This window comes from Phytophthora cinnamomi (genome assembly GCF_018691715.1).
Source record: "Phytophthora cinnamomi strain GKB4 chromosome Unknown Contig37, whole genome shotgun sequence".
In the NCBI taxonomy this organism is placed as follows: domain Eukaryota; phylum Oomycota; class Peronosporomycetes; order Peronosporales; family Peronosporaceae; genus Phytophthora; species Phytophthora cinnamomi.
Window position 1 is genome coordinate 927233 of NW_027150970.1, and position 143186 is coordinate 1070418.

General features: G+C 54.0%; 9 protein-coding genes across 9 annotated transcripts; 6 read left to right on the top strand and 3 right to left on the bottom strand.

Moving 5' to 3' along the window:
• Positions 1-429: 429 nt before the first annotated feature.
• IUM83_11902 (importin-like protein) lies at positions 430-12967 on the top strand (the record flags this gene model as incomplete). The annotated part of the gene is made up of 6 exons (XM_067936494.1): positions 430-716; positions 6600-6645; positions 6709-6870; positions 12309-12455; positions 12552-12850; positions 12916-12967. 6 exons carry the CDS (start codon positions 430-432, stop codon positions 12965-12967), a joined length of 993 nt encoding a protein of 330 aa, XP_067792254.1.
• Positions 12968-25924: 12957 nt separating this feature from the next.
• On the top strand, positions 25925-26224 carry IUM83_11903 (necrosis inducing-like protein NPP1 type; the record flags this gene model as incomplete). The annotated part of the gene is made up of 1 exon (XM_067936495.1): positions 25925-26224. The coding sequence occupies one exon, from the start codon at positions 25925-25927 to the stop codon at positions 26222-26224; it is 300 nt and encodes a 99-aa protein (XP_067792253.1).
• A 7285-nt stretch (positions 26225-33509) lies between these two features.
• IUM83_11904 (uncharacterized protein) lies at positions 33510-34016 on the top strand (the record flags this gene model as incomplete). The annotated part of the gene is made up of 1 exon (XM_067936496.1): positions 33510-34016. One exon carries the CDS (start codon positions 33510-33512, stop codon positions 34014-34016), a length of 507 nt encoding a protein of 168 aa, XP_067792256.1.
• Positions 34017-48470: 14454 nt separating this feature from the next.
• IUM83_11905 (uncharacterized protein) lies at positions 48471-59178 on the top strand (the record flags this gene model as incomplete). Its single annotated transcript, XM_067936497.1, has 2 exons — positions 48471-48584; positions 58696-59178. The coding sequence occupies 2 exons, from the start codon at positions 48471-48473 to the stop codon at positions 59176-59178; spliced, it is 597 nt and encodes a 198-aa protein (XP_067792255.1).
• Positions 59179-59489: 311 nt separating this feature from the next.
• IUM83_11906 (uncharacterized protein) lies at positions 59490-61794 on the top strand (the record flags this gene model as incomplete). The annotated part of the gene is made up of 2 exons (XM_067936498.1): positions 59490-60166; positions 61455-61794. 2 exons carry the CDS (start codon positions 59490-59492, stop codon positions 61792-61794), a joined length of 1017 nt encoding a protein of 338 aa, XP_067792258.1.
• Positions 61795-107865: 46071 nt separating this feature from the next.
• IUM83_11907 (uncharacterized protein) lies at positions 107866-116609 on the bottom strand (the record flags this gene model as incomplete). Its single annotated transcript, XM_067936499.1, has 3 exons — positions 107866-108087; positions 108146-108228; positions 116432-116609. 3 exons carry the CDS (start codon positions 116607-116609, stop codon positions 107866-107868), a joined length of 483 nt encoding a protein of 160 aa, XP_067792257.1.
• A 578-nt stretch (positions 116610-117187) lies between these two features.
• Positions 117188-120687, bottom strand: IUM83_11908 (uncharacterized protein; the record flags this gene model as incomplete). The annotated part of the gene is made up of 2 exons (XM_067936500.1): positions 117188-117928; positions 120622-120687. The coding sequence occupies 2 exons, from the start codon at positions 120685-120687 to the stop codon at positions 117188-117190; spliced, it is 807 nt and encodes a 268-aa protein (XP_067792250.1).
• On the top strand, positions 117246-133768 carry IUM83_11909 (glyceraldehyde-3-phosphate dehydrogenase; the record flags this gene model as incomplete). The annotated part of the gene is made up of 3 exons (XM_067936501.1): positions 117246-117562; positions 132957-133541; positions 133762-133768. The coding sequence occupies 3 exons, from the start codon at positions 117246-117248 to the stop codon at positions 133766-133768; spliced, it is 909 nt and encodes a 302-aa protein (XP_067792249.1).
• A 6417-nt stretch (positions 133769-140185) lies between these two features.
• Positions 140186-140692, bottom strand: IUM83_11910 (uncharacterized protein; the record flags this gene model as incomplete). The annotated part of the gene is made up of 1 exon (XM_067936502.1): positions 140186-140692. One exon carries the CDS (start codon positions 140690-140692, stop codon positions 140186-140188), a length of 507 nt encoding a protein of 168 aa, XP_067792155.1.
• Positions 140693-143186: the final 2494 nt, after the last annotated feature.

Consider the following 143186-nt stretch of genomic DNA (forward strand, 5'->3'; position numbering starts at 1 on the left):
GCGCCAAGATCCTGGCAAGCGTCCGGCTCGTCGGTCTGCTCGACAGCTCCAAGAACTCCACCTCGATCCCGCAAGTCCTGATTGCAACATCACCTCATGTGACGCCTGGAGATTCGGTAGATAGCGAAACGAAGCCGATCATGATTCAAGTGCTGATTCGGCGCTGTCGAATGGAGCTACGAGTGACGGCGAGTCTGGTAAGGTGAACCTTATGCTGAATGATATGCAGTATATAATACTGCATATTAAACTGCATATTATACTGCATCGTAAACAGAATGTTAGACTGATCATTATTCTGAATACTTTGGATAGATCCGGGAGATGAAGACGTCGAAGTCAGCGCACTGGGCAACGAGCTGCTAGCAGACAACAATGATGATCTGAACACCGGTGGGAGACGGAGACAATGAACCGCAGTATGGCGCAATGGAGTTGCGCGACGAAGCTGAGAAGGACGATATCGAGACGGGTGAGCTCGACTCGGATGAAGACATGGAGCCCCAATGCGCTCCGGATGATGTCCCCGATGACCCGGAGGAGACCGAGCAGGAGATCACCGCCGAGGTTCTTTTCGCCGATAACTTTTTGAGTCAGTTTGGCGGCGAAGCCGAAGTTTTGGCGGGCAACCCCATGACCCAAGTACTGGGTGAAATGTCCGCAACAGGTTGGGATGACGTCGTTACTCCAGATACCGCTGAGTACCTCACGACTCCGTATGAGCCTGTGAATGACGCTGGGAGTTATACAGGCATTCGTCAAGGATATTCGGGTCCTACCGCGGACATTTTACGGCGGAGTGATTCGCCGCTCGCGCTATTCTTCTACTTCCTGCCTATGGTACTCTGACAGCATATCGCTGCCTGTTCAAACGAGTACCATCGTGAGATGTTGCCGCTGAGGGTGGAAGGAGCCTATCAACGCTACAAAACCAAGAGGCGCCGGAATCAGTAGCTGCCGCGAAAGACCAAGCGCGACATTCAGCATGAGATGGAGGGAATGAAGCCCATCCTGCCACACGAGTTGTGTCGGTGGGTTGGGGTGCTCGTGGCAAGGACCATTGCACCCAATCGAGAGAAGCTGTCAAACCACTGGAAAACTACAGACGACGAAGCTATCTCTCGTGGGTGCTTTGGTTCGGTCCTTGAAAGAGATCGATTCATGGAGATCTCGCGCAATCTCCATTTCAACTCAAACAGCGACCCCCGTGCCCAAAGCGACCGTGCCTGGAAGATCCGGAAACTTGTCGAAGTCCTGCAGCGGACTTTCGCCCGAGGGTATGTTGCGCCTTCGCGTCTGGCATTCGACGAGGCAGTGCTGCCGTCTCGCTCTTCGTTCAACAATATGCGTGTGTACATGAAATACAAGCCGCACAAGTGGGGCACCAAGCTCCTCATGCATTGCAGTGCTGTAACCGCGTACTGCATTCTGTACGTTTTTTTTGGAATTTAAAATTGGTTGTGCTGTATTATGCAGTTTACTGTTACTAAATCGGTTATGATTATGCTGTATATCGACAGTTTTGAAGTCTGTTGCGGGAAGAAGCAGCACGCCAGCGACGCTCACAAGGCGGACATGACGTCAGGGCCTGCAGCAGTGGTTCAACTTACTCGAGGTATTCGGTCCGGATGCTCGGAAGTAAGGGATGCGGCTGATCGTCATTGACCGGTTCTTCACGTCGGTCGCATTGGCAATTCAGCTGTTGCTGATGGTTTTTTTACTTTGTGGGCACGATCATGACGAACCGCCTGGGGTACCGCAAAGCTGTGATTGAGAGAAAAAAAACGCGCCCAAAGATATCGCCCGTGGCTCGTTCAAGAAGGCGAAATCCAAGCTTATGCCCAACATGACCGCGATTAGCTGGTGGGACTCGCGCCCGGTTCATTTTCTCTGCACGGAGGGGGGGGGGGGGACTGGGGCTTGATCGAGTTGGTCGCCAGGACGGAGTAGCCCAGGTGGAAGTGCCATGCCCCCGAGTCGTAAACGACAACCATGCGTTCATGGGGGGGAGGGGAGGGGGGGGGGGGCGTGGACGTTCATGACCAGCTGCGGCTCCAGCGGTACTCACTGCAACGGGCTCTATGGTTCAAAAAAATACTACAAGTCACTTGCGTTCGGATTGATCGACTTAGCAATCGTGAACAGCTACATCGTGTACAAGGCCTACTACCAGAACAAGCATCCCGCTACCTGAGCCACGTCAAATTTATGAAAAAGCTACACCTGCAGCTCTGCCGTGTGAGAGCGTCAGATATGTACGAGGGCAACGCCTTCGGGACGGTACAGCCAGCGTCCCCACCAGCGTATGAGCCTAATCAGGTCGGTGGCAATGAAGCCACCTCACACACAGCTCGCCAAGTCGACGAGTGGCGCAACGAGGGGTCGCAAGCCAAGAGGCGGCAGCGAATTTGCAAGGTATGCTCGGTGCTGCGCACGGGCAAGCAGCGAGCGTCGACTACTCTGGCGGAAGCTGCAGTGAGAAGGGTCCCGTATTCCTCTGTATGAGGGCGCGACGCCAAGTTCGCGGGGTTGCAATGACTTGTTGGGATGTGTGGCACAAGGAATGGATGCACGGGAAGCTGATTCCTGTGGGCAATGGCAATACAATCCGAATGCGCAAGGTTGCAGATGTACCAGGTACACCTTCGACACTCCCACGACACCCACGTCGAGCATACGATGTCGCACAACGCCGTAGGGAGTAAATCGCATATTATCCAGATGTTTAAGCTGCATAAATACAGGATAACTCTGATTGCGTGCGTACCGTTTTTCACGTAAGCACTCTCTTTACCACTGGTGCGCAGCTTCAATCGCCTGTCTTCTTGGACGCCCATCTAACCCTACATCAAGCTCAAGCAGACCGATTTTGACCTGCATCCTATGACTCCAGTTTATGAGCACTGTATCGCTGCTAGACGTGTACTCCAGCAGCTGTTGATGCTGGATGCTTACTTCATTAAACATTTGTATACAGCAAAAAACGTTCAGTGGCGTTTCTTTTGATCGCGTTACCAGCTATGGGTGACACCCCAATTCCGTATATGATATATGGGAAGTTTCATTTGTCAAATTTTAGAAAATGAGGACAAGGCGCAGTGCCGGTAAGCGCGGGTTCTGTTCCGCCACTGCCCTGTCCATTTCCTTGGTAAACCGTATTACGCAGCTTAGCTGTGTGAGATTGGCTAACAACATGCAGTATACGGCAGTTTTAGCACCGCTCTACACACTTTTGCAAATCTCAGCCTTTCGCTTTCGCTAACCCGATCCCTTTATATACAAACGTCAAGTCAAATTATGCTGCATATGCAGGTTAAACGTTTTTTTTTGCGGCCGGTCTGGAGGGGTTAAGGAGAACGCATGGTTTGACGAACGGGTAATGCACGAGTGGATAGATTTATCTTTTCGTCCTAATGTTACCGGTTATTCCGTTCTTTTGCTGGACACATTGAAGACGCACAAGATACAGAGCGTGCAGAAGGAGCTGGGCAATACCGGTACCACTGTTCACTACGTTCCGGCTTTGTGCACAGGAATCGCACAACTGTTGCACGCGGGAGTGATGGCGCCGCTTAAGAAGAAAATGAAGACGAATCTGATTGGTCCAATATAAGGGTAACCCTACCGGTTTTGACGCACCTAAGCGGAAAATAGTCTAGCAAAGATTGTCTTGGTCGTAACGAGTGACTGATAGTAGTATCAGAAGGACGAGACGTTGGGCTATCTATTTAAGCAAGCCTTTAGAGAATTTACGCAACATTCTGATGAGGGTTCTTTTCCAATGTGGGGTCACTTTTATGGCGTCACGAGGACCTACCTACGGATTATGGCGCACCAGATCATAATAAAACCAAGTGAAAACGAAATCAGACGCTTGTTACAGATTGGCAAAATATAAAATCGGTTCCAGCGACCACGGGAGACCCCCCCCCCCCCCAGCCTCAGCGGAAGAGACCCATCACAAATAATGGGATCTTGGCTTTCTGTCGCTGCCATGGGCGCTTCGAACGGATGCGTCACAGTGAAGTTATCGGCGACCGAAGAAGGTGCCTCTGCCATCTGACTCAAGTTGAAGTTGGGTTGCTGTTGACGATGGCTCGGAGATTTTCCGTTTGCTACCCTCTTTTTCTCTCGTACTCCTTCGATTTTTGACGCTTATTTTTCTCTCATTTCGGTCGCTTCTCGCGCTCGCGAAGTTTGTCCTCTTCTTGCTTTCGTTTCTTGGCATCCTTCTGGGCCTTCATCATCTCGCGCTCGACCTCATTCTTCTCCTCTTCAACTTCGCGAATTCGCTTCTTCACGAGTTTCTCGATCCTCTTCTCTACTTTCTCTCGCTGCTTCGTTTCTCTCCGCAGAGGGACCAGCCTCTTTTTTTCTGCCTTCTCCCGTCGCTGGTCTTCCAGTTCGTTTTCTTTGAGTCTGCGTGCTGCCAAACACTAGTCGTGTGTCAGTAGACGCTCGGGGATCAGATCAATGTGAAGGCGATGCTTCCTTGTTTTTGGAGGCGAAATAGTGTTGAGACATCGCTGCGTGATGCCGATAACTCGATACAAGTTCACATCAATCCCTTCTCTTTTCAAGTGGAGATGATTACGAAATTTTATGTCGTCAATGAGCAACGGGTCATTGGTCAACACAAAGGGAGTACCCGTAGATGTCGGAGTTGCATCCTTAAACAAAACTTAACTTTCTTGGAAAGTGCTTTCGACGGATCGACGGGCCACAACCCAGTGTTAAACCACGAGTTGTCTTTGAAATCGTCCTTCCACGCTCGTTTAATTGCTTCTCGTACGAATCCGGCGACCATTTGCTTCTGCACGCACGCTGCCCAAGTCGCTTCCGACCAGTCATGCATGATGTCTCTCCACTTAGATTTAAACGGTCGAAAGTATCCGGCATCGCGTGGTTGGAGAATGTGAGTGGGGTGGGGTGGCAACGACAAGATCTTGATTTGGTTCTCTTTGAATTTCCCCAGAACTTCCAGTGCGGTGTGCGCACTGTGATCGTTTAGAATCAGGAGAACAGGCCGAGCGGGGGATATGTTCTCGACAAAGCGGTCGATCCAATCCTTAAATACCTTCGTGTCGATGAAAGCATTATTCGTCGCAATCGCTCTGCTACCGCACGGGCCTTCCTTCACTAGATCTTCACGCAATCTTGCACCGCGATAGATGAAAAGTGGCGCCCTGCCGCACTGACTGTCATGAGGACCGAGACGTTCTCTCTGTTACGTCCTCGCTTCGTAGACAGATCCTTTGCACCCCGTGGCGGAAGTACGTCCTTGGGAGAACCACCTTGGGGATCAATTCCCGTTTCGTCTCAGTTGTAATTCCTGGTTGCTGGAAGTGGCTTCTCTTTGAGGAAGTGCATGGGCTCAGCGAAGAAACACTCAATCTCCATCTTGTCAAATGCATCGACTCTGGCTGCATCTAGAATATGAGCCTTCCGGACGCTTATCTTGTCCTTGTGGCGTTCAAGAAAGAGATTGATCCATTTATCCGAAGGCCCACCTTTGCGGATCTGGTGCTTGCGGCCGTCGCGACAAATGTCGAGTACCATGGACTTCAGACGCGGCCGAGTCGCCGGGAACCCCTTTGCATGTAGTGCGATTAACCCCAAGACGAGGCCTTTCTCTTCAGCCTCCTATAGCGCGCTATCAGGACCCGGCTTCGAACCAATGGGTTGGTCGTTCAGGTAACGACATGAGCTTGCGTCTGTGACGGCGAAAGTACGGCTGATTTCTTTGATTGACACCTTCCTCTAGTGGCTTTGACCCTTGTGATACGCCGCCACTGCTGCCCACATCCTCTCAGTAGTCCGCTTCGCCTCCTTCTCTTGAGCTCGCTTGTTCTGATATGAACCTGGAGAACGCATCGCGCGTGCGTTGCGGAATTGATGTCGTGTAGTGGGCCTGCTTTGGTTCACTACTACAGCTTACACGTGCGCCGCGTGTATGATGAAACGTTAGGTTTATTAATAATTTGAATTAATTATCCTGGTAGTGCAACGGGTACGTTGTATAGACAGCCCTAACATGATTAATTCAAATTTGTGGACCACAAAACCGGAACTAAGTACATGAATACAAATTTCAAGTGTAGAGGGGTGAGTGCTGCCGTGTCGTCAAAGCTTGCCAAGAGCGCGACTTGGGTAGTGATAGAATATCAAGCCAAGTTGACTAGTCTACATCTCTCAAGTACTTCTTAGCGACAACTCTTGATAGGATGTTGCTCAGAAATATATTGAGTGATGTGGGTTGAGCTTCTAGAAGTTTCTGGTTGACTCAGTCCACATCACTCAAGATACTTCGCGCCAACCAAAAATAAAAAAAATCACTGTAAAAAGAGTGAAAATAATCAGGACAGTCACTTCGCTTTCAGCAACGAAGAAAAACGAATTCATCACCAACCAGAGAGTTATTACCAAGCAATGACGCCGGCAACTCGATCAGCGACGCTGATGCCGCCGCGATTGACCGTCTCAGCTCGTCGATAGGCGGCAACGCCGTGCTGCCTGTTGTCATCCCGGTCATCAAGGGCATCCTGGGCGACGCTGACTGACGCTATTATCGCGCTGATCTGTACGCTACCTGTCTGCAGGGCGAAGGCGCCAAGTCGCGTCATGACGCCCGAGCTTGACAACATGGTGGGCGTCCTGAACGACCAGCATCCGTGCGTACAGTACGCTGCTCTGCAAAGCATGAGCTAGACCGCCGAGGACTTCGGCGACGACGAGAAGGGCAAGAACTTCCAGGCCGTGTCCTACGCCGTGGTCGTGCCAGCCCTCATGGCGCTAGTCCAGAACGAGCAGGGTGTGCTACGCATGTGCGCTATGACCACCAGTGTAGAGATCAATGTCTGCAACACGAACGTATGGAAGGCAAATTGCGTCGCCCTGTCACGAGCTCTGGTAGAAGACGACGTGGATGAGTCTACACTTGTGAGCTAGCTGGAAAAATGATGACTGATTGATGTTTAGAGTGGCTGCAAGCCTACAGCTGGAGCTACTATAAAATGTAGAGTAGTAAAAGTGAAAACCAACGCAGACCTGCGACCGAGCAGATCAGCGCCGAGGAAAGCTCCTAACCTCCGAGGCCGTAGCTCAGGAGTTGCGACGGCGTCTTGTCGATACACGGGATTGTGCCCGTGACACTTCCTCCTTCAGAAGCACCGTAGCTCGCGTCGGCGAAAATTTAACTACATAATGATGCGCTAATGCCAACACCTGGAGCAAGTTGCAAAGAGGTTCCCAGGATGGCTTGATCGACGAGTCCAGCCACTGAACCTTGAATTGCCGAACGCCATGGTGCGTTTGATGGCGCAGAATGTCTGCGACAAGATGTCCCTCAGACCCGTCCGCGACAAGATGTCCCTCAGACCCGTCCGCGACGAGAACAGGTTGGACGCGAGTCTCGCGGTGGGGATCGCGGTCACGTTGATATGGCCTTAGACAGGTGATATGGTAATCGGGGTGAAGTCGCAAAACCGGCGGTAGTTTTAGCGTATATGTGTCAGCCCCCCCCCCCCCCCGATACTAAGTATCCGATAGGGTCCATATAGCGCGCAGCTAGTTTTCGCTTGCCGTCCGTGCCCATAAAACTGACGTCGAGATTTCGCGATATCAAGTAGTACACTGTCACCAACCGCGAAGTTGGCGACTGGCCTATTACGGTCATAGGGGTCATGCTAGCTAAATTGTGCTGTCGCCATGACATCTTGGGCTTCAGCTAGAATTGCTTGTTTGTGTAGCACGAACGTGGATGGTCGGGTCGACTGAGACCCAGGAACAGAGCAATCCGCAACAGAGCGCGACTGGTACCCGAGGTCCGCCATAACAGGCGACATACCAATTGAAGAATGCACCCGTGCGTTGTAGGCGAATTCGGCGAGCGGGAGGAGCTGGTTGTCTTGGTGTGGATTTACGAAATGTCGTAAACACTCATTGACAAACTTGACCGTCACCTCAGATTGTACATTCGTTGAGGGCTTGAACGCAGTACTTAGGTGCAGACGAGTACCTTGGAGCTCCATGATGGAGCGCCACAGAGCTGCAGTAAATTTTGAGTCTCGATCGGAGACGATCGGAGACGATTGAGCGTGGTAGCCCATGCAAACGCTGGTAAAAAGAGCAAAATTACTGAGCAGTCGAGGGCGCCCTTGCGGTCGCATGCGCAGCTAGGAAATGCGCTCTCTTGGTCAGGCGACCAACAATAACGAGAGCCGCATCGTAGCCGTTAGTGGTGGTGGGAAGCGGTGTCAGGAAATACATGCTGATGTCCAGCCACCTACTTTCCGGAATTTGGGGGATGCGAGAGCCTCGCAGCTTTCCCACGCACAGCTTTGTTCCGCTGGCAAAGCTCGCACGATGAAACGTAATGGTCAACCGTAGTAGCCATCCGCTCCCAGTAGAATTTCTCAAGGACATGCAGCAAAGTCTTGGCTTGCCCTGGGTGGCCGCGAGTTGGGACGTCGTGTTTCTCAAAAATAACACTTTTGCGGAGGCCTGGAACGTCGGGAATGCACAGCCTTCGAGCTGACGTCGGCCTTAACTGGAAATATTGCAAACCGACGTCGAGGGTGAACCGCCGACAGCGGCGACTTGATGATGCATTATCGGCAAGAAGGTCGTGCATTACTGGGCCTGCCGCATCACCCCGGCAACATGCACGCTCAATATCCATGGCTTGTGCCGCCTGATGAAGCAGTATTTCATCGGCGTCTGGTGACCCCCTAGCTGCCATAGAGTTGACTAAAGGCGAGAGGTTAATAGCTCGAGCAGTTTCGTCGTTCCAGTCCGATCGTCTTGCGATCACGTCAGCGACGATATTCGTGTTGCCTGACACCCATTTGAAAAGCGGCTTAAATAAAGCAAGTCCGTGTAGCTAAGCGCTGGGAGCATGTTTGCTGCTGCAAGATGCTCTCGATCGTGTGATGATCCGTATTCAGGAAGAAGGATCAATCTAGCAGGTAAACCTTCCAGATCCGCATCGCATGCAACGCCGCCAACAATTCTTTCTCGCGCGTTGGGTAAACTAGCTTCGGCTTCGTCAGCTTGCGTCCGCCATAGGCGATGACCTGCTCGCTTCCGTTGTCGCCCAGTCGGAAGAGGTAGCCACCCATTGCAAAGTCTGATGCATCGACGTTAACGTGGAAGGGTTTTGAAAAGTCCGGATGTGCAAGGACGGGTGGTGAGGTCAGCTTGTCCTTGAGCGTCGAGAAGGCCTCAAGCTGCTTGGAGCTAAGTGTGATAGGGTCCTGAGGACGCTTGCTTCTGGTCAGTTCTGTTAATAGCGCCACTTGCTCAGCGAATCCATCACAAAATCGCATCACGTAGACACAGGTTCCGATGAACGCTTGCATGTCGCGCTTAGTTTTGGGCAGTGGCCAGTTGCGGATACGTTCGCACTTCTTAGGGTTCATTCGCACACCGTCTCGCCCAATGTGGTCGCTAAGGCAAGGGATCTCGGGCTGGCAAAATACGCATTTTTCAATCTTGATTAAGAGGTTCTCTTGTGCACATCGCTCCAATACTTTGTCGAGAGCTGCAAGATGTTCTTCAATCGACTTTGTTTCGGTGAACACAAACAGATCGTCAAAGTACGTTTGACAGAAACTGTTAAACTCCGAGAAAATGGCTTGTACTAGTCGGTTGAAGCACGATGGGCTTCTAGAGATACCCATCGGAGTGACGAGGTACTCGAACAGCCCCTCCGGTGTTGCGAAGGCCGTGTATGGGATGGGTTTTTCGTTTAGTTTCACTTGATAAAACCCCCAGAGGAGGTCCATTGCGGAACATATTTTCCCGCGGTCCATTGCGCGCTATATCGTCCTTGCGCGGGATCGGGTTCGCCGGAAATTTGATCTTCGAGTTGAGACCTCGGAAGTCGTGGACAATCCTCCACTCACCAGAACTTTTGCGCATGCAGAATGTGGGCGCACCGTAGGGTGATGATGATGATCTAATGATTCCTCCTTGTAGCATCTCGCGAACCCACGCTTGAATTGCCGCCTTCTGCTCCGGAGAGAGCGGGAATTGTTTTCGGTGAGCAGGTGTGGCATCTGCAACTTCGATGGTGGCGTCCATGCCTTCGTGTCAGGTAGGAGGAACGTTAAGCAGCGTGGAACAAAACACACGATCGCGGTACTTGCTGATGACAGGACAAGCGGGCGAGTTCTTCAGAGCACACCACGCGTCGTCAACGTTCGAACTCGCTGTCTCAGGCGCAATAAAAAGACAAAACTTGTTGTCCTTCTCACCTAGTAGCTTGGAAATATCACGACTCTGAATAATTCGAGTTCGGCCCTGCATACCATCGTGGCCGTGCTGAAGGTAAAATAGTAGGAGTGCAAGATCCTCGCTGACAGGAGAATGGTATCGAATTTGCGAGGAGTGCTGGCCAGCGATGCGACGAGCTTTCTGCCGCAGCGCGCATGGCTAAAATGGCGACGACTGCATCCCGTGGCTACTGTCCGGTGTTGACCTTGGTGTAATTACTCGCTTAGACCAGTGGATTAAGGGATTGACCTCGACCAACCAAGGCATACCCAGCAATACATCGGGAGATTCAGGCACCTTCAGGATGAACGCCGTGAAATTATAGCGCGAAAATCCTGGAAGCTGTATGGACAGCGTGCATGTGCGTCGGGAGACAAACGAGACGCGGCCTGCTCCCAGTTTTAACTTCAGGGGGTGGTTGTGCTCCTTGACGTCAAGGTTGGGTTTCTCTGCCAGCGCGGGTGTGATAGCGTTGAAGGATGCTCTGGAATCGATAAAAGCGGAGAGAATGGTGTCCTCACGGACACAGACTGTTCCAAGTAACCAGCATGAGATTTTTCTGACGACTCAGCACTGCCTCATCGGCGAAAGCGTGCTGAGTCGCAGAGGCTGGCTGCGGTGTTACCGTATAGTCTTCGGTCGTGCAGCCAAGATGCCTAGTTTTACGCGCCAGTGCCCTTCCTCGGGCACTCTGGCGATGTGTGGCCCTTGACGCCGCAAGTGAAGCACGTTACTTCGGAGTTCCTGCGATCGGACCCTGGCTCACTGGCGGTGTTGGTCGGGGTTGTGGGGACCCTCCTGCACTGGGGCCGCGTCCTTGCTGGTGGCGACCACCCTGGCGGCATATTGTATTGCCGCTTGGCAATACGGCCGAAGCGCGAGTGCGACTTGGCTTCTGGGCATCCTCGAACCGCTGCGCGTGCTCAATAGTGTATTGAAGGCTCGTCGGAATATTCTGGCAGATGTATGAGCTTGTGTCCGCCCGGATATTTTGTTGGTAAAACCAACGTTTGATCACGTCGGGAATCTCGACGGACGCTTGTGACGACAGGAGCATGAATTTCGACGTATACTCCTGCTGCGACCCCGTCACTTGCAGCTCATACATCTTCGTGAGCAGCTTGTATTCAAAATCACTGCGCTTGCTTCTGCTGATTGGCTCTCGACTGCTGCGCAAACATTTCGCTCGGAAAAGTGACCTGCTGGACCATCAACTCCTGCATTTGCCGCTTGTTGTTGAGAACCGTTTCCTGCATATTTTGCTGGCTCGCCAGCAAGGACTGCTGCTGCACCGACATCATCTGGAGCATCTGGGCCATCATCTGCTCCGTTGAGGGGATCGGAGGAACCGAGTTGAACGCCGGTGGGTTGGCCTGGGCTTGTTCCCCGGCAGGGACCAGTTCACACCTTGCTCCTTGGGTCGGCATGCTCTGCTCTTGGGAATCTTGCTCGACGACTGTTGCTGAGTAGTCGTCGTTTCGAGGTGACCGTCGGGGCCGCATGTTGGGAGACTGATCTTCAGGGTATCGAGCTGTCTTCTTGCCCATCGAGGCAGTTGAGCGTACTGATAGACGGTTTCTTCAGAGGTTTCACTCTAATTTCGAAATTGTCACGTGCTCTGGTACAAGACGACGTGGATGGGTCTACACTTGTGTGCTAGCTGGAAAAATGAAGACTGATTGATGTTTAGAGTGGCTGCAAGCCTACAGCTGGAGCTACTATAAAATGTAGAGTAGTAAAAGTGAAAACCAACGCAGACCTGCGACCGAGCAGATCAGCGCCGAGGAAAGCTCCTAACCTCCAAGGCCGTAGGCTCAGGAGTTGCGACGGCGTCTTGTCGATACACGGGATTGTGCCCATGACACGCCCTGAACAGTCAGACTCTGTCCGAGGCTCTCTTTAACGCATTGCGTGTCCGCACTAGACCCACGAGGATGCTATCACTGCTGTGGATAGTGTTGTGAAGGTGATCGGCGAGTCGCTGCACTTCTACGACGCTCGTCAAGGGGTTTCTGACCAACACCCACGATTAGGAGTACTCGCTGCTCGGTGTCAAGTCCGTGGAGTCGGTTGCCCTGGTCGGCCTGGCTGTTGGAAAAGAGCGCTTCGCGAACAACGCCAAGGAGATCGTGCAGGTCCTAGTGCGCGTGCAGTCCAGCGAAGAGCTGGAGGGTCACCAGGTGCAGTATCTGCGCAGTCGTGCGTGCGCATCGACAGCATCCTGAATGAGGACTTCGTGCCATATCTGCCCCATGCTATTTCGGCTGGTCATGCAGGCGCATATTCAGCTGAACATTCAGCGGTCCGATGTCGCCGACGACGATGTCGAGGAGGATGGCCAGATGGCGGATGGCAAGGACACAATGACACTCAGGATCCGTGATGTGGACAAGAAGCACCTGGAGATTAACACCAGCGCGCTCGTGGACAAGATCAGCGCGTACAACATGCTGTATCAGTCGGCCTTCGACCTCGAGGGTTGGTTCGACCCTACGAGGCTTGCGGGTGGCCAAGTAACGCGAGCTGTTCGTGAGTGCTGCTGGGTTGGTTTGTTTACGAGTGAGGAGGGATTGATGTGCGTCGGGCTCAAAACTTGAATAATTGACGTGCTAATGACGAATTATCTTTGTTGTTTCTTAGTGATCGATTATTTATATTTAGTGGTGAACCCGGTGTCTTTGGTTATTGCTAATAGGACACAATCGTTGGTGAATACAATCAAATCATTGGTGGCGGTATCTTTATCCTTTGTGGGCACACCCAGTTCTCGCATGGCACTACCAGCCCAATCCTCTAGTACTTGACTCCACAAGTATAATATACATCAAATAAAGACACCAAGTAGCTAGGTTAAGGTAAAATGAGAACTATATTGTTTGTAAATTGAACTTCCTCCTAAATCTGCTAAAAACTGTTTATCATCTATGAGAGGGGTTGGCAGCGGCTGGCTGTCAGAGCCCCGTCAATATGCACGCCTATAATTGGTAGAAAGATGCTGCTTTCTACCAATAGGATCTTTGGGTGGGTGTGGGCCTCTCATTGTGGTGGCCCACTTCAATGTATCCATTGGTATGATTGACACCAATGTGAGGAAGTATCTAAAACCTTTAACAGATAATTATCTGTTAAACCATAAGTGACAATTGTCACGCACAAGTGACTGTTGTCACTTGTGTGTGTGTAACCCCGTTACACCATCCCCCCGTCATTGCAACAGAGGGTAAACTCTCTGTTGCTGAGTACCATGCGCGGCAGCGCGAGGTGCACCGCTACCACGGGGACAGACAATGCGGTGTCTGTGTACGATTCTTCGATGTCGACCGCGTCAGTGCGTCGACACCTTCTAAACGAATTCGTGTTGGTTACCGTGATCGGGTAAGCAAGCGCCACAGCACTTCGAGTCCTTCCCGAAGCGAGGCAAGTATTAGCAACTCCACGCTGTTGCGGTGGAGGCTGGTGTCCGTGCGCCGTGCGCACTGTTCGTCCAGGTGGCGGTGCGTATTAGCAACCGCGACTTCAACAGGTATGTTATATGTATACCTGAAAGCTGCAGTGATCTCCGTGTTAATTATCTAGCACGCGAGCCGCCGGGCGTTGTAGATTACTACAGCGCTCCCACTACCTTCCTGCTGGTAGTGCGTGTTGGGCTTCGTATTCCTTCACCATGTCCGGAACGTCTTCCATCAGGACGTTCCGCGGTTCCCACGTGTCGTGTTGGGGAGGGAAGCCTCTCCAGCGAATGCGAAAACAATCCGGACCTCGGATTGTTTTCCTATGATCCACAATTCGCTGGACGATCCAGCGAATTTCTCCGCGTGCGTCTCGCAGCGGTGGCGGAGGTGGTGGAAACACGCCCCGATGGTCAACGCCGTGTTGACCTTCATCTCGTGTTGCTCCACGACCAAGTGACGGTCGTGGAGCACCTTCAGAGCGCGGCGGTTGCCGCTCTGTTCCTTCGTGTCCCGGCTGTGGCGGTCTCCCAGACCGCCTTGAATGTGCCGGTCGGGCAGTAGGCCCGACTGTATTAACTGCTCCAGCGCGACTACGCGCTGGAGAGGAGGGGTTCCCCTGCCGAGTCTGTCTCTTCGGGTCAGACGAGCCACTTGGCTCGTGCTGGAGGTATGGTTTTAACCGCCCGACATAAAATGTCGGGTGGAGCCGCATGCTAGACGGTATGTCTAGCGTGTATGCGTTACCGTGGCGTGTCATCACCGTGAATGGCCCGATGAAGCGCGGAGCAAGCTTACTTGCTCCGAAATCCGAAACGACATGTTTAGGCAGGTTTTGAGTACCAATGAATCCACGTTGAATTCATTTGTGTTGCCTCTGCCCACATTGTCTGCGTTCAGCTTCTGTTGGTCAACAGAAGCTGCTATTGCATCTTGGACAAACCGAATCACGGCTTGTCTTTTGGTGATGAAACTGATTGCATCCGAGCTGAAGTCATTCAGCTCGCTCTCCGCTAGAGGCCCGGCCTCTGCGTGGTTCTTTGCGGTGTCTGCGCCCTGCGCAGACCCGTGGTCGTCGGCCATGTTGTTGGGGGAGTCTGCGCCCTGCGCAGACTCATGTGGTTTGTCCATTGTTGCAGCTGACACTGTGCAAGTGTCAGCGGTTTTCTGCGGTTGCTGTATTGCAGTCGTTGGTTGATCCTCCCCCACTTAAAGTGGGAGCCATCACTCCGAGTAAACTCGGTAGACGGGGATGCCGCATGGCATTCACGTAGAACGGTGTATGCCCGGTCGAGGCATGCACTGAGTTGTTGATGGCAAACTATGCCATCGATAAGCACTCGCTCCAGTATTGGAACGAGTGAGCGTAGCTCTTCAACATATCGACGAGCACGCGATTCACGCGCTCGGTTTGACCGTCCGTCTGCGGATGATCCGCAGTCGACATTGAAAGTTGGCTCCCAAGAAGTGTAAACACTTCTTGCCACAGGTGCGCTGTGAAGCGCGGGTCTCTGTCCGACACGATGTCGGACGGCATGCCATGGTGTTTAAACACCATGTCGACGAACAGACGGGCCGTCTGCTTCGCGGTCACCTCTGCTGGCACCGCAGCAAGATGTACGATCTTGCTGAAGCGGTCTACGAAGACCACAACACCGGTGTTCCCTCCGCGGTCCGGGGGAAGACCAAAGATGAAGTCCAAAGACATGGACTTCCAACACTCCGACGGAGTCGGTAGTGATTGCAATGGAGCCTGCGCAAACGGCGCAGGCTTTACGCGTTGGTACACCTCGCAAGCACGGACGTACTTGCGCACCCACTTGTACTGGTGGTGCCAGTAAAAGTCACGACGTATGACTTCTCACGTCCGAGATGTCCCGCAGTCGGGGCATCATGATACTCGTACATGATCCTGAGTCGCAGGTCATGGTCATTCGGCACGACAACGCGATCCGCGTTGTCGTCGACTGCATTGTAAAGCAGTAGTCCGTCGTGCACACGAAAGCGGTGTGCACGCGCTCGAAGGTGCTTGGGCAGCTTCTGACGGGACATGTCAGAAGGCGCTGTGCCATAGGCCAGCAAGAGCTTCGCGTCCGCGTCGTGCGCGAACGCGGCCTTCACATCATCCAACAGAGATGATGTGGGTTTGCTCGATCGCATGCCGTCAATGGCATTGACGTCAGCAGCTTCTGCGTAGTCCGGCCGACGTGATAACGCGTCGGCCACTACATTCAATCTTCCGGGTTTGTATTCGACCCGGAAGTTATACTCCGCAAAGAATGAGAGCCATCTCGCCATTCTTTGTGATATGTGTTATGACTTCACTGCAGTGCGCAGTGATGCATGGTCGGTGTAGACCACAAACGGTCTACTCCCAAGCAAATACACTCGGAACTTTGCGAGTGCATACTTCATGGCAAGGAGTTCCTTGTCATGCACCGGATAGTTGCGCTCAGCTGGCTTCAGCTGACGCGATTGGTAGTAGACGACACGATCACGGCCCTCGTGATCGTGCTGCATCAACGCGCATCCGATTGCAAAGTCGGATGCGTCACATACGACGTGAAATGGACGATCTTGGTCGGCTACTGCCAAGATCGGTGCCTCAGTCAAGCCCCGCTTGACTGCATCGAATGCCTTTTGGCAATCGGTTGTCCAATTCCACACAGCTTCCTTCTTGAGAAGCTGTGACAGCGGGCGGATCTTGCCCGCATAGTCCTCCACGTACTTGCACAAGTACGTGGCCAAGCCAAGGAACTGCCTCAGTTCCTTGACACTTGAAGGCGTTGACCATTCATTTATCACTCTGACCTTTTCCGGGTCAAGGCGAACACCATTTTTCCCTACGAGACACCCGAGGACGGGTATCTCGCTCGCCCCGAAGATACACTTCTTCAGGTTCGCGTAGAGCTTATGCTTTCGCATAAGCTCAAGTAGCTACCGGAGATGCACCCTGTGCATCTCTACGTCGGTCTTCCCGTCCACAGCTCGGCTGTGGATGAATACATCATCGAAGTAGCTCGGCGTGAAGTCGCGCACCGAGCGCAACAAGTGCGTCACGCACCTGTTGAAAGTCGCAGGGGCATTCTTAAGCCCCTGTGACATCACTAGCCATTCCCAGAGCATGCCGCTTGGCGTGCTCACTGCCGTGAGAGGGATATCGCTCTCACGCATTAGGATTTGATAAAATCCATCTCGCAAGTCGAGAGCACTGTAAACGGTGCTCCCGGCCATCGAATCGATGATAACATCTTTTCGCGGTATCGGTGTCTGCGCCGGTACCGTCGCATCGTTCAGCTTGTTGTAGGCATGAACGATGCGCCATCCGCCCTGTGGCTTTTTGACACAGAACGTCGGAACACTGTGCGGGGACTTTGATTCCCGTACTTGTCCTGCATTGCGACGACTTTCGAAGAAGTCGTCGATTGCTCTTCTTGCTCTCGCGGTAGTGGCCACTGCCTCGTGACACAGTACTTCGTGCCCGGCACGAGATCAATCTCGTGTTGAATGCCCTTATCCTGCGGAAGCTCCGCAGGAATCTCTTCCGGGAGTACGTCTTTGTACTCCCTCAACAATTCATAATAGGGACCCGACTTCAGCGAGTCCCAACCTTGTTCCTCGAAGCGCTCTCGCTTTGTCTTCGCACTGAGAGTGTCTTCACTCTCAGTGGTACTTCCCACGAAGAGCTGTCTCAGCTCTTCGCTCTTCGTTCTTTCGTTGTCCGAAAGAACGCAGACTTGCTCGATGCGTCCATCGTGCAAGTCGCGCGTGAAGGGCTTCCAACTCATGACTGGAAGCGAAATCAACTATGACGCGTTTGTCGGACGATTAGCCAGCTCATTTTTCCGATACTGGAACCCAGTATTGGTGCGCGTAAGGACGCTTAGTGTCTCGACGTCCGGCGTCACCGTCTCAATCTGCCCGGCAGACAGTTCTTGTGGCGTCTCTGTCCCGGACCGAGACTTGCGCTGCGTTTTTCGCATGCTTGTTGGGCAGAGCCCGGCTCCGCACGGTGGTACTTCTGGTCCAGGCCCGGCCGTGGACAGTTGTTCGCCGGCGGACCATGTCCGCGGGCGCGCGGTATCAAGCCCAGCTTGACCGCATGTTTCTTCGTGCGGCCCCACTGCACGGTAATGTGTTCCTTCGCCGGCAGACCCTGTCTTCGGGCGAGCGATATCAAGCCCGGCTTGATCGCATGGCGCTTCGTCGTGCAGCCGGGCTGCACGACAGCATGCTAATTGCGTCAGTACGGGGCGTTTGCAACCGTCCGCACTGTTTGCAGCGTCAACTCCCGGTGTTGATACACCTTTGTCACCTCGACGCCATTCATTGGCGGAGCCCCTCATGGCCGAGGGTTCGTCGACTCCCGGAATCGACGCGTCGTCGTCGACCTGACCTCTTCGGGTCAGGGACTGTTCCATGCGTACTTGAACGCGAGTGTTGGTTCCCGGAACCGACACATCTTCATCTTTCGACGTCGGCAACAACGCCGACGTGAATCCCACTTGTGCGCATCCTCGCGCACGCCTTGGGCACTCCGGGACAGCGGCATTAAGCGCTAACTCGACTGGCGAGTCGCGCGCACCTGCTGGTGCGTGCGCTGCGGTAACAGGGTCATCGCACTCTGTTCCGCAGTCGCGACCGAAGCGCACGAGCGTGCGCTTCTTCCAGTCAATTACCGGATCATGCCGTGCAAGACATGATATGCCCATAACAACGTCGAATTTATCGCGACGATAAAGTGTTCGACAAACACCCTTGTTTGCACGAAAAGCGTACGGTCACAACGCGCTTCTCGGTCTTGACGATGGCACCTGTTGCCAATCGAACTTCCGCAAGACTTCGAAGTACCTTTGCCTCCTCGAATTCAAGACTCGGTAAGCTCCGCAGACGAACAAAATTATTCGACGCACCCAAATCTACCAGAGCGCGAAGAGAGCCGCTCACTCTCTTCGACGATACTTTCGAGATGACCAAGTTCGGCCTGTCATCTTGCTTGTTGCAGAGAGAACTGGCCTCACTGGGGGCTGCAGTCCTCAGCGTCGCGAGCCCGATGTCAGCACGCGTGACTGCATTACCAGTAGGGCGCCCCGCGCCTACTGGATGTTCGTGTTTTTTTTGTTTAGCCGCGGCGATGCCCGGCATCGCCACGACGGCCACCATTGTAGTGCACGGGAGCTGTGCACTCCCGTGCAAAGTGACCGATCCTTCCGCAACGGAAGCATCGCACGTTACCTCCCTGCTGCTGGTAACCAGCAGTTGTTGCGTTCGAGAGGTCCATTGGCTCCGGACCTCCCGTACTCATTTCCAGGCGCGGTTGCGACCTCGGCATGTTCGCATTCAGTTGAGTCTGCCGCAGGCTAAACTCTTCTTGCATTGCGAGAGTAATTGCAGCTTCGAGAGTACTCGGGTACTCTCGGAAGAGAAAGGTCTCCACGGGACCATCTCTAAGTCCCTTCATGAACGTGACGACTTTAGTCGCCTCGTCTATCGGGTTGGTCACGATGTTCGAGACCAAGTACCGTGCACGCTGCGCGTAAGCATGGACGTCATGCTTACCCTGCTGCAGGTCGAGGAATTCCGCCCTCGACCGGAACTCATCTTGCGGGGGCTCAAACGCTTGTCTGAGCTCCTCTTTGAACATCTCGTACGTGCTAAAGCACGTAGGATCTGAGAGTCGGTGTCCATACGCCCAACTCCTTGCGCGTCCGCCAAGGCAGGACATGGCGAACGCGACCTTCGACAGCGGGTCGACGATGCGTCGAGCCGCTATGGCTGTGTCGAGCTCGACAAGCCATCGGAGGAGAGGCTCGCCCTCTCTTCCCACGTAATTGCTTACGCTCAACTTTAATGGTTGAGCACGCGGTGTCGTCCCTGACGACGCCGTCACTGAGGAAGCAGCGTCACGCTGCTCCTTCATGATGAACCCCAGAGCAACACCATGTTGCTCCGTCGGCGATAGCGAACGCAACATCGTAGCTATCGCCGCTTCTCCAATGACTGTTGACAGTCGTTGGAGGGCTTCCCACTCTGGGTCAGACAGGTGGGGGCAGTCGGCGCGTGCAACATGCGTTGCAGGCGTATTGGAGCTCTCCATGGGCACCTCCGTGCTCATGGGGTTCTCGGCTCCGCGTTCGTACACCGCGTACGAACGTCAAGCAGTCGGTCGTTGGACGGACTACAAAGTGCTACCAGGTGTAGTGGGCCTACGTTGGTTCACTACTTTAGTTTACACATCGTTAGCGTTATTAACAATTTGAATTAATTATACTTGACTCCACAAGTATAATATAGATCAAATAATGACACCAAGTAGCTAGGTTAAGGTAAAATGAGAACTGTATTGTTTGTAAATTGATCTTCCTCCTAAATCTGCTAAAAACTGTTTATCATCTATGGAAGGGGTTGGCAGCGGCTGGCTGTCAGAGCCCCGCTAATATGCATGACACGTTGATTGGTAGAAAGATGCTGCTTTCTACCAATAGGATCTTTGGGTATGTGTGGACCACTCATTGTGGTGGCCCACTTCAATGTAATTGAGAGTGTGCGAATGAGGCTTGGTAGTCGAGTGAGTAGTTGGAAGGAAATCCAAAATTGAGCTCGATTTAGGTTAGTGTGTTTGCCAGCTAGCAGTCCCTACTGTATGCAATGTTTCCTAGTAGGTGAGGCTTGTAGATGTGGTCCAAACGATCTCGGCTGCGGTCCAAACGAAGTTGCCAGTCGTAAGACTGATCCGCCTAGTCACGGCTGCGGTTCAAAACGGTTGACTCAACACATGCAAGTCGTAAGCACCCAAATTGAAGTTGTCGTCCAATCACATTCCAGTATCAGAGATAGTCCAGCCAATCAGGTCGCGAGATCTTCCCATCTTCAACCACAGACCCCGGTGGCACGTGCTAGCACGCGCAGGCCGTCTGCCTCGCGGTAGGGATCCAGTCGATCAGACAGCGAAGTGCAACCTCAACACCCCCACTTAATTCGATGTCTCGAGCTTGGGTCCAACGTTGCTGCACATCATCAAGTAGCGGAGCATTTTCTACGATAGACCCTTCGTCATGAAGTCAGCGAGCTGGTTCTTGGTCTCCACATACCCCAGCGCGACTTCGTTGCTCACCACCTTCTCGCGAATGAAGTGGTAGCGTATGTCGATGTGCTTCGTGCGAGCTTGGTATCCAACATTCTTTGCCAGTGCCATCGTGCCCTGGTTGTCTTCATAGATCACCGTAGCCCCCACTTGTTCAGTGCTAATGTCCTTCAATAGACGGCGCATCCAGACACACTCCTTCACGCATTCGCTCAGTGCCATATATTCGGCCTCTGTAGAACTTAACGCGACAGTCTTCTGATACGTCGAACGCCACACCACAGGAGCACCGCACATCATTAACATCCTCCCGCTTACGGAACGACGGTCGTCGCGGCTGCCGGCCCAGTCCGCATTCGAGTAGGCGACGAGCTCGGTTCCACGAAACCCATCGTACGTGATGCCCACGTCCTTGGTCTTCAGTAGATAGCGTACTACCTTGATTCCGGCGTCCCAGTGCTTCTGGCCAGGGTTCTCCAGGAAACGACTCAACTTGACAACCGCGACCAAAATGTCAGGTCGTGTTCCACATGCCAGGTACATCAGGCTGCCCACCAGCAATCGGTAGGGCTTCGATTTCATCTTGGTCTTCTCTTCTTCCGCCTGCGGTTCGTCGGCCTTGGTCAGATGAACTCCAGCTTCCATAGGCGGTGTGCACGGCTTCGCATTCTCTTGCCCAAACTTCTTGATGATCGACTCGGTGTACGCTTGTTGAGAGATCCTCAGTGTATTGTAATTCATGTTGTAGTCAATCTCAATTCCAAGAATGAAACGTTCGCGCCCGAGGTCCTTGATTCGAAACCTCTCCGCGATTTCAGCCTTCACCGATGTAATCACCGCATTGTCCCGCGATGCGATCAGCATGTCGTCCACGTAGAGACACACAACGCAGTGGTAGTCTCCATCGCCTCTTGTGTACACACACGGGTCGGCGTCAGCAGGCTTGAATCCCATCACCTTGAGGTGCGCGTCAATCGTTTCGTTCCATACTCGTGACGCCTGTTTGAGTCCGCACAAACTTTGCAGCAACATACAAACGACGTCCTCTTCACCATCGTCTTCGGCAAGTGTCAAGAGATCTCGGAGTCCCTCTGGCAAGTCCATGTAAACCTCTTCTTCTAGCTTGCCGTACAGGAACGCGGTGTCGACGTCGCATTGCTCGATGTCGTAACCATCTGCGACGCACTTCGCCAGTTTGGAGCGAATCGAGTTCAGGTAAGCCACCGGGGCGTACGTCTCTTCATAGTCCACTCCGTGACGTTGCGAGTAACCCTTGGCTACGAGACGGGCCTTGTGACGACTGACTTGTCCCTTCTCGTTGCGTTTCAATGCGAATACCCAACGACAGCCGATCGGTCGTTGGTGAGCTGGTCTCAGCACCAGCTTCCATGTCTTGTTTGCTACGAGCGACTTCAACTCGCTCTGCATAGCCCTCTTCCATTCCACATGGTCCGCATTCGCCATAGCTGCTTCCTATGACGTTGGGACCTCTTCCGTTGCAGCCATTGCTTGGCCACGTTCAATTTCGAGTTGGTCCTCGTTGACCTGAGCTCTGCCTTGCATCACTTTCTGGCGCTTCGTGCCAGTAGTCGAGGGCGCCACGACTTGTTTCTTGCGAGCGCCTGCCTCTTCAGGATCCGTTGTCTCGTCAATGTGGCGAGCTCGCGATCGGGTAATCATATGATGTGTCGATCCGTATGGCACGATCGCATCGTTTACGCCCATGTCATGTTGAAGTGGGATAACGTCCCCAACTTCAGAATCCATTGGCACGACTTGTTCTGACTCGTCCGGTTGATACCCACCATGGCTAGGTTACTCCACCTTGACTTCATCGTCATTCAGCTCCATTTCCTCCACCATGTCATCCAGACATGTTGTTTCCACGAACTTCACGGTGCGCACGATTTGCACCTTACGTTGAGAACTCGGTATCCCTTGACACCATCCTCGTAGCCCACGAATCGACACTTGAAGGCATTAGCATCCAACTTGCGGCGCTTCTCGTCGGGAATGTGCGCGTAGCCAACGGAACCATACTTTCATGTTCTTGAGCTGCGGTTTGGTTCCATGGACAATTTCGTAGGGCGTCTTGACGTTCACCGAGTTGGGGAGCCGGTTGATGATCCACGCAGCCGTGTTTACGGCTTCGGCCCACCATTTTTTCTCGATGGCTTCGTGGTAGAGCATACAGCGCGCCATCTCCACCAAACATCGGTTCATGCGCTCAGCCAGTCCATTCTGCTGAGACGTGTATGGCACCGTCTTTTCATGCTTGATGCCACTGCGGTCGAGGTAGGCCTTGAACTGCGTGCCCGTGTACTCGCCACCATTGTCAGAACGTAGGCGCTTGATCGCCTTGCCTGTTGCGTTCTCCAGTGCCTTGAAGATCTTGAACTTCGACAGCACTTCCGATTTGGCCTTCATGAAGTAGATGGTCACCTGACGTGAGTAGTCATCAATGAAGGTTACCACATACGTGCAGCCACCGGGTGTCTTGGTCTGCATCGGACCCATGACGTCCATGTGCACCAGATCCAGTACGCCCGCACTCTTGACGAGCTTCTCCGGGTGTCGCGGATAGTCGTCCGCTCTCATCTTGCCCATGCAGCAGCCTGCGCAGACGGTACCACTTGTGACACCATCCGAAACGCAAGGCACTCCGTCCGCCATGGTCAACAGCTGTTCGTAACGTTTGAACAGGATGTGGCCGAGACGGGCGTGCACGACGGCCCATGGCTCCTTACGAGATGCCGTCGCCACACGACACACCTCGCCCCCCACTGTCTTCAACTTGTAGACGTTTCCAAAACGCTTGGCCTCCATGACGGTAGCATCGCCATAGCGAAAGATACACTTGTCCTTGCTGAACTGCGCGACGACGTTCTTCTCGGTCAGCTTCGCAACCGAGATGAGGCTTCCATCAACTTCAGGGATGTATAGCACATCCGACAGCGTGACAGACGTTCCGTCCATCAGCTTCATTCCGACGGTGCCCTTTGCAACTGCGTCGATCTTCGTGCCATCCGCGATCGTGATGCGGACTGGCGTCTTCAGCTCCTTCATGGACACGAACTTGTCTCGGACGCTGGTCATGTGTGAGCTGGCACCGAAGTCCACGAGCCACTCCGACTTGTCCATCGCACCCGTTGCCGTAAACGCGAAGTCGGAAGCAGCTTGCGCGACTTGCCCACGTTCGTTGTCGGCCTTCTTCTTGCGGCACTCGAATTCGTTGTGGTCAGTCTTCTTGCAGTAGAAACACTTTCCGTTGAACCGATGCTTGAAAATCTCCTTCTTCTTCGTGGCTAACGCCTTCTCTTGAGCCAATGACGATTCGTCCGAGGCTTCAACACCAGCGAGCGCTTGGATTGCGTACGAGAGCGTCATGTTCGGCGTGTTCTCGAGCACGGTACTGATCATCCGGTACTCATCGGTCAAACTGCCGAGCAGCAGCACGAGTTGGCGGGTCTCGTCGAGAGGCTCACCAATCGTCTCCATTTGGAGCACGATTTCCTTGAATCGGTCCACGTGCGTCGTGAACCGCGTACCGGGCTCCATCTTGAAGTTATGCAGCTTCTTGGTGACGAGGAGTCGGTTCTTGAGCGTGCTCCGGTTGAATTGCTCCTGGAGCATGGTCCATGTGTCCATCACAATCATCGCACCACGGATGTATACTTGAAATGTGAGGCTGACGTCGCCAGCGATCACTCCAAGGGCTTTCAGATCGTCCGTCTTCCATGCATCCGTGGTGCGGTTGCTCACCGGGTCGAACTCCGCCTTGATGATGTGAGGCAGCCGTCACTTGCGCGAGAGCTTCATCCGCATATTGAACTCCCAGTGGAAGTAGTTATCTTCCACGAGCTTGACGGTGTCCGCGTAGCTTGGGCTCATAACCAATTGAGAGTGTGCGAATGAGGCTTGGTAGTCGAGTGAGTAGTTGGAAGGAAATCCAAAATTGAGCTCGATTTAGGTTAGTGTGTTTGCCAGCTAGCAGTCCCTACTGTATGCAATGTTTCCTAGTAGGTGAGGCTTGTAGATGTGGTCCAAACGATCTCGGCTGCGGTCCAAACGAAGTTGCCAGTCGTAAGACTGATCCGCCTAGTCACGGCTGCGGTTCAAAACGGTTGACTCAACACATGCAAGTCGTAAGCACCCAAATTGAAGTTGCCGTCCAATCACATTCCAGTATCAGAGATAGTCCAGCCAATCAGGTCGCGAGATCTTCCCATCTTCAACCACAGACCCCGGTGGCACGTGCTAGCACGCGCAGGCCGTCTGTCTCGCGGTAGTGATCCAGTCGATCAGACAGCGAAGTGCAACCTCAACAAATGTAGTCATTGGTGCGACTTACGAAGTATCTAAAACTTCTAACAGAAACCTAGCTGTTAGAGCCACAAGTGACAGTTGTCACTTGTGACCGTTGTCATGCACAAATGGCAACAGTCAGTTGTGTGTGTAACCCCATTACATGTAGCGCGGAAAGAAGGCCGTGGCTGGTATAGGTAGATTGAAGATCGGATATTTAATATGAATAAGGTATTGAAAGCATGCGAGGTAGCGGCTTCACAGTGCACCAAAATTGGTTCTGCGCCATTTTGGGTCGAGTTACCCTTATGCCGATTTTGTTCAATTCAAATTATATAGAGAACATTTGCCTTGTAGCTCTAAAGTGGTCACATCTTTGCGATGGATGGATCTTTCCGAAAATGTCACAATGCATGTGCTTGTTGCAAATCTATATTATAGATTTGCAACAAGAACATGCATTGTGTACATGTACTGATATTATGGTATCAGTACACAAACGTCTGCGCTACCTTGCATCCGTACGGGTACTTCGTACCGTATTTGAGATCTCATACCGCAGAGAGATCTCCTAATTCATACACTAGAAACGTGCAAAACGCTATTGTCAGAATGTACTTTGCGCAATAAAAGCAAGCTAGGCTGTCGTACGGTATTGATCTGCTGGATAGTGATAGCCCGAGCCAGTTGGCATGGCGTTTCCCAAAGCGCAGATCTAGCGAGCGATGGGCTGTACCGTCTACGGTGCCAGCAGTGCTGAGCCACCGCATCTCCTGGCTCACTTTCAATTTCGTCGCCAACAGAACAGACCATGAACCTGCGTCCCTTGCTTTTCAGCGCTATTGCCGTCGCTGCAGTGTTCGGCTCGGGGAAAGGTATCGTTATCGACCACGACAAGGTGCAGCCGTTTGCACAGCCGGACCCCGTCACCTTGTCCGAAAAGGTGGCCATCAAGCACAACCCGAGTCTTCGCATCACTTGGGGGTGCCACCCGTACCCTGCTGTCAATGCTGCCGGTGATACGAGCGGAGGGCTGAAAGGCACGGGGAAAACCAACGGAGGGTGCACTGGGTCACCTCTGGGTTCGCAAGTGTATGGCCGTTCGGGTTGATACAATGATATGCCATCATGTACGCGTGGTATTTCCCCAAGGAACACGGCTACTACGCTTCCCAGGGTTCCCGCCACAAGTGGTCTGCCGCAGTCGTGTGGCTCGATAACCCTGCTTTCGAGAAGCCGAAGATTCTCGCCGTGTCGACCATTGGCGTTAGCGGAGTGTATACGATTACGAAGAATGATCAGCAGCGTGACCCACCCTTTGTTGACTACATCAACGAGACCAGTCCCATGCTCGCATACTTGTGTGGGTCTACGGCTACCAGGATCGGCTTGACTGCAGCGAGGGATCAAGGCGAATTCCAAGATCTCATTAAGTGGGACCAGTTGACGCAGGAGGCACGAAGCGGCCTGAGCAATGCAGACTTTGCACCCCCTTCATCGAAAAAGCCTTCGAACCAAATCTAGAGTCGGCTCGTCCGTTCTTCTAGCTTTCTATCGAAAAAGTGGCGCTGCCGAGACACGCGTTCCAAGGTCTCTCGGTACTCGGTAATGTCAAGCGGAAAAGTGCCTGCAGAAAAAAAAATGTTGTTTTTGGTGGTTGTGTGGAAGAGGGCAAATGCCGAAGTGAGATTTATCGTTAAGCCTAAGTCTACGTTACTGTCCTCCTCTTCCTATTGTTCCCCTTGTGCTCCTTGATGCCTCTCATCATGTTGTTTACCCTACCGAGGACTCAGTGCCAGTCTTCGGTCTATCCAACCACATCACGGCTAGGCACGTGCCGTGCCCACCGTCAACTCGTTCACCGCGGAGTCATCTCCGGACGAGTCTTCGCTGGGTCTGTCCCGTCTCCGGATGAGTCTTCGCTGGGTCCGTCCTGTCTACACTGGCGGTACACAATACCATCAGTCCTGTCTACACTCGCGGCGCACAATACCAACACTCCCACTCGCCGCTAGTGTTGAGCAGCCTTGGCGATGACTCGACTCGCCTCGGGCAGGTACTGCAGGCGCTTGGTTCCCACATCCTTCGTTAACATGTCGGCGAGCTGATCCTTCGTCGGCACGTAGTCGACCGCGATGACTCCCCGCGCCACGTTCTCACGGACGAAGTGGTGCTTGATGTCCACATGCTTGGTTCGAGCGTTGTAGCCTGCGTTACTTGCCAACGCGATGGCTCCTTGGTTATCCTCCCACACTCGCGTAGCTCCAACTTGCTCGTGGCCCAGGTCCTTCAGCATGGATCGGGCCCACAGCACCTCCTGGGTGCACAGTCCGAGTGCCATGTACTCGGCCTCCGTCGAGCTTAGCGCCACTGTGCGCTGGTACTTCGACTTGAAGACCACCGGCGCCCCGCTTATCATCACCATCGTTCCGGACACCGAGCGGCGGTCGTCCAGATTGCTGCCCCAGTCCGCGTCCGTGTACGCCTCGACCACGATCTTCTCCTCGTTGCCGTTGTAGACGATGCCGACGTCTCGGGTACTCTTTAGGTACCGGAGCACTCGGACCGCAGCATTCCAATGCTGTTGCCCAGGATTCTCCAAGAATCTTGACAACTGTGCGACTATGCATGCCACATCCGGGCGAGTGCACGTTGTGATGTACAACATACATCCAATGAGTGCTCGGTATGGCTTTACCTGCATTGTCTCACGTTCGGCGTGAGTCGTCGGTGACTGAGTCTTCGTCAGCTTCAGGCCCGACTCGCACGGGTTCACCACCTCCTTGGCGTCCTGCTGGTTGAACCTCTTCACCACGTCGTCAATGTAACGCGTCTGCTTTATCATGAGCGTCTTGGCCATGTAGTCGTGGTTGATCTCCATACCAAGGATGAACTTGGCCTCGCCCAACTCCTTCATCTTGAACGAGTTCTTGAGCGCCACCTTGACCTCCTGGATCTCAGCAGTCGTCTTGGCCGCAATGATCATGTCGTCCACGTACAGGCAGATGTACACGTACTTGTCAACCTTGCCCTTGACGTAGACGCACTGGTCGGCACCGCAACTCCGAAACCCGATGTTCACGAAGACTCGGTGGATAGTCTTGTGCCAAGCATACGCTGCTTGCTTCAGACCGTAGATCGCCTTCTCGAGTCTGCACATCATGTTCCTCGCGTCCGCGACGCCATAGGGCACCTCCATGTATACTCGCTCCGTGAGTCCGCTGTTGAGGAACGCAGTGTCCGCATCCAACTGCTCGGTCACGTACGCCTTCGCCACCAGCACCGACAACACAACTCGGATTGAGTTCATGTTGGCCACTGGCGAGTATGTCTCGAAGAAGTCTACGCCAAACTTCTGCTTGAACCCTTTCGCTACCAGGCGAGCCTTGTACCTGATTACTTGGCCGTGCTCGTTGCGCTTCTTCGCGAACACCAATCGACATCCGATCGGCCGAGCATTCGCAGTCCTCTGCACCATCGTCTAGAACCCATTGTCGGCGTGTGCTTTTAGCTCCGCGTTCATCGCCTTGATCCACTCCGAAGACTCGTTGCTACGCATCGCCTGTTGATACGTGCTTGGCGCGTCGTCCGCCTCACCGACATCTGCAGCGTACGCCAACACAGCTTCTGCAAGTAGGTTATCCTCGTCATACCTCGGTCGCTTAGGCGATGGAGGCCAGAAGTGATCGTCGTTGTCTGAGTCTTCGCTGCTGTGCATCCTCGAGTCATCGGCGCCTGCTAATCCATCTCCAAGATTCGCAGATGCACGTACGCGCCGGATTCGTTCCGGTTCTGGGTGGAACACCATTTCCTCAGTCATCGCTGGATTCCCCACCCTTTGGAAGTTCGTCAGATCCTGTACCGATGACTCGTTCAACTCCGCCTCTCGCATCTCCGAGTCTTCGGCGGAGTCTCCCACTGACTCCAATGGGTTATCAGTCGAAGTTGCTGCGCAGGCTCCGGTAATGCAACATCCTCTCCATCCTTCGTCACTTGGATTGTCACCGAGTCTTCGGCGGACGCCGTGTCGTAGATGCCATTTACTTCTCGTTCGTCGAGTTTCACCGATCTGGTCACCTTCACCTTGTTTGACTCCAAGTCGTACACTCGGTAACCCTTCGAGTCTTCGGCGTACCCCAGGAACATGCATTTTAAGCTCTTTGCTTCCAACTTCGTGCGTTTTGCCTTGTCAATGTGTGCATACCCGATCGATCCAAACACACGTAAGTGGTCCAACCGAGGTTTCGCCTTGAACGACAACTCGTACGGAGTCTTCGTTGGGTGCATACTGTTGGTCGACCGGTTGGTTAAGTACACTGCCGTGCTGACTGCCTCTGCCACCACAACGTGGTCACACCCTTGTAATGCAGCATTCTCCGAGCCTTCTCCATGATCGTACGATTCATCCGCTCTGCCGCTCCATTCTGCTGAGGGCTATACGGGACGGTCTTCTGGTGCATGATCCCGTTCTGCCGGCAGATCTCGTCCATCGACTTGATGACGAACTCGCTGCCGTTGTCCGAGCGCAGACCCTTGATGCGCTCTCCCCACTGATTCTGGTACAGCTTCATGAACAGCTTGAACTTGACCGCGACCTCGCTCTTCTTAGTCAAGAAGTACACCACGACGTGCCGCGAGTAGTCGTCCACGAAGGTGAGCACATACCTGGCCCCGCCCTTAGACTTCGTCTTCATGGGGCCCATCACGTCCGTATGAACGAGCTCTAGCGGACGTGTCGTTTTCGTTAACGATCGCGACGGGAAATGCGCGACCGTCTGCTTGCCCTTCATGCATCCGCCGCATAGGGTCTTAACCGTTTTTTGGGTCATCGGCAGTCCAGTCGTGGCTTGCCGAGTCTTCGCCAACGAGTCGTCGTTGAGGTGTCCCATGCGAGCGTGCCAAAGGTCCCACCCGCTTTCGACCACCGAGTACTCCGTGTAGTACGCCGTGTCCTGCTGGCATTCCAGCACGTACGCCTTGCCGATCTTCTTACCCGAAGCGATCGCCGTCGACTTGTCCCAAATGACACACGACTTGCGCTGGAACTCCACGCTCATGCCGCGCTCAGCCAATTTTCCAACCGAGAGCAGTCGTCGGTCGAGGCCGGATATGTGGAGTACCTCCACCATTCGGATCCGCTTGCCGTCGATGCCCGTCAAGCCTACTGACCCCGCCCCAGCCACGCGAATCTTCTTTCCATCCGCGATTGTCACAAACTTGTCCGCCGACATGTCCGCGTACTCGAACAAGTCGTCGCGGTGTGGCGTCATGTGCGCCGTCGCACCGCTATCGATCAGCCACCCTGCCGACCGATCCTCACCAACAGCGAAGACTGAGTCTTCGTTGGTGTCACCATTACCTTGCTCCGGGCAGTCCCGCTTCATGTGACCGAATTTGTCGCAGTTGAAGCACTTGCCGTTGAACCTGCCGAGCTTTCGTCCGCCATCGCTCTTCCGGTCGAACCCGTTGCCGACCTTGTTGAACCTTTGGTTCTTACCCTTACCTCCGAACGAGGTAGCCTTCAGCGCACGCTCCAAAGACTCCTTCTTCTCTTGTCGCTCGTACTCCTTGAGCAACTTATCCTTGACCTCGATGAGCGTCACGTCCTTGGAGTTCTCGACGATCGATGAGATCAACTCGTACTCAGCAGGCAGACTGCTCAGCAAAATAACGAGTTGTCGGCCATCGTCCAGCGGCTCGCCTAGCGTTTGCAGGCCCACGATGAGCTCGTCGAACTTGTCCAGATGCTTCGCCATCGTCGAGCCTTCCTCCATCTTGAACTCATGGAGGCGACGAGTCATCGCCACGCGGTTATGCATCGTTGTCCGGTTGTAAAACTCTCCCAGAGTATTCCACGCGTGAATGGCCGAGGTGGCCGACCGAATCTTCGTGTGGTGCTCCACCGCCACCCCTTGGGCGATGAGTCCGAGCGCCTTCATGTCGTTGAGCAACCAGGCCTCGGTGACATCACTCGGGTCCTTCACCACTTGCACGTGCGCCAGCAGCCCCTTCCTCGCCAGCGTCATCCGCATAGCGAACTCCCACTGGAAGTAGTTGTCGCTTCCCAGGATGACTTCGGCCTTCTTGCTGGACGTCGTCATCTCCGTCGTTGTGGGCTTGAGCTTGTGCGGCTGTTAACCTGTTGTTTTTGGTGGTTGTGTGGAAGAGGGCAAATGCCGAAGTGAGATTTATCGTTAAGCCTAAGTCTACGTTACTGTCCTCCTCTTCCTATTGTTCCCCTTGTGCTCCTTGATGCCTCTCATCATGTTGTTTACCCTACCGAGGACTCAGTGCCAGTCTTCGGTCTATCCAACCACATCACGGCTAGGCACGTGCCGTGCCCACCGTCAACTCGTTCACCGCGGAGTCATCTCCGGACGAGTCTTCGCTGGGTCTGTCCCGTCTCCGGATGAGTCTTCGCTGGGTCCGTCCTGTCTACACTGGCGGTACACAATACCATCAGTCCTGTCTACACTCGCGGCGCACTATACCAATAAAATTGTCACATTGTCACGCCAAAATACACGCGCCATTTTGAGTTTTGCGTTTGAGGTTGCGGTTTGCTAAAGGATATTACCGAATAACTTAATAACTTACAAACCCTGTATTTATTTAAAGCCCGGTGGTAAAAATGTCCCCGTCGTCAACTAATAAAGGCCCTCTATCAAATAAAAGCCCAAGTAATGACATCAATAAGCTAATAGCGTTGTGGGTATCTGTGGACATTACGCTAGCGGGCCATTCACACTGGGGGCTACCACTTATCAACGAATGGGAATAATGAGGCAGATTGGGTCGGAGCGGCTTCGCGCTCAGATTTGAATCGGAGTGGCGGGCGTGTCATCCCTCCCCGAGGAGGAGGAATCCTATTGCAGAAAAGCGTGAACCCCATTGCGTACCTATAGGGCGCTACCCACTGATTTCTAATAACCTGTCAGATATTATACTCGGCAAATCGGATGATGATAAATTTATTAATAGCTACCAGTATAGAGTCTAATAATAAATTAGGTGCGGCATTGGTTACGCGAACACGTATTGTGGTTTGCAGATATTTTGTCGCTCGGATTTAGGGCTTAGATCGATCTCTGAGATAAAATAATTCGAAGACATAAAAATGCGAGACGGTAGTAAATCGACCTCCAGGCGTAGGTAAGTCGCACCACCTCTTCCTACTTAACATAACGGGCGCATCGTTGGCTCTCAGGACACCGAGGTAACGTCGCCGGCTACTGCTACTCCGGTACGGCTCTGTTGGATGTGTTTAACGGCTCGTTAGCTTCGTCTGTGAGTGCACGAGCGACTCCTGCAACACTGGGCTTTCCGCTTCTATGTGGCGCGAGCAGCTCCCCGCCATGTAAGACCACATGTTGATACTACGCTACCATTTTACTTTAGGACTAATTCATACATTAGAAAACAACGTGCAAAACGCTATTGTCAGGATGAAATATTTTAAATTAACTGCACCTGTTACAGAATAGGGCTGGAGCGAGTATCGTGGTAGGAGAGGTAGCGCAACGTGTGGAAGTGTCTTTGGAAACTATCATCGATGAGCTGCATGTATTACATGTACGTGCGTGCGTTTGCGACGCCGCAATCACTCTGTGTGTCATGCCTCTCCGGATACACCTGTTATTACGCAGTAGTGGTCGTTGTCAGTCCTCTCTTACTCTCCAATGGAGGCTCAATGTACGTACGTATTAGTACACGCACAGTTGGTATGGATATGTAAATCCCTGATCTGGCCTAAGGTTATCGACTTCAGGAAATATGGTCGTGAGCCCTATCAGGTCCCTGAAATTAGCTTCAGCATCAAGCGATATCTCGAGGTGCACGTAGAAGATGTGTGTCCACGTGGCTGCAGCGTACAACCACGCAGACACACTCATCCCTTATCCATACTGTTTATATTCATAAGAAAGGATGATTGATGTACCGGTACATGTACAGACTGTACATCATCTGTCCGATCAATCGATCCTATCTTTATCTTGCCGTAGTGCCGGATGATGCAGCACCGTTGCCAACTTCGCACGCAGTGCGAAGCGAGGCTCGATGCCATGAGTTCGGTGCAGTGTCAGTACAATCGAGTCAACGGCAGCTCCCAGGGTCTCGGCGATCTGGGAATGTGCACCGTAGTGAAATCTTGGGTTTGAAAAGCAAAATGAAAAATGATATTGTAACTTAAAGTCCGTACTCTCTTGTGTCCTAAATTTCAAGGGCAATCGTTGTTGAATGCAATTGTTAGCTGACGGGTCACCCCGTAAACTTCTCATTTGAAACCGTCCCGTAAATCGTCACGTAATACGTATCGTAAATTACCGTGTACCTACGACGATCTTCGCTTCATTCTTAGTTTTCCAACCTACCACCAAGCAACTCAATTTACAACAATGAAGTTCTTCTTTCAGGCCGTGGCGGCGGCGGTTATGCTACTGGCAAGCGGCACCGACGCGGAACTTTATCGACTGAGCGAGAAATTCGGCGAACCCCACGGCACCTCTTTTTCGGATGCGGGCTTTGCCATCGCTGGACAAACGGTGCGCTCCGTCACGATCCGCACGGGCGAACGTGTGAATGGCGTCGGAATCGACGTTACAAGACCGGACGGGGAGAGGACCAATCTGTTCCACGGCGGCAGCGGCGGCTACCCAAAGACTCTCGCCCTGAACTCTGGTGAACGCTTCCTGTGTTTGGAGGCCCACTCGGGTAAGTACCATGGTCGTACGCGCATCCGGTACATTAAGATCACCACTACTAGTGGCAGATCGATTGATGGTGGTACCCCCACAACCAAGATCGGGAAGGTTTGCGCACCGGATGGTTTCCAGCTGGGCGGCTTTGCTGGTTCGTCGGGCGTGGAGCTCGACCAGGTGGGTGCTGTGTGGGTCATGAACTAGGCTCGGACCAAGTCCCTGCTCCAATGCATCTGAATAGTGGATTTCTCAAGATGAGGCTACTACCGATTACCGACGGCGCAAGGAGATCAATTCGTGTATATGTAGCGAACACCAGATCAGCTATGCCGATAATTGCAGTTTCCCGTTTGAAATCAGTTTTTCTTTTTAATTTTAAGCGGTTAACGCTGGTGGTACACAGTTTCATATCAGTGATCTTATGGATCGGTACGAGCGCTGAAGGGAAATTTGCCAGTGGATTACCGGTTTTAGTAGTATTATTGGAGAGGGACTGCTCACCCGGGCGTGCCCGCCCGGGGGTGGACACAGTTCGTTAGGAATGTGGTCCTGAGCTTTATTTTCCTGAGCTTTGGCTTTCTCTTCTATTTCACATTCAAAATTCAATTCATGTGACCGTTTTGAGCAGTTGAAAATTGAACAGCAGAAGAATCGTTTTGGAAATTGATTTGAAAATTGTTTTGAACAGCTGATAAAACAGCTGAAAAAATGAATGAAATGAACGAGGAAAAGATACAATTATAGTGAAGCCCATATAGTTTACCAACTCAGTTATCAATCGTTGGAATGAAAGTGCGCAACAGCCGTATCATAGTTGCATAATGACTGTATCGCATAGTGGGTTTATCAACTTTATGAATTGAGCTACCAACTTTGACTTTTTTTCTTATGTTTACTACTTACTATGAGTAGTACAACTGTATTTCTCAGCACTTAGGTGCCGCCGGGTGCTGGGGCATTGCCTAGAACCCGTATAGAAAGTGTCCCTGTAGCTTCCACGCATACAGAACGTCCGTGCTCGTGACTGTCTTACGATGCCCATATTCCGTGTAAACGACAGCAACTCGAATGAGATTCTCCAGAAATACTCGTCGAACAGCCCGTGTCTCGTGGCAGACAAGACCAGAGATTCTCGTGATATCAGCACGGCGGGCGAGCCGACGTATCACTGGCCCCATACTACCTTAGATGTTATCTCGGAGAATTTTGCGATGGCGCGTGGCACCTCCTTGCCCGAGGCCGCGTGCTCCCTTGCCCTGGCCATACATACTAGAGTCAAAGTGAGCAGGGCATCTGAGCGTACTGTTCGTCCGCTTGACCATACCGTTTGTGTCGTCGATGGCAACAGAAAAGGTGAGATGCTAGAGGGCCGTGTATGGCGTAGTTGAAGTAAAGATTCGTTGGCTTTGTTTTTTCATAAACGTAACCGTACCAAATACAAAAGGCTGGACCATCAAATCATCAGCAATGGCACCGATAGAATGTAGTTACTGAAGAACTTTATTACCCTGCTCAAACACTACGGCGAAAATGCAAGAGTAGACGGATTGCTTATTGGGCTGCTGTCGCATTCGACTTAGTGGCGACGCAGACGTCGCCGGTCACCCGATTGTATAGACTGTAGTGGGTCTAACTTGACTCACTACTTTAGCTTACACGTTGCGCAATGTGTATGAGGAAGCGTAAGTACTTAGTAATTACTTAGGTTAATTATATTTGAATACACAAATATAAGTTAAGTAAGATAGGATTCCAAGTGACTTAGATAAGGTAAAATGAGAACTGTATTATTTGTAAATTGATCTTCCTCTAAAATCTGCTAAAAACTGTTTATCATCTATGAAAGGGTTGGCAGCGGCTGGCTGTCAGAGCCCCGCTAATATGCATGTCTCTGATTGGTAGAAAGATGCTGCTTTCTACCAATAGGATCTTTGGGTATGTGTGGACCACTCTTTGTGGTGGTCCACTTCAATGTATCCATTGGTGTGTCTTACACCAAGGTGAGGAAGTATCCAAAACTTTTAACAGATAACCTATCTGTTAAAATCACAAGTGGCTTGTAGCCACTTGTGCGTGTAACCCCGTTACACCATCCCCCCCTTAAGGTTAGACGCGCGGGGTCCCCGCACGTCAATCTTTTGGAATTGACAATTCGTCAATTCTCCGCGTTTGGAGAAGAAATCCGCGCTCGCTCAACGATGAGCGCGCCTCAGAAGAAGTCCGCAAAGTCGATGGGGAGTCATCTCTCCATCGACGACTACATCCAACGCCAGAAGGCGAAGTACGGCGACGTCGTCGACTTCGACGACGACGATGAAGATATGGAGGGCGAGGAGAACTCGCCCTCAAAGCGCAAAGACTCAGTGTCGAGCGAATCGCTCGACCCTCATGCCAAGAACATTCGCCCGCGCGAAGGGGACGAATCGGACGCTTCGAGTTCGAAGCGTTCGCGTACTGAGAGCGATACCCCACTCGCTTCCGGTGGGGCTCTCAGTACTCCGCGCGCTGCTGCAGCAGCGCGTGATGTCAAAGCTCAAGGCTCTCCGCGCGCTGCGCCTGCAGCGCGCGATCCACGGATGCCGTCCGCGTCCGAGATCGCGGACCGGTATGGGAACTCGGTACCTCCGAATGAGGTGCCGCTGTACGTATGCAGCGCCATCAAAGATGACGCTGTGGCTGCCGAGCTGCACTTTGATGCGGAAACGCATCAAAGGCGCGATTACTACATCGGACTCTTTCATGAGCTCCGATGGTTTCAAAGCAAGAAGACCTCTTCTCGCAGCAAAGTGCCCAAATAGCAGACACTTTGTCAAAGCTGGAACGCCTTTGTTGAAAACTTCAACAAGAGGCCGAGTGCTTACCGTGATCGGATTAAGCAAGCGCGTGATCGCTTCGAGACGTACTCGAAGCGTGGAAAACTGGAGCAACTTCATGTTGCTGCTGAGGAGGCAAATGTGCCGTGCGCTGTGCCCGAGGGCTTTCCGTGCACGAAGTGCTTCCCGGGCGCGGTCCGCTTGAGCGACCGCGACCTGAACGGGTACACGTCGTTCCGTGTGCCCGAGAGTCTCAAAGAGCTCCGTGCTAAGTTCTTAGCACGTGAGGGTTCGGGCGCTAGCGATGATCGCAGCGCTCGTGTTACTTCCGCTGCGCCAGCGCGAACTGCTCTTCGTACGCCCTCACCATTTCCGGAACGTCCTCCAGCAAGACGTTCCGCGGCACCCATATATCTCGATGGGGAGGAAATCCTCTCCAACGAATACGAAAACGAGCCCCTTGAGGGTTCGTTTTCGGGATACTATGGTCAACAATCCGCTCAACAATCCAGCGGGTTGAGCCGCGGGCGTCACGGATCGGCGGTGGCGGGGGTGGGAACACGCCCCGGGTATGATCAGCCCCGGGCTGATCAGTACGCGCCTCTCCACGACCGGGTGACCGCCGTGGAGCGTCTGCAGGGCGCTGAGTTCGCCGCCCTGAAACAGGAGCTGGCGAACCAGAAGGCCCAGTCGCGGCGGTCTCGCAGACCGCCTCGAATATCCAGGTCGAGCTGAGGACCCAGATGAAGGGGTTGCTCCAGCGCGTCCGCGCGCTGGAGGAGAGGCTGCTCGTCGCCGAGGCCAAGTCCTCCGCTTCTGCCTCGGCTCCTGCCGAGGCTTCGGGTCAGCCGAGCTAGATGGCTCGTGCTGCAGGTATGGCTTCAGCCGTCCGACGTAAAAGGTCGGATGGAGGCGCATGCTAGACGGTATGTCTAGCGTGTATGCGTTGCCGTGCCGTGCCAACACAGTGAACGGCCCGATGAAGCGCGGAGCAAGCTTGCTTGCTCCGCGCTGCTCCGAAATCCGAAACTGCATGCCTAGGCAGGTTTTGTGTAGCTAACAAAACTAATGAACCAACTTTAAATTCATTTGTGTTGCCTCTGCCCGCATTGTCTGCGTTCAGCTTCTGTTGATCAACAGAAGCTGCTATTGCATCTTGGACAAACCGAATTACGGCTTGTCTTTTGGTGATGAAACTGATTGCATCCGAGCTGAAGTCATTCAGCTCGCTCTCCGCTAGAAGCCGGGTCTCTGCGTGGTTCTTTGCGGTGTCTGCGCCCTGCGCAGACCTGTGGTCGTTGGCCTTGTTGTTGGGGGAGTCTGCGCCCTGCGCAGACTCATGTGGTTTGTCCATTGTTGCAGCTGACACTGTGCAAGTGTCAGCGGTTTTCTGCGGCTGCTGTATTGCAGTCGTAGATCCTCCCCCACTTAAAGTGGGAGCCATCACTCCGAGTAAACTCGGTAGACGTGGATGTCGCATGGCATTCACGTAGAACGGTGTATGCCCGGTCGAGGCATGCACTGAGTTGTTGATGGCAAACTATGCCATCGATAAGCACTCGCTCCAGTATTGGAACGAGTGAGCGTAGCTCTTCAACATATCGACGAGCACGCGATTCACGCGCTCGGTTTGACCGTCCGTCTGCGGATGATCCGCAGTCGACATTGAAAGCTGGCTCCCAAGAAGTGTAAACACTTCTTGCCACAGGTGTGCTGTGAAGCGCGGGTCTCTGTCCGACACGATGTCGGACGGCATGCCATGGTGTTTGAACACCATGTCGACGAACAGACGGGCCGTCTGCTTCGCGGTCACCTCTGCTGGCACCGCAGCAAGATGTACCATCTTGCTGAAGCGGTCTACGAAGACCACAACACCGGTGTTCCCTCCGCTGTCCGGGGGAAGACCAAAGATGAAGTCCAAAGACATGGACTTCCAACACTCCGACGGAGTCGGCAGTGATTGTAAAGGAGCCTGCGCGAATGGCGAAGGCTTTACGCGTTGGCATACCTCGCAAGCACGGATGTACTTGCGCACCGACTTATACTGGTGGTGCCAGTAGAAGTCGCGCGTGAGAAGGATGTATGTCTTCTCATGTCCGAGATGTCCCGCAGACGGGGCATCGTGATACTCGTACATGATCCTGAGTCGCAGGTCATGGTCATTCGGCACGACAACGCGATCCGCGTTGTCGTCGACTGCATTGTAAAGCAGTAGTCCGTCGTGCACACGAAAGCGGTGTGCACGCGCTCGAAGGTGCTTGGGCAGCTTCTGACGGGACATGTCAGAAGGCGCTGTGCCATAGGCCAGCAAGAGCTTCGCGTCCGCGTCGTGCGCGAACGCGGCCTTCACATCATCCAACAGAGATGATGTGGGTTTGCTCGATCGCATGCCGTCAATGGCATTGACGTCAGCAGCTTCTGCGTAGTCCGGCCGACGTGATAACGCGTCGGCCACTACATTCAATCTTCCGGGTTTGTATTCGACCCGGAAGTTATACTCCGCAAAGAATGAGAGCCATCTCGCCATTCTTTGTGATATGTGTGGCGACTTCACTGCGGTTCGCAGTGATGCATGGTCGATGTAGACCACAAATGGTCTGCTTCCAAGTAGATACACTCGGAACTTCTCGAGTGCATATTTCATGGCAAGGTGTTCCTTGGATAATTACGCTCAGCTGGTTTCAGCTGACGCGATTGGTAGTAGACGACACGATCACGGCCCTCGTGATCGTACTGCATCAACGCGCATCCGATCGCGAAGACAGATGCGTCACACACTATGGGAAATGGACTATCTTGGTCAGCCACTGCCAAGATCGGCGCCTCCGTCAAGCCCAGCTTGACCGCATCGAATGCCTTTTGGCAATCGGGTGTCCACTTCCACACAGCTTCTTTCTTAAGAAGTTGTGACAGCGGGCGGATCATGCCCGCCTAATCCTCCACGTACTTGCACAAGTACATGGCCAAGCCAAGGAACTGCCTCAGTTCCTTGCCACTTGAAGGCGTTGGTTATTCATTGATCACTCTGACATTTTCCGGGTCAAGGCGAACACCATTTTTCCCTACGAGACACCCGAGGACGGGTATCTCGCTCGCCCCGAAGATACACTTCTTCAGGTTCGCGTAGAGCTTATGCTTTCGCATAAGCTCAAGTAGCTGCCGGAGATGCACCCTGTGCATCTCTACGTCGGTCTTCCCGTCCACAGCTCGGCTGTGGATGAATACATCATCGAAGTAGCTCGGCGTGAAGTCGCGCACCGAGCGCAACAAGTGCGTCACGCACCTGTTGAAAGTCGCAGGGGCGTTCTTAAGCCCCTGTGGCATCACTAGCCATTCCCAGAGCATGCCGCTTGGCGTGCTCACTGCCGTGAGAGGGATATCGCTCTCACGCATTAGGATTTGATAAAATCCATCTCGCAAGTCGAGAGCACTGTAAACGGTGCTCCCGGCCATCGAATCGATGATAACATCTTTTCGCGGTATCGGTGTCTGCGCCGGTACCGTCGCATCGTTCAGCTTGTTGTAGGCATGAATGATGCGCCATCCGCCCTGTGGCTTTTTGACACAGAACGTTGGAGCACTGTGCGGGGACTTTGATTCCCGCACTTGTCCTGCTTTGCGACGACTTTCAAAGAAGTCGTCGATTGCTTTTACTTGCTCTCGCGGCAGTGGCCACTGCCGCGTGACACAGTACTTCGTGCCCGGCACGAGATCAATCTCGTGCTGAATGCCCTTATCCTGCGGAAGCTCCGCAGGAATCTCTTCCGGGAGTACGTCTTTGTACTCCCTCAATAATTCGTAATGGGACTCGACTTCAGCGAGTCCCATCCTTGTTCCTCGAAGCGCTCTCGCTTCGTCTTCGCACTGAGAGTGTCTTCACTCTCAGTGGTACTTCCCATGAAGAGCTGCCTCAGCTCTTCGCTCTCGCTCTCCGTTCTTTCGCTGTCCAAAAGAACGCAGACTTGCTCGATGCGTCCATCGTACAAGTCGCGCGTGAAGCACTTCCAGCTCATGTCTGGGAGCGAAGTTAACTCCGACGCCGTCGTCGGAGGATTCGCGAGTTCCATGTCCTGATACTGGAATCCAGTATCGGTGCGCGTCAAGACGCTTAGCGTCTTGACATTCGGCGTCTCCGCCGCAGTCTGCCCAGCAGACTGCTCTTGTTGCGTCTCGGTCCCGGACCGAGACTTGCGCAGCGTTTTCCGCTTGCGCCGTCTTCTTGTTGTGCGGAGCCCGACTCCGCACAGTTGTTCTTCTTGTCCAGGCCCGGCCGTGGACAGTCGTTCGCCGGCGGACCCTGTCCGCGGGCGCGCGGTATCAAGCCCGGCTTGACCGCATTTTCCTTCGAGCAGCCCGGCTGCACGGTAATGTGTCCCTTCGCCGGCAGACCCTGTCTGCGGGCGCGCGATATCAAGCCCGGCTTGATCGCATGGCGCTTCGTCGTGCAGCCCGGCTGCACGACAGCATGCAAATTCGTCAGTGCGGTACGTTTGCAACCGTCCGCACTGTTTGCAGCATCAACTCCCGGAGTTGACACGCCTTCGTCACCTCGACGCCATTCATTGGCGGAGCCCCTCATGACCGAGGGTGCGTCGGCTCCCGGAGCCGACGCGTCGTTGTCGACCTGACCACTTCGGGTCAGGGACTGTCCCTTACACGCTTGAACGTGGGTATTGGTTCCCGGAACCAGCACATCCTTTTCTTCCGACGTTGGCAGCGTTGCCGACGTGGGTCCCACTTGTGCGCGCCCTCGCGCACTTCTTGGGCACTCCGGGACAGCAGCATTAAGCGCTGTCTCGACTGGTGAGTCGCGCCCACCTGCTGGTGCGTGCGCTGCGGTAACAGGGCCATCGCTCTCTGTTCTGCTGTCGCGGCCGAAGCGCACGCGCGTGCGCTTCTTCCAGTCTATCACCGGGCCATGCCGTGCAAGCCACGACATGCCCATTACCATGTCGAACTTATCGTCCAGATCCAGGACGATAAAGTGTTCGACAAACACACGTTGTTTGTACGAGAAGCGCACGTTCACGACGCGCTTCTCGGTCTTTACGATGGCACCTGTTGCCAATCGAACTTCCAGAAGACTTCGAGGTACATTTACCTCCTCGAAGTCAAGTCTCGACAGGCTTCGTAGTCGAACAAAGTTGTTCGACGCGCCTGAATCTACCAATGCTCGAAGAGAGTCACTCGCTCTCTTCGAGTAAACTTTCAAGATGACTAGGTTCGGCCTGTCATCTTGTTTCTTGCAGTGAGAGCTGGTCTCACTGGGGGCTGCAGTCCTCAGTGTCGCGTGCCCGATGTCGGCACGCGCGACCGCATTACCAGTAGGGCGCCCCGCGCCTACTGGATGTTCGCGTTTTTTGTTGGTCCGCGACGATGCCAAGCATCGCCACGACGGCCACCTCCAGGGGGCATGGGAGCTGTGCACTCCCGTGCAAAGTGACCGATCCTTCCGCAACGGAAGCATCGCACGTTACCTCCCTGCTGCTGGTAACCAGCAGTTGTTGCGTTCGAGATATCCATCGGTTCCGGACCTCCCGTGCTCGCTACCGGGCGCGGTTGCGACCTCGGCACGTTCACATGCAGTTTAGCCTGCCGCAGGCTAAACTCTTCTTGCATGGCAAGAGTGATCGCAGCTTCGAGAGTACTCGGGTACTCTCTCGGAAGAGATAGGTCTTCACAGGCCCATCTCTCAGTCCCTTCATGAACGTGACGACCTTGGTCGCCTCGTCAATCGGGTTAGTCACGATATTTGATACCAAATATCGTGCGCGCTGCGCGTAAGCATGGACGTCATGCTTACCCTGCTGAAGGTCGAGGAACTCCGCCCTCGACCGGAACTCGTTTTGCGGGGGCTCAAACGCTTGTTTGAGCTCCTCTTTGAACACTTCGTACGTGCTGAAGCACGTAGGATCGGAGAGTCGGCGTCCATACGCCCAACTCCTTGCGCGTCCGCCAAGGCAGGACATGGCGAACGCGACCTTCGACAGCGGGTCGACGATGCGTCGAGCCGTTATGGCTGTGTCGAGCTCGACAAGCCATCGGAGGAGAGGCTCGCCCTCTCTTCCCACGTAATTGCTTACGCTCAACTTTAATGGTTGGGCACGCGGTGTCGTCCCTAACGACGCCGTCACTGAGGAAGCAGCGTCACGCTGCTCCTTCATGATGAACCCCAGAGCAACACCATGTTGCTCCGTCGGCGATAGCGAACGCAACATCGTAGCTATCGCCGCTTCTCCAATGACTGTTGACAGTCGTTGGAGGGCTTCCCACTCTGGGTCAGACAGGTGGGGGCAGTCTGCGCGTGCAACATGCGTTGCAGGCGTATTGGAGCTCTCCATGGGCACCTCCGTGCTCATGGGGTTCTCGGCTCCGCGTTCGTACACCGCGTACGAACGTCAAGCAGTCGGTCGTTGGACGGACTACAAAGTGCTACCAGGTGTAGTGGGCCTACGTTGGTTCACTACTTTAGTTTACACATCGTTAGCGTTATTAACAATTTGAATTAATTATACTTGACTCCACAAGTATAATATAGATCAAATAATGACACCAAGTAGCTAGGTTAAGGTAAAATGAGATCTGTATTGTTTGTAAATTGATCTTCCTCCTAAATCTGCTAAAAACTGTTTATCATCTATGAAAGGGGTTGGCAGCGGCTGGCTGTCAGAGCCTCGCTAATATGCATGTCTCTGATTGGTAGAAAGATGCTGCTTTCTACCAATAGGATCTTTGGGTATGTGTGGACCACTCTTTGTGGTGGTCCACTTCAATGTATCCATTGGTGTGTCTTACACCAAGGTGAGGAAGTATCCAAAACTTTTAACAGATAACCTATCTGTTAAATCCACAAGTGGCTTGCAGCCACTTGTACGTGTAACCCCGTTACATAGACCATCTTCCCATTTTCCGCCTCAGCGAAGCAATCGAGTGCACCAGCTCTTTGTGGCGATGGTGTGCTGTACGGCAGTATGACTGGTGGTCTTCCCGAACTTTGACGAGCTCCTGGTAGAAAAAAAAAAAAAACTCCGGCCTTGCTACATCTTGCATCTCGGTCGTCAAATAGCTCCACCAGTTCGAGTAAATTGTAGTCCCGGCGAGTGTTTTCGGCAGCGATCTCCTGTGATAGGTAGATCATCGGCAGCGTTGCCTGTGTATCAACTTCATTGGAGTCGTCGCGCAGGTCCTGCGAATGTTCAGCAGACGACGCAGTACTACAACAAGCCATGACAGTAGGTCGCTTCTCCTGTAGTGCTTCGATAGTTAGCCTCGCTACCACCGGGGTCCCGTCGTGAGTTACGAAACTTGCGTTTAAGGCTGGCGAAATCTCGTTCTATCCAGCTCGGTTGCTTCGTAGCATTGTAGGCAAGAAGCAAAGCCTGCCAGTCTTCCTTCCGGGTTGGTACGGGGCTACAAACTAGCGTCAGTAAGCACTCTGTTTCGCCTTCACTGTAGTTGTGAGATCCGGGCCTTTTGGTCATCTACAACAGTGAGGTTAGTCCGTGGATGTGCCAGCTATCGCTTACTACCCCACATGTATCGCGCGGATTCTTGTCAGGTTGACCACTGTGTCTGCGGTTCGAGGCGATTTCTCAAATGGCAATGGATTGCTGGGTTCTATACTGTTAGACGCTCATCGTCGTTGGCGTTTGGTTGAAGGTCCACCAACTAAACATGAATATATTCACCTAGTGACATGTATATGCATGATGGAGGGGCTTCACGAGTTAGACGTCCACCGCCGAACATTTAGTGCTCATTTGGCCACACCATCTGGGTCAGTCGTGCCGTCAGTTGGCATTGCGTATCGCGGTAAAGCTGCAAGTTGGAGTATTCATTAATGTCAACAACAGTCCCGGGGGCCGGCAAGAGATCCGAGTCGCTTTCCACGTTCCAGATCGTTGCGGTGAGCAGGAGTGAGTTGCTGTCTTCGCGGTTGACTTCGTCAGGGGCTTTGAAGACCTGTGGCAAAATGTCAGTCAGGGGGAATAAGATACGTCATTTTTCACAACCAACGTACACTGAGAAGGTCAACACGTCACTCCGAAGCCTCAGCGTCCCCGAAATGAAGTAGCACCAGCTTCCAGTTGCCATATCTGCGGTCTGAAATCCACAACAGCTTCATCCGGATCCCAATCTTGTTGGTCTGGTCCTTCGCTTGCAGGAATTCTTGTAGATGTAACAATTAAAAAAGTGTTATTTGAGGAAATTCCAGCTATGGAGAAGTCACCTTCGATGGTGCGCATGATGCGGGGCTTGCTTTGCGTTGTAGGGCCTTCGTCGCTAAAATGGCTTTCATGCGCTGATATGGTGTCCGTCTCCAAGACGCCTTAGGTGGCTCCATGTCGACACCGTCACGAACTGCAACTTCGGTAGTTGTAGTTGCAGCACTATCAGCCTTGCGCGGCTTGCGACCACGTTTCGAGACTTTCGCTGCTCTCAGCGATGTGCCGGTCATCCGTCAAAAGTGTGGATGGCGAATGAAGAGGGTGTCTTGTATCATGTTTGGAGAGGACACAACACTTCGTATCACGTCGATTCATGCCGTCTTAACTGAGCGCAGCGTAGAGTGCAAGCAAGCTTGATCTGTAGAGACACAATACCACTCGGGTCGTAAATAGAACCAGCGTGACCTGTTTTAAAAGATACAGGACATGCTATTGACGCATATCGCTTGAAGATACAATTGCACAATTTCTTCATCATCGCACTATCAGCACCTAGGTTACGTATTAGACTTACGCCTTGTGTAGTCCGTAAGTACCAGGACGCTTTCACCGCACTCTTCCATGCGTACAATAGCGCGCATGCATAAGAAGTTAAATGACCTCGCAGACGCTTGCTTGTTCGCACGCGGCGAACACATGTTGGATCGATCATATTCATACAGCCGTCGCAACCTGGTTTAGAAGATCCAGGACATCACTATTGGCACATCTCGCTTGAAGATAGAATTTTACAACTCGTGTATCGTTGCTATAGTACACGCGGACTACATAAGCCTAATAAGCCTACTGCATAACTTAAGCGCGGGGACTCTCGTCGCAAAGATAAATTCGCAAGAACGTCGTGGTAGTGAAGAAAGCAAGCTCAGCTCCTCTTCCCAGTCGATGAATATAAATTCGCAAGAACGTTGTGGTAGTGAAGAAAGCAAGCTCAGCTCCTCTTCCCAGTCGATGAAGATAAATTCGCAAGAACGTCATGGTAATGAATAAAGCAAGCTCAGCTCCTCTTCCCAGTCGACGAGACCACATCGACTGGGAAGAGGAGCTGAGCTTGCTTTCTTCACTACCATGACGTTCTCGCGAATTTACCTTCTAAGCGTTGCGAGTGTTAGACTTTTGGAACTGCCACGCTAACAAAAATGTGCCCCGCCCGCATCAAAAATGCGCAATTTGCGCGAGTGTCATCCCTTTTGGTCGGGCCTATTTTGATTGGAACTTATGCTGGCCGCACTATGTGGACCACACACCAATTCTCCCTCACCTTGAAAGGAAGACATGTCGTTGGAGAAGGAGTATCAGCATGACGCGGTGGAGCAGCACAGCGAGGAGACTGAGCCCGTGTCGATAGAATAGAGAGATTTCGAAATTGCGCTTTCACTGCCACTACCCTCACAGCCCGAGGTTGGTAATAGTGAAAGTCATGTCGATATTTTTAGTTTTCGGAGGTTCACTATCCTCACATGTTGCCTACCGGAGAATACTCAATAATAGTCTACTGCTCACTACGGTACTGTGGAGATGAGCGGCGTTGACACAGAGTACTAAGCCCACTTCAGTGTCCGCACGCTCGCCACATCTGCCCGAAGATCTGCATCATCGGTGCCGCTGCCAAGGCGCAGCGCATCCGAAGCACCAGCTGCGACGCTCTACAGGCGGAACACACCATTATGCTGTCTCTGAGCGGCGTTTTCACTAGGATTTTGTCATGAAGGTTTAGGGGAAGCGGTGTTTTAAACAGCGTTTTTGGTGGTAGTGGTAATGAAAGGGCCTTCGAAACCCCTCTAATATCGGAAGCGAAACTAGTGGGAGGAGGGGACGCTGGCTCTTGTGTGCGCGTGGCGAGATGTGGCGAAAGGGCTGCGCGAGAAGGCTGAGAGGACCGCCGTGTATAGCGAACGCATCTACAGTGCGTACAAGGCGGCCGTCCCATGAACCAACCGGACTCAAAAAGCCATCGAAGACAAGATGGCGGGTCTTCAAGAGATGCACCAGTATTTCTGTGAATTCTACGCAGCTTGGATTCGAGGGAGAACCGTTAGTCTGAGCTCCCAAAAAAGGAGGTGCGAGCACTCAGGTATTGCAAGAATCTGTCGGTCGTCAAATTCTGCGCACGCTTCAATCGTCTGTATCTCCATGCCAAACGTGTCACGCAGGAGCTTCATCAAGTGTCGGCCTACGATCTGTGTGGGCGCCATCCCTTCTAGAATCATCAACAACGTTAGCAGCATAGGAGCTAGCATCGTGGACGTCAGGACTGCTCTTGAAATCTTAAAGTGACAGGTCGCACCTTCTAAACTCGAAGCACATGGCGGTGACTCTTTTCGTTCGAGGTTCCATGACAGAATTTCATGAAACCACCTCTAAAAACGACCCTTGGAACTTTTTTTCCAGGTTCGACGTTCCAAGGCTGTGGTGGTGAGGGCCACAGTCTGATTCACAATGGAGGCTGTAATTGTAAGGTTGGGCTCGTAAAGGGCGAAATGAAAAGTGATATTTTTACTTAAAGCCCCTACTCTCTTGTAGCTAGCTGCTCACTTTATGGCCACTCGTTGTTGAATGCAATTGTTAGTTGACGGGTCGCCCCGTAAACTTCACCTTGAAGCCGTCCCGTAAATCGTCCCGTAAATCGTCCCGTAAGTCGTCCCGTGCGTAATACGTATCCACAAAAATATAAATTACGTGCTCCGTAATAAATTACGAAACCAGTAATATATATCGCAGTGCGTTACAATGATACGCACTAGCAAACCCTGCTCAAATCTTGCATTCTTGCAGACGTTTTTGGTCCCATCTTTCCAAATTAGGCGGGGACACCCGCACAATGGATTGGACGTTTCCCATTCATACTCACAGATATTTTTTGTAAGGTAGTCCAAAAGTACTGTAAATTACGTGTTCCGATGCCTAAATTCTGGGAATCAAGGGGTTAAGACGGGGTACACCCTACCGTGATTGGGAAAATCTCCTCAAGGGCGTTTTCTGTAGCCTTTTTCCGCGAAAGGGTTAACTTCTTTTGTATCAAAATATTCTACTGTAGCTATCAGTAAACAAGATTGAAAAGAAGTACTGCTAAAACACACGAGGGTATATCATCTCCAACAAGCGTACGGAGACAACTTCCACTGATACGGTTCGCGTCTTTTCTCTCCACACCAGTGTGGATAAAGCCGCGGCTTTATTTTGGGCTTTATCGATTTTTTAGCCGATTGGCTTTATAATTAGCCGCGGCTTTATTGGTGGGGCAAGTGGTGGCCAATATCCGGACATTACCGGACAAATCGTACCTAATTGGGCTTGTTATATTTTGTAGATTACACAGCCGAAAGAAGGAGAATCGCCATCACCGAGCTCTTGCGGGCTCCTACGCGGGCCACACTGCGCTGGAGAACAAGTTCCACCTGGTGCCCTCGGGCATCCTGAACCCGAACGTTATCTGAATCATCGGCAACGGACGGCCTCCCACTCAAACCACGGCCACGGTGTCTCAAGCGTATTGCGCTCCATTTCGTTGAGCGCTGCTCGGCCTCATTTCTCATTTTGCACCGAGCCGAGCAAGCTCCTGCAAATAAGTCTCCCCACCTCACCGCCAAGTCACCTCCCACGCACCGACCGAAAGCAGCATGAGGTTCTTCACCACTGCGCTCGCCGTGTTCGTGCTGATCGCGACGACCGCCAACGGCTCGCCCATGCTTCGCATGGAGACCAAGGGCAAGAAGGGCAAGTCTAAGACGGAGGTACCGGTCGTTCGACGCCGAACGCCATCTTGTTGCTCCAGCTACCTTGGGATTCCATTCGCAAAGGCAGTATCAATTCTCTCAAAATTGATGTTGCCGCTCTCTCGCTGAAAAAATAACCGGTATCTCGCCCTATGACGATCTTGGGCGCGGGTGCAGTATCAGATCTTTGTTCGTCGCCTTAAGCTGCATGACAATGCTCGCACCAAAGCTGGAGCCTGCCGCCCTTCTTCGGTAAGCCCGTCTCAATGAACTGCTGCCGCTCGTAGCCCTGGAGGCGCCCCATCGTGCCAGGGTAGGCTTGCTGTATGAGTAGGCTGGCTGTATGCTGATTTGGACGCGAACTTGAGGGGGGGGGGGGGTTGTGTTGTGGAGCTCACCTGAGCAGGAACTGTCCGAAACACAAACCCCACACAAATTAGCCGAGTATACAAGCAGGTATAGCCTTTCGTATACCGTTGTATAGCCAATCTCGCGGAGTTATCTTCGGCTTTATAGGGCCGGCTCTATTCGGCTTTTTGAATTTGCTTGCGGCTTTATCTAGCAAATCGCGACAGAGTCCTGGACGAAATAAAGCCGCAAGGGTCCGGCTTTATCCACACTGTCCACACATCATCTCAGCATTGAGACACGTTACTACATGTACAGACAACGACTTACAAAGCCGGCTGACACAAAATGCCGGCAAACAAAGTTGTGCAATGGACAACAAGGACTCACGAGCCAATCATATTCAATCAGTAGAGTTCATCTGTGTATGCCATATGCATTTACGTGTGTTTTATGAAACCATTAGCGTGTTTTATGCCGTTTTATTTGCCGGGTTTTCTTGCTCTTTTATTAGGGGGATGGCGTTCATGATGCCGGCTTTGTAAGTCGTTGTCTGTAGAGCTACAGAACCCCAACAATCGAGTCATTGGGCGTATCTATAGTATTAAAGGTCTTCAGAAGAACCCACAAAAGCAGACTTGTGGATTTGAACCCCCTAACCACCGATCGGTGAGGTGAGCCCGAGACTTCCAAGCAGCAGGATACTCCAGTGACGCCCGCTCCGTCGGCCCCCGCCACGGAGTGCGAGTCCAGCTTGTCCTCAGGCTGGCGCATCGTCCTCATAGTGGCGACGTGGTGTATTCCATGCAGCGAAATATTGAGGTCTCTCCGTTCGAATTCGTTTATTACGTCCAAATACTCCTCAATGCCACTCCCTTTTGCAGCCACCAACTCACCACTTCTCCACTTCTTTTGTAGTAAGCCCAATCGATCTTGCACCTGCTTCGGCGTTACGGTATTCTTGATAGCAAGCGACCAGAGCTCGCAAATAGATGTTCACGGGTCACCCTACCCGTCCGACGGGTGTGTTGATCTGGTATCGGGCACCTGCACCCGTCCTGCAGGTTCCTCCGTGAAGATCGGGTACCCTACCGGAAGTATCAATAATAATAAATAAATATAAAAATATTCATTTAACCATCACGTCCCGACTGGAATGCTTGGCAACCATTTTCGGATCTATACCTACCGGGTGACCGTACCCGCCCGCAATTTCTATCGGGTGCCCATGCCCGTCCGTAATGCTTTCGGGAGGGTCGGGTCGGACGGGTACCCTACTTTCGGGTACCCGTTGCGAGCTCTGCAGGCGACGCACTTGATGCAACTTGCTCCCATGCCTGTCCTACGGTACTGTACTTCGCACGGAAAGGTTTCGCATCGACAACTTCTCTCATTAGCACCTTATCGTAGGTCTCGTTGAAGCGAAAAGCATCAATACTCTCACTGTGTATCATCTTAAGTGAGCTAGGCCAGCTGGCGTTAGACTTTTTTCAGTTCATTTAAAATATATGCGCAACCAACACATTTTGCCATCTGTTGAATTCCATCAGGCGAACTGTACCAGTTCCTCTAAAGACCTCTATTACCGCCATATTCGGAAAGATCCCACCACTTATGTGCAAGTCAAATCGTGCAGCAAAGAAGGGAGGGTTAAGCTCGAAAAATAGAGAGTGGTCGACTTTGTAATTTTCATTGGCTAAAATTGACGGAAGGTGATCAAGGCTTCGACAATTTCCCAAAAAACGCCACCAGAACGCATACCTTTGCAGAGCACCAACAGCTTCCATTGCTGAGGGCTATCTTGCGCGCCCGTTTGGCATTTCCGCGAGTCCATGTTCGTCGCGAAGGCGGAGTTCTGCGACGAAGTCCGTCGTTTAAGCTGAGAGCGTTGTACCGTTACCCTATAATATGGATCAAACAGCTATTTTCACGACTTCGAGCACTACGGTGGATGAGGTTGGGACTCGGGTGGTATCTGTGATGACGGCGCGATCGGACAGTGAGCGTATCACAATGGCTGTCTTGGTGCGAGCGAATGGCGAGAAAATGATATCGGGTGAGGCCCACCACATACAAATTATTAGTGTGTAATCTGATTGGTTGAATATATGCCGATTTTGTTCAAGTCAAATGTTATAGAGAAATTTTGACTTGTCGCCCTAAATATACAGAGTGGTCACATCTTTGAGATGGTGGATATGTCGGTAACAAACCCATGTAGTTACATGTATACCAAGACACATGCATAATCAAGACAGCATCAACATGCCATCAACACCTTCAACTGGCCATCGTTGAATTGACTTGCTCATGGCACTATGTGTGTAGTTGTGTTGTGGACACAAAACAAAGGGATGGCCTCTCCTCATTGGTCTCATTCTCCAACTAACCAGCAACAAGTGAGAATGCGTCTTTACCAGCTATTCGCGCTAGCAGCCATAGCCGCTCAAGCCTCGGCAGAAGCCAAGACTACCGTCAAGACCCGGCTCAATGGCTGGTACAAGTGCTCCGACAACACCTTTTCCGACGAAGGGAGCTCAAGTGGACAGTACACCGAGTGCGCCACCTTCAACGCGCCGCTCTGCTACGCTGGCGTCTGCAAGACGCCGCAGTTTGTCAATCCGACAATCGACGTCTTTGTGAAACGCATGCCGGCAACGAACTCCGACCCCAACACCGCTACAAATGTCTGGCTCCTACAAGGTGGGCCCGGATATTCCTCGTCGTCGTGTAAGTGTTTTGAGCCACAGTAACGAATTGGTATCGCCCTTCGTGCCATATGACTGACGGATTTGATGTGCTATCGTTTTCAGTGGAGGCCTCAATGATAAGTTTGTTCACTCAACTGGATGGGACAGCGAACATCTATACGATGGACCACCGTGGTGTTGGTCGCAGTACGCTTTTGGACTGCGTCGCAGCGCAGGCTACGACCAGCGGGTCTCCGAATGGCAGAGATATTGACCCATCCGAAGTCCCAGCCTGTGCTCACGAACTAGCAAACACGTACGGCGACCTTGCCGCATTCTCGGTCACAAGTGCAGCCAATGATTTGGTGACTTTCATGTCGAAGTACACCAGCGACGCCAACACCATCGTGTACGGCACCAGCTATGGAACAGTGCTGGTGGAGCGTGTAATTCACCTGAACCCCCAACGCGTGGTGGGGTACGTTTTGGACGGCATTGCAACGACGTCGGGAGCTCCTATCGACAAGACGGAGTATGTATCTATGTGGGACACCGACTTTGGCGAAGTGGGTGACCGTTTTTTAGAGCTGTGCTCGGAGGATACCTCATGCAGCAGCCGCTTCAAGAAGCCCAACACGTTACCAAAAACCCTTAGCGGGTTGCTGGCAGATTTCGACAAGAATCCGAACTCAACGTGCGCGGCGATCATTGGCAAGTCGATGCCTCTTGGTGATGTGGCACCATCAGTTACGTTACGTAGCACTCTCGGCACGTTGCTGATGGACGCTGAGCAACGGAAGACCATTCCTCCGGTGGTTTACCGCCTGAATCGCTGTGACGAGAGGGACGTCGAAGTTCTGACACACTTCGTAAGCTTATTTCGTACGGCAGTTTCTGCCAAAGGCCAAGATGATGCATTTTTCTCGCCGCTGCTGTACCAACTTATCAACTTCTCAGAGGGGTGGGAAATTCCGACGCCATCGATGGCAGAGATGGAAAAGCGATTCACTAGCAAGCGGATCGCCTCTGGAGTATACTCATATTTGGCTCTTTATTGTGCTTTCTCCAAAGAGAAGTCGAAGGCGTGCGATGAATTCAACGTCGGCAATTATGCTGCACACAGCATTACCTACAAACGCGACGAGTACTGGAACAAGATTGCCACAATCCCCCGCCAGGCCAGCGTGCTGCTCCTGAGCAGCAAGTTGGACGCTCAGACGCCTCACAAGTATGCGGAATATTTGTTGGCCACGCTGGATGGAAACCAAAAGGAGCTAGTTACATTCAACACTTCCACTCATGGAGCGGTCTCATGGACCCAGATGAACGCAGGCGATGTTTCGTCTGTGACTTGCGGCGTCAAGATACTGGCCTCGTATGTCAGTAACAAGGGCAAACTCAAGGGCCTGGACAAGTCTTGCGTGGAGGAAATGCCCAAGTTCAACCTGACGCTCTCAACGGACTACCTGGCCATGTACTTCGGTACGGACGACGTGTAAGATGGTGCCTTTAACTCAAGTTTGCTCTAGTACCCCCCGTCATCTTAACGATCTCTGGGATACTAGGAGGGACGGCATCCCTGTGGATATCTCTCTCGTTGAACATGGGGCGCTAGTGAGCGTGGCAGAAATACACTGACACGCTTCTTCTCAAGAACTTCGAATTTGATAAACAAACCCAACAGAATCTGTGTGTATATCATTAGACTTGTAACTCCCCTCATTCTTCACTACATGTACGAGGAACGCCGATAAATGAGGGACACCGATAAACCGTCTTGCATCGTTTTTCTTAACAGCATCCTTCGTGAACTCTACATCTCACTCACCTCACGTGGTGGTCCGCAGAAATGGCGACGGTAGCGAATGTCAATAGCGCCAGGAATATATAGGGAACGGGTCGTTCTGATCAAAGCTTCCGAATTCCACCTTCAAGAGCGCTGTGACGGATTCATGTAGCTGTACATGATTCGTCAATTTCTTCATACGTATATTGTCAATTGGTACATTTGGTGTACACGTCAATTGATAATTTGACCAATGATAGTTGAGAAGAAGTTTTGTCAATAGTTTAACGGACGTATCTACAACAGGAAATTGCTAGCGACAGTTAAAACTTAATGTCACTTTTCAATTTTCCATCGTGAGCGCTAGTACCATTACAAGCACATGCCACGACCAATTTAGAGACCGCTCGTATCCCTAAGTTTGCGCTCTCGACAAGGCCACTGAGTTTTCTAGATAACCAATCTCATTTGAGTCGCCTCCTGACGACGACGAAGCTGAAAGTAGCAAACTAACCTGGAACTGCGGGAGGTTATGGTAGAAAACCAGAATAGTGTACGAACAACCAATTACAATGTACTCCGCGTGCATGACGGAATAGGTTTCGGCTGCATCGAGTACCTGAAACTTCCGCCGGTGTTCTTCGGATTCCCTGCGTGCCCTAATGCACGCGGATGCACTTCTGACCTGCTTGGTGGGCTCGCAACGGGTACCCGAAAGTAGGGTACCCGATTGAAATGGCGGGTGAGTACGGTGACCCGGTAGGTACAGTGTAACGGGGTTACATGGAATAGTGGCCCTGGCACAATTCAGGGATGGCTATACCAAGGTCATTCCCCTGAGTAGTGACCCAATAGCCCGCCCACACCAACGCCGGGGACAGCGAGCAAGCCGAAGGTCTCGGCGACCTCTTTCTCCGCGCGCACACCGCTCGACACGGCCGCGGCGGCGACGCACAAGACGAAGATCTTGCTGCTGTTGCTGAGACTGAACATGGTTGGAACGCACAAGACGAAGATCTTGCTGCTGTTGCTGAGACTGAACATGTTGGAACGCTCGGTAGGGTGTGGTAATAGAGGTAGAGCGTTGGCTCTGGCAGAGATCGAGCGGTTTGCTTCGATGGGTGGGTGCTCAAGGGAGTAGATTTGAGAATGAGTGAGTGCGTTAGGCTGATTGGATGGCTGCCTGACGAACACCAAACGTCGACCTCACCTCGCTTCGACTACCTCAGACCTGTCAGCCGCCGGGTCTCGCTGCTGCGCTACCATAGCGCTGGGCTAATGTTTACCAGGGTGGAGCTGGATGGATGCTCGATCTTGTGGACCGGAGCTAGTGTATCGGCACCGGTGGGGTCACCACGGTCACCACCTTCACACATGTGCTGGTGCATAGCGGCGAGTTGAGCGGCCAGGTGATGGCAGTGTAGACATAGTGCGCAGTACTGCACCACCTACACTACGGATGGGGGAGGGGGTTGCATGGGTGTTTTGCAAAGATCTGGAAGAGCCGTCAGGCATGTGGTTTACGTCCTTGACCGTCATTGACCCCAAGAACGACACCTGCTCAAGGCTTGACGTCATCCGGCTGGAGTTACGACTTTGGGGATTGCTAAGGAGGGCCCTCATTGGGAGGGCCCTCGTGATAATCAGGGCATTTGGGCAAACAGGTGGCAGATGTACGACGGGTTTTACGTAAACTTGCCGGCTCGCGATCGCAAAAATACGAAGCAATCACCGGAGACAGTAAATGCAGCTGCGCGCGATGAGTTCAAATTCTTGTTCCGTTTTAGATTCCACAGTCTTGTAGAAGAATTCCATGAAAACTTGAGTCTCCTAGGTATTCTCAGATTCACCCTACGCAGGGAGCGGATTGGATACAGCAAACTGGCCCAACACGCTCCGTGTTTTCGGTAGTACATTCTGGCTGAAGTGCGACCTACAAATCATCGATGGAACGGAGGAGAGGAAGCGGAATTCCTCGCTGTTCTAGCATCGGCCGAAGTGTTTTGACAAGGCCTGGCGATTGCGAGGGTTGTCATCTCGATAGAACGTGTCTTGTTGCCAACCAGGTGGTCGCATCTCGTATCAATCGATTACACTTTGATAGATCGGGTAGGCTTTTTCAGTAGAGAGAAGAGAGAGAGAGGGGGGGGGGGGGGGGGGTCGAAGCAGGTGCTAGCCGAGGGAACGCACTAACGGACGATCTCTAGGGCCGACACAACGGTCGAATTGTTGGCAATTCCAGTTGCTATAAATGAAGGTCAAAACGGACGATTCAGTATAGTTGACCCACACACACTAATTCGCGTCATTAGCTAATGCGTGACTCTCAAAACGCATACACGACCGCTGACCCACAACAGTGAAGTGAGATCAATAGTGCGGTTGACCCTAAACAAAGGAATCGGGTTAATCCACTCAGATGGGGTTGACCCTCAACAACGAAATCGGGTCAATCCACTTAGATGGGGGTTGGCCCACAACACCCAAAGTCGGTCAGCACGTTTGGGATTGCGTGTTGCCTATTTTGGGGCGTTACTATCTGCCACCTGTTTGCCCAAATGCCCTGATTATCACGAGGGCCCTCCCAATGAGGGCCCTCCTTAGCAATCCCCAAAGTCGTAACTCCAGCCGGATGACGTCAAGCCTTGAGCAGGTGTCGTTCTTGGGGTCAATGACGGTCAAGGACGTAAACCACATGCCTGACGGCTCTTCCAGATCTTTGCAAAACACCCATGCAACCCCCTCCCCCATCCGTAGTGTAGGTGGTGCAGTACTGCGCACTATGTCTACACTGCCATCACCTGGCCGCTCAACTCGCCGCTATGCACCAGCACATGTGTGAAGGTGGTGACCGTGGTGACCCCACCGGTGCCGATACACTAGCTCCGGTCCACAAGATCGAGCATCCATCCAGCTCCACCCTGGTAAACATTAGCCCAGCGCTGTGGTAGCGCAGCAGCGAGACCCGGCGGCTGACAGGTCTGAGGTAGTCGAAGCGAGGTGAGGTCGACGTTTGGTGTTCGTCAGGCAGCCATCCAATCAGCCTAACGCACTCACTCATTCTCAAATCTACTCCCTTGAGCACCCACCCATCGAAGCAAACCGCTCGATCTCTGCCAGAGCCAACGCTCTACCTCTATTACCACACCCTACCGAGCGTTCCAACATGTTCAGTCTCAGCAACAGCAGCAAGATCTTCGTCTTGTGCGTTCCAACCATGTTCAGTCTCAGCAACAGCAGCAAGATCTTCGTCTTGTGCGTCGCCGCCGCGGCCGTGTCGAGCGGTGTGCGCGCGGAGAAAGAGGTCGCCGAGACCTTCGGCTTGCTCGCTGTCCCCGGCGTTGGTGTGGGCGGGCTATTGGGTCACTACTCAGGGGAATGACCTTGGTATAGCCATCCCTGAATTGTGCCAGGGCCACTATTCCATGTAACCCCGTTACACTGTACCTACCGGGTCACCGTACTCACCCGCCATTTCAATCGGGTACCCTACTTTCGGGTACCCGTTGCGAGCCCACCAAGCAGGTCAGAAGTGCATCCGCGTGCATTAGGGCACGCAGGGAATCCGAAGAACACCGGCGGAAGTTTCAGGTACTCGATGCAGCCGAAACCTATTCCGTCATGCACGCGGAGTACATTGTAATTGGTTGTTCGTACACTATTCTGGTTTTCTACCATAACCTCCCGCAGTTCCAGGTTAGTTTGCTACTTTCAGCTTCGTCGTCGTCAGGAGGCGACTCAAATGAGATTGGTTATCTAGAAAACTCAGTGGCCTTGTCGAGAGCGCAAACTTAGGGATACGAGCGGTCTCTAAATTGGTCGTGGCATGTGCTTGTAATGGTACTAGCGCTCACGATGGAAAATTGAAAAGTGACATTAAGTTTTAACTGTCGCTAGCAATTTCCTGTTGTAGATACGTCCGTTAAACTATTGACAAAACTTCTTCTCAACTATCATTGGTCAAATTATCAATTGACGTGTACACCAAATGTACCAATTGACAATATACGTATGAAGAAATTGACGAATCATGTACAGCTACATGAATCCGTCACAGCGCTCTTGAAGGTGGAATTCGGAAGCTTTGATCAGAACGACCCGTTCCCTATATATTCCTGGCGCTATTGACATTCGCTACCGTCGCCATTTCTGCGGACCACCACGTGAGGTGAGTGAGATGTAGAGTTCACGAAGGATGCTGTTAAGAAAAACGATGCAAGACGGTTTATCGGTGTCCCTCATTTATCGGCGTTCCTCGTACATGTAGTGAAGAATGAGGGGAGTTACAAGTCTAATGATATACACACAGATTCTGTTGGGTTTGTTTATCAAATTCGAAGTTCTTGAGAAGAAGCGTATCAGTGTATTTCTGCCACGCTCACTAGCGCCCCATGTTCAACGAGAGAGATATCCACAGGGATGCCGTCCCTCCTAGTATCCCAGAGATCGTTAAGATGACGGGGGGTACTAGAGCAAACTTGAGTTAAAGGCACCATCTTACACGTCGTCCGTACCGAAGTACATGGCCAGGTAGTCCGTTGAGAGCGTCAGGTTGAACTTGGGCATTTCCTCCACGCAAGACTTGTCCAGGCCCTTGAGTTTGCCCTTGTTACTGACATACGAGGCCAGTATCTTGACGCCGCAAGTCACAGACGAAGCATCGCCTGCGTTCATCTGGGTCCATGAGACCGCTCCATGAATGGAAGTGTTGAATGTAACTGTATCGGATTGGTAGAAATGATAGCCAACAGGAGATAGATATAGAAATGACTCACCTTTACGGTAGGTATAGTGAAGCCAGGTTAAAATACATACGGCAGATGTAGGGCGGCTGTGGAAGCTTTTAGAAGCTTCCATCCGTCTGAACTGCGGGGACGGCACTCTTCGTTTCGCACGCCCTCCCCCAAGTCAAGCTTCTTCCTGTTAAACAGGTAGCACTTGTTGGTCCCAGCAACCTGACCACAAGGAGCCCATGCCGACGAACGCCCAGCTACTGGCCGAGATCGACCGGTTGAATGAAGCCATGGCAGAGCGCACGCGAGTGCCGAGCAATCTGCCCAAGTTCACCGGCAAGAGGGGAGAGGACGTCCGCGAATGACTGTTCCAGATCGAGAACGCATGCCGCATCAACGGCATCCAGATCGACGACGAAAGCGTGCGTCCGCCGGAAATCGCTGGGTCGGCTATGGAGAAGCCGGCTTCCGGGTGGTTCCTGCACTGGTCTTCGACGACGAGAAGCGAGTAGCACACGTGGGGGATTTTTCGTGAGCATGTGCTCCAACACTTCGAAGCGTCGAACTACCAGGCCGTCTTGCGTGAGAAGCTTCAGCGACTCAAGCAGACGGCGGATATCGAGACCTACAACGGAGAGTACTCTGCTCTTATCTTTCGGGTTGAAGGCATGAGCGTACTCGACCAGGTCCTGTACTACGCGAACGGCCACAAGCCTCGCACACGCAGCTATGTTAAGCTCGAGAACCCTGAGACTCCGAGTGAAGCCATGGACCTGGCCGTCAAGCACGAAGTTACGCACTTCATTGATGACATGCACGACCGACAGTCTCGTCAAGACAAGAGGACGATCGCAGCTGGCGAAGCTCCCAAAGGAGATAAGCCATTTAAGGGGAAACCCTTCCGTAACCAAGGGCGCTTCAAGCCGAGATCTGATCTCAAGCGCACAGAAGGTCACACCTGCTTTCACTGCAAGATCCCTGGCCACATCAAACCCAACTGCTTCATCTGGAAGAAGGAGCAAGAGAAGCAGGGAAATGGGCAACCACGTCAGTGAAGGAGGGTCCTGGCGTGGCGGAGAGCGTAACCGGAACACTTAGGTTTGAGAATATCAGCCTTAGCGTTCTGAGTGAAAACCCTTTGGTGTACAAGTCAAGGCCGCTGTTCTCAGTAACTTGAGAGATCAGCGCTGGTGACAAGCGTCTCACCACACGAAGAATGCTATTGGACTGTGGAGCCACCACAATCTACATGTCAAAACGCTGGGTCGAGGCACATCAGCTTCGGACAACGAAATTCTGTGACAAGAGCATTCATTTCAAGTTGGGAGACAATCAAACCGTCGAAACAGAGCTGGAAGTTCTGCCGATGGAGATTCTGGCTTCTGGACTGGACGATGCCTACAGATGTGTGGCCGTAGTCTACCAGATCCCAGATGAATTCGACTGCATCCGTGGAATACCATTCTTCGAGGACATGCAACCGCAGATCGACCGGAGAAGTCGGCGAATCGAAGGAACGAGAACGAAGACTCTGTACTGGAAGCGAGCAGGGGAGACCGGTAAGCCGATCGAGGAAGGCGGACCGGTGATTGCCTCCGGGCTTCGGAGATCTGTCGAGGCGAAAGGCCTATCGGCGAAAAGACCCGATTCCTGTCGAGGTGCCGCGCTGGAAACGGATGTGAAGCTTACGGTTGAAGCTGTTGGCGACGCAGTGCAGAAGGAGAAGACCCCAAGTGTTGTACTGAAGTTCCTGAGAATCAAGACTAAGAAGATCGACGAGCCTGACTTCATGTTGGTGCTGTTGAACGAGACGATCAAGCAAGTCGCACGTTCACTGCAACGGCGCGACGAACCCGACAACGTTGGGAGTGCGAAAGCACAGAGCTATCTGGAAACAGACTGGGACACCTTCCGAGAGAATCCAGCTTTTGACCTTTTAACGGAGTATAAAGACACTGTGTTCCGTCCCGAGCTGCCTGACGGTTTACCAGCGAAGCGCGAACTCGAACACCGCATCGATGTGAAGGATCCGAATCTGGCCATGTACCGGCAACAGTGGCGACCGTCACCGGAGCAGCAACGCGAGATCGTGAGATGGGTTGAAGAAATGGCTCATACGACCGAGCATCAGTCCTCCCGCTGCTCCAACATTTTGTGTCCGGAAACCTGTCGGTTGGCGTATCGTACATGACTACCGGTACTTGAACTCGAACACAGTACGCCAAAGTATTCCGATGACCCGGAAGGAGGACATCTTGGACGCCATGTCCGGAGCGAACTGGTTCTCCACGATGGATTTGATGTCCGCATACTACCAAGTGCGCATGCGAGAGGAAGACATCAATTTTACTGCGTTCCAGGCACCGAACGGACTCTGGGAGTACCTTGTTCTGCCAATGGGAGTCTGCAACGCGCCAGCAACGATGCGCAGATTGACATCGAAGATGTTTCGAAACTTGAAGAACACGAAGTCGTTCTACGACGACATTTACATCTTCACCAAGTCACCGAACGTCGAGGACCATCCGGACGCACTGCGTGAAACGATGGACATCCTGTGCGACAACAAGTTGTATGTCAAGTTGTCCAAGTGTGTCTTCTGCGCAGACGAGATCCCGTGTCTCGGAGATTTCGTAGGGCGAAATGGAGTCCGAATAGATCCAGATAAGGTGCAGACCATCAAGGTCTGGCCTGTACCGCGGACGCAAGAGGAGCTTCATAGCTTTCTCGGTTTGACTGGCTACGTTCAGCGATTTTGGCCGGAGTATGCATCACTGACAGCATCCACGTTTACACTCTTGAAGAAGAAGAACAAGCGGAATGCCAAGATCCATTTCAGCGATGAGCAACTGAAGAACTTCGAGGAGCTGAAGCGCCGACTCTGCAACCCACCAGTATTACATCTGCCGGTCTTCAGCCGATCCATCCATTTGCGTACTGATGCAAGCAAGTTCGCTGTTGGTGGAGTCCTGTTCCAAGTTGTGGACGGAGTTGAGAGTCCGGTTGCATATACCAGTCGCAAGATGAAAGCAGCAGAGCTCAATTACCCAACGCAGCAGCAGGAGTTGCTAGCAATCATCCACGCGTTGGCAGCTTTCAGAATCTACTGCCTGGACAAGCCACCGATTGTTGAAACGGACCACAAAAGTCTCGAAGGACTTTTCACGCAGAAGATGGCAAACCGGAGACTCGCGCGCTGGTATGATATCCTAGCGGTAAACCAGCCGACGTGCTCTTATATTCCCGGTGCGTAAAACGGCATCGTCGACGCTTTGAGCCGAAGACCAGACTTGCAGCCAGTGACGAAATTCTTTCACGACTTGAGTGTTAGGAGTTTCGACGACACGTCCTTCAGCTCGACAATCAGTGAGGTAACTGGTGACTCCGAGTTGGTTGCTCGAATCAAGAAGTCGTACAAGAAGGACCGTGACGCGCAAGCAATCTTGACAGCGATCAAGCGACGCAAGTCCGATTCGAGACCGAAGCGCGAGCAACAGCAGCACAAGAATTACCGATGCTACTCCGAAGCAACCGGTTTGCTCTGGTACCAGACACCTGTAGATGACGCTCCACGTATTGTCGTGCCCAACGATGTGAAGTTGCGCCAGACAATTATCAGCGAGTGTCATGACACCAACTACGGCGGACATCCCGGTGCTGAGCGCACGTAGTTGACGCTAGCACGCCATTGGTACTGGTCGAAGATGTTGAAGTCCATCCAGAGGTTTATCGCCGACTGTGAGCCTTGTCGGAGAAACAAGCCGCGGTTGACGAAGCCTCCTGGCTTGCTCGAACCATTGGGCATCCCAGACGAACGTTGGAGGTCGATCTCCATGGACTTCATTACTGATCTTCCGCGAACTAAGCGGGACGTCGACTCCATTTGGGTCGTCGTCGATCGGTTGACCAAGCGTTGTCATTTCGTGCCAACTACCAAGAAGGTGAACGCGGAGGGTGTTGCTCAACTCTTCATCGACAACATCTGGAAACGGCACGGCGTGCCGACAAATATCGTCTCCGACCGTGACCGGAAGTTCGTGTCTGCCTTCTGGCAGTATGTATTCAAATCCATCGGCACGAAGCTGAACATGACCGTAGCACACCGAGCGCAAGGCGATGGTCAAACGGAGCGGATGAACCGAACCCTGGAAGAGTATCTCCGATGTTTCGTTGGTCCACTTCAAGATGACTGGGACATCCATCTCGCCAATGCTGAGTTTGCAGTCAATTCTACTGTGAACGCCAGCACGAAATTCGCGCCCTTTGAAGCCAATCTAGGCTATATACCATTGAACCCGCTTCAACTCGTATCTGAGAAACTTGCAGCTGTTGCAAATAGTCGACGCGGAGCAGAGTTTCACGAGCGACAAGCAGCCATCCTCTTACGCTGCCGTGAAGCGTTAACCCAGGCCCAAGAACGCATGCGCGACGTCTACGATCGAAACCGTGTTGAACAAGTTTTTGAGGTTGGCGACAAAGATTACTTGAGCACGCAGAACCTGTACCCGAAGCACTCCGGCTTGCCAAACTTCACCAAGTTTGGACCGAAATGGATTGGACCGTACACAGTGGTGCGGAAGGTCCACAACCACGCGTATGAACTCAACATCCAAGCTGGCAACAAGCTGCATCCCGTCTTCAACACTGCGTCATTGAAGCCGCACAAGGAGCCAACTCGATTGTCAAGACCAAGCGAAGTTGTTTTAGCAGACGGCAGCATTGGCCAGATCGTCAAGGGTTTACGTGGAAAACGCACTCATAAACGACGGACCCAATATCTTGTGGAGTGGGTGGGCGAGGAGAAGCAAATCTGGGAACCAATTGAGAACTTGTCGCAAGTCCCAGATCTCATCGCCGAGTTTGAAGCAGCACGGCGAAAGAAACGCCGAAAACGGTGAAGCGCGAGCAAGTAATAGGGGGCTCAAAGGCCTACATGTATTCCCGTACTACATCCCCTACTGTAGTTGCTCCTGTTGCTTCATGCGCTTCTACCGCATTCGCTGCGTCTTCGACTTGCGCTTGTCGTGACGACACTTGTACCCAGGCTTCAACTCCACTCGAGTCATCCACTTCACGTCCTGAATCCATAGCTGGTCGCTCAGAGGAAGCACGCCCATCGGCGGGTCTTTACCAGCTTTGAAGTTATCGAGAGCAATGACGCGGCTATCAGGACGACGTTTCACCAGAACGAAGCAGTGCCCAAGTCCATCCTGACCTGCGCTCACCATGTAAACACCAGCGGGAAGATCGCGACAAAAGTCACAGAGCGTTGCGACATTGGCGCTCGAGCTTGAGAGAACATTTTGGAGAAGGTGGTCGTAGTTCAAAGGCACACTTTGACGCTGAAGTAGCTTGAAGAACTCCGTCACATCCTCACGCGACACACCAAACTGGATAGATGAGGGACGCGTGTCTTCGAATGCATCCCACATTGCCATGGTAACCAAGTCCGGCTGACCGAGATAGTTTTGTGGTATCGGGAAATGAAGCCGAAGCCAAAACCCAAAGGCGGGACGAGGGACGAAGAAGACTCGAGGCGCCGGCGTTAATTGGCAAGTCACAACCCATCGCCAGTCATTGGACTAAACTCCCTGATCGCTGATTGGCCTAAATAGGCCGGTGACGATGACTCGTCGACGGTCCCAAGTCAAGAGCGGGCGGTTGCAGCTCGCTAAGTGCGGGGCGAACCTACTGGCAAGATCCGAACTTATGAGTCATCGGCGCCTGTCCCGAGTCGTCGGTGGCGTTTCAGCGGCCGTTTGAGTCGTCGGTAACGCCACCACGTCGCAGAGAAAGCGCCGAAGAGTCGTGAGTTACAACTGGCGGTCCAAACACGGACGCGTTTATACTTGATATTTGTATTGATCGATAGGAAACTCAAGAGAAGACCAGATAAGCCTTCGGGCAACAATAAGCGAACAGCTTTTCCTCCCAACCACGCAAGGGCGACACCGGTGCCTGCAGTGAACGACCTGCAGCTCAAGGTAAACCTGGTAGGTAGGATTATGACTGTCGGTGGGCACATCTACTAGTGTAGCGTGTGTTCATCCCTGGCAGGACCAAGAGTTAGAGGCCGGTGTATTGGTAGCGACGAGTCGTCGCCAGGAACGGGAGGAGCGAGAGCGCACTCCATTTATTTCTTCCCGCCGGAGAATAGCTCCGGCACCCTCGTATCACGCCGTAAAAGGCCGGGACCCTTCCTTCTGAGGGCCTGCGAGGTATATTTTGTGTGTGAGAGCGTGCTAGCCTTTGCTCGTGTCTAGTGACGCTGCGTCTTCCGTCGGTCGACTAGCGGAAGCTCGGTACACAGGGGAAACATCAACCCGGTGCAAGGGAAAGTTCCTGGGCCTTCAGGTTCTAACCCTAACAAGCCCATTGAGTCTTCGGTGACTCGGTGGGTGTAGTTGGTGGGGAAAGTGTGCCATATATAATTTAGCGCGTGTTCCTACACGACAACTGGTGCCGCGACCCGGGATTGGTGTGACCTTCTGTGTTTCGTGCTACTGCAGGTCGATCGACTTTACGAGCAACCAAGAAGAAGAACAAGAACAAGAAAAATAAGAAGAAAAGATGAAGAAAGAAGAAGATGGCGAAAGGATCACGTTCAGCGGTAGCAGCAACTCCAGTGAAGACTGGCGGAACGCGTGGCGACGACTTGACTGCGGTCCTGATCACGCCGCACCTCGACCCGATTGCTGAGCGGACCGTCAGCTTCCACGACTCGATGACTGGATCCGACCCCAAGGACGAAGAAATGGACGAAGACTACGACGACTACCTGGAGGAGAAGGCGCCAGCGGTGGTGACACCCGAGACTCCGGAAGATGCAGTGCTGTGTGCGGGGCGCAGTGCGGGCACGCGTTCATTATCGCGAAACCACGCGGTTGAGCTTGACGATGACACGCGCTCAGTGACGCGCAACCTCGCGGGCGAACTGGATGATGTGGATGGCCCAGGGCCAGCGTATGACGACTTGGAAGACTTTGACGACGCCGCCGACGACTCGAGGTCACCAGTCCTGACGACTCAAGTGACCGAGCAAACCTCCGGTAACCGGCCGCCACTCAACGGTGGCACACCGGCGGCCAACAAGGTTCTCGGTCGACTTTACGAAGAGATGAAGAAGAGCGACTGGGGTGAGCTATTCGAGCCAACGATGACTCGCCAAGCGGTTTGGGCCGATTTGTGTCACGAGTTGGCTCGTCCAGTGAGTTCCGTACCAATCGAACAAGTGGTGAAGGACACCGAACGATTTCTGAAAGCATTGGGGCTTCGGCCTCTGGAGCACCCTTCGCCGTCGACGATGGAGTGCTGGGTACCTGCCGAAGCGGGCGCGGAGCTCTGGAATTGGAAAAAGCGACTCCGCACAGCCATCGGCGGCGTGAACTCGTTCACTCTGGAGACTCGTGGAAGACTCGTGCGACTCACGACGTGGTCGACCCGGCTAGCGTACCGCTGCCGATGACTCCGAAGAGAGCAATCTGAGGAGAGGCCGATTAAACCTTGATCGCCCAGGGGTGTTTTGTATAGCGTAGCCCAGGAAAAATACTGGGAGTCAACAGAAGAAGAATAAAACCCAGAGTGCCGGAAAGCAAACCCTGAATTTCACCCTCCCTTGTTTGGGGTGAGTACCTTGCGTAATCCCTGTCGGCTCGTTTATCTTCGACGGAACAGCACTTCACCGGAGTTGTAAATGTAGCCTTTGAAGAAGCGCTGAGGTGCACGTCTAATCCAGAACGCGTCCTCGATGCTGAAGGCAACCCAGAATTTCAGATCACCCGAACTCAGAATATCACGAATTCAGGATCCAGGATGTCACTTCCACTCTGTGTGAAGCTTGGAACTCAGAAGGCACCTTACCCAAGCGCTCTCTAGCCCGATAACCAACAAATACAGAGTATACAACACTACAACTAGCCGTCACTTATTCTTTTGGACCCTCGGACGGTGGGTCACTTACACACTAGGCTCACTCGAGTCTGAAATCCAGGCGCCTAGCTCGCCTGAATACTCGCCAATACGCGCACCACGCTCCATTAAGAGGGAAAATACAATCACTATCAGTTAACCTTCCCGTCACACGCAGCAGTCAATACAATATCCTGGAGGCGACTACTTATCACTCCAGAACACAATCGGGAACATGAAATGGGCTACCACGAGCACAGCAAGTGACCCAACTAGGATATGAAATAGATGGATCACCCCAGGAAGCACAAGGCGTCTCTGGTCACCACCTAACTGGACTTAGAGTAGGTGGAGCTCACACAGACGACTCGTCCTTGTAGTCGATGTGCCCTTAATGTCCCGCGGTCGTAGTCTCGGGTCCTCCGGATTTCCGTCGGCAGGCTTGGCCGAAGTCACTTGCGCGTTACAGGGAAAATTGAACTCTGTTTTGGTTATCGACTACACTATCACTTCTCTCTTCTGCACTCTTCTACGGGCAAATGTCTTCGGTTCATAATGCTTCGGGTCGAATATCTTGGCTTCAGTATACCTTGGGTTCAGAGGTCCTGACTAGTGACGACTTGGTCGTCGCACCTTCGTCGTGGGTTAATAAATCACTTGGTTTCACCATGCAGCGAGTCCGTTGTCTTGGTTACAGTATATTGTGAGCACTCTCCTTCTTCTCTTCGAAAAAGTCGAGTCGACAGGTCTTAGTGGATTCTCGACTGTTCTTCAAGCCACACATCACTTGATTGCAAACTGGCCTCAAACTGGCTCCAAACTTGCTTCGCATTCACACTCAGGATTCCACTTGGTATCTTGGGTGATTCTTGGAATCTTGGCGTAACTTGGTGAATCTTGGATGTCGGCTTGGGAGATACTTGATTTTAGTATAGGGCGTCTGGATTCACGGTCCAATCCCAGGATTCCATCTTGAAATCCTGGGGCACTTGTCTTCACACAAGTGAATCTTGGGTTTCCGTGGTGCACTGTGGTGTAGGGAACACCAGATTTCGTGGAGCACTCGAAGTTAAGGCAGAAAAGGGTACCAGGACGGCCAGGAAAACGGCGCCGACGGTACTACTCGGCTGGATGGTGCCAGTCCGCCGAGTTCGCCGAGCTCGCAGTACCGAGACGGTCAGGAAAGCAGCACCGACGGTACTACTCGGCTGGATGGTACACTGTGCCAGTCCGCCGAGCTCGCAGTACCAAGACGGCCAGGAAAGCGGCGCTGACGGTACTACTCGGCTGGATGGTACACTGTGCCAGTCCGCCGAGCTCGCCGAGCTCGCAGGCTTCACGAGCGCACCGCGGCCGACTGAGTGGGAATCAAGAGCACCGGAGACCAAGGACGGGTGGCGCTACGCAAGGAGAAGACGCAAGTACAGCGGGCCGAGTACGGGGACGCTAGGAGACGCTCAGCCGAGTTCAAGGCAGTTTACAGGCCTTGAGCTCGGCTAAACAGAGCCGCCGGCCGCCCAAACGACACGGTGCACGGCCAGAAGGCGCACAAGAGGACCAAGCGTGAGCCCGGCGAGCTCAGCAGCACTCAGCCGAGTCGGCGAGACCTCCCCGTCGAGCTCGCCGGGTTATCCGGACAACTTATCCGGCTCCGCCGAGTTCGAAGCGTCGCTGAGAGGGTGAAGGGTCGGCCGAGATCCGAAACCACTCCATTTCACTTGATATTTGTATAGGACCTTAGGAATAGTGGAGGCGCCCTTTCAGGGCGCCCAGGAGACTTAAGAACAAACAGAGCAGAATTTTCTAGGCCCACAACACGTGCACACTTTCCGGTAAGTCCCTGCACGGGGTCGGATTATGCCTGCCGTCGGTACCCGAGAGGCATAGCTTGTAGGGTACTCGACTGGCGGCGCCAAGAGATTAGGTCGGCCCGGGATTGGGCGTTGGGTGCTCGCCAAGTGCGAAGGAAAAGTCTCGCTAGCTCAGCGAGCCGGTACGCCGGACAGCCCGGGTGCCGTTACTCTTCAAGTCGGGTTGCTTCTGCCCCGGCGGCCTGTAAAAGCGCTAGCGCGCCGCCGTCCATCCTTTGGTGGAGGGCACAGGAGTTTGTGAACGGAGTCCGCTAGCTCGGCGGATCTCCGGAAGAGTGGACCTTGGTTGGCAGGTGTCCGCGAGAGGCGAGACACCCGCTGTCCCGGTTGGGCCGAACCGCGAGGGGACAACCCCTGCGCAGGCCAACAAGCGCCGACCTAACTCGGCGATTGTTGTGGTTTGTGCTGGAGATCCACATCTGACGATATTTGTGTGTTCTGCAACACCACAACTGGTGCCGCGACCCGGGAACAGGGGTGTGCTTGTGTTTCGTAGGTACCAGCTAACCAAGGTTTGAGAAGAGCAAGGAGAGAGAAGATGGTCAAGGGATTTGTAACGCCGAGCCTGGCGACGGCCAGAGCGAACTCGGCGGAGCTAACCAACTCGACGGACTCGACGGCGGCGATGGTTATGGACGCGACGGCGGAAGTGACGCGCTCCGTCTCGTTCGACGATGAGGAAGCCAGAGGCCATGGAAGTGATGATGAGGAAGAGTTGGAGATGAAGGCCGAGTATGACGCGGTGAAGTCGACGGCGGAACTACTCGACGAAGTCGAGGAGTTGTCGCTACAAGTTGGGCGCGTGGGAAATCCGCGCCCAGTTCAGCGAAACTTAACCGCCGAGCTCGGCGATGATGCGGACGATGATGATGACGACGTTGCTCCAGGGGACCGTCCGCCCCTAATACCGCGAGCGACGAAGAATGCGGATACGCCGAGTGCGAACAAGGTTTTGGCTCGACTCGGCGAAGAGATGAAGACGCAGAGTGATTGGATGGTGATGTTTGGGCCGGTGGCGATAGCCCAAGCGAAGTGGCCTATGCTGGGGCCGGAGCTGGCCCAGCCAGTGAATAGCACCGATGTCAACCAGTTGGCGGAGGATACCATGCTGCTTCTGAAAGCAATGGGGTATCGGTGCACGAGTCGGCCCAGCAGCTTGATGCTGGACGGATGGACCCCAAGGCGAGCCTCGCTGGAGTTGATGCGGTGGAAACGGCGATTGAGATGGGCGTTCGGACTCGAACAACCGGCGGGACCTCGGCAATCGATCGCAAAACGAACCGCCGAGCCCCAACAACTCGGCGAAGACCCCAGCAGGATTCCGTTGCCGAAGACGCCGGAGACGAAGAAAGGCCGGCGTGAGGTGTTCCGGGCGACGGAAGGGACCCCGTACTTTGAAGACTCCCACATGAAGACTCCTGTGAGAGAGAGGTCGAGTGGGGTCGGTACGCCGAGTTCTACGACGCGGCGGACGAAGCAGAACTCGGCGGAGACGACGACGACGAAGAAAGGGACTATCAAGACTTGGCGGAAGACTCGACGAAGGCGGTAATCAAGCGACTGAGCTTCGACGACACCGACAGCGACAGAGCCCAGTACTTGGAAGTACGTACCCACGCTTCGCTGGACAAGATCGCCGAGTTCGAGGGAAAGCGTTACCGTTCTGAAGACTCGCTCCAGTGGTTGAAGCGATTTATCTACGAGATGAAAGGCACGAGGATGGCCCAAGATGTTTGGTGCGAGCCGTTCTCGCTGAGTTTAGGGCGCGCAGCTAAAGGATGGTACCGCCAGCTGCCGAAGAAGACTCAGCGGAAGTGGAGCCTTCTCAGCGAGGCATTCCTGGACTACTACTGTTCGCAGTTCGACCAGTCAGCGCGTACGCGTTACTACTCAGCTCGACGCAAGGAGAACGAACCTGTGTGCGACTTCCTGATACGCTTGAACGGATACGCGAAGTCGGCCAAGATCCAGTATGAGTCTAAGGGGCCGGACGCCGCTGATCACGTCGAGCACTTCTTGCTGAATTGTGGAGACGACGACATCATGGACCTTCTCTATCCGCAGCAACTCGACGACATCAAGAAAGTGGAGAAGATTATCAACCAGAAGATCCTGGGGGAAAAGCGGAAGAAGCAGCGGGACCGGCTCGTAGGAGCGTACAGTCGAGATGGGAAACGGTCTGAGTCGACTCGGCGGAGTGACCTCCGCCGAGATGACCGACGAGACGAACGCCGAGATGATCGACGTGGAGATCGCCGAGACGACCGACGTGGAGATCGCCGAGATGATCGACAAGATGATCGACGAGATTATCGCCGAGACGACCGGCGACTGCGCCGAGATGAAGGCCGGGACCGCCGACTTGCAGCAGCTGCAGTGCTGGAGGATGATCCGTACGAGGTGGCGGACCGGCGATGCATGGCTCGGTACGATTCCGAGAGCGACCGCAGTGATGACAGCTATCATAGCTGTTCGGACTCGGCGGGCGACTCGGAAGAAGATTTCCTAGACGCTGGGAACGTGAGCGATCGCGATCGTTGGTCTGGCGATCGCAACAACTCGGCGAAGACACCAAGGAGTGATGTTCGCCGAGTTCCGCCCGGGCAACTGGGCGAACAGGGCGGCCCGCCGAGCGCCGAGACTATGATGGACGTCGTGACTCCCGTGAACGCCCACCGTACGGTCCCTGTGCCGCCTGTGGTGGAGCCAACCACTCCGTCCACTTCTGCCGTCGGCGATGCAAGTTCTGCAAGCAAGTTCATGATGCAGGGCAATGTGAACTTTTCCAACGCTATGAGAAGCTGGCCTCGTTTGTCAAGGCAAATGTTGACAAGTCCAAGGTGCCAGATGATCTACAAGACCTCTATACGCCGAGTGCTTTAAACTCGGCGGCCCGCCAACACTGACTGGGTTGGACACTACCGGGCTGCCACAGTCCGCCGAGTCGGCAGTAGAAGCGAACTTTGTGTTTGCTTTCGTCGGCGAAGCAAAATGGCCCGAAGAACGGAGTGAGGATAGTGATGGTGCAAGTGAAAACGACGGTAATGGCAGTGAGCTCGACGGATCGGATGAAGAACGCCGAGCGATAGTGAATAGTGCAGTGGTGACTCGGCGGACGAGAGAGTCGGTGACGACCCCGAAGGTGATGAAGTTGCTCCCTGGAGAAAAATTGGGGTGGTGGTCGTCCCAGAAGTTCGACCGCCGAGTTCGGATGAGAGCGCTTGTGATGGGAGCGGTGAACGACCAGCGGACGAAGATCCTACTGGATACGGGGGCGAATGTGACAGCCATCACGGAAGCATTCGCCAAGAAGCTGCGATTGAAGCAGCGAGTCGTGAGCCACGACATGCAGATCGATGTACAAGGCATTGGGGAATACAAAATCCCAACCCAAACCAAGGCGACAGTGAAAGTGACACTCGGCTGGGAAGTAGCTTACGAGTTCGATGTGTGGATTATGAACCACCATGCAGGAGTCGACTTGATTCTAGGTACGGATTTCATGATCCCTGCGGGGATCCGACTCGACTTGTTTAACTCGACCGCCAAACTGCCCGACGAGGTGATCGTTCCGCTGCTTCGATCGAAGAATGCAGCGGAAATGCGACGGGACAGCCTGTACATCACAGACGGGCCTGCGGAGCCTATGAGCTTGCCGAGTAGGCTCCCCGCCGGGTTCAAATTGCGTAAGCAACAACCCGACGGCTCGACGCACGACTTGTGGATACGGCGCACACGAGACTGGGTTCCCACCGTGATCGTCAACCGGAGTGGCAAAGCCGTGCGCGTAGTGCTCACAAATGTGAGGGCGGTGGCTGTCTGGTGCCCAGCCCACTTCTCGGTGGTTGCGTGGGCCCCGCATGGGGTACTTCCTCCTGAGTGATATGTCCGGCTGAGCTCAGCGAAGTACAGGGACTGGCAGGTCCTGGCCTATGAAGCAGCTGTCGACAAAGTGCTATTGAACAAAGAACAGCAGCTGTATGAAGGGTGGCTGGCACGACAGCCACCAGCTGTGGAACGTAGACCGTACATGGAACCTGAGGCGGTGGTCGCTCGACCCCCCGAAGCAGGAAGCGAACCGGGACTCACGTGCGCCCAGCAATGGGAACTGCTGGCCCGGCGAGGAGAAGAGCTAGCCGAGTCCGCTGGACGGACTAACCCGTCCAATCTATCAGACGCGAACGACGGCCACGTTATCAACTCGGCTAACAGCGAATGGAGCCCACAGGATGACTCCGCCGAGTCGGGAGGCGATGAGAGCGACGTTGTAGACGGAAACAACCGCCTCACCTTGACACACGACCAGGATATGGCCACGTGCCCAACCGGTCAGAGCGGCCCCTCCTCGCCGAGCAACTCAGCTGAGTCAAGGGTGCAAGGACAACAGTCGACACATCTTTCGAAGTCAGTCGAGTTGATCCCGGGGGAGACCGGACCTGGCCCGCCCTCCGGACGCTCCAACAGCGAAGAAGTCGATGTCAGTGATGAATTCCTGGATGAGGACCCGGAAGAGAACCTCCGGCTACGCTACCTCCTCGCTGCACGACTCGGCGAAGAGCGGGAAACCATAGAAGACCAACAGTCCGCCGAGTTCGAGCATTCCGCAGTAGATCTGGCGTTAGAGGACTACGCTCACGAGTTGGCTTTCCTGCCTGTTTTGGCAGAGGTCGTCCCGACGCGCCCACCGAGTTCCGTTGAAACATCTGGGCAAGTTATATGAGCTGCTCAAGGCGCTGTTGAAGTCACGACTCATAGTGTTCTCCAACAGCCCGTGGGCCTCCCCGATAGTGATCGTCCTGAAGAAGAATGGGGTCGACATACGCCTGTGCATCGACTACAAGATGGTCAATGCCGTCACGCTGCTTATGGAATACGCCATGCCACTGGTGGGTGATTTGCTCACCGAGTTTGAGAGTTACCTGTGGTTCTGCTCGCTAGATGCAGCGAGCGGCTTCTGGGCCGTGATGATGACTCGGCGAGCTCGGTGGATCTCGGCGTTCGTCTGCGCACTTGGTCATTTTGAATGGCTACGAATGCCATTCGGCCTTAAGAACGCACCCATGATATATCAACGATTGATCGACAACGCACTGTGGGGTTACGTGCAGCCGAAGGGTGGATGGTCCGCCTTCGCCGAGCGCATCCGCCGAGCTGAAGCCGAGTCGGAGGCTCAGCGGAAGACCCACTTAGTCGAGTTCGGACCCGAGTCGAGTCCGATGTCGAAGTTCGAAGCAGATCGCCGAGCCCAGGTTGAGACCGATCCGCTTGAAGACTTTATCAACAACCGGGATGCAGATATGTTCTCGACTGGAGAACCGGATGAGTCGCAGGTGGCCCCCGTGTTTGAGCGCAGGTCGTTTGTGGACGATATTTGCTTTGGTGGAAGATGTTTCGACGACTGCCTGAACACTTTGGACAGGCTGTTGACCCGGTTCGCCGAGTGTCGAATCAGTGTGAGTTTCCCGAAGAGTATTTTCGTCCAGCCCAGAGTCGATTTCCTGTCCCATGGGGTGACCTCGGAAGGGATTCAAGCCGATCCGAAGAAGGTGTTGGCCATCGCCGAGCTCCCGTTCCCAAAGACGAAGAAAGGAATGCAGGCGTTCCTGGGAGCGTTGAACTATTACGCCCGGTTCATCCAGAACTTGGCAGTGTATGGGCCGTACTGTACCAACTTAAGGACACCGACTTCGAGCCAGGGGGTGACCTATCCGCAGCCAAGACAGCGTTCGCCGAGTTGAGGAAGAAGGTAGCAGACGCCCCAATACTGCGGCATTTCGACTCGGCGGAAGACGTCCACGTTATGCTATTCGCGAACGACTGGGCACTGAGTAGCACACTGATGCAGATGCACGATGGTAAACTCCACCCAGTCCGGTTCTGTGGCCGAGTGCTCAAAGATAACGAACTCGGCTATCACCCCGCCGAGAAGGAAGTACTAGCCCTCCTCCAGCTCATCAAAGTGTGCCATACACTCCTCGCTGGGAAGACGATTAATGTTTACACGCGGTTCTCGACGCTCGAATGGGTTTTTAACTCGAAATCTCTCTATGGCCGAGCGGTCAGCTTTGCGGTGCTCCTGTCGCCGTATCACCTCAAGGTCAAGCGAGTCCGAGAACAAGACGTAGCTTTCGTTCAGCTGCTGCAGGCGTCGATAACCTCGGCAGTAGGACTCGACGAACTACTTGCACATGTAGCCCCACCGTCTAAGAGCTCGGCGACCGTCCGGATGGACCCAGAACTCCTCTATACGCGTGTACCAGTAGCCTTCAAGGGGCACGTACTGTCATTTGACGGCTCGGCGAAGACCGAAAAAAACGGTGGCTACGGCAGCTGCTCGTGGATCTTGTGGCGGTTGCCTGAATGGCACATTGAGATCGCTGCGAGTGCGCACCTCCAGTCGACCACGGTGAATATAGCCGAGTACACTGGCATGAACAATGGGGTGACCGCCGCTTTAGAACGCGGGGTCACTGATCTGATAATCGTAGGCGACTCTCGGCTTGCAATCCAGCAATCCATGGGGGTGATCGCGTGTAAGAAGGAAGCACTCCAAGTCGAGTTGGCACGTCACAAGAAGCTAGTCGAACAGCTGGATTCAGTTCGATGTCTCCACGTAGTGCGCCTCTACAACTCGGCGGCCGACTCCCTCGCGACAGAAGCGTTAGAAGCCAAAGCTGGGAAGGTGGTGTTGAACGCCGAGCGGAAGGCCCAGTTGAAAACGTTGAATCGAATCCAAGCGATGCTGTATCGAGCTGAAGACTCGACGGAGGAAGCCGAGTTAGAACCCAAGGTCGCAGCGGTGACGCGGAGCCAAGCTCGCCGAGTCCGATTCGAGGACGACCCGGCACCAGTGGAACAAGAAAGGGGTCCACCAGACGAATTCGAGCAAGACAGCAGGCCTCCAAGCGAGAGACGGGCGGTGGAAGGCGAAGCCGAGTTCGGAGGAAGACGAGGAACTCCGGTAAGCCCAGCCGAGCTCCCTGCGGAACTCGGCGAAGCCCGGGAACCAAACGCTATGGATATCGACCCAGTGCTCGTACAAGCAGAACGCCGCCAAAGAATCGCCAAAGCGCAAGATGAAGAACTGCGGTGGTCGGACCTCAAGGCTTATCTGCGGGGCGACTACGCCCAGTTAACACTCCGCCGAGCTCACAATGCCGGAAAGGTCGCCGAAGAGTTCGTACTCAGTGAAGACAGCCTTCTGTATCGACAAGACAAGGCAAGAAGACCGAACGAACTCGGCGAACTGGGCTTGTCGCTAAGGTTGGTGGTTCCGACGACCATGATTGACGAGATCTTGCAAAATTGCCACAACTCCGTCGAAGGAGGGCATCAAGGAATCGTCAGGACTTACCATAGAGTGCGGGTGGATTATTACTGGATCGGGTTATATGCTGATGTGGTCAAGCATGTCCAAGCCTGTGAAGACTGTAGCACCAGCAAGAGCAAGCCCCACTTGAAAGGATACTCGCCGGGCAACGTGGTCTCAGATAGACCGTTCCACATCGTGTCCATGGATTTCGTGATCCCACTGCCAAAGACTCGGCGGGGAAACACGGCTTTACTGCTATTCCAAGACCATTTCACTGGATTCGTGATCGCGAAGGCTATGAGCAAGACAGGGGCACTTGAGGTCGCCAAGGCGTTCGAGGAGTGCGTGTTCCGGAGGTTCGGAGCCCCGTCACTTATTCAACACGACCGAGACCCAAGGTTCATGAGTGAAGTCTTCCAGACGTTCTCAGATATGATGCAGTCGAGATCAAGAGCAACGCTGAGTTACAGGCCACAGGCGAACGGCCAGCAAGAGCGGTCAGTGAAGACCATGATACAGACGGTCCGCGTCTACGTGGAAGATCCACTCCAAGCCGACTGGGACGACGTAGCCGAGAAGCTGGTCCATGCTATCAACAACTCAAGAGATTCGACTCGGCGGGAAACACCGTTCTACTTGGTACACGGCTGGGACGCTAGGTCTACACTCAAGGCTATGACGGAGTCCGTCCGCCAGGGTGGAGGCAACTCGGCGGACTCGGCGGGAGCTGTGGAGTGGCGCCGAGAAGCCAACCGACAGAGAGAAGTAGCATTACGACTGGCCGCCGAGTTCCTACTAAGGGAGAAAGCCCGGCGAGCGAGGGAACACAACGAAGCACTCAGCCGAGTCGAAAGGAGAGCTGTCCCTGCTAGTGTTCAAGGTGAAACCCAGCGGTGCGATCCAGAAACCGAGTCAGAACAACTCGGCGGAGAAGACAACTCAGCCGGGCGGACAAGAATAGACGGAGGCATTGAATCCGCCGAGTCCGCCGAGTCCGTCGAGCTCGCTGAACCCAAGAAGTCGTTGTTCAAGGAAGGTGACCAAGTGTGGTTGTTCATGGAAAGAGTCAAGCCGGGTCTGACTAAGAAGCTCGCCCACCGATGGCATGGGCCGTTCAGAGTAAAGAAGAAGGTTGAAGAGTTCGCTTACGAGCTAGCACTTCCTGACAAGAGCGGATACCGGTTCCACCCTGTCGTCCACGTCTCCAGGCTGAAAGCCGTTACTGGACCCGGCGAGAGACCGTCAACTCGGCTGGTAGCCGAGCTCGCCGAGTCGGACCGACTCGACTTCGATGAGGAATTGCTCCCGGAAGACAGCTGGGAACCGGACGAGGACGCTGACAAGTACGAAGTCGAGGCCATTTTAGAAGACGAGTTACCGCTATCTACAAGCACGGCCAGGACGCAGAGGATGTTCAGAGTGAAGTGGGTCGGCTACGATGAGCCAACGTGGGAACCACTGTCAAACCTCTCGTGCGGAGGACTTCTCTTTGACTATCTGCAGCAAAAGAAACGCGAAAACCGTCTGCAAATGGTGCAAGTTGCAGATGAGGCTTAAAAGCTATTGCACCGGAAAAATGATGATCCACCGACTCGGCGAAGACCAGCAGGCCGAGACGAGTTGAAGAAGGTAACTGCGTCAACCTACATGTATTGCATGAATTACGAAATGGAAGTTATGGAGAAAGGAAATCACAAGGAGCCGAGCTGGCACATCAAAGCTGAACATCACCGTGTGCTGACGAAGTAGTCGAGCCCGCAAGCGAAGCAGCCGCGGCCAATAAATTCATGGAACCACTCGCCGAGCTCGCTATGGTAGCCGAGCTAGCAGGAGCAGCCGAGCTGGCAGCCACCGCCGAGTTCACCACCTTCGCCGAGCTCGCCGCCATCACTGGACTTGCTGTCGCAGCCGCGCTTGCCGCTGTAGTCGAGCTCACTGGGCCGCCAGAACCGGGAGCGGCCGACGCGGAGACACCAACCGAGCCGGGAGGCAGCACCGACTGACTCGTCGAGTCGAGAGGCCCTTCGGGCGACGCTGGCCCGAAGATGGAATACACCGGCGACGGCCCACACAGGTTGGCTGAGCTGAGCAGGGACCCAGAAGGCGGATCGAGGTCCTCCGCCGACCAGCCGAGTTCTCCGGTTTCACACCCTTGGAAGATGTGAATGCCTGACCGGTTGGATGGGACTGGGACACTCGACGACATCTGGGGCGGGTCCGCCTCATCCAAGTCCACGTCTTCGCCGACCGAGTCCTCCACCAGACGAGGGTCAACCCCCCTTCGACGTGAACACCAAGAACTCGACGTTCCGGGATCTGAAGCACGTGTTGAAAGGGTGGGCCGCCGGATCCGTCAACCACCAAGCTCGCCAAGGCTCGCTGCAATCAACTGATTTCGCTGCCTGACACCAATCCTTGTCCGAGGGCACCCAGGAGAGATTCACCAGTGGGTATAACGGAACGGAAGGCTCGAAGAAAAGCTCGGCGTCCACCTCTGGAGCTGCCAATCCGCCGAGTTCCTTCATCACCGCCGAATGTAGCTCGTCGGGCAGGATAGTCATCAAGCTCCGAAGGGCGTCGCTGCGGCGCTTCCGAGCAGCCTTGTACAAGAGCCAGAGCCCGTACGACTCGGCGATCTCCTCGTAGGTCGAGCCGACATTCTGAGACGGGTGAAGACCCATCAGGATACTCGACTCGACGAGCCAGTGATTCCGCTCATACAGCGCCACGAAGTACCGGGTTGGATTGTCGACGACCGAACGCTTGCTGCCAACCGGAGCCGGAATCTCACCGCGAATCTTCACCCAGAGATCCCCAGTCGCTCCATCAAGTTACTCGGCCTAGCCGAGCTAGCGAGTCGAGATCGCGCCTCCTCGAACACCCGCGGAGAGAAGAGAAAAGGGGTGTCAGGAAGGAGGCGGCGGATGCATTGCGCCGGGTGGCCAGGATCGAAGACGTCCGCGAAAGCTCGGATGCCAGCTGGAGAACACTTGGTGGGAGGCACCCGGGGTTTGCCGGTCGAAGTATCCACGGCAATCTGCCCAGTTTGGTGACCGAGGATCGCGTTCCAACACCGGGCAGATCCAAAGTGCAGGAACCGCAGCTCTTTCAGTTGAGCCAACTGCGGAGAGATCCGGGAGTCCCGCGAGACCGCCTGCGCGGCACGAGTCTGCGACACAGTATACGAAATCCGCAGAGCCAGGGGCAACACCAGGTTGGGGTGCACACCAGTGTCCCCCGCTGTGATCCGGGTCCCTGCTGAGCGAGCTGGAGCCAGCCGGAGACGACCAGCCGAGCTAGCAGACCCAGGAGAACTCGCCGGAGCTGGACGGGAATGACTAGCCGAGCTAGCCGACCCAGGGGAACTCGGCGGAGCCGATTTTTTGCTCCGCTTAGCTGACCGAGAGTCATCCGCCGAGTCGAGAGAAGCTCGACGTTTTGATTTCGTCGACTTGGACCGATGCTTCGACTCGTGCTTGGACTTGCGTTCGTGCTTGTGCCGGCGCCGGTGCTTGTGCTTGTGAACGCGCTTCTTCTTAGACCGTGTGTTTGTTTTCTTGGGATGGGCCGAGTCCGAGTCATCCGACTCGGCGGAGGAGCCCAGTAAGGTCCGACGGGCCGCGCGATACGACTGAGCGTTGCCTGTAGGAGGAGGCAGGGTCTTGGAAACAAGGGAACGGAGCGGGATGTCGTCGGAGTCCGGTGAATCCTGACTCCGCGCTTCCTTCTCCTCTGCATCAGCTTCAGCTTTCTCCTCCCACTCGTCGCTAGCAGCCGGGCTCGACCTAGGAACGACTCCGCCGAGTCCATCGCTCCCACCTCCACCATCATCGGAATCCGAAGACCCGTCCGAGATACTCAGCGGGTGAGCCGACGTCCCAGTGGGGTCAACGGAGTTACCGCTGGACGAGTCCTGGGAGTGCAGTCGACCGAGGACGACGTCGTCGGGAGTGTCCAGTTCATGAAGGAGGTGCGCACTGAGGACCCGAGCAGTGGCCGCCTTAACTCGGGCTGGCCGACCGGAGGGTGAAGTCAGCGCGGCGGAACCAGCAAGCACGGCAGGCCGAGTGGAACTCGACGGAGTACTTGGAGCTTGAGTCAGTACGGTCGACGAAATCGAACTGGATCGGTCGGCCCCACGCACACGAAACCGCGGCGATGACCGGGGAATCGAACAAGATAATAGCCGGCGTGTCGCCGAAGCCAAAGCCGAAGCAGCAGCCGAGCGACCCGTGCTCCCAACCACGGAAGGGCTCGCCGAGCTGGAAGCGGTCATAGAGACCACCGGAGCCGAGGGGCCGACGCGCGTTGGAGTCGCCGAGCTCGGGACTGGAGCGGAGCTCACCGACAAGGCAGCCGCCGTTGCAGGTGGAACCACCTGTCCAGCCGACGGGGTACCAGCATCGGAACCAACCGCCGGTGAAAGTGATGGAGAACCCGAGTATGGAACGAGAGGAACCACTGGCTCGGTGAGATCCGGCTCGTCGAAGTCGATAGCGGAGTCGTTGGCTGAACCAGCTTCACCAAGGTCGCCGGCTCGGACGTCCGCCGAGCTCGAGGAAGAGACACTCGGCAGACCAAGCTCTTGGGCAACTTCGTCGAGCAAGGCAACAGCCTCCTCGTGCCCAGGCTCGCCAGGAAGGGGGCAGGCGTAAGGCTGAGGAGGCGGTACGTGCTCTTTCCGCCGGGGCCCCGCAGCAGTCAGCGACTTGGGATTCGCGAGTCGGCGAAGCCGCTCAGCTGGCGTCAAAGTGTCCAGCCGAGCTCGATGAAGCTGATCCACCGACTTACTCCGCCGGAGCCTCGACGAGCGGGTCGACTGAGCTGACCCTGCGGCCGATGCAGATGCAGGCGCCACGGAGGAACTCGGCGGACACACTGGAGAAGATTGGCGAGTCGAGACGCCAAGAAACGACGAGCTCGACGAAACCACCGAAGTCGGCGGAGTCGCTGACGACCCATCTTGGCGAGGATGAATGATCAACTCGACCGATCGAGTCCCTCCGGCGGGGATGTCCATCACCTCCGGGAACCTCGCCGCTAACACCCTACACAAGCGCGCATTCAGCTGCAGCTCGGCGGGGTCGAGCCCTGGTACATCCAGACCGGCACCAGCAGCTGCAGCCATATGAGGGTCGTGCATGGGCAGAAACCCCTGGCGGGCGATGATCCTCTTCTGGTTCAGAATGACCCGGCGCTGATCGGCGATGGTGGCCTGAGCGTGACGGAGAGGCTGAGAGTCCCCAGACGAGAGGGGCCGAGCTGACTCGGTGAGCTGCTCGAAGTGTTTGCCGCCACCCCTTGCAAGGTAGCGTACTCAGCGTCCCGCGCCGAGATGGCGTTAATGAGACGCGCGATCTCGGCGTCGCGCTCTCTGACTTGTGCCCGGAAGGCCTCGGCGTGGGCAAAAGCAGCAGCCACCTTCTTTGATTGGTCCTCGCGGGCAGTCTTGAGGGAGGCCTCGGTCGCAGCCAGAGACTTACGGAGGGAAGTCATAAATGGAGCCAACTTCTTAGCCTCCCGCTCCCAAAGAGCACGTTCGCGCTCGGCGACCTCCAGCTTGTCCCGGAGCTCGGCGTTCTCCACAGCCAGTGAGTCTAAACGCCGAGATAAATGGGTGTTGACGGACTCGGCGGTGCTCAGCTCGACCCGGAGAGCGGCCACGTCGTTCGTGGAACTCGGCGTAGGTTGCTGGCCCTGAAGAACGTCCGTGACCTCGGCAAGAGAAGAAGCGGAGAGGAGAGCACGTCGCCCCGCCGGGTCTATGGCAGGAGGAGGCCGAGTCGAGATGAACGCCAGGAGTCGGGCGAGAGCAGCGTTCTCCTCCTGACGGTTAGCCGACTCGGCCCGCACCAGCGCCTCAAGGGAGCTTAGGCTCGCTTGCTCCGCCGAGTTCGACCGGCCAACACCGGCGGCGCCCGAAGTGGTGTCGCCATGCGAACTCGGCGGATGAGGGGGAGAGGTGCGAGAAGCCGGACCAGACTCCCGGTCGAACTCCAGGGAGTTGGTCAGATCGATGAGCGAGCCATCTCGCTCACCGCTGACCCCTGAAGCCCGGGACGGCCGACCAAGCGACTTGGCGGACCTCACCACACCTAGAGGCGGTCGTGGATTTGGAACACTTGGTGATGAAGCCTGGAGAAAGAGGGAGCAAGCTGGTCAGTACTGGAGAACCGCCAAGTACTAAACGAGGAAGCAACTTACCGAGGAGGCAGTGGGCTCGTCGCGACTCGGCATGACGATGGATGAATGACGAGACCGTTGGGTTTGGAGCCGAAGAGAAAGGTTGACCCAGAGTGATGATCAAGTCCCTCACTACCTCGGCTCGGAACGTGACCGGGGCAGTTGTGGTGTAGGGAACACCAGATTTCGTGGAGCACTCGAAGTTAAGGCAGAAAAGGGTACCAGGACGGCCAGGAAAACGGCGCCGACGGTACTACTCGGCTGGGTGGTGCCAGTCCGCCGAGTTCGCCGAGCTCGCAGTACCGAGACGGTCAGGAAAGCAGCACCGACGGTACTACTCGGCTGGATGGTACACTGTGCCAGTCCGCCGAGCTCGCAGTACCAAGACGGCCAGGAAAGCGGCGCTGACGGTACTACTCGGCTGGATGGTACACTGTGCCAGTCCGCCGAGCTCGCCGAGCTCGCAGGCTTCACGAGCGCACCGCGGCCGACTGAGTGGGAATCAAGAGCACCGGAGACCAAGGACGGGTGGCGCTACGCAAGGAGAAGACGCAAGTACAGCGGGCCGAGTACGGGGACGCTAGGAGACGCTCAGCCGAGTTCAAGGCAGTTTACAGGCCTTGAGCTCGGCTAAACAGAGCCGCCGGCCGCCCAAACGACACGGTGCACGGCCAGAAGGCGCACAAGAGGACCAAGCGTGAGCCCGGCGAGCTCAGCAGCACTCAGCCGAGTCGGCGAGACCTCCCCGTCGAGCTCGCCGGGTTATCCGGACAACTTATCCGGCTCCGCCGAGTTCGAAGCGTCGCTGAGAGGGTGAAGGGTCGGCCGAGATCCGAAACCACTCCATTTCACTTGATATTTGTATAGGACCTTAGGAATAGTGGAGGCGCCCTTTCAGGGCGCCCAGGAGACTTAAGAACAAACAGAGCAGAATTTTCTAGGCCCACAACACGTGCACACTTTCCGGTAAGTCCCTGCACGGGGTCGGATTATGCCTGCCGTCGGTACCTGAGAGGCATAGCTTGTAGGGTACTCGACTGGCGGCGCCAAGAGATTAGGTCGGCCCGGGATTGGGCGTTGGGTGCTCGCCAAGTGCGAAGGAAAAGTCTCGCTAGCTCAGCGAGCCGGTACGCCGGACAGCCCGGGTGCCGTTACTCTTCAAGTCGGGTTGCTTCTGCCCCGGCGGCCTGTAAAAGCGCTAGCGCGCCGCCGTCCATCCTTTGGTGGAGGGCACAGGAGTTTGTGAACGGAGTCCGCTAGCTCGGCGGATCTCCGGAAGAGTGGACCTTGGTTGGCAGGTGTCCGCGAGAGGCGAGACACCCGCTGTCCCGGTTGGGCCGAACCGCGAGGGGACAACCCCTGCGCAGGCCAACAAGCGCCGACCTAACTCGGCGATTGTTGTGGTTTGTGCTGGAGATCCACATCTGACGATATTTATGTGTTCTGCAACACCACAGCACTCTGGGTGCAAACTCTTCTTCATCACAGACTAGCGTGTATCTCCACAAACATCAACTTCTACGGCTTCCAGCGCGTGATCATGGTGGTGGTAGTGGGTGTTTCTTGGTACTTGATCCATCTTGTCGCTCTGGACCACAGCAAGACGAGGTGTACTCTGGGATACATTCTCCAGAGACACTTTCCGCCAGCCTTTAGGCACTCGTCGTAAGGGAAAGTCCGGTGGCTGGACTGAATGCACTTGTTGAATCCTGGGTGTGCACGCCCAGGATTTCACACTTCCAGCCGGTTGGGCCCATCTGCGGTCAGGCGCGGGATTCCTTCCACAAGAACACGCCCCATCCCTGTCGCCACTCATGCCACACGGGTACGGCCGTGCCGCATCCTCTCTCTCCACCAATCGCAACTCAATATAGACTCCAAGTCAAACCAGTGACGGTTCGTCGTCAGCGAAAATCTGGGGCCGCTATGTGTCAAATCCGCGAAAACCCCAGCCGAAAACCCACTGGAGGGGTGTTTAGCGCGTCAGGAGAGCGCTGGATGCACCACCGATGACACAAAATCGGCCACGGGCACGAAAAGCAGCTCAGGACGGAGCACGATCCGCCGCAGCGGGCCCACCGACGACTCGTCGGACGAAGAAGCGGACTTTACCGGCGATGGAGGAGCGCAGATGGGCGAATACCTACGCCAAATCCGTGAGGTGACCGAATCCGAGTTGCTTAACGCGACTCCGAGGATCGAGGTGGCAACGCGTCGCCCACTGGGGCAGATCAAGGCGTTCTCGGGCACCAGGAACAAGAGCGAGAACTCGATGCAATGGCTTCGCGCCTTTGTCTACGAGATGAAAGGAACACGAGCATCGCCCAACGAATGGTGCATGCCTTTCGAGCTGAGTCTTCGGGACGGCGCTCTACATTGGTACCGACAACTGCCCAAGAATACCAAGCGAACGTGGAGCCTCTTAAGCGAAGCTTTCATCAAGTACTATTGCTCCCAGTTCAGCCAGTCAGCGGAGACTCGCTACTACTCAGCCAAGCGCGAAGACAAGGAACATGTTTGCGACTACCTAAACCGGCTCAATGGCTATGCCAGGAACGTCGGGATTCGGTTTGAGAGCAACGGCCGCAAAGCACGCGACCACGTCAAGCGCTTCCTCGAGACTTGCGGCGACCGAGGACTCGAACGGCGCCTGTGCCCCCTGCGCATCTCAGACATACACGAGTTGGAAGAGATGATCCAAGAGATACTGAAGATTGACAAGCGCAGTTCGTCCCGCGAGTCGTCGCTGCCTCACTCTGGAGCTCGGGATTTCACCCGACAACGTGGTGACAGACGTCGCGATGTCTCGCACCGCCACGAGCGCTCGGAAGACGCTCGCCGACGTGATGACCGCCGCCGCGACGACTCGCGGGATGCTTACAACCGTCGCGACCGACGCGAACGAGATTATGAGCGTCGTCGCGACGACTCACGCAATATGCCTCGCGTGAGCTTAGCTGAAGCATCTGTCGCCGACATCGTCGCCGAACTTCATGGATGGGACACGCGGAGCGAGCTGCAGCAACAACGCCACAGATATGATGGCGACAGCAACAGCGAAGATGGAAGTGGACACGGCAACGACGACTCACAACGTTGCGGCGAAGACTGGGGTGATAGCTATTCGTCAGACGGAAGCAACAACTACCTTGCGGCAGCCAATGACAACGAACGACGAGTCGCCGCTGAAGGTACGTACGCCCGGTCCGCCAACCGACAACCCTGGGGTGACTCAGCGGGGCGCAGCCAAGGCCGGGACAATCGGCTCCAGAACCGCGGTTACCGCGACGAGAAACCTCGCCAGTATGGGCCGTGCGCAGCCTGCGGGGGCCTCTATCACTCAGCGCATTACTGTCGACGTCGGTGCAAGCTGTGCAAACAAGTGCACGACGCCGGAAAATGTGAAGGGTTCCAAAAAATCACCAAGATCATTAAGTCCAAGGTGGACAAGAAAGACCTCACACCCGAGCTCTAAGAACTCCTGTTTTCGGACCATTTAAACTAGGCAGCCCGCCAACTACGACTGGGTTGGTCCCAATCGGGCTGCCACAGTTAGCCGAGCCCGCAATTGAAGCCGAGTGCATCTTTGCATTTGTGGGCGAGTGCGAATGGACGAAGACTGAACAAGACAACGACATGAAAACGACGGAATTGGAAAAGGAGAGAGGCGATTGCCTCGGTGGAGGTGTATGGTGTGAAGATGGCGATAACGAAGAGGTGGGAGATACCGCCGAAGACTGGCTGACAAGCGCAATACAAGGAGACTCGCGCCGACGACTCGTTCCAGAAGTGCGACTCTTAGCTGGAGAACGGATGGGATGGTGGTCGGCGCAGAAATTTGACAAGCGCGTAAGGAGGCGGACACTGGTGAACGGAGCCGTGAACGACTCGCGCACGAGGATATTGCTGGACACTGGGGCAAACGTCAGTGTCATCTCGGAGAAAATTGCGAAGCGACTGAAACTCCGCGAAGTAGTGGGGCATGGACGTTGCATGGATGTACACGGAATCACCAAGGGCAAGATGACGACGACTCGTCGAGCGAAGGTGAAGGTCACCCTTGGATGGGAGTGCGTTTATGTTTTCGAGGTCTGGATAATGGATCACTGCGCCGGGGTAGAAGTGGTGCTTGGCACCGACTTTATGGTCCCGGCCGGTATCAGTCTAGACCTCCTCAACGCGACGGCCAAGCTTCCCGATGATGTGATTGTCCCGCTGATCAAGACTCAAAACATGATGGACGAGGCCAAAGGAAGCCACGTCGTCACGTACGGTCCGACAGAACCAATGCAAATACCGGGCCATGAATGGGACGAAGATAAAACTACAGCGGCGACAACCCGAGCCGACGACTCACGTGCCTTGGATTCGCCGAACTGAGACGTTCATCCCGACTGTCACCAGGTTCTACAAAGGACGCCCGGTCAGTATTGGACTTACCAACGCCACGGATAGGCTGGCGAGTTGTCCGGTGCCCTTCCCGGTGATAGTCTGGGTTCCGATCGGGTCGCTGCCGAAGACTGAAGGCTACGTGTGGCTAGATTCTGCAAAGTACAAGGAGTGGCAGTTACTCGCATACGCTGCCGCACGAGACAAGACACTACTCAAGTGGGAAGCTGAACTCTACCAATAATGGTTGGCTAAGCAGCCTCCAGCGGTGGAACGAGTGAGTTACCCGAGGCCTAAGGGCATTCTGCAGCGACCTGACGAAGACTCGGCCGAGAAACCACCCGTCAACGGTGAACGTGACAGTGCCGACGACTCGTCGGTGACGGATGACTCAGAATGGATAGCGGAAGAACATCACCGACGACTCGACGCTACTGCCGGCGACTCGACGGGGGTGACGACGACTGACGATGAAGTCATGACTCCAGAGGCAGCTGGACCAGGACTGGAGACTGCTGAGTCGACGGTGCGCTGCGACGAAGACCAAGGAGTCCGAAGAGGCATCCACCGACGACTCAGACTGCATCCAGCCGAGACGCCGGAGACATTTCAACGACTCTCGGCCAGACGTTCATAGCAGTAATGCGCGTACTTGCCACGGAAGGTACCAACGACAGAAACGACGACACGACTGAACACCCGGCAGCGGACATCGAACTGGAGGACTACGCGCATGAATTAGCATTCCTCCCCGATTTATCGGAAACAGCACCGACGCTCGACTACTCGGCGGTAAACGTCACGAATCCCGAGTTGTCGGCAGACCAGCAAAGGAAGCTAATCGAAGTACTCCGGCGCCATGAAAGTATCATGATTGCAAGCGGGAATGCACTCCCACCGCCAGCATATGGCGTTGTCTGCGACCTAGATGTGCAGGGGCACGCGCCGATCAAACAGCGGGCCCGACGGATCCCATTCAAGCATCTCAAGAAATTGTACGAACTCCTCAAAGGACTGCTCAAGGCAGGGCTCATCGCGTTCTCGGACAGCCCGTGGGCCTCGCCAATCGTCATTGTCCTCAAGAAGAATGGCCAAGACATCCGCCTCTGCATCGACTACAAGATGGTCAACGCGGTAACGGCAATCCTGGAGTACGCCATGCTGCTCGTCGACGACTTGTTCACGGACCTAGAGACTTACCTGTGGTTCTGCTCGCTCGACGCGGCCAGCGGATTCTGGGCCATCCTGATGACTCTACGTGCGCGCAAGATTTCGGCATTTGTGTGTCCTCTAGGGCACTTCGAGTGGCTACGAATGCCTTTCGGCCTCAAGAACGCGCCGATGATCTACCAACGGATGATAGACAACGCATTGTGGGGATTTGTGCAACCGAAGGGCGGCTGGACTCGAGTCGTCGCCTCGCCTACCAGGCACTACAGCGACGACTCGAACCAAGTTTGCAGCTGCCCGCGATGACTCGAAGACAGCTGAATCCATTACTCGACTCATTAACAGCCCCGAAGCCGATATGTTTACGACCAACGAAGCCGACGAGTCGTCGCTGGTACCAGTGTTCGACCGGCGATCCTTCGTGGACGATATCTGTTTCGGTGGCGAAGACTTCGACAGTTGTTTGGCGACGCTGGATCGGCTCCTAAGTCGTTTTGAAGAGTGCCGGATCAGCGTCAGCTTTACCAAGAGTACTTTCGTGCAAGGACGCGTTGACTTTCTAGTCAAAAGACGGCATTCGGCCCGATCCGAAGAAGCTGGACGCGATCACTAAGCTGTCTTTCCCACGAACGAAGAAGGGAATGCAGTCTTTCCTAGGTGCGCTGAATTATTACAACCGCTTCATCCAAGACTTTGCTGTCTACGGCGTGGCGCTGTACCAGCTGAAGGAAGACGATTTCGCACCGGAGGGTGACCTCACAGTTGCCCGCCGGAGTTTCCAAGCTCTCCAAGACAAGGTTGCGGCAGCGCCGATACTCCGCCACTTCGACCGCACCAAGGAAGTGCACGTCATGCTGTTCGCAAATGAGTGGGCATTGAGCTCCACGCTGCTACAGCTGCATGATGACAAGTTGCACCCTGTTCGCTTCTGCGGACGTGTATTGAAGAATGTCGAGATGAACTATCATGCGGCGGAGAAAGAGGTGCTAGCACTGTTGCTACTACTGAAGACTTGCTACACCCAATTGGCGGGACGAACAATACGGGTCTACACTCGCTTCTCCACATTGGAGTGGGTTACCAAGTCGAAGTCACTCTTTGGGAGAGCTGTACAATTCGCGGTATTGATCTCCCCGTGGCACCTGATCGTCCAGCGAATCAAGGAGAAGGACTGTGCCTTCACCCAGTTGCTCCAGTCGACGGTGACCAACTTCGTGGATCTCGATGACTCACTGGAGCTGGTTGCCCCGCCGACTAAGAGCTCACCGACGACTCGCATGGACCCAAAATAGCTTTATGCACGCCTACCGACGACTCATACAGGCTTCGTGGTCTCTTTCGATGGGTCAGCGAAGACTGAGAAGTACGGTGGTTACGGCAGTTGCTCATGGATCGTGTGGAGCCTTCCGGAGTGGAAAATAGTTATTGCAACAAACGCTTACCTCGCGAAAACCACGGTCAATATCGCCGAGTACACCGGCATGAACAACGGCGTTCTCGCCGCGATCGAACTCGGCGCCGAAGATTTAGTGGTTGTGGGAGACTCGAGACTCGCGATCCAGCAATCCCTAGGGGTGATATCTTGCCGGAGGGAATCACTGATGGCACAGCTGAATCATCACAAGGAGATCACACCACGATTGCGGTCAGGCAAATACCTGCACGTGGTACGCGAATACAATGCTGCCGCGGACTCGTTGGCAACGGAGGCCTTGGAGTCAAACGTTTCCAAGGTCATTTTGAGTGAAACCCGGAAAGCAGAGTTGGCTGGACTCAATCGGATACAAGAAGTGATCTACGAGTCGCCGCCGCAAGGATCAGAAGCACAAAACCTGGTTCCAGGAGGCTCTATTCAAATTCTGAACGGCGTCTCAACCGTGAAACGCAAGACATTTGCTGATTTCGTACGTCCAGAACCTGGAATGCTACTGGCGATGACTCGGGCGCAGACCAAGAGCAAGAAAAAACATGTCCGATTCACACACGACAAGCCGAAGCTACCGCCGAAGACTCGCCCTAACCGGAAACCTCCTGATATTCAACCCCCAGAAACGACTCAAGCTCCACCAGCAGCTCCTAACGCACAAGCCATTGATCCTGTGGAAGTCCAAGAAGAGAGACGACGACGAATAGCTGCCGCTCAGGACGAAGAATTGCGATGGGCTAACCTGAAGACCTTGTTACGAGGAGATGTCGAGAAACTTGGATACCGAGCCGCCAGAGATGCATGGAAAATCGCAGATAAGTTCGTGTTGTCGGAGGACAATTTGCTACACTACATGGGAACGAGTCGTCGGCGTGACGCTGAGTCGCAAGAGGAGATCTCGCTGCGTCTGGTGGTACCCACCACGATGATTCGAGAAGTGCTCCAGAATTGCCATGACTCGCTGGAAGGTGGCCATCAGTGTGTGGTGAGAACCTACCAGCGAGTCAAGCGAGATTACTACTGGTTGGGACTCTACACCGACGTGGAGAAGCACGTGAGATCGTGCCCCGATTGCAGCACCAGCAAGAGCCGCCCCCAACTGAAGGGATACTCTCCTGGCAACGCGCTGGCGGAACGGCCTTTCCAGATAGTGTCTATGGACTTTGTGATACCACTGCCGAAGACTCGGAGGGGCAACACAGCCCTGCTACTCTTCCAATGTTCCTTTACGGGTTTCATCACTGCGAAAGCCATGGCGGATACGAGCGCACTCAAGGTGGCACAATCATTCGAAGAATGCATATACCGACGATTCGGTGCGCCATCACTCATCCGCCATGACCGCGACCCACGGTTCATGAGCGAAGTGTTTCAAGCGTTTGCAGAAATGATGCAGTCAAGGTCCCGAGCAACGCTGAGTTACCGGCCGGAAGCCAACGGACAGCAAGAATGGTCAGTCAAAACTGTAATGCAATCCGTCAAGGTATACGCCGAAGACCCGCTCCAACAAGACTGGGACGAGATCGTGGAGCGCTTAGTCTTCGCCATTAACAACTCACAAGACACGACTCGGAAGGAAACACCATTCTACTTGGTGCACGGGTGGGATGCCCAGTCAACGCTGAAAGCCATGTCATCCTCGCTCCGACACGGCACGCCAAAGCAGTCAGACGCACTGGCGTGGCGCCGCGAAGTCAACAGACAACAGCGGATTGCTATGGAAATGGCCAAGGAATACCAAGCCACCGAAAAGACTCACAGAGCCCGGGAACACAACGCCAAACTCAGCAGGAAAGAGAAGACAATACTGGCGAAGACTCGGGATCACGAGTCGGCGGCGGCGGCATAAGACGAACCGTCTACGGGACAAGACACCCCGTCCCAAGTCACCTGTCGCTCAAACCAAGTACGCATTTGCCACTGACGACTCGCGAGTCGTCGGCGGGTGCCCCAAACCAACCGTTTGTGGGACAGGGGGGACATGTCGCTCGGGACAGGGTGGATCCACCGAAGACTAGCGGAATTGAGCCGATTGCAGGCCGAAAATCAATGCTGCCGGTCCCGTTCGATGTCGGCAGCAGGGTCTGGTTGTACATGGAGAGAGTCAAGCCCGGCCTTACCAATAAACTGGCACACCGGTGGCATGGACCCTTACGGATAAAAAAGACGATCGAAGACTATGCCTTCGAACTCGAGTTACCGGACCGCAGTGGATACCGATTCTACCCAGTCGTCCATATCTCCCGACTAAAGCTGGTTGATGAGTTTGGAGATCGACCGAAGACTCGTCTCGCGCCCGGACTCGTCGACGACACGCGACTAGACTTTGACGAAGAACTGCTCCCTGAAGATAGTTGGGAGCCAGATCACGTGGCAGGAGAGTATGAAGTTGAAGCCATCCACGACGACCGTGTGCCGTTGTCCACGGGAACTGAAAGAGCAGTGCGCGAGTTTAGAGTCAAATGGGTCGGCTACGATGAACCAACGTGGGAGCCAGCCGCTACGCTTTCTTGTGGAGGGCTCCTCTATGATTACCTACGGCGAAAATGAAGTGAACAGCGCCTGCAGATGGTTCAAGTCGCCGACTAAGACTAGGTGGCTATGTGTCACCGCCATAACGACCTGTACTTGGGGAAACGCAGCCCAAGACCACAGACGAAAACGGCTACTGCAGTACTACCTTTTTGCATTTGAAAATTAAACGCTACCAAGACGGAGACCTAGACTCAACGGCAACTCAGAAGCGGAATTGGAAACGAAAACCAAATGGATGGAAGACGCTGCCGACGGCTCGCTTGAACCCGACTTCAACTCAATCAGGATCGGAGGCAACAGCTGCCCGAGCCAAGACACCAAGCAAGATCGAGTCATCGGAACCACTAGCAGCATCCAGAGCGTGTCCTCCCGGAACAGACGCAGCAGTCGGCGAAGACTCAGACGCAGCAGGAACGCGAGCATCACCAAATTCGATCACCCATTCCGAGCTCAATTCACCCGGCTGCAGTGACGAACTTGGAACAACTCGACGACCAACGTCGGCGCGCGAAGAACCAGCTGGTACAAAGAGCGGAGCCGACGGGTTGCATAGGACGAATGTGGTGTTGTAGGGGTGCTGCTCCGGCACATCGATCCATCCGTTCCGCCAAGGCTCCGCAGCATCCAGGGCAGCGACCTCGCTCAACCAGTCGACAGTCTTGGGCTCCCAAGGCAAGTACTCCAGAGAATACCCGGGCATGGTCGGCTCGAGCATGAACTCGGGCTTCACCTCCGAGAAACCCGGATCTTGGCTGCTGCCCCACTTCCAGATGTACGGGACCACCTTGGCGCGGAGACGGTCGCTGCGTTTGTTGCGCTCGACCACGTACCTCGACCAGGCAGCTTTCAAAGCATCCAAGTCCTTCCTCGTCCGAGTCTTCCGCGCGGCAGTCCAGTCCATCATGTCCAGGTCAGCGGCAACTGCGGAGAACGTAGTCTCCACTGCCTTCGGAAGGATCCAGTGATCACGCTCCCAAAGCGAGAAACCAAGGTCGACGTTGTCCGAGTCGCCGCTCCCACGAAAATAGCTCCAGTACCCCATCACTCGAGTCATCGGTGAAGCCCGCCGGGACACCTTGGAGTCGGGATCAAACTCTGAAGTGTCAAAAAGACACGCTTGAGACGGGAGTCGCCGGCGAAGCTTCTGCCACGGATGATCAGGGTTTTTGTAATCCGCGAACGCCGCGATGCCTTCAGGACTGGAAATAATTCGGACATCCCGGGGCACCGGTGCAGGCAACCGAGCATTCAGCATCTGGGTCCAGCACTTGAGAGCCCCAGGACGGGTAAAAGGCGGTTCAATGTACGGCACAGCCCACTTGGCCACTTGCTTGGAAAATCGGACGAGGGGTAACGGGCCCCGCGCCGGCGACGGTACCACAGGAAGACGCCACGGGCTGGAATCTGACCCAGGGGTGGACGACGAAGTGGCGACGACTCGGCTGCTTCCGGAAGACGCAGGCTGGCGTGGAACGGAAGAACGACGGGGTTGTCGACGGTGACAAGTGTGAGTCTTCGGTGGAACAGGAGGTGTTTTCTTAGGCTCCACACCAGCACCTGAGATAGCTCCCGACGACTCGGAATCTGGGAGCTCCAAGAGAGAAGAGGATTGAGGGACGCCCACCGATAACTCAATCACTGATCCAACGACCAAATTCTCCGCCTCGGAACCAGTGTCTGGGAACCATTCGAGAGAAGCGCCAGAATCAACGTGAACTTGCTCGGAAGGAGGAGAAATAGTGCTCGACGAGACAGCATCTTCATCCGATGACTCCACCACACGAGATGGCTTGCGGGAAGGAACAACGGGTGAGCTGTCCGACGAAGACTTGGCAGCGGCCCCGGAGAAGACAGCGCGAGCGGGCAGACCAGTAGATCGCTAAGAACGAGCCCATCACCCCTTGGGTTTCCGCCTCGACTTGTTCTTGGACGACGAAGCCCCGGAAGCACTCGGAGCTTGCACTGCCAACGCGGACGGATACTCTGCAGCCGCAGGAACACTTCCGGAAGACTCGACAACCTCCACCTCCATTTCCAAGTGCTCACCATCTTGAGAAGAAGTCCGAGAATCACCAGGAGCTGTCACCGAAGACTCACGGCTACCACCTCGACGAGAAGAAGACGTACGAGAGCCACGGACAGCGGAAGCTGAGTCTTCGGCGGGGCGGCGAGGTCTCTTGCCCGGGCGACTGGCGAACGGACTGCGACGGAGTGACGAGGAACGGACCCGCTTTTGCGACGCCGAACGAGAAAGCGAGCTTGACCGACCACGAACATGATGAGAACCGGCTCCCCTTTGCGAGGAACGCTTGCGTGAACAACCAATCCGCGCAGCGCGTAAAGCCCGGTCCGCTTCGATATCGGCAGCACGAGTCCCCGGCGTTGTCTTGTTCGCCTCAACCGACCGCTCCTCCGACGACAACTCAACATGAGAGTCCGACTCCAGGAAAGCAGCGTGGGCCAAGTGAACGGCGATAGCATCCTCGGTTCGAGACGGATCCGCATTAGCCAGCATGTCCTTGAGGACCCGCCGAGTCTCGTGGCTAATGTCCAGCAGGTCCCAGGTCAACTCGCCAGTCGACAAACCTGTAAAGCATGAGTCATTGCCAGAATCAGAACACAAGCCAGCACATCCAGCAACACAACAACCAGTACGAACCTTCAGAGATCAGCACGAGGACGTCTGGATCCATGTCTTCAAACTTGACATGCGCCCGAAGAGTCCTGTTGGCGCGCGTGAGCCGCTTCACCTGCTCTTGAAGGTCTTCATTTCGGCGCTGGAGGCGAGTCGACGACGAGTCATCGCCGGCATCCAAGCGAGCCAGAAGATCGTGAAGACGCTTGCTCTGTGCAGTCGACGACGCCACATCAGCCTTGAACACCGTCTGCTCGCGAGTGAGCTGGAGAGCCAGACGCTTGCACTCGTCGTCAGCAACTCTAACGCGGTTCTCCAAGCGGGCGGCCGTCTCGGTGTGCGCATCCACGGCTCCACGAAGACCCTCCATCTCCTGGAGGTAGTGAGCCTCCAGGACCCGCAGACGCTTGACCTCTTTCTTGGAGTGCTCGAGTTCTGCGCGCGCTTGCTTGAGGAACACCATGGTGTTCTCGTGCTTGAACGACTCCTTCATCGCCGAGTTTTCGGCGGCAGCACGCGCAGCTTCAACGGAGTGCAACTGGCCTCGCATCACGGCCAAGTCCAGATTAATGTCATCGTGGACTCCCATGTTGGGCTGAGCCGCCGCCACCACGTCTTCCAGCGAGCGAGCAGCGGCCAAGCGAGAGCCCACGTGGCGGTCACCACGAATGTTGGGACCCTGGTGCAGGGTGACATTGAGACGACCGATGAGATCCAGCCGAGGACCCAACACCGCGATCACGCGCTCCGACGCCTCAGCACTGGTTTCCATGACGATTTGCTCAAGGGCCTCACGCGACACCGTGATCAGCGAGCCGTCGGTGGTGGAACGACTGGCCTCAGCGCTCGAAGTAGAGCACCGAGCAGCTAGCTGCGACGACCGGATCGCAACCGAGTCGCCGGCAGCACTACCAACGGGCACATCAACCAGAGAAGTATCCTGAATGACAAGAAACGAAGGCAATAACCGTGAAGGTAAGCGAGAGCAGCTCAAGATCAAGGTGCCAGTCAACGAGACGTACCGAAGGAGCAGCCGGAGAGGTGGCCAGAGACGCGGACGACTCAGTGGAAGCCTCCAGCGAAACTTGGCTCGGCGTATCGCCAACAGCGAGTGAGCCCAACTCCGGAGATGACAGGACAACTTGGGAAGCAGACGCACAAAGTCGCCAAGTATCAGCATCTCACGTGAAGCTGACAGAAAGCGAGAAGACGGCAGGAAACTCACCGTGGCCGAACTGGCCGTCGACTCAGCAGCGCTCTCATCCTCAGACACCGCCGACGGCGAGGGAGCAGGGGCAGCAGGCGAACTACCAGCACCAAGCGAGCTTCCTCGACCTGGCGAAAACAGACCAAGATACCAAGATCCGGGTTAGAAGTGAAGACGGCGAGAGAACAAGAAGAAGACGGCTTACCTGGAGGGAAGACTGAGACACACCGAGAGCCCTGAGGGCCGAGTTCACGGCGGACTGGGCAGCGCGCGAAGAACCAACCATGGCACAGGAGCACCCCGACGCTCACCAGCACGCGGCTCCAGTCGCGGTGGGGGCAGTTGTGGTATCGGGAAATGAAGCCGATGCCAAAACCCAAAGGCGGGACGAGGGACGAAGAAGACTCGAGGCGCCGGCGTTAACTGGCAAGTCACAACCCATCGCCAGTCATTGGACTAAACTCCCTGATCGCTGATTGGCCTAAATAGGCCGGTGACGATGACTCGTCGACGGTCCCAAGTCAAGAGCGGGCGGTTGCAGCTCGCGAAATGCGGGGCGAACCTACTGGCAAGATCCGAACTTATGAGTCATCGGCGCCTGTCCCGAGTCGTCGGTGGCGTTTCAGCGGCCGTTTGAGTCGTCGGTAACGCCGCCACGTCGCAGAGAAAGCGCCGAAGAGTCGTGAGTTACAACTGGCGGTCCAAAAACGGACGCGTTTATACTTGATATTTGTATCGATCGATAGGAAACTTAAGAGAAGACCAGATAAGCCTTCGGGCAACAATAACCGAACAGTTTTTCCTCCCAACCACGCAAGGGCGACACCGGTGCCTGCAGTGAACGACCTGCAGCTCAAGGTAAACCTGGTAGGTAGGATTATGACTGTCGGTGGGCACATCTACTAGTGTAGCGTGTGTTCATCCCTGGCAGGACCAAGAGTTAGAGGCCGGTGTATTGGTAGCGACGAGTCGTCGCCAGGAACGGGAGGAGCGAGAGCGCACTCCATTTATTTCTTCCCGCCGGAGAATAGCTCCGGCACCCTCGTATCACGCCGTAAAAGGCCGGGACCCTTCCTTCTGAGGGCCTGCGAGGTATATTTTGTGTGTGAGAGCGTGCTAGCCTTTGCTCGTGGCTAGTGACGCTGCGTCTTCCGTCGGTCGACTAGCGGAAGCTCGGTACACAGGGGAAACATCAACCCGGTGCAAGGGAAAGTTCCTGGGCCTTCAGGTTCTAACCCTAACAAGCCCATTGAGTCTTCGGTGACTCGGTGGGTGTAGTTGGTGGGGAAAGTGTGCCATATATAATTTAGCGCGTGTTCCTACACGACAAGTCGATGGGCGACGTGGTAGTGAGTATTGAACGGCCGGTTTCTAAATGCCAAGTGCTTCGAGAGACATATCTTATGCATGCCGCGTATGGTTCAAGGAGAGGGTAGCTTATACAGGTAGTGAATGCACAGGTAATGCATACGCAGGTAAAGCGATGTGAACGATGCACTAGTTGAGGAATTCTATCTTCAAGAGAGATGCGTCGATAGTGATATCCGGTACCTTTTAAAACAGGGCGCGGTGGCGGCTCTACCCACAAATATGATCTGGCCGCCGTGTGTTCGCTTGCAAACAACGTGTGCTTATCGTTCGCGTGGAAAAGTGCGACGAGAGTCCCCGCGCTTAAGTTATGCAGTAGAGTTACTAGGTTTATGTAGACCGCGTGTACTATAGCAACGATACACGAGTTGTAGAATTCTATCTTCAAGCGAGATGTGCCATAGTGATGTCCTGCATCGTCTAAACCAGGTTGCGACGACTGTATGAATATGATCGATCCAACATGTGTTCGCCGCGTGCGAACAAGCAAGCGTCTGCGAGGTCATTTAACTTATGCATGCGCGCTATCGTACGCATGGAAGAGCGCGGTGAACGCGTCCTGGTACTTACGGACTACACAAGGCGTAAGTCTAATACATAACGTAGGTGCTGATAGTGCGATGATGAAGAAACTGTGCAATTGTATTTTCAAGCGATATGCGTCAATAGCATGTCCTGTATATTTTAAAACAGGTCACGGCGGTTCTATTTACGACCCGAGTGGTATTGTGTGTCTCCAGAACAAGCTTGCTTGCACTCTACGCTGCGCTCAGTTAAGACAGCATGAATCGACGTGATACGGCGTCTAGTGTCCTCTCCAAATATGATACAAGACACACTCTTCATTCGCCAGCGTACTAGTAGTGAATGGTGCTAGCGCCATTCACACTTTTGACGGATTACCGGCATATCGCTAAGAGCAGCGAAAGTCTCGAAACGTGGTCGCAAGCCGCGCAAGACTGATAGTGCTGCAACTACAACGACCGAAGTTGCAGTTCGCGACGACGTCGACATGGAGCCACCTAAGGCGTCTTCGAGACGGACACCATATCAGCGCATGAAAGTCATTTTAGCGACGAAGGCCCTACAACGCAAAGCGAGCCCCCGCATCATGTAGTGGGTCTAACTTGACTCACTACTTTAGCTTACACGTTGCGCAACGTGTATGAGGAAGCGTAAGTACTTAGCAATTACTTAGGTTAATTATATTTGAATACACAAATATAAGTTAAGTAAGAAAGGATTCCAAGTGACTTAGATTAGGTAAAATGAGAACTGTATTGTTTGTAAATTGATCTTCCTCTAAAATCTGCTAAAAACTGTTTATCATCTATGAAAGGGGTTGGCAGCGGCTGGCTGTCAGAGCCCCGCTAATATGCACGTCTCTGATTGGTAGAAAGATGCTGCTTTCTACCAATAGGATCTTTGGGTATGTGTGGACCACTCATTGTGGTGGCCCACTTCAATGTATCCATTGGTGTGTCTTACACCAATGTGAGGAAGTATCCAAAACTTTTAACAGATAACCTATCTGTTAAATTCACAAGTGGCTTGCAGCCACTTGTGCGTGTAACCCCGTTACACCATCCCCCCTTAAGGTTAGACGCGCGGGGTCTCCGCACGTCAATCTTCGAAATTGACCACTCGTCAATTCTCCGCGTTTGGAGAAGAAATCCGCGCTCATTCAACGATGAGCGCGCCTCAGAAGAAGTCCGCAAAGTCGGTGGGGAGTCATCTCTCCATCGATGACTACTTCGAGCGTCAGAAGGCGAAGTACGGCGACGTCGTCGACTTCGACGACGACGATGAAGATATGGAGGGCGAGGAGGACTCGCCCTCAAAGCTCAAAGACTCAGTGTCGAGCGAATTGCTCGACCCTCATGCCAAGAACGTTCGCCCGCGTGAAGGGGACGAATCGGACGCTTCGAGTTCGAAGCGTTCGCGTACTGAGAGCGATACCCCACTCGCTTCCGGTGGGGCTCTCAGTACTCCGCGCGCTGCTGTAGCAGCGCGTGATGTCAAAGCTCAAGGCTCTCCGCGCGCTGCGCCTGCAGCGCGCGATCCATGGATACCGTCCGCGTCCGAGATCGCGGACCGGTATGGGAACTCGGTACCTCCGAATGAGGTGCCGCTGTACGTACGCAGCGCCATCAAAGATGACGCTGTGGCTGCCGAGCTGCACTTTGATGCGGAAACGCATCAAAGGCGCGATTACTACATCGGACTCTTCCATGAGCTCCGATGGTTTCAAAGCAAGAAGACCTCTTCTCGCAGCAAAGTGCCCAAATAGCAGACACTTTGTCAAAGCTGGAACGCCTTTGTTGAAAACTTCAACAAGAGGCCGAGTGCTTACCGTGATCGGATTAAGCAAGCGCGTGATCGCTTCGAGACGCACTCGAAGCGTGGAAAGCTGGAGCAACTTCATGTTGCTGCTGAGGAGGCAAATGTGCCGTGCGCTGTGCCCGAGGGCTTTCCGTGCACGAAGTACTTCCCAGGCGCGGTCCGCTTGAGCGACCGCGACCTGAACGGGTACACGTCGTTCCGTGTGCCCGAGAGTCTCAAAGAGCTCCGTGCTAAGTTCTTAGCACGTGAGGGTTCGGGCGCTAGCGATGATCGCAGCGCTCGTGTTACTTCCGCTGCGCCAGCGCGTACTGCTCTTCGTACGCCCTCACCATTTCCGGAACGTCCTCCAGCAAGACGTTCCGCGGCACCCATATATCTCGATGGGGAGGAAATCCTCTCCAACGAATACGAAAACGAGCCCCTTGAGGGTTCGTTTTCGGGGTACTATGGTCAACAATCCGCTCAACAATCCAGCGGGTTGAGCCGCGGGCGTCACGGATCGGCGGTGGCGGGGGTGGGAACACGCCCCGGGTATGATCAGCCCCGGGCTGATCAGTATGCGCCTCTCCACGACCGGGTGGCCGTCGTGGAGCGTCTGCAGGGCGCTGAGTTCGCCGCCCTGAAACAGGAGCTGGCGAACCAGAAGGCCCAAGTCTCGGCGGTCTCGCAGACCGCCTCGAACATCCAGGTCGAGTTGGGGACCCAGATGAAGGGGTTGCTCCAGCGCGTCCGCGTGCTGGAGGAGAGGCTGCTCGTCGCCGAGGCCAAGTCCTCCGCTTCTGCCTCAGCTCCTGCCGAGGCTTCGGGTCAGCCGAGCTAGATGGCTCGTGCTGCAGGTATGGCTTCAGCCGTCCGACGTAAAAGGTCGGATGGAGGCGCATGCTAGACGGTATGTCTAGCGTGAATGCGTTGCCGTGCCGTGCCAACACAGTGAACGGCCCGATGAAGCGCGGAGCACGCAAGCTTGCTCCGAAATCCGAAACTACATGTCTAGGCAGGTTTTGTGTAGCTAACAAAACTAATGAACCAACTTTAAATTCATTTGTGTTGCCTCTGGCCGCATTGTCTGCGTTCAGCTTCTGTTGATCAACAGAAGCTGCTATTGCATCTTGGACAAACCGAATTACGGCTTGTCTTTTGGTGATGAAACTGATTGCATCCGAGCTGAAGTCATTCAGCTCGCTCTCCGCTAGAAGCCGGGTCTCTGCGTGGTTCTTTGCGGTGTCTGCGCCCTGCGCAGACCCGTGGTCGTTGGCCTTGTTGTTGGGGGAGTCTGCGCCCTGCGCAGACTCATGTGGTTTGTCCATTGTTGCAGCTGACACTGTGCAAGTGTCAGCGGTTTTCTGCGGCTGCTGTATTGCAGTCGTAGATCCTCCCCCACTTAAAGTGGGAGCCATCACTCAGAGTAAACTCGGTAGACGTGGATGCCGCATGGCATTCACATAAAACGGTATATGCCCGGTCGAGGCATGCACTGAGTTGTTGATGGCAAACTCTGCCATCGATAAGCACTCGCTCCAGTATTGGAACGAGTGAGCGTAGCTCTTCAACATATCGACGAGCACGCGATTCACGCGCTCGGTTTGACCGTCCGTCTGCGGATGATCCGCAGTCGACATGGAAAGCTGGCTCCCAAGAAGTGAAAACACTTCTTGCCACAGGTGTGCTGTGAAGCGCGGGTCTCTGTCCGACACGATGTCGGACGGCATGCCATGGTGTTTGAACACCATGTCGACGAACAGACGGGCCGTCTGCTTCGCGGTCACCTCTGCTGGCACCGCAGCAAGATGTACGATCTTGCTGAAGCGGTCTACGAAGACCACAACACCGGTGTTCCCTCCGCTATCCGGGGGAAGACCAAAGATGAAGCCCAAAGGCATGGACTTCCAACACATCCGACGGAGTCGGAAGTGATTGTAAAGGAGCCTGCGCGAATGGCGAAGGCTTTACGCGTTGGCATACCTCGCAAGCACGGATGTACTTGCGCACCGACTTGTACTGGTGGTGCCAGTAGAAGTCACGCGTGAGAAGGATGTATGTCTTCTCATGTCCGAGATGTCCCGCAGACGGGGCATCGTGATACTCGTACATGATCCTGAGTCGCAGGTCATGGTCATTCGGCACGACAACGCGATCCGCGTTGTCGTCGACTGCATTGTAAAGCAGTAGTCCGTCGTGCACACGAAAGCGGTGTGCACGCGCTCGAAGGTGCTTGGGCAGCTTCTGACGTGACTTGTCAGAAGGCGTTGTGCCATAGGCCAGTAAGAGCTTCGCGTCCGCGTCGTGCACGAACGCGGCCTTCACATCATCCAACAGAGACGATGTGGATTTGCTCGATCGCATGACGTCAATGGCATTGACGTCAGCAGCTTCTGCATAGTCCGGCCGGCGTGATAACGCGCCGGCCACCACGTTCAATCTTCCGGGTTTGTATTCGACCCGGAAGTTATACTCCGCAAAGAATGAGAGTCATTTCGCCATTCTTTGTGATATGTGTGGCGACTTCACTGCGGTGCGCAGTGATGCATGGTCGGTGTAGACCACGAATCGTCTACTCCCAAGCAAATACACTCGGAACTTTGCGAGTGCATACTGCATGGCAAGGAGTTCCTTGTCATGCACCGGATAGTTGCGCTCAACTGGCTTCAGCTGACGCGATTGGTAGTAGACGACACGATCACGGCCCTCGTGATCGTGCTGCATCAACGCGCATCCGATTGCAAAGTCGGATGCGTCACATACGACGTAGAATGGACGATCTTGGTCGGCTACTGCCAAGATCGGTGCCTCAGTCAAGCCCCGCTTGACTGCATCGAATGCCTTTTGGCAATCGGTTGTCCAATTTCACACAGCTTCCTTCTTGAGAAGCTGTGACAGCGGGCGGATCTTGCCCGCATAGTCCTCCACGTACTTGCACAAGTACGTGGCCAAGCCAAGGAACTGCCTCAGTTCCTTGACACTTGGAGGCGTTGGCCATTCATTTATCACTCTGACCTTTTCCGGGTCAGGGCGAACACCATTCTTCCCTACGAGACACCCGAGGACGGGTATCTCGCTCGCCCCGAAGATGCACTTCTTCAGGTTCGCGTAGAGCTTATGCTTTCGCATAAGCTCAAGTAGCTTCCGGAGATGCACCCTGTGCATCTCTACGTCGGTCTTCCCGTCCACAGCCCGGCTGTGGATGAATACATCATCGAAGTAGCTCGGTGCGAAGTCGCGCACCGAGCGCAACAAGTGCGTCATGCACCTGTTGAAGGTCGCAGGGGCGTTCTTAAGCCCCTGCGGCATTACCAGCCATTCCCAGAGCATGCCGCTTGGCGTGCTCACTGCCGTGAGAGGGATATCGCTCTCACGCATTAGGATTTGATAGAATCCAGCTCGCAAGTCGAGAGCACTGTAAACGGTGCTCCCGGCCATCGAATCGATGATAACATCTTTTCGCGGTATCGGCGTCTGCGCCGGTACCGTCGCATCGTTCAGCTTGTTGTAGGCATGAACGATGCGCCATCCGCCCTGTGGCTTCTTGACACAGAACGTCGGAGCACTGTGCGGGGACTTTGATTCCCGCACTTGTCCTGTTTTGCGACGACTTTCAAAGAAGTCGTCGATCGCTTTTACTTGCTCTCGCGGCAGTGGCCACTGCTACGTGACACAGTACTTCGTGCCCGGCACGAGATCAATCTCGTGCTGTATGCCCGATACCTGCGGAAGCTCCGCAGGTATCTCTTCTGGGAGTACGTCTTTGTACTCCCTCAACAATTCGTAATAGGGACTCGACTTCAGCGAGTCCCAACCTTATTCCTCGAAGCGCTCTCGCTTCGTCTTCGCACTGAGAGTCTTCACTCTCAGTGGTACTTCCCATGAAGAGCTGCCTCAGCTCTTCGCTCTCGCTCTCCGTTCTTTCGCTGTTCGAAAGAACGCAGACTTGCTCGATGCGTCCATCGTGCAAGTCGCGCGTGAAGCGCTTCCAGCTCATGGCTGGAAGCGAAGTCAACTCCGACGCCATTGTCGGAGGACTAGCGAGTTCCATCTCTCGATACTGGAATACAGTATCGGTGCGCGTCAAGACGCTTAGCGTCTCGACATCTGGCGTCACCGCCGTAGTCTGCCCAGCAGACTGCTCTTGTTACGTCTCGGTCCCGGACCGAGACTTGCGCAGCGTTTTCCGCTTGCGCCGTCTTCTTGTTGTGCGGAGCCGGGCTCCGCACAGTTGTTCTTCTGGTCCAGGCCCGGTCGTGGACAGTTGTTCGCCGGCGGACCCTGTCGGCGCGCGGTATCCAGCCCGGCTTGACCGCATTTTCCTTCGTGCAGCCCGGCTGCATGGTAATGTGTCCCTTCGCCGGCAGACCCTGTCTGCGGGCGCGCGATATCAAGCCCGGCTTGATCGCATGGCGCTTCGTCGTGCAGCCCGGCTGCACGACAGCATGCAAATTGCGTCAGTGCGGTACGTTTGCAACCGTCCGCACTGTTTGCAGCGTCAACTCCCGGAGTTGACACGCCTTCGTCACCTCGACGCCATTCATTGGCGGAGTCCCTCATGACCGAGGGTGCGTCGGCTCCCGGAGCCGACGCGCCGTTGTCGACCTGACCTCTTCGGGTCAGGGACTGTCCCTTACACGCTTGAACGTGGGTGTTGGTTCCCGGAACCAGCACATCTTTTTGTTCCGACGTCGGCAGCATTGCCGACGCGGGTTTCACTTGTGCGCGCCCTCGCGCACTCCTTGGGCACTCCGGGACAGCGGCATAAAGCGCTGTCTCGACTGGTGAGCCGCGCGCACCAGCAGGTGCGTGCGCTGCGATAACAGGGCCATCGCTCTCTGTTCCGCTGTCGCGGCCGAAGCGCACGAGCGTGCGCTTCTTCTAGTCTATCACCGGATCATGCCGTGCAAGCCACGGCATGCCCATTACCACGTCGAACTTATCGTCCAGGTCCAGGACGATAAAGTGTTCGACAAACACTTGTTGTTTGTACGAGAAGCGCACGTTCACGACGCGCTTCTCGGTCTTGACGATGGCACCTGTTGCCAGTCGTACCTCCAGAAGACTTCGAGGTGTATCTACCTCCTCGAAGTCAAGTCTCGGCAGGCTTCGTAGTCGAACAAAGTTGCTCGACGCGCCTGAATCTACCAAAGCTCGAAGAGAGTCACTCGCTCTCTTCGAGTAAACCTTCAAGATGACTAGGTTTGGCCTGTCGTCTTGTTTCTTGCAGTGAGAGCTGGTCTCACTGGGGGCTGCAGTCCTCAGTGTCGCGTGCCCGATGTCGGCACGCGCGACCGCATTACCAGTAGGGCACCCCGCGCCTACTGGATGTTCGCGTTTTTTTTTGGTCCGCGGCGATGCCTAGCATCACCACGACGGCCACCTCCAGGGGGCATGGGAGCTGTGCACTCCCGTGCAAAGTGACCGATCCTTCCGCAACGGAAGCATCGCACGTTACCTCCCTGCTGCTGGTAACCAGCAGTTGTTGCGTTCGAGAGGTCCATTGGCTCCGGACCTCCGTCTTCGCTACCGGTCGCGGTTGCGGACTCGGTACGTTTACATGGAGTTTATCCTGCCGCAGGCTAAACTCTTCTTGCATGGCAAGAGTGATTGCAGGTTCGAGAGTACTCGGGTACTCTCGGAAGAGATAGGTCTTCACGGGCCCATCTCTAAGTCCCTTCATGAACGTGACGACCTTGGTCGCCTCGTCAATCGGGTTAGTCACGATATTTGATACCAAATATCGTGTGCGCTGTGCATAAGCATGGACGTCATGCTTACCCTGCTGAAGGTCGAGGATCTCCGCCCTCGACCGGAACTCGTTTTGCGGGGGCTCAAACGCTTGTTTGAGCTCCTCTTTGAACACTTCGTACGTGCTGAAGCACGTAGGGTCGGAGAGTCGGCGTCCATACGCCCAACTCCTTGCGCGTCCGCCAAGGCAGGACATGGCGAACGCGACCTTCGACAGCGGGTCGACGATGCGTCGAGCCGCTATGGCTGTGTCGAGCTCGACAAGCCATCGGAGGAGAGGTTCGCCCTCTCTTCCTACATAATTGCTCACGCTCAATTTTAATGATTGAGAACGCGGTGCCGTCCCTGACGACGCCGTTACTGAGGAAGCAGCATCGCGCTGCTCCTTCATGATGAATCCTAGAGCAACACCATGTTGCTCCGTCGGCGATAGTGTACGCAGCATCGTAGCTATCGCCGCTTCTCCAACGACAGTTGACAATCGTTGGAGGGCTTCCCACTCTGGGTCAGAAAGGTGGAGGCAGTCCGCGCGTGCAACATGCGTTGCAGGCGTATTGGAGCTCTCCATGGGCACCTCCGTGCTCATGGGGTTCTCGGCTCCACGTTCGTACACCTCGTACGAACGTCACGTAGTCGGTCGTTGGACGGACTACAAAGTGCTACCAGGTGTAGTGGGTCTAACTTGACTCACTACTTTAGCTTACACGTTGCGCAACGTGTATGAGGAAGCGTAAGTACTTAGCAATTACTTAGGTTAATTATATTTGAATACACAAATATAAGTTAAGTAAGAAAGGATTCCAAGTGACTTAGATTAGGTAAAATGAGAACTGTATTGTTTGTAAATTGATCTTCCTCTAAAATCTGCTAAAAACTGTTTATCATCTATGAAAGGGGTTGGCAGCGGCTGGCTGTCAGAGCCCCGCTAATATGCACGTCTCTGATTGGTAGAAAGATGCTGCTTTCTACCAATAGGATCTTTGGGTATGTGTGGACCACTCATTGTGGTGGCCCACTTCAATGTATCCATTGGTGTGTCTTACACCAATGTGAGGAAGTATCCAAAACTTTTAACAGACAACCTATCTGTTAAATTCACAAGTGGCTTGCAGCCACTTGTGCGTGTAACCCCGTTACACGTAGTTGGCAAATGTGTTACCCCTTGTGCACGCCCTTCGCATTGTTGCTTCATCGCAGCGTTCTTCAATGTAGTCGACGTGGATTTTTGGGGCCAACATTTTGATGAACTTCGTAACAACGTCGATGAAAGTCGTTGTCGCTAACCGACAACGCTTGGCGTTGCTGCCCCAGGTCCCTCCCTCTTTCAGCATCACGATTGTCATGAAGAATGCGTGCTTGGGCTTGATCTCAGATCGCCTGCCTCGCCCTACATTGTAATTCATGAAAACGTGGTCGCGGACAGTGAGCCACAGCTCGTTCAACTCGCGGAGGGAAAAGTGTGTCATGTCTTCGATTGCAGCAGGGCCACCGAGATCCCTAAAAGGGTCCATTATTGGTGTGTCGGTGTCTTCGTTCTCAATCTCATGTAGAGGTGCGTTGGAGTACTGGTTGAGATCTTGTTTTCGCTCAATACAACGTTCCTCTAGCTCCAATAGAACAGCTTCGACTCGATCTCGAGCGGATTGGCGATTTCCGGATGCCCGACGCGGCATTTTTGACTTGGTCTTGTATGTGGGCCCGAGAGAGACCGAGAAACTCGGTGAATGAACAAAACTATCGCCAAGAACCTCATGTGCTCGGGAGAGATGAGCCAAATCGGGATTGGACATCTCTCCCGAAGAAGATTAACCTCATCGTGTTGAACTAGGGTTTTCCCGTTAGATAGATTGCCTTGAGATCTGTCAGGACTTCCAGCGGGATCTTGTTCAGACCCCCCGGGTTATCCCGGTTATGCCAATTTTACAGTCAACTCGACAAGAGATCTAATTTATAGTGAACCCATATAGTTTACCAACTCAGTTATCAATCGTTGGAGTGAAAGTGCGCAACAGCCGTATCATAGTTGTATAATGGCTGTATCGCATAGTGGGTTTATCAACTTTATGAATTGAGCTACCAACTTTGACTTTTTTTCTTATTTTTACTACTTACTATGAGTAGTAAAACTATATTTTTCAGCACTTAGGTGCCGCCGGGTGCTGGGGCATTGCCTAGAACCCGTATAGAAACCGTCCCTGTCGCTTCAACGCATACAGAACGTCCGTGCTCGTGACTGTCTTACGATGCCCATATTCCGTGTAAACGACAGCAACTCGAATGAGATTCTCTCGTAGAACAGCACGTGTCTCGTGGCATACAAGACCAGAGATTCTCATGATATCAGCACGGCGGGCGAGCCGACGTATCACTGGCCCCATACTACCTTAGATGTTATCTCGGAGAATTTTGCGATGGCGCGTGGCACCTCCCTGCCCGAGGCCGCGTGCTCCCTTCCCTGACCATACATACTAGAGTCAAAGTGAGCAGGGCATCTGAGCGTACTGTTCGTCCGCTTGACCATACCGTTTGTGTCGTCGATGGCAATAGAAAAAAGGTGAGATGCTAGAGGGCCGTGTATGGCATAGTTGAAGTAAAGATTCGTTGGCCTCGTTTTAAAAACGCGACCGTACCAAATACAAAAGGCTGGACCATTGAATCATCAGCAATGGCACCGATAGAATACAGTTACTGAAGAATTCTATTGTCCTGCTCAATCACTACGGCGAAGATGCAAGAATAGACGGACTGCTTATTGGGCTGCTGTCGCATTCGACTTAGTGGCGTGCAGACGTCGCCGGTCACCCGATCGTATAGACCATCTTCCCATTTTCCGCCTCAGCGAAGCAATCGAGTGCACGAGCTCTTTGTGGCGATGGCGTGCTGTACGGCAGTATGACTGGTGGTCTTCCCGAACTTTGACGAGCTCCTGGAAGAAAAAAAAAACTCCGGTCTTGCTACATCTTGCATCTCGGTCGTCAAATAGCTCCACCAGTTCGAGTAAATTGTAGTCCCGCGAGTGTTTTCGGCAGCGATCTCCTGTGATAGGTAAGTCACCGACAGCGTTGCCTGTGTATCAACTTCATTGGAGTCGTCCCGCAGTTCCTGCGATTGTTCAGCAGACGACGCAGTACTACAACAAGCCATCGCAGTAGGTCGCTTCTCCTGTAGTGCTTCGATAGTTACTCTCGCTGCCACCGGGGTCCCGTCGTGAGTTACGAAACTTGCTCTTGAGGCCGGCGAATCTCGTTCTATCCAGCTCGGTTGCTTCATAGCATTGTAGGCAAGAGTCAAAGCCTGCCAGTCTTCCTTCCGGGTTGGTACGGGGCTACAAACTAGCGTCCGTAAGCACTCTGTTTCGCCATCACTGTAGTTGATAAGATCCGGGCCTTTTGGTCATCTACAACAGTGAGGTTAGTCCGTGGATGTGCCAGCTATCGCTTACTACCCCACATGTATCGCGCGGATTCTTGTCAGGTTGACCACTGTGTCTGCGGTTCGAGGCGATTTCTCAAATGGCAATGGATTGCTGGGTTCTATACTGTTAGACGCTCATCGTCGTTGGCGTTTGGTTGAAGGTCCACCAACCAAACATGAATATATTCACCTAGTGACATGTATATGCATGATGGAGGGGCTTCACGAGTTAGACGTCCACCGCCGAACATTTAGTGCTCATTTGGCCACACCATCTGGGTCAGTCGTGCCGTCAGTTGGCATTGCGTATCGCGGTAAAGCTGCAAGTTGGAGTATTCATTAATGTCAACAACAGTCCCGGGGGCGGGGCGGGGCGGCAAGAGATCCGAGTCGCTTTCCACGTTCCAGATCGTTGCGGTGAGCAGGAATGCGTTGCTGTCTTCGCGGTTGACTTCGTCAGGGGCTTTGAAGACCTGTGGAAAAATGCCAGTCATGGGGAATAAAATACGTCATTTTTCACAACCAACGTACATTGAGAAGATCACCAAGTGACTCCGAAGCCTCAGCGTCCCCGAAATGAAGTAGCACCAGCTTCCAGTTGCCATATCTGCGGTCTGAAATCCACAACAGCTTCATCCGGATCACAATCTTGTTGGTCTGGTCCTTCGCTTGCAGGAATTCTTGTAGATGTAACAATTAAAAAAGTCTTATTTGAGGACATCTGCAAATTCCAGCTATGGAGAAGTTACTTTCGTTGGTGCGCATGATGTGTAACGGGGTTACACGCACAAGTGGCTGCAAGCCACTTGTGAATTTAACAGATAGGTTGTCTGTTAAAAGTTTTGGATACTTCCTCACATTGGTGTAAGACACACCAATGGATACATTGAAGTGGGCCACCACAATGAGTGGTCCACACATACCCAAAGATCCTATTGGTAGAAAGCAGCATCTTTCTACCAATCAGAGACGTGCATATTAGCGGGGCTCTGACAGCCAGCCGCTGCCAACCCCTTTCATAGATGATAAACAGTTTTTAGCAGATTTTAGAGGAAGATCAATTTACAAACAATACAGTTCTCATTTTACCTAATCTAAGTCACTTGGAATCCTTTCTTACTTAACTTATATTTGTGTATTCAAATATAATTAACCTAAGTAATTGCTAAGTACTTACGCTTCCTCATACACGTTGCGCAACGTGTAAGCTAAAGTAGTGAGTCAAGTTAGACCCACTACACCTGGTAGCACGTTGTAGTCCGTCCAACGACCGACTGCTTGACGTTCGTACGCGGTGTACGAACGCGGAGCCGAGAACCCCATGAGCACGGAGGTGCCCATGGAGAGCTCCAACACGCCTGCAACGCATGTTGCACGCGCTGACTGCCCCCACCTGTCTGACCCAGAGTGGGAGGCCCTCCAACGAGTGTCAACAGTCATTGGAGAAGCGGCGATAGCCACGATGCTGCGTACGCTATCGCCGACGGAGCAACATGGTGTTGCTCTGGGGTTCATCATGAAGGAGCAGCGTGACGCTGCTTCCTCAGTGACGGCGTCGTCAGGGACGACACCGCGTGCTCAACCATTAAAGTTGAGCGTAAGCAATTACGTGGGAAGAGAGGGCGAGCCTCTCCTCCGATGGCTTGTCGAGCTCGACACAGCCATAGCGGCTCGACGCATCGTCGACCCGCTGTCGAAGGTCGCGTTCGCCATGTCCTGCCTTGGCGGACGCGCAAGGAGTTGGGCGTATCGACGCCGACTCTCCGACCCTACGTGCTTCAGCACGTACGAAGTGTTCAAAGAGGAGCTCAAACAAGCGTTTGAGCCCCCGCAAAACGAGTTCCGGTCGAGGGCGGAGATCCTCGACCTTCAGCAGGGTAAGCATGACGTCCATGCTTATGCACAGCGCACACGATATTTGGTATCAAATATCGTGACTAACCCGATTGACGAGGCGACCAAGGTCGTCACGTTCATGAAGGGACTTCGAGATGGGCCCGTGAAGACCTATCTCTTCCGAGAGTACCCGAGTACTCTCGAACCTGCAATCACTCTTGCCATGCAAGAAGAGTTTAGCCTGCGGCAGGATAAACTCCATGTAAACGTACCGAGTCCGCAACCGCGACCGGTAGCGAAGACGGGAGGTCCGGAGCCAATGGACCTCTCGAACGCAACAACTGCTGGTTACCAGCAGCAGGGAGGTAACGTGCGATGCTTCCGTTGCGGAAGGATCGGTCACTTTGCACGGGAGTGCACAGCTCCCATGCCCCCTGGAGGTGGCCGTCGTGGTGATGCTAGGCATCGCCGCGGACCAAAAAAAAACGCGAACATCCAGTAGGCGCGGGGTGCCCTACTGGTAATGCGGTCGCGCGTGCCGACATCGGGCACGCGACACTGAGGACTGCAGCCCCCAGTGAGACCAGCTCTCACTGCAAGAAACAAGACGACAGGCCAAACCTAGTCATCTTGAAGGTTTACTCGAAGAGAGCGAGTGACTCTCTTCGAGCTTTGGTAGATTCAGGCGCGTCGAACAACTTTGTTCGACTACGAAGCCTGCCGAGACTTGACTTCGAGGAGGTAGATACACCTCGAAGTCTTCTGGAGGTACGACTGGCAACAGGTGCCATCGTCAAGACCGAGAAGCGCGTCGTGAACGTGCGCTTCTCGTACAAACAACAAGTGTTTGTCGAACACTTTATCGTCCTGGACCTGGACGATAAGTTCGACGTGGAATGGGCATGCCGTGGCTTGCACGGCATGATCCGGTGATAGACTAGAAGAAGCGCACGCTCGTGCGCTTCGGCCGCGACAGCGGAACAGAGAGCGATGGCCCTGTTATCGCAGCGCACGCACCTGCTGGTGCGCGCGGCTCACCAGTCGAGACAGCGCTTTATGCCGCTGTCCCGGAGTGCTCAAGGAGTGCGCGAGGGCGCGCACAGTAAACCCGCGTCGGCAATGCTGCCGACGTCGGAATAAAAGATGTGCTGGTTCCGGGAACCAACACCCACGTTCAAGCGTGTAAGGGACAGTCCCTGACCCGAAGAGGTCAGGTCGACAACGGCGCGTCGGCTCCGGGAGCCGACGCACCCTCGGTCATGAGGGACTCCGCCAATGAATGGCGTCGAGGTGACGAAGGCGTGTCAACTCCGGGAGTTGACGCTGCAAACAGTGCGGACGGTTGCAAACGTACCGCACTGACGCAATTTGCATGCTGTCGTGCAGCCGGGCTGCACGACGAAGCGCCATGCGATCAAGCCGGGCTTGATATCGCGCGCCCGCAGACAGGGTCTGCCGGCGAAGGGACACATTACCATGCAGCCGGGCTGCACGAAGGAAAATGCGGTCAAGCCGGGCTGGATACCGCGCGCCGACAGGGTCCGCCGGCGAACAACTGTCCACGACCGGGCCTGGACCAGAAGAACAACTGTGCGGAGCCCGGCTCCGCACAACAAGAAGACGGCGCAAGCGGAAAACGCTGCGCAAGTCTCGGTCCGGGACCGAGACGTAACAAGAGCAGTCTGCTGGGCAGACTACGGCGGTGACGCCAGATGTCGAGACGCTAAGCGTCTTGACGCGCACCGATACTGTATTCCAGTATCGAGAGATGGAACTCGCTAGTCCTCCGACAATGGCGTCGGAGTTGACTTCGCTTCCAGCCATGAGCTGGAAGCGCTTCACGCGCGACTTGCACGATGGACGCATCGAGCAAGTCTGCGTTCTGTCGGACAGCGAAAGAACGGAGAGCGAGAGCGAAGAGCTGAGGCAGCTCTTCATGGGAAGTACCACTGAGAGTGAAGACACTCTCAGTGCGAAGACGAAGCGAGAGCGCTTCGAGGAACAAGGTTGGGACTCGCTGAAGTCGAGTCCCTATTACGAATTGTTGAGGGAGTACAAAGACGTACTCCCAGAAGAGATACCTGCGGAGCTTCCGCAGGTATCGGGCATACAGCACGAGATTGATCTCGTGCCGGGCACGAAGTACTGTGTCACGTAGCAGTGGCCACTGCCGCGAGAGCAAGTAAAAGCGATCGACGACTTCTTTGAAAGTCGTCGCAAAGCAGGACAAGTGCGGGAATCAAAGTCCCCGCACAGTGCTCCGACGTTCTGTGTCAAGAAGCCACAGGGCGGATGGCGCATCGTTCATGCCTACAACAAGCTGAACGATGCGACGGTACCGGCGCAGACGCCGATACCGCGAAAAGATGTTATCATCGATTCGATGGCCGGGAGCACCGTTTACAGTGCTCTCGACTTGCGAGCTGGATTCTATCAAATCCTAATGCGTGAGAGCGATATCCCTCTCACGGCAGTGAGCACGCCAAGCGGCATGCTCTGGGAATGGCTGGTAATGCCGCAGGGGCTTAAGAACGCCCCTGCGACCTTCAACAGGTGCATGACGCACTTGTTGCGCTCGGTGCGCGACTTCGCACCGAGCTACTTCGATGATGTATTCATCCACAGCCGGGCTGTGGACGGGAAGACCGACGTAGAGATGCACAGGGTGCATCTCCGGAAGCTACTTGAGCTTATGCGAAAGCATAAGCTCTACGCGAACCTGAAGAAGTGCATCTTCGGGGCGAGCGAGATACCCGTCCTCGGGTGTCTCGTAGGGAAGAATGGTGTTCGCCCTGACCCGGAAAAGGTCAGAGTGATAAATGAATGGCCAACGCCTCCAAGTGTCAAGGAACTGAGGCAGTTCCTTTGGCTTGGCCACGTACTTGTGCAAGTACGTGGAGGACTATGCGGGCAAGATCCGCCCGCTGTCACAGCTTCTCAAGAAGGAAGCTGTGTGGAATTGGACAACCGATTGCCAAAAGGCATTCGATGCAGTCAAGCGGGGCTTGACTGAGGCACCGATCTTGGCAGTAGCCGACCAAGATCGTCCATTTCACGTCGTATGTGACGCATCCGACTTTGCAATCGGATGCGCGTTGATGCAGCACGATCACGAGGGCCGTGATCGTGTCGTCTACTACCAATCGCGTCAGCTGAAGCCAGCTGAGCGCAACTATCCGGTGCATGACAAGGAACTCCTTGCCATGCAGTATGCACTCGCAAAGTTCCGAGTGTATTTGCTTGGGAGTAGACGATTCGTGGTCTACACCGACCATGCATCACTGCGCACCGCAGTGAAGTCGCCACACATATCACAAAGAATGGCGAAATGACTCTCATTCTTTGCTGAGTATAACTTCCGGGTCGAATACAAACCCGGAAGATTGAACGTGGTGGCCGGCGCGTTATCACGCCGGCCGGACTATGCAGAAGCTGCTGACGTCAATGCCATTGACGTCATGCGATCGAGCAAATCCACATCGTCTCTGTTGGATGATGTGAAGGCCGCGTTCGCGCACGACGCGGACGCGAAGCTCTTACTGGCCTATGGCACAACGCCTTCTGACAAGTCACGTCAGAAGCTGCCCAAGCACCTTCGAGCGCGTGCACACCGCTTTCGTGTGCACGACGGACTACTGCTTTACAATGCAGTCGACGACAACGCGGATCGCGTTGTCGTGCCGAATGACCATGACCTGCGACTCAGGATCATGTACGAGTATCACGATGCCCCGTCTGCGGGACATCTCGGACATGAGAAGACATACATCCTTCTCACGCGCGACTTCTACTGGCACCACCAGTACAAGTCGGTGCGCAAGTACATCCGTGCTTGCGAGGTATGCCAACGCGTAAAGCCTTCGCCATTCGCGCAGGCTCCTTTACAATCACTTCCGACTCCGTCGGATGTGTTGGAAGTCCATGCCTTTGGGCTTCATCTTTGGTCTTCCCCCGGATAGCGGAGGGAACACCGGTGTTGTGGTCTTCGTAGACCGCTTCAGCAAGATCGTACATCTTGCTGCGGTGCCAGCAGAGGTGACCGCGAAGCAGACGGCCCGTCTGTTCGTCGACATGGTGTTCAAACACCATGGCATGCCGTCCGACATCGTGTCGGACAGAGACCCGCGCTTCACAGCACACCTGTGGCAAGAAGTGTTTACACTTCTTGGGAGCCAGCTTTCAATGTCGACTGCGGATCATCCGCAGACGGACGGTCAAACCGAGCGCGTGAATCGCGTGCTCGTCGATATGTTGAAGAGCTACGCTCGCTCGTTCCAATACTGGAGCGAGTGCTTATCGATGGCATAGTTTGCCATCAACAACTCAGTGCATGCCTCGACCGGGCATACACCGTTCTACGTGAATGCCATGCGACATCCACGTCTACCGAGTTTACTCGGAGTGATGGCTCCCACTTTAAGTGGGGGAGGATCTACGACTGCAATACAGCAGCCGCAGAAAACCGCTGACACTTGCACAGTGTCAGCTGCAACAATGGACAAACCACATGAGTCTGCGCAGGGCGCAGACTCCCCCAACAACAAGGCCAACGACCACAGGTCTGCGCAGGGCGCAGACACCGCAAAGAACCACGCAGAGACCCGGCTTCTAGCGGAGAGCGAGCTGAATGACTTCAGCTCGGATGCAATCAGTTTCATCACCAAAAGCCAAGCCGTGATTCGGTTTGTCCAAGACACAATAGCAGCTTCTGTTGATCAACAGAAGCTGAACGCAGACAATGCGGCCAGAGGCAACACAAATGAATTTAAAGTTGGTTCATTAGTTTTGTTAGCAACACAAAACCTGCCTAGACATGCAGTTTCGGATTTCGGAGCAAGCAAGCTTGCTCCGCGCTTCATCGGGCCGTTCACTGTGTTGGCACGGCACGGCAACGCATACACGCTAGACATACCGTCTAGCATGCGCCTCCATCCGACCTTTTACGTCGGACGGCTGAAGCCATACCGGCAGCACGAGCCATCTAGCTCGGCTGACCCGAAGCCTCGGCAGGAGCCGAGGCAGAAGCGGAGGACTTGGCCTCGGCGACGAGCAGCCTCTCCTCCAGCGCGCGGACGCGCTGGAGCAACCCTTCATCTGGGTCCCCAGCTCGACCTGGATATTCGAGGCGGTCTGCGAGACCGCCGCGACTTGGGCCTTCTGGTTCGCCAGCTCCTGTTTCAGGGCGGCGAACTCAGCACCCTGCAGACGCTCCACGACGGTCACCCGGTCGTGGAGAGGCGTATACTGATCAGCCCGGGGCTGATCATACCCGGGGCGTGTTCCCACCCCCGCCACCGCCGATCCGTGACGCCCGCGGCTCAACCCGCTGGATTGTTGAGCGGATTGTTGACCATAGTATCCCGAAAACGAACCCTCAAGGGGCTCGTTTTCGTATTCGTTGGAGAGGATTTCCTCCCCATCAAGATACATGGGAGCCGCGGAACGTCTTGCTGGAGGATGTTCCGGAAATGGTGAGGGCGTACGAGGAGCAGTACGCGCTGGCGCAACGGAAGTAACACGAGCGCTGCGATCATCGCTAGCGCCCGAACCCTCACGTGCTAAGAACTTAGCACGGAGCTCTTTGAGACTCTCGGGCACACGGAACGACGTGTACCCGTTCAGGTCGCGGTCGCTCAAGCGGACCGCGCCTGGAAAGCACTTCGTGCACTGAAAGCCCTCGGGCACAGCGCACGGCACATTTGCCTCCTCAGCAGCAACATGAAGTTGCTCCAGCTTTCCACGCTTCGAGTACGTCTCGAAGCGATCACGCGCTTGCTTAATCCGATCACGGTAAGCACTCGGCCTCTTGTTGAAGTTTTCAACAAAGGCGTTCCAGCTTTGACAAAGTGCCTGCCATTCCGGCACTTTGCTGCGAGAAGATGTCTTCTTGCTTTGAAACCATCGGAGCTCATGGAAGAGTCCGATGTAGTAATCGCGCCTTTGATGCGTTTCCGCATCAAAGTCAGCTCGGCAGCCACAGCGTCATCTTTGATGGCGCTGCATACGTACAGCGGCACCTCATTCGGAGGTACCGAGTTCCCAAACCGGTCCGCGATCTCGGGCGCGGACGGCATCCATGGATCGCGCGCTGCAGGCGCAGCGCGCGGAGTACTGAGAGCCCCAGCGGAAGCGAGTGGGGTATCGCTCTCAGTACGCGAACGCTTCGAACTCGAAGCGTCCGAGTCGTCCCCTTCACGCGGGCGAACATTCTTGGCGTGAGGGTCGAGCGATTCGCTCGACACTGAGTCTTTACGCGTTGAGGGCGAGTCCTCCTCGCCCTCCATATCTTCATCGTCGTCGTCGAAGTCGACGACGTCGCCGTACTTCGCCTTCTGACGCTCGAAGTAGTCATCGATGGAGAGATGACTCCCCACCGACTTTGAGGACTTCTTCTGAGGCGCGCTCATCGTTGAATGAGCGCGGATTTCTTCTCCAAACGCGGAGAATTGACGAGTGGTCAATTCCGAAGATTGACGTGCGGAGACCCCGCGCGTCTAACCTTAAGGGGGGATGGTGTAACGGGGTTACACGCACAAGTGGCTGCAAGCCACTTGTGAATTTAACAGATAGGTTATCTGTTAAAAGTTTTGGATACTTCCTCACCTTGGTGTAAGACACACCAATGGATACATTGAAGTGGGCCACCACAATGAGTGGTCCACACATACCCAAAGATCCTATTGGTAGAAAGCAGCATCTTTCTACCAATCAGAGACGTGCATATTAGCGGGGCTCTGACAGCCAGCCGCTGCCAACCCCTTTCATAGATGATAAACAGTTTTTAGCAGATTTTAGAGGAAGATCAATTTACAAACAATACAGTTCTCATTTTACCTAATCTAAGTCACTTGGAATCCTTTCTTACTTAACTTATATTTGTGTATTCAAATATAATTAACCTAAGTAATTGCTAAGTACTTACGCTTCCTCATACACGTTGCGCAACGTGTAAGCTAAAGTAGTGAATCAAGTTAGACCCACTACAGTTCAGGAGCTCCATCTGCCAACAACTCGCAAAAGGTCCGAACTTGAAGACCACGTGATTCAGCAGGAACTCGGCCACGTTCTTGGCCGTATGCTGCTTCACCGTCACGGCCACAGCGTAGCGCGTCACGTACCCCAGTGCCGCAATCACGTAGCGCTGACCGCCATCACTCATCGGCAAAGGCCCTGCAACATCCAGCGCCCCCCGGTCCCCGGCGTCGCCACCTCTGATACTTCAGAGTGGAGGCACTATCTCGCGTGGCCTCGCTTTCCTGCTTCCGCACTCCTGACAGCCGCGTACCCATTGTTTCACCTCTTGGAGTAGCCCTGGCCACCAATATACTTGGGCGATCCGTGCGTGGGTATCGGGAGCTCTCAAGTGCCCTGTCCATACGGAATCGTGGCTCTCCTTAAAGCCAATCGGCCACAGCGCCGGTGGCAATACCACGCGCCATCCATTCGCGGTGTTGATCAGCACCAAGCCGTGCCGTGTCTCGATCTTCGTGCTCTCGTACTCGCCCGCGCTCACAAGTCGCTGCACTAGCCTACTCCTTTTCTGTGCAGTCAAAATGTCTTCGTCCGTCAGCAGGAGTGTCTGCACGCCCACGCACTGCTCGTTCTTCTCGTTCACTGACGTCGCCTGCCGTTCGTTGGCATGCATCGCTACCGATGTCTCAGTTGCAATGCCGTCATCGCCAATAATGGGTCGTACTCGTGGTGCTTCATCTCCTGTCAAATTCCATGGCATCGTCGTCATTTGCTGCCGTCGCCCGCTTCGTTGTAAGGTACCACCGTATCGTGCGACTTGCCCATGTGCGGCCTTGTGCCGCTCGTCTTCGTTATGCCGCCCGTCATCGTCGTGCCGCTCACCACTTCCGCGTCATTCGGGGAATCCGTCGCTGCTCGTGGTGCCCGGACATCGCTGTCCGTGCCCCTTACGTCCTGCCGAACGTCAGTCGTGCTCCTGTCCATGCTGTGGTTTGTGCGGCGCGGTATCCCGCGTACTCCCTTCGTCCACTCAACGCTCGGCATCGTGTTCGCGTTCGAGACTGCTGTCTCGTCGACCACCATAAACCGCACTTCCCGCGATTCCGCCGGCGTTCTCTTCAGTGCCTCTCGTCTCGACATGTGCGTCCACGGAGTGCTCGCCGTCGTCATCGTTGCTGCTTCCACCGTCTCGCGCTTCGTGCTTGACTTGACGGAGCCGTGCTTGCGCTGTTTCGTCGTTCCGGATGATGGTTGTGTTGCGGTTGCCACTGCGATGGCTCGCTCCGCGTCGCCCCCGTCACGGCGTCGTCGTCTGTCATCACGCCGTACGGCGGCATCGTCATTCTGCTGCCCGTCGCTCTCGTTGCCACCGACAACGTCGCTAGCCCATGTCAATCGCCTCCATCGTGGTAGCTGGTCACGCTCGTCGTCCGCGTCGCGCAGTTTGGTGTCGCCGTCGTGCACGGTCACCACTGCGTCAGCTTCGTGTCGGTCGTCGCCTCCGCGCTGGCCCCGTCGTCACCCCCCTCGAGTGGCTGTCCGCCGCCTGCTTCAGATGCTCACCCTCGTTGCTGGGGTCGCCCGCGTACTGCACGTCCGTCGTGCACGTCAAGCAGGTCGCCGCGGTTGTTCTTCGTTCTCGCCGTCTTCTCACTGTCTCGCGGCCGCCACCATTTGCTCGGTATGGAGATCGTTGTCCCGGGCAGAGTCGACCGTCTTCGCCGTGCTTTTCGCTATCTTGTCCGCGGTGCCTGCTGCTGCTGCGGCCGCTCGCCGCTTAGCATTCTTCCGTCTGCCAATCGCTGCTAACACCGTAGCAGTTGTCGGTGCTCGTGACAATGTATCAACGACCACGTTCATCGTTTCCGGCCGATATTGCATATCGAAATGAAACTCCTGCATAGTCAACGCCCACCGGTGTAGCTTTCCCGTCAGGTTTGGACTCGTCATGAGCCATTTCAACGCCGAATGGTCCGTGATGATAGTAAATCGTCGGCCGTATAAATATGGCCTGAACAATTTAATAGACCAGACCACTGCTAGACATTCTAGCTCCATGATCCCGTAATTCGCCACTGTCACGCTATTCACCTTACTTGCGTACGCAACTTGTTGCCATCCACCCCCGCGATCTTGCATGAGGCATGTACCGAGCCCCACCTTGCTTGCGTCGGTTACTAGTCGAAAGGGCAGAGAGAAATCGGGATATATCAAAAGAGGCCGAGTCGCCAGTACCTCCTTCACGTGCTCGAACGCCGTCTGTTGTGCGCTTGTCCATTCCCATTGCACTCCCTTCCGTAGCAGTTTGGTCATAGGCGCCATGATACCGCCAAACCCCTCAATGCAGCGGCGGTAATACCCCGCTAAGTGCACGAAGCGCTTCACTTCAACAACTTCTCGTGGTTGTGGGAAATGTCGCACCGCACTTATGATCCTATCCAAGGGTCGTACGCCATCTGCGCTCAGTTCATGACTAAGGTATTCCATCCGTCGTACTGCAAACACACACGTTTTAAGCTTCAATGTAAGTCCTGCCGCCGCAGGTCTCTCAAGCACGCAAGCCAACTCCAAAATGTGTCTCTCAATTCCTCCACGTGTATAAACCACGATATCATCTAGATAAACTAACCACGTAGTCCGTGTCAGCCCTCGTAGTACATTGTTCATCATTCGCTGAAATGTAGACGGTACGTTAGTTAGTCCAAATGGCATTCGCACGAACTGATACAACCCTTGCTTCGTTGTGAAGGCCGTCTTCGCTTTGTCTTTCTCAGCAACTCGAATCTGCCAATATCCAGCTTTTAGGTCCAAAGTGCTGAACAATAATGCGCCACCAAGTGCCTCGAGAGTCTCATCGATTCGCGGAAGTGGTTAGACATCTTTCTTCGTAATCTTGTTGAGCGCACGATAGTCTACGCAAAACCGTACTTTGCCATCCTTCTTGCGAACAAATACGACGGAACCCCCCCCCCCCCACGCTCCGTCGCCTTCTTCAATTACACCAGCAGCTAACATCTTTTTCACACTGGCTCGATCACCGAATCCTCGGCTTGCGCCTGACGCCGTCTCAAAGGGCGCTGCGTCACCCGTATCAATATGGTGTTCCGTGCTGAGCACCGCGGCAGGTGGACAATCGCAAGTGTCTGCCGTCAGCTGGCGGTACACACGCAACAGCCGCACTATTAACTTTCTGCTCGCGTCGTCCTTGGTGCCAATGTTCACGTTCGTCTCGTCCTCCAGCGACTCATCACTACCGCCTAATCCGTTAAGCCACTCGTGGATCCGCCCACGGCGCAATTCTCCGTTCATTTGCAATAGCTCTACGCTGCTATCTAGCGGTACTCATTGACTCAACCCTTGTCTTGCGGACCATCGCGACTGCGCGTTCTTCGTGTTCACTACCGGCACTATCGCTTTGCCGTTCTTGACCTTTGTGACTATCGCTGCCAACATCACCGCGCCGGTGTACTTCGTAGGCAGGAAGACGGCTACTTCATCATCATTCGCCGCTACTGCCACCTCGACCGGTGTCACTGCACATGCATCAATTTCCGTTCTTCGCACTATTCGCACAGCAGTCACTCGTGCTCCATTACCGTCGCCGCTCGTCCTAAACGGAATGACCACTATCCGGCCCTCCGTAGTGTAGCGAATTTCATTCCGATCAAAATCCATAGTTGCCCCATGCTCACGCGTGAAGTCAACGCCAAGGAGGAACTCGTCCGTGCATCCGGACACAATACATGCCTCCACACGAACGATTTCACCAAAGACACTACGCATGGGGAACTCCCACACACACACACACACACACAATGTCCAACAAAAAGCCACCAATGCCTTCTACATAGTCGACAGGGGCTACTCGCTTGATTCGATCGCCGAACTGCATCCAATCGGTGCCCACCACCGTGTACCTCGCTCCGCTGTCGAACTTCACCTGACTCCTCGCGCCCGACACTTCCACGATCGCGGTGGGGAGCCCATCATCCGCTCCAATGTACTCCACCATCTCTCCAAGAACTGACCGTCACTCATGCGCTGCTGCTCCGCCACTCTCTCAAGCTCTGCGCTGCTTTGGCGACCAATCAGAACCTTTGAACGCTCGCGTTTCACATGCGGGCGAGCCTCTCGTCATGCAACACGTGCTTGTTCGACTTCGCCACGCTCAGGGGATCGCCGCCCGCTTCACTGCTCACCTCGCTAGTCGCATCGCCGTCCGTAGCCCCGTCGCTATCTGAATCGCTCACCGCCGCCTCGTTCATCGTCGCGGGCGACGTCCCACCGACTCACCCGTCACCATCGTTGTCGTGGACGCTGGTGCACTCGCACTGATCGCCACCAAGCACGCTTTCGCTGTGCTGCTTCTCGTCACCGGGACTGGCTCCGCCGTGGCCTTCTCCATCGAGGTCTCTGAGGCGAGGCCGATGAAACCTTGATCGTCCAGGGTGTTTTGTATAGCGTAACCCAGGAAAATACTGGGGGTCAACAGAAGAAGAAGAAAACCCAGAGTACCGCAAGCAAATCCTGAATTCCAGCCCTCATTGTTTGGCGTGAGTACCTTGCGTAATCCCTGTCGGCTCGTTTATCTTCGACGGAACAGCCCTACTGGTGTTGTAAAAGCAGCCTTCGAATAAACGCCGAGGTGCACGTCTAGTCCAGAACGCGTCCTCGATGGTGATGGCAAACCCAGAATTTCAGATCACACTACAACTAGCCGTCACTTTTGGACCCTCGGACAGTGGGTTACTCACACACTAGCCTCATTGGAGTCTGAAATCCAGGCGCCTAGCTCGCCTGAATACTCGCAAATACATGCACCACCCTCCATTAAGAGGGAAAATACAATCACTATCAGTTAACCTTCCCGTCACACGCAGCAGTCAATACAATATCCTGGAAGCGACTACTTAGCACTCCAGAACACAATCGGGAACATGAAATGGGCTACCACGAGCAAAGCAAGTGACCCAACTAGGATATGAAATCGATGGATCACCCCAGGAAGCACATGGCGTCTCTGATCACCACCTAACTGGACTTAGGGTAGGCGGAGCTCACACAGACGACTCGTCCTTGTAGTCGATGTGCCCTTAATGTCCCGCGGTCGTAGTCTCAGGACCTATGGATTTCCGACGGCAGGCTTGGCCGAAGTCACTTGCGCGTTACAGGGAAATTGAACTCTGTTTGGTTATCGACTACACTATCACTTCTCTCTTCTGCACCTTTCTTCGGGCAATTGTCTTCGGTTCACTATGCTTCAGGTCGAATATCTTGGCTTCAGTATACCTTGGGTTCAGCGGTCCTGACTAGTGACGACTTCGGTGTCGAGAAAAAACGCACCTTCGTCGTGGGCTAACAAATGACTTGGTTTCACCATGCAGTGAGTCCGTTGGCTTGGTTGCAGTATAGTGTGAGCACTCTTCTTCTTCTCTTCGAAAAAGTAGAGAGGTCTTTGTGGATTCTCGACTGATCTTCAAGCCACACATCACTTGATTGGAAACTGGCCTCAAACTGGCTCCAAACTTGCTTTGCATTCACACTCAGGATTCCACTTGGTATCTCGGGTGATTCTTGAAATCTTGGTGTAACTTGGTGAATCTTGGATGTCGGCTTGGGAGATACTTGGTTTTAGTATAGGACGTCTGGATTCACGGTCTAGTCCCAGGATTCCATCTTGAAATCATGGGGCACTTGTCTTCACACAAGTGAATCTTGGGTTTCCGTGGTGCACGCTGGGTACAAACTCTTCTTCAGCACAGACTAGCGTGTAGTTCCACAAGCATCAACTTGTACGGCTTCTGGCGCGTGATGGCGGTGGTGGTAGTGGGTGTTTCTTGGTACTTGATCCATCTTGTCGCTCTGGACCACAGCAAGACGAGGTGTACTCTGGGATACATTCTCCAGAGACACTTTCCGCCAGCCTTTAGGCACTCGTCGTAAGGGAAAGTCCAGTGGCTGGACTGAATGCACTTGTTGAATCCTGGGTGTGCACGCCCAGGATTTCACATTTCCAGCCGGTTGGGCCCATCTGCGGTCGGGCGCAGGATTTTTTTCCACAAGAACACGCCCCATCCCTGTCGCCACTCATGTCACACGGGTATGACCGTACCGCATCTTCTCTCTCCACCAATCGCAGCCCGATACAGACTCCTAGTCAAACCAGTGACGGATCGTCGTCAGCGAAAATCTGGGGCCGCTATGTGTCATGTCGTCCACCATCATCGTCTCCTCACTCGTATCCTCGTTCAGCTCCTCGTGCGCGTCGTTCGCTGCGCCGTCGTCCATCACTGGCGCGGCGTTCACACTAGTCGCGGTGCGCGGACCCCTCGTCGCACTCATACGCACGAACTGTTTATCCTGCTCGGGCACACTTTGAGAACCGTGCTCGTCTTCCTCACGCCCGACTCCGTCGTGCCCACAGTCGCCACCAGCGACTCGTTCGCTTGCACCGCCGTGTTCTCCTTCGGCGTCGCGTCCGCGTCCGTCGTCACCGACACGTCCGTCACCGACGCCGTTACATGTGGCACCAATGCCAACACGCGGGGGCTGCTCATCGTCATCTCGTCCACGGTTGCCGCCGCCGACGCACTTAGCTACGCGTCTTCTCCAGCGCCAAGAGGGTCTGCGCCTTCTCCAGGCAGACGTCCATCGTTCGCCCTCCGTGTCACTTTATCCTTGTCTCGTTGTTCATGCTGGTGGTCAGCTCGCACATATCGCGTAGCTGCCATCGCTGGACGTACGGTGGCTACGTAGATAGCAGCTCGCACTGTGTCTTTCGCCTCTGCCTCCTCCATCATCTCCACGACCGAAGTCGCACCGTCGTTGCGCGGGTGTACCGCTCCCGTCATCGTGCGCACAAGGACACCTCTCCTCGCCCTGCGTTCCTTGTTCACGTCGGCATTTACCGCCCTCGTCTCGCTCATCTCGCCAGAGTCGGCCGCGCGTGGCGCCTCTCTGTTCCGTACATCGTCTCTTCCGTTCACCAGCCGAACAGTCGTCGTCTGCTCAGCTCTTCTCGTCCTCTTCGTGTCGGTCGCTGGCGCAACCTTCACCTGCTTCCGTTTATCATTATCATCTGCCGCCAGCCCTTCCAGCCAGGGTTTTTCACCTCTCAGTGGACGCCATACCCCCTCAATCGCGCCCGCTACTCGTTTCCACCGCTGAACGTGGCTTACGCCCACGCTGTTCCATATAGGCGTCATTTTGCGCCTTCGCATCAGCGTTGGTGCATGCTCGTGCGTAGTGCCCAGGCTGGTGACACGCAAAACACTTCGACTCGTTCGGGCACTGCGTTGCCCAGTGGCCTGGCTGACCGCAGTGGAAACATACTCCGTTGTTCGGACGGCTCGTGCCGCTTGACCAGCAGTTCACGCGCTTCTCTTCCGTCGTCATCGATGTATCTCGCCTCTTGTCTCTGCTAGCCTGTTTGACTGCCGCTTTGAGCTGCTTGTGCGGTTTGGCGTCGAACGCGTCGCCACTGGACTGGTCTGTCTCGTTCTTCGACCGAAACTTGATAGCTCTCTTGCCTGATGCTTGGCGCTCGTCGTCACCTTCGCGGCCGTTCGCTTCCTTTCCGACCGACCTGCGAGGCACGTACCAGTACTTACCGTTCCAGACGTGTCCCGGAGGCGGACCCCACGTATCGGTGGCCTTGTTATAGACACCCCGGGGGTACGTAAAGAGCGCCACATGCTACATGCCCCTCCTGGTCATTATGCCCTCTTTTATTGCTCAGCATTTCGGCTGGCAGGCTCATACCTCCGATCCGAGGTATCGTTTGCCCCGTCGTTCCAGCCATCGGTATCAAGTACGGCCTCGGTGCCATGGCCCACGGCAATCCGCTGTTCAACATCCCTTGGGCGACGTTGTCCATCGGGTCGTCGATCTCGGTGATCTTGTCTACGGCCTCTTCTAGTGTCTTCGGCCCTGGTTCTTGCCGGTCAACCTTCCGCGGAGTCTTGGCAAGGCACAGATAAAATTGCACGAGTTGGCCGCGGTCATGCACGCTGTTACGGCCGATGACGTCGCGCAGTCCAGCCGCAAAATCTACATACGTTTCTCCAGGCATCATCGGCCGCATGCTTACGTGCCACTCTGCCGCTGACTTGTCCTTGCGTTCACCGTAGCGGCATAACAGAGCTTTCTTGAGGTTCGACCACTTCCTCTCCCTCGTAGATAGCCTCCGGTTCATGTTAACCCACCATTTGGCGGCATCGTCCATCAGTTTGTTGCCTAGGATATAGTAGAACGCACCGTCCGGCCACTTTTCTCGTCCCGACTCTTCAGCTCCTTGGAGGGTCAAATCTACACGGTCACTCCACGTCGAAACCGATACCTTCGGCGATGGCGTGTAGGTCGGAAGGTTCAGATCCTTGACATTCTTCCATCGTGAGTGCCTCTCACGACGCACTCGTCGTCCGCGTCATTCGCTCCGTCGGCGCCGTCCGCTGACGTCGTCGTCCGAGCTATCGCTCGAGTCGTCGCCACCGTCACCGTTCACACTCCGTTGTCGTCGGAATTGCTGGGGTGCAGAGCTTAGTCGCCGGCACCACCTACACGCGTCGTGCGCTGCCGCCGCTCGTCTCAGCGTCCGCCCGCAGCACTTCTTCACGTGCCGTTCGTTGTTGCGCACCCCGTTCGGTTCGTTCGTCCACACGCGCGTCCGCAGCACGCGCCTCCTCTCGACTGCGCGTGTTCTCCACAACCTGAGCTTGGAGGCTGGATATAGCCGTCGCATGTTGGTGCAGCGTATTGGCAATGTCCGCTATTTCCTCCGCAGGCACTTATGTCGTTCCCTCGTTGCTTTGTTTGGTATGCTCACTCGCCATGGCACCGGTCCCCTCCTGTCGCGTCGGCTCCTCCGTCTCCGCGCTCCGTTCTTGCGTCGCTTCAGACGCTGGCGTAGGCTCTTGGACGCCGCGGATAAAGGCCTTCGTCACTTCCGCCGCACGTCTGTACGCCTGGGCTGGAAGATCGTGGGTGCTGTGCTCATCAGCTTCGCCCTGGCTCGACTCGTCGTCATCGTCGGTCTGGACCAGCAAGTCCTTGGCCTGGCGTCGGGTGATGCGCTTCGACTTGCCAGCCTTGAAGGCCGACTTCGTGCGCATGGGAGTCAAAGTCGTCATGGGCGATGTCTTCGCCGCTGATTCACTCTCCAACTCGCTCGTACCGCTCAATTGAGGCCCCTGTATGACCACCATGTGCCGGTCCACTTATATTGCCCGGACAGCTGGGAAGGTGGTATGCTCACGCTGCTAGGTCACTCGTGAGCTTCGTAGTCTCAACACAGTACCGGCCGTCAGAGATCCACTTGATCTCCCCCTGCCGGAACGCCCGCCTCGTGCGTTTGTTTCAATTTCATTAAGAGATTAATCAATAGCCCAATAGAGCTAGCAAATGTCAACACTATACTCATCCTCGTCTTCGTACAACCACTAGCACGCGTTCAAGTAGCACGCCGACTGTCCCCAGATCCCGCGCGTGACGCTTCTGAAACATCCCGGGATCTCAGTGTCTGCCGTGGCTTCCACCCACGTCGTACGCCGCCTGGAACCCACTCATCCACTGCGTTCTGCCGCACTTGTAGCCCACAGTGATGTCTCCGCCACCACACCCGTTCTCATTTGCTCTCCACTCGGGGAGCAGTCTCTCCACATCGTCCACTCCTTAAGAGGGGCGCTCATTTCGCCGTCGCACCGCAAGTTTACTCAACCGACCTCTTGGACGTACTTCAACGCGCTCGGCAGCACGGCGGGCGCGCTCTTTGCCAGTACCCACCCTCCGTTCGTGCCACTCGCACGGCTGATTCTCCTCAGCGTTCCCGCAACTCATCCACAACAAACTCGCTTTTGGATCGTCGTGCTCACTGCACTCGTCGCGCATGTCGCGTTCGGCGAGCACGTCACATTCACCGCGCACATGGTGTTCATATCGTAGATGTGCCTGCCGAAGGCCCGACCGTAGGCCTCCACTGTTATAATCATTTGTTCGGAGTGACGGGTGTAGAAATTTCAGTTCGAGTACCCACTACAATTTGAAATTCAGAGTTAATTCACTTGCATGTAACGTAAAATACCGAATAATGTGCGGTAGAGTATTTGAACACCATGTGAATTAAGCGCCCTCCTCTAGGGCGTTCTACAACTAACACAACACCATCAATATAGCACGGGCTTAATTGAATGCCTGTCGTGTATACATATACCCTTCACTCTAATTAGTCATGCCATGACTAATAATGGTGTACGATTCTCGCCAGGCAAAACCTAATTTTCAAATCGCATTTCTGCTTCATAAATTCACAGTTCATTAGGACTGTGTCTAGTGTCCCGTCGCTGACTATTCTTGACTTGTCTCCCCAGTCCTAATTTTATTTCTGTCATGTTTTACTTCACAACCGGTACCGTACTGGTATATATGTTACTTACTACTAACTTAACCGATACTTAGCGATAGTAGAGAGGCACGCGAAACCTGTCACGCAGCGATAAATACCGGGGACCGGGGAATACCGGACGCCGCGCCGCGGCCACTGCCCCAGCCACCACGACCGTCCGAAAATGGAGGGCATAGCAAATAAAAGGAAATGGTGCAGAAGCGCCCACTACACTGGCTGATGAATGAATTTGATGCTTTGAATAAAATGAATACATACAGTAACCGGTAAAGCTATTTATTTATTCACTATTCAATGGAATGCATTTGGTAGCGACTGATGCAGCTCCAAGGCGTCTAGCCAGCCCGGCACCGACGGTCCGGGCCATTTTGGTGGCGGGGGCGGATGCGGGGACGGTACAGGGGTATGCACATGCTTGCTTGCATGCTTGCGTAGCTGCTACTAGTTTTGCGATGCACATTCGGAACTGCGGATAGGCTGTCTTGTTTTGCCTACGGACACGACAAGCAAACACAGTATTAACAAATAGTGAACTGTAGTCTAATCAAACCCGGCGACTTGAGACTCGAAGGGACGTGCGGTCTTGCTTTGCGTGCAGGTTAGATCGCTCATCCGTAAATGCTCGCGGCACTTCAAGCTGCCGCCTTCACTCTTCAATTTGCTGCGTTGTCGGGAGGCGCGTTCGGGCGCAGGGGAGCTGCACAGCGAGCGGTGGAGCTGCGCATGGAAAGCGCGGCGACGGTGGTGGTGGCGGCGCTGGATGCGTGAGAGGTGCGTTACGACGCGCTGGGGGAGTTGTTTGCGGTGCACCGTGCTTGTGTGCTGTACGTGGTTTAAGATCGGAACGAGCGGTGGAGCAGTGAAGAATCATGATGTTTACTGGCAGTAGCCCTGCTGAAGCATGAGATTTGTAGTACAACGGGCTAGCATTTTTTTTTTTTTACCAAAGCGTTTCGGACTGGAAAAGCTGTGTGTTCTGAAGTCTAGCCAATTTATCAATCGCTGTATCCATCGAAGCGATCACGAAAGCCTACGTATAATGAACTCCAGTCATTTTATCAATCGCCTTATCCCCTGGAGAGACGAGGCTGTCTTTTATTGCCTCGATATAGGACTGCCCATTCCTGTTGCTCACTCAACAAGTTCTGCGGTAGACGTTGGCATTCGTGAAATTGCCTGACTTGGACTAAATCCTCGATTGTGGGGTTGACGAGAGCCACTGTCACACAAAATCATGAAGGACTACTGTGTGAAGCGGAAAATAGTTAAAATGGGAACTGGCGATGAAGGTGAATATGGTGGCCATGTGTGGCTCCAACCAACGGTCTTGCAATATGCAGTAGTGGGAACGGAGGTTAGTCGAAGTGACTTATCCGACAGTAGTGATACCGACCTTTCGAAGCACTTGGATATCGATCGGCAACGCGAAGTCAACTGCATTCGTCAACAGCGATATCGAGCGAGAAAGTACCACCGAATTCAAACAATTGGCGCAACTAACATTCATGTTAATGCCGCGGGGATGCACACAGTTATGGACGAGAAAGTTGTTGATGGGTGTGCTACGGTTGGTAGAAGCATCGGTGTAGTTGGGCACTCAATTAGGACTTCTGGTGATGTAATAAATAAAACAATCTACCGATGATACAAACCGTGGATATATAAAACGAGGCGCTAGCGGTGGATCGGATGTTGAGAAAGTGGATGAGTGCTGTCACGTGTCCATCGACACCGGAGTTAATGACGCGGGTAATAGGGCCAGGATCAACAACAACGCAATCGGCATCGAAAGCAGCAGCAGCGAAGTCGAGACCGGCAACAACTGCGTGAGGGCGTGGCCGAGGAATCATTCGAAATCGAGCTGAGTGACAATGAAAGAGCCGAGGGCATGAGACGTCTTCAATCCACACTTGGGGCGAACAGTTTGGACGAGTGTGTGCACCGTGTGCGATCGCTTTGCGGTTCGCAAAGACTCACGAAGGGTGAGCGACATGGACTGGAATTACAAGGATAAGATGAAAGCTATGCTGTCAGAGCGGGACAGCCTTCCGAGTGAATTGGTGGGCAGTATCTAGCCCCTGTGTATATGGAAGACTTAAAAGATGTAATGGTATCGCCTCGTGGAATGAAATGCTATGTAAACGAAAGCTATGCTCCTCGGGCTTGGTTTACGGTTCGTTGTCCTTACGGGATATAATACGACAACAACGTCAGACGTGTATTCATGCAAACTAGTAAACGTTTGTGAAAACATGGATATGGCAAAATTTCGTGCCGTCTCGCAACTGGACGACTATCTATTTCATGGACTCGTTCGTTCGACTCTTGGAAGGGTTCACGCAGCCCCTTTCTCGAAGTTATTATGAATAACATGAACGACTATTACAACGGTCTCGAAAAGGCGGAAGCCCAGAGTAAAACAGCGAAAGAGACGCGGGACAGCAATGTCCATGTTGACGACAGCAGTAGCGATGGGAAGGACGACCTTTTCGACTCCGGAGACACTATTGACGTTCGCGATGACACCATGAGAGCGAATGACGAGGACGAGATTTGGGAACTGGAAAACGACAAAACTATCGTTCTTGATAGCGTTTCACTTGATCCCGTCGTTTGTCTGACCTCGATGCCCCTGGTAATAAGGTTTCTCAGATGAGCAGTATTTTGGAGAGGCATGAGATTCTTGACGGCACCGTTTCAAATTTAGAATTCGCTCCAGACAGAATATTGAGTTGGATTACGAGCGCATTACCTCCTGTTATACTCGTGAAGAAATGGGTCCAAGATGTGCGAACAACTTAACGACAAGCTAGGTTATGCTTTTCAGCTCATAGGCCAAACGCTTTTGTTGCGGTGGAGGCATGCGGAGGGTTTACAAGTATCGGGTGGTGCTATTGACTCGGTGCTACGTGATAGTCAGCTGCGGGTGTTTCTCGGTGGCGAAGGCGGAACCGAAAAAAAGTCGTATAATTAACGCAGTACATGCACTATGTCGTAGCGGGGGGAGGGGGGGGGGGGGGCTCCGATTGCGTACTGAAACCTGCGCTGACAGGTAAATCGGCTACACTGAATGGTGGAAGAACTTTAGCGAGCTTTTTGCTCCAGATACGGCTAAACCGATCATCAGATTATCTTGCTTATCTCGATTTGATAGTCATTGACGAAATCGCAATGATGAAAAATATCAGCCATCCCAATTGGACAAAAGATTGCGTGCTGCAAAGCGTGTTGCTAGTGTAGCTTTTGGAGGCATTCACCTGGTACTTGTTCGAGATTGTTTGCCGTTGCCACCTGTGGGAGGGTTGCCCTTGTTCATAGATCCTACAAAACGCAAACGAAAAGCTAAAATTTCTGCTGAGGAACTCACAGGCTATGAACCATGGCGATCGCTTACAGCTGCAGTCGTGCTGGATGAATCGGTCCTATTTGATAAGATACTGAATGGGGGCGTGGTTGCCAGCAAGCTCGAAGAGGTGTTTGGACTCCTGAGTTTGTTCGAATCATTAACACGCGTGTTCTCACAATCGAAGAAGCCCTGGATGTCGCAGCCACCAACACGCGCTTTAAACCCTTCTTAAAACCAGACAACGCCACCAGGATCGATACCAATCGTTTATATCTACGGCTGCAAAATTGCTTCCAGAAGGTGAGCATCCCGTACGCATTGTGACAAATTTAAAGGGAAAACTGGACAAATTGAATCGATCGGAGGTCCGCATGGTGATGTCTCTTTCTGATACAAAGTTTTGTCGAATGGCTCCATATCTTGATCTTATCACAGGTATGCCAATTCAGGTGACACAGAATAGCAGAGCAGAACAAAATGGTTGCTAATGGCACGCTTAGCGATTTGAAAGGGATCGGTTGCCACCCTGAGACCACGTTTCGATTGGTTCACGATGCCGTAGCACATATGACAGTGAAATACCCAGCATACCTCCACCAGCTGCCATTGTGCGAATTGACCGCGGTGAGTCTGCTAAGACAATGCAAGGATGCGACGACGCAAACCTATATCATCTCTTCTTTGACGCTCAGGCATACAATCCGTGCGATATCTCTTTGGCCGGCTGTGTAAAAGGAATGCCTCACACACTGTCGTTGAGAATTCAGCAGTCTCCACACGTATGCGCTGTAGCATTAACTGTTTACAAGTCCAAGGTGAAACCTTGGAACGAAGAGGCTCGGTTGGAACAGCTGAGCTTAGACACGATCAGAAGGCTCCTCCTGTGACGACAAGTCGCGCTCTCGTTCTTCTAGATTTTTGTCTGCAGCCCCAGCTTTGCCTCTCGCTCTACCAACGACTGTTCCTTCATCGACAGCGTTTCAGCCGGCTTCTCTAAAGTGTGTGTCTTGGTTTCTTGAGCGACACGTTGTTCCCGGAGTTGAACTTCGGAGGCGACCAGCTTTTTGTGCTCTGCTTGCATCTACTGAGAGTGGGCCTGCAGTATGTCGTCGCACACTTTCGCTAGCTTATTCTTGGACTCGGTCAGGTTCGTCTTAGTAGCATCCAATCCCCCCCCCCAAGCTATTCGAAACCAATCGCACATTTTCGAGATCTTCAATCAATACATGCTGATTCGCTTGCATCGGGTTTTGCTTGTCCTGGTAATGCTTCAAGTCAACGACAGCCTTCGCTTGAAGAAGGGAGATTTCTTCCTGTAGCTTCGCATTTGTCTGGATTAGTCCAGAGTTGTCGGTCATCGGCGAGTCTCCTCGCACGGGTTTCGACACACAATCGTCTGACACGAAAAACCTGGCGGCCGCCAATTATTGCGCAGCTTCCTTTAGTTCACGCTCCGCTATACTGTCTTGGTCCGTCATGCTGCCTTGTTTGGCCCCGCCCCGCTGTCCTGCCACGGTGTCCTGCTCTACCACGCTGTCCTGCTCCACCGCGCTATCTTGCTCTGCTTTGCTTGTTGAGGTAAGTGTCGTAGGTCCAACATGCCTCCCTTCCGAGCCCCCTCCTTCTGCCACCGCGATGTCTTGCTCTGCTCCGCTGTCTTGCTGCACCCTTGGACTCGCCGCCCCTTTTTTCGCAACCGACCCTCTTCGTACGCGAGCTTGATTTCTCGCAGCAGCCACGGTTCATATGCAGCAAGTCGTTCCTGAAGTTGATCTTCGTAGGCGACTTGAGCGCTTAGTATGAATTCGATTCGATAGAAGATAACTTATTCGATTAACATAAAATACTATGCCGGGATTCGTTAAAATACAGCCCGGCCGTTTCAGGCGTATTTAGTAGGGGGAGCCGTAAAACCTTAATCTATACGCTCGCGAGTTGAATTGTTTTGTTTAGATCCCTTGGGCCTCTGCTCAGGGCTGCTGTTAATTCCTTCGCCTTCCTTGTTACGCGCTGCTTGATACCTTGTTGTCAAACGCGAGCCTGGAAGTTAGCCAGCTTGAATGGCTCACTCAGCTTTCGACGCTGTCGATTCCCACTCTCATCATTAGCGGCGAGCAGCTTGTAGTTAAGCGCTGCACATGCGGCAGGAACCAATTCTTTCGGCAGATCTAGTTCTGTTGGCGGCGACGCAAAGCACGGCTTTAACTTATCCGTCTTATGATTCTTGCGACCTCCACCGCCACCACTTCCAGATTTCAGCTTGGGGACCGCATTCTCTTTTTCGCTTTTTTTCAGTGGTAGCGTCAGAGGTACATGTATTGAGTTTCTTTGGCATCGTTGGCGCCGGTTCTCGCGCTCTCAGTGATCCTCCAGTTTGCCAACGTTGGTAAATGCGAATGGATCCAACGCTCCCGCCATAAAGGATCGGTGGGCAAGTATTTGTTCCACGATAACGTCCAAACTCGTTTATTTACGAGGCCAGGTCGTTACTTATTGGCCGACATTTCCCTGAGCCTGAGCAAGTCGCCATCGGCATCAACGGCTTCGGCCGCATCGCCAGCACCCGCCGCCTCGTGTGTCGCGCCGCCATCGAGAACCCCAAGACCAAGATGGTGGCCATCAACGACCTGTTCATGGATCAGGAGTACGTGGCGTACATGTTCAAGTAGGACTCGATGAACGGCAAGTTCGCCCGCGCAGCAATTACCAAGGACGGCAACCTGGTGGTGGACGGCGAGGTGATCCACGTGCTCGCGGCACGCAACTCATCACAGATCCCGTGGGGCTAGGCCGGCCACGTACGTGTGCGAGTCGACGGGCGTGTTCACGACGACGGAGAAGGCCAAGGCCCACATCGAGGGCGGCTGCAAGAAGGTGGTGATCTCTGCGCCGCCCAAGGACGCCACGCCCATGTACATGATGGGCGTGAACCACAAGGAGTACGACGGCTCGGCGCCCGTGGTGTCGAACGCGTCGTGCACGACGAACTGCCTGGCGCCGCTGGCCCAGGTGATCAACGACAAGTTCGGCATCGTGGAGGGTCTGATGACGACCGTGCACGCGACGACGGCGACGCAGCTTCCCGTGGACGGCCCTGCGAAGGGCGGCAAGGACTGGCGCGGCGGCCGTGGCTGCGGCCAGAACATCATCCCGTCGTCGACGGGCGCCGCCAAGGCCGTGGGCAAGGTGCTGCCGGTGCTGAACGGCAAGCTGACGGGCATGGCGTTCCGCGTGCCGACGCCCGACGTGTCGGTGGTGGACCTGACGTGCCGTCTTGAGAAGCCTGCGTCCATGGACGCGATCAAGGCCGCCGTGAAGGGCGCGTCGGAGGGCGAGCTGGCCGGCATCCTCGGCTACACGGAGGACCAGGTGGTGTCGAACGACTTCCTGCACGACAAGCACTCGAGCACGTTCGACGCGGACGCGTGCATTGCTCTTAACGACACGTTCGTGAAGCTGGTGTCGTGGTACGACAATGAGTGGGGCTACGTGAATCGCCTCGTGGACCTGGTGCTGCACATGCGTGTCATAGCAATTGTTATATAGAAATGCCACTAAAAGTATCAAGTTTCAGGTTCGAGGTGTTTGCAGAAGAGGCTAGTGTTTCGATCGTGGTTAGTAAAAACTATACAACTTTCACGTTCAAGTTATTTATCAAACAAAGCAACACCTACCCTACGCATAAACACACATGCAAAGCGCTACTCCAATCCAATTCCGTGGCACGATGCATCGCGGTTACGGGGAGTGGCTATCTTGGAAGCAGAAGCCATGGAATCGGTTGAGGTGTTTGCGGACGCAAGGCGGGCCACTGCCTAGATAATTGCACCTCCAAGCAAAACGGAGTGTTGCCAACGTAAGGCACAAATTGCGGTTGGTGATGTTCAATATCGCGCTCATAGCTCGGCATGCCAAGTCATGCGTGGAGGCAAGCATTCGCCGTATCGTAACCCCGCGGAGAGTAGATAAAATCTCCTCGAAACAGCATAATGTCACACTTGCTCAGATGAACTTCTCTAATTCGGATTTCAGAGCGATCTGCGCGTTCCAACCATACCCATGCAGGTAGGTGTCATCTTGCAACACTATAATGACCGACCCGGGAATGGAGCAGGGGTCCGTGAGCGCGCTGGTATCCGTTGTCGACGGGAAATCACATCGAACAGGCTGATCGATGCTTCCAGCGGTTTTGAGAAAGCGCCAATCGCTCGCTTCGGCTATCGGGAAAATGGTTTGTAAATTTGCTTGACGGAAGCAGAAATGCTGCACGATTCTCGATCCGGTAGATACGCTTCCTCGATAGATGTTTTCGTGTACACGATCGAATACATCGCTGAACCAGATGAGACCGGAGCTTTCCTTGCGGGTCATGCTGCGCCGCTCGTGGACTTTGTCGTGGGGAATGGCGGATAAGCGGACAATGTAGCCTTTTATAGCAACCTTGGGGGGGGGGGGGGGCATAACGAGTCGATGGGCGACGTGTTAGTGAGTAGTGAACGGCACGTTTCTAAATGCCAAGTGCTTCGAGAGACATATCTTATGCATGCCGCTTATGGTTCAAGGAGAGGGTAGCTTATACAGGTAGTGAATGCACAGGTAATGTATACGCAGGTAAAGCGATGTGAACGATGCACTAGTTGAGGAATTCTATCTTCAAGAGAGATGCGTCGATAGTGATATCCGGTATCTTTTAAAACAGGGCGCGGTGGCGGCTCTACCTACAAATATGATCTGGCCGCCGTGTGTTCGCTTGCAAACAACGTGTGCTTATCGTTCGCTTGGAAAAGTGCGACGAGAGTCCCCGCGCTTAAGTTATGCAGTAGAATTACTAGGTTTATGTAGACCGCGTGTACTATAGCAACGATACACGAGTTGTAGAATTCTATCTTCAAGCGAGATGTGCCATAGTGATGTCCTGCATCGTCTAAACCAGGTTGCGACGACTGTATGAATATGATCGATCCAACATGTGTTCGCCGCGTGCGAACAAGCAAGCGTCTGCGAGGTCATTTAACTTATGCATGCGCGCTATCGTACGCATGGAAGAGCGCGGTGAAAGCGTCCTGGTACTTACGGACTACACAAGGCGTAAGTCTAATACATAACGTAGGTGCTGATAGTGCGATGATGAAGAAACTGTGCAATTGTATTTTCAAGCGATATGCGTCAATAGCATGTCCTGTATCTTTTAAAACAGGTCACGGCGGTTCTATTTACGACCCGAGTGGTATTGTGTGTCTCCAGAACAAGCTTGCTTGCACTCTACGCTGCGCTCAGTTAAGACGGCATGAATCGACGTGATACGACGTCTTGTGTCCTCTCCAAACATGATACAAGACACACTCTTCATTCGCCAGCGAATTAGTAGTGAATGGCGCTAGCGCCATTCACACTTTTGACGGATTACCGGCATATCGCTAAGAGCAGCTAAAGTCTCGAAACGTGGTCGCAAGCCGCGCAAGACTGATAGTGCTGCAACTACAACGACCGAAGTTGCAGTTCGCAACGACGTCGACATGGAGCCACCTAAGGCGTCTTCGAGACGGACACCATATCAGCGCATGAAAGCCATTTTAGCGACGAAGGCCCTACAACGCAAAGCGAGCCCCCGCATCATGCGCACCATCGAAGGTAACTTCTCCATAGCTGGGATTTGCAGATATCCTCAAATAAGACTTTTTTAATTGTTACATCTACAAGAATTCCTACAAGCGAAGGACCAGACCAACAAGATTGTGATCCGGATGAAGCTGTTGTGGATTTCAGACCAAAGATATGGCAACTGGAAGCTGGTGCTACTTCATTTCGGAGACGCTGAGGCTTCGGAGTCACTTGGTGACCTTCTCAGTGTACGTTGGTTGTGAAAAATGACGTATCTTATTCCCCCTGACTGACATTTTACCACAGGTCTTCAAAGCCCCTGACGAAGTCAACCGCGAAGACAGCAACTCACTCCCGCTCACCGCAACGATCTGGAACGTGGAAAGCGACTCGGATCTCTTGCCGCCCCCCGGGACTGTTGTTGAAATTAATGAATACTCCAACTTGCAGCTTTACCGCGATACGCAATGCCAACTGACGGCACGACTGACCCAGATGGTGTGGCCAAATGAGCACTAAATGTTCGGCGGTGGACGTCTAACTCGTGAAGCCCCTTCATCATGCATATACATGTCACTAGGTGAATATATTCATGTTTGGTTGGTGGACCTTCAACCAAACGCCAACGACGATGAGCGTCTAACAGTATAGAACCCAGCAATCCATTGCCATTTGAGAAATCGCCTCGAACCGCAGACACAGTGGTCAACCTGACAAGAATCCGCGCGATACATGTGGGGTAGTAAGCGATAGCTGGCACATCCACGGACTAACCTCACTGTTGTAGATGACCAAAAGGTCCGGATCTCACAACTACAGTGATGGCGAAACAGAGTGAATACGGACGCTAGTTTGTAGCCGCGTACCAACCCGGAAGGATGACTGGAAGGTTTGGATCTTGCCTACAACGCTACGAAGCAACCGAGCTGGATAGAACGAGATGTCGCCAGCCTTAAACGCAAGTTTCGTAACTCACGACGGGACCCCGGTGGCAGCGAGAGTAATTATCGAAGCACTACAGGAGAAGCGACCTACTGTCATGGCTTATTGTAGTACTGCGTCGTGTGCTGAACAATCGCAGGAACTGCGGGACGACTCCAATGAAGTTGATACACAGGCAACGCTGTCGGTGACTTACCTATCACAGGAGATCGCTGCCGAAAACACTCGCGGGACTACAATTTACTCGAACTGGTGGAGCTATTTGACGACCGAGATGCAAGATGTAGCAAGGCCGGAGTTTTTTTTTCTTCCAGGAGCTCGTCAAAGTTCGGGAAGACCACCAGTCATACTGCCGTACAGCACGCCATCGCCACAAAGAGCTCGTGCGCTCGATTGCTTCGCTGAGGCGGAAAATGGGAAGATGGTCTATACGAGCGGGTGACCGGCGACGTCTGCGTCGCCACTAAGTCGAATGCGACAGCAGCCCAATAAGCAATCCGTCTATTCTTGCATCTTCGCCGTAGTGATTGAGCAGGACAATAGGGTTCTTCAGTAACTGTATTCTATCGGTGCCATTGCTGATGATTCAATGGTCCAGCCTTTTGTATTTGGTACGGTCGCGTTTATAAAAACGAGGCCAACGAATCTTTACTTCAACTAGTATTACGGGGCCAGTGATACGTCGGCTCGCCCGCCGTGCTGATATCATGAGAATCTCTGGTTTTGTATGCCACGAGACACGTGCTGTTCTACGAGAGAATCTCATTCGAGTTGCTGTCGTTTACACGGAATATGGGCATCGTAAGACAGTCACGAGCACGGACGTTCTGTATGCGTTGAAGCGACAGGGACGCTTTCTATACGGGTTCTAGGCAATGCCCCAGCACCCGGCGGCACCTAAGTGCTGAGAAATATAGTTTTACTACTCATAGTAAGTAGTAAAAATAAGACAAAAGTCAAAGTTGGTAGCTCAATTCATAAAGTTGATAAAGCTACTATGCGATACAGCCATTATACAACTATGATACGGCTGTTGCGCACTTTCACTCCAACGATTGATAACTGAGTTGGTAAACTATATGGGTTTCACTATAAATTAGACCTCTTGTCGAGTTGACTGTAAAATTGGCATAACCGGGATAACCCGGGGGGTCTGAACAAGATCCCACTGGAAGTCCTGACAGATGTCAAGGCAATCTATCTAACGGGAAAACCCTAGTTCAACACGATGAGGTTAATCTTCTTCGGGAGAGAAGTCCAATCCCGATTTGGCTAATCTCTCCCGAGCGCATGAGGTTCTTGGCGATAGTTTTGTTCATTCACCGAGTTTCTCGGTCTCTCTCGGGCTCACATACAAGACCAAGTCAAAAATGCCGCGTCGGGCATCCGGAAATCGCCAATCCGCTCGAGATCGAGTCGAAGCTGTTCTATTGGAGCTACAAGAACGTCGTATTGAGCGAGAACAAGATCTCAACCAGTACTCCAACGCACCTCTACATGAGATTGAGAACGAAGGCACCGACACACCAATAACGGACCCTTTTAGGGATCTCGGTGGCCCTGCTGCAATCGAAGACATGACAAACTTTTCCCTCCGCGAGTTCAATGAGCTGTGGCTCACTGTCCGCGACCACGTTTTCATGAATTACAATGTAGGGCGAGGCAGGCGATCTGAGATCAAGCCCAAGAACGCATTCTTCATGACAATCGTGATGCTGAAAGAGGGAGGGACCTGGGGCAGCAACGCCAAGCGTTTTCGGTTAGCGACAACGACTTTCACCGACGTTGTTACGAAGGTCATCAAAATGTTGGCCCCAAAAATCCACGTCGACTACATTGAAGAACGCTGCGATGAAGCAACAATGCGGAGGGCGTGCACAAGGGGTAACACATTTGCCAACTACCCGTGCGCCTTGTACGCAGTAGACGTCACCTTTCAGCAAAGTTGGCGTCCGGGCGGAAGCATCCGTGAGAACGGCAAGTTCTATAGTGGAAAACACCACCTATACGGACTCAAGGTCGAAGTTTCCGTGGACAATCGAGGATTCGCGATCAATTGCACGCAGTACGAGCCTGGGGCCACGCACGACCTCACAATGTTCAAGGAGAACAAGCCCTTTCATCTTCAAAAAAATGCAAAAGCTGCCGGGGGATGAATCTCTGCCGGATGAAGGCCCTCTGCTGGATGCCCATCCAAATGAATGCGCTATTCTAGCCGACAAAGGATACCAAGGCGCAGCAGATTATCTTCGCTGCATCATACCGAAAAAAGACAGCAACCTCAGTCGTGCAGACCAAAGCAACAACGACAAAATCTCGCACGACCGTGTGACCGTTGAAAATTACTTTGGTCGCCTCGACGTACTTTGGCGAATAACGGTGGACAAATACCGACCGGCAAGGGAGCTGTACGACGACGTGTTTCGACTGTGTGTGGGACTGACCAACGTGCACGTCTCTCATTGTCCTCTTCGGCGCGAAAATGGAGATTGGTACAGACGGTCGCAAAATAAGCTCATTGAACTCGGCATCAAGCTCAAACAAAAGCGTCGACTGGCTCAGGAGAAGTACAGGGCTAAGAAGCGGCACCGGCTTTCCTCCTCTTTGTGTGATTTAGTGGAGAAGAGGATGCGAGTGAAGATGCTCTCACACAGCTTAGTCAAGAGTTTTGAGCCCTGTCCAGGTGGTGTCCGAGTTACTCGAGATAGCGGAGAGGCTTGGATTGGACTTGATAGTGTGTTTAGCTGAAAAGATCGAGAATCACGGGAAAATGAGTAGTAACCCCCGAATTGATTCTTCCTTCACAGACGGTCGCCCGTGTGCTATACCATTTTATACGAAGTCCAACCTGCATTTGGTGAAGATTTGATATTTGGCTGATTGCAAACTAACTGGTTAACCGACCTATTGTATCTTTTCCTCGTTCATTTCATTCATTTTTTTCAGCTGTTTTATCAGCTGTTCAAAACAATTTTCAAATCAATTTCCAAAACGATTCTTCTGCTGTTTGTTTCAGCTGTTTAAAACATTTTTTCTGCTGTTCAATTTTCAACTGCTCAAAACGGTCACATGAATTGAATTTTGAATGTGAAATAGAAGAGAAAGCCAAAGCTCAGGAAAATAAAGCTCAGGACCACATTCCTAACGAACTGTGTCCACCCCCGGGCGGGCACGCCCGGGTGAGCAGTCCCTCTCCAATACTACTACTAATACCGGTAATCCGCTGGCAAATTTCCCTTCCAGCGCTCGTACCGATCTCTAAGATCACTGATATCAAACTGTGTACCACCAGCGTTAACCGCTTAAAATAAAAAAAAACTGATTTCAAACGGGAAACTGTCAATTATCGGGATAGCTGGTCTGGTGTTCGCTACATATACGCGAATTGATCTCCTTGCGCCATCGGTAATCGGTAGTAACCTCATCTTGAGAAATCCACTACTCAGATGCATTGGAGCAGGAACTTGGTCCGAGTCTAGTTCATGACCCACACAACACCCACCTGGTCGAGCTCATCGCCCGACGAACCAGCAAAGCCGCCCAGCTGGAAACCATCCGGTGCGCAAACCTTCCCGATCTTGGTTGTGGGGGTACCACCATCAATCGATCTGCCACTAGAAGTGGTGATCTTAATGTACCGGATGCGCGTACGACCATGGTACTTACCCGAGTGGGCCTCCAAACACAGGAAGCGTTCACCAGAGTTCAGACCGAGAGTCTTTGGGTAGCCGCCGCTGCCGCCGTGGAACAGATTGGTCCTCTCCCCGTCCGGTCTTGTAACGTCGATTCCGACGCCATTCACACGTTCGCCCGTGCGGATCGTGACGGAGCGCACCGTTTGTCCAGCGATGGCAAAGCCCGCATCCGAAAAAGAGGTGCCGTGGGGTTCGCCGAATTTCTCGCTCAGTCGATAAAGTTCCGCGTCGGTGCCGCTTGCCAGTAGCATAACCGCCGCCGCCACGGCCTGAAAGAAGAACTTCATTGTTGTAAATTGAGTTGCTTGGTGGTAGGTTGGAAAACTAAGAATGAAGCGAAGATCGTCGTAGGTACACGGTAATTTACGATACGTATTACGTGACGATTTACGGGACGGTTTCAAATGAGAAGTTTACGGGGCGACCCGTCAACTAACAATTGCATTCAACAAGATTGCCCTTGAAATTTAGGGCACAATGGAGTACGGACTTTAAGTTACAATATCATTTTTCATTTTGCCTTTTCAAACCCAAGATTTCACTACGGTGCACATTCCCAGATCGCCGAGACCCTGGGAGCTGCCGTTGACTCGATTGTACTGACACTGCACCGAACTCATGGCATCGAGCCTCGCTTCGCACTGCGTGCGAAGTTGGCAACGGTGCTGCATCATCCGGCACTACGGCAAGATAAAGATAGGATCGATTGATCGGACAGATGATGTACAGTCTGTACATGTACCGGTACATCAACAGACATATATAAGATCGGCAATTGCCGGTTTGGACGAAAATAAGCTAAAGTGGGCAAATCGCATAGTTTGGAAGGGGCATTGGTGGGCATTATACAAAGTACAAGATATCCAGGCGAAGCCTCGCGACAGACCGTGATCTAATCGAGCGGAATGCTATCTAGCTCCTCAAACAGCTTGGTGTGAAGAGCGCCCTCGAGAGAAAAATCCGTCAGTCGACTCTTGTACGACGGCTTCACCCACTTAAGTAGCGAGAAATCGCTCTCTACGGTAGATGTTCCCGGAAATACGGTGGCTAAACCACCTGCAAACCGCTTCAACGCAGGATATTGAGCGTCCAGCGAGTCCCAGCAGTTTGCAAAGTCGAGCTTGACGTTTTGCTCCACCTTCGCGCGGAACTCAGTGCTGGAAGCGTACATTTGCCGCATTGCTGAGTGTTCCTGCTCGATTTGATCGAGATCGGACTCCTTCCAGAGCCTAGTCATCCGCGCGCGCTGTTGATCAATGATTGTAGACAGATCGCGGCCCCTCAAACTGACCAGGTGATGGGGTAATACCGGTGGTGGATCGCTTTCGAGAGGCATGTTGTTAGAATCCCTTTCAGGTTGAAGCTGATTAAGCCCTTCCATAATTTCAGCTAACACGCGGGCGACCTCAAACAAAAGGTTGTACAGTTCGTCCGGCGAAATCACGCCCATGGCAGCGATAGTGAAATTGCCATCGTCTCGTAGCAATTCGAGCAGACTGTTAGCGTCAACCGCAATAGTTCCACTGGGTGAGAAGGCATACCGCGAGCAGATACAAGAAAGTGGCGGCCATACGGGCGCCGCACAATTTATGAGCTTGACCTCCGTGCGTGTAGTATCGTCGAGGCCTACTTTCGCGTTGAATTATCTTTGTACTTGTCGAAAAGACTTTGAAATTGCGCGGACTGCTCGGCCACGAGCGCCGTTTTACCTTCGAGGGTACGAAAGGAGATAATAGCGCTGCTTGATACTGATTCGGCGATGGCCAGCACCAACCACCAGCCTTCAGGTGGCCGACAACCTGAATCGTTGTCGCGAAGATGAGCCTCAAGCTCTGACCGGTACTTCTTGAACCACTTGCAGCACTTTCCCATTGATTCCCACCTAGTGTCCGAGAGTAGCGGTGCGGTAGTTTGCATCTTGGAGATCAGGTTTTGCTGTCGGCGAAAGTGGGTTATCATTCGAGTAAAAACACGATAGAAATTACCATTCATCAGCGTCTTGAAGGCTGACTGTAATATGAGGTCGAGCTGGTGCAACCCACACCAGACACGAACGAAGCCTTCGCGACATACACGCTGAAAGCGCGTGGCAAGGCCACTGATTCGGCCAGTCATCTTTCTTCCGCCGTCAGTGGTAATGCCGATGATCACATCCCTCCAGTGGGGGCACATCACATCTAGCACTGCCGCGGCAGCACCAAACATTACTTCGGCAGCGTGTCGTTCATTTATCGGAATGGCGAGCAGGTGGAAATTAAGTAGACGCCCGTTGAAGTAGAGTCGAACGCGAATATCCAGATACGACACGGAAAGATGCGTTGACATGTCAAGCGCAATTGCAAACGTCCACTCGGCCGCCATTAGAGACTTCAACTTCTGCAGATTGATCATGCACGCAAAGCGCGCATATTTTGCCGGTAACTCGGGTGTACAGGAGCCCAGCGAAGCTAAACCAGTTCGATGTCTTGTCTTAGTCAAAATTGCCAACGCCATGCGGAAACACATTCCAATGCTTAAGTAGTCAACGATCAGGTGAAACTGGACTGGGTTCACGATGTTCAGCACATAATGAGTGTTGGCAACATTGCAGCACAGGCGGGAGCGAATGCGATCCCACGAGATATCATCCACGTCGTCTCCGACGAGGAAACTGTCGATAATGCCCTCCACAATAGCCCGGTCAACTTCGATGACCAGTGGAGCTTGGTTCTGATTCAGGTACAGGTGCATACTGGAGCGATGTAGAGACCGGTCGTCAAAGAACTCTTTGCACTCGGCTTC